The sequence below is a fragment of the Acanthopagrus latus genome, chromosome 1 (genome assembly GCF_904848185.1).
Source record: "Acanthopagrus latus isolate v.2019 chromosome 1, fAcaLat1.1, whole genome shotgun sequence".
Lineage (NCBI taxonomy): Eukaryota > Metazoa > Chordata > Actinopteri > Spariformes > Sparidae > Acanthopagrus > Acanthopagrus latus.
In genome coordinates this window covers 26,876,289-27,002,739 of record NC_051039.1, presented here as the reverse complement: position 1 = coordinate 27,002,739, position 126,451 = coordinate 26,876,289, and the positions used below count along the sequence as shown (strand labels likewise).

The window sequence follows — 126,451 nt, the reverse complement described above, 5'->3', positions numbered from 1 at the left end:
TGCCAAACTTGGTTATTGTGACCAAAGGAACCAAAGCGCTCAGCAATCACAACGTGAGTCTGCTTGAACTAAACAACTGTTCTCACGAGGAGGCAGACGGCCGCATCTTTGTCCATGCCAGATATGCTGCATCACAGGGGAGCAAATCTATCATGGTAAAAGCCAATGACACAGATGTCCTTGTAATTAGCCTAAGGCCCCATCTACATGCGAGAAAACATTCTTTTTTTTTTCTCCGTCTTCCTCGTCATCATTTTAAGAATATTTGCGTCCACATGGATCCACAGAAAACAACTGAAAACGCTGTAGTTCATATTCCAGGCCTGTAGGTGCTGCTTGACATTCACCAAAAACAAAGAAGAAGACACAGAGCATGCGCATTATTAAGATTGCGTGCTGTAAACAAACAGACAGTAGACGGAGAAACCTAACACAACAAGAAGATGAAAATGTGTAGTGCAAGGAAACCAGAATCTTTTGTGTGGACCAGTAATGAGGTCGAACTGCTGCTGCGATTCACACTCAACTACAAGGCATGTAAGTTGCAAGAAAGGCTCAATATCTTCTGCGGCACGAACACGAGCATGTAGTCCGCCATTGTTGTTGTTGTTGTTATGAGAGGTCGTGGGGTTCAGAGGTCAGAGGATGGCGTCATTGTTTTGGAAAGTATGCAGATTCGCCGTCCACATGAAAACGGGAGGGCTGCATTTTCGGATTTCTCCACCCTGAGACCCGGTTTCAAAAACATGCGTTTTCAGGCCCTGCTTTTCCGGATCCGTGTGGACGGTTGGCCAAAATGATGCAATACGTGTGTGTTTTCGCAAAAGAGCATTTTCGTGTGGACGGCCCCTCAGTATCAAAGTCAACTTTATTGTCAATTCTGCAGCATGTACAGGACAAGCAGAGAATCGAAATTTCGTTACTCTCAACCTCTAGTGACTTAACATAACATATAGAAAAGAATAAACATGTATAAATATATAGAAAAATAGAAAAGTAAATAGACAACTGTACAATTTGACATTATAAATGACATAAATTATAAATGACATAAATAGACAAGGCAAGTAACAGTAGTGCGATGTAAACGTGAATGTAAACAGTAGTGCAAAAAGAGAGAATAGGTTTTTTTATATATATATATATATATATATATATATATATATATATATATATATATATATATATAAGGAGAGCTTATTTATCTGGTAGTGATAAAGTGTCTGAAGGTCTGATTGTTGTTTTCCAGGGGCGGGGTGTGTGTGTGTGTGTGTGCACAGCAGGGGGGGGGCATTCAGAGTCCGTGTGTGTGTGTGTATGTGTGTGTGGATTGGGGGGAGGGGGGCAGCAGGTGGAGAGTCAGAGTCCAGGGAGGGTGTGTGTGTGGAAGGGGGGCAGAGCAGGGAGAGAGTTCAGCATCCTGACAGCCTGGTGGATAAAGCTGTCCCTCAGTCTGCTGGTCCTGGCCTGCAGGCTCCGCAGCCTCCTCCCTGATGGCAGCAGGGTGAAGAGACTGTGTGACGGGTGGGTGGGGTCTCTCGCAATGCAGAGAGCTTTGCGGGTGAATGTGTTTCCTATGTTTCCAATTCTGAAAGGCATAGGTCTGGAGAAGCTGTGGCTGGCATTTGGCCAAGGTCAGAGCCTTCGGTGGATAGGTATTCACAACCTGTACAACAGTGCTGGTGCAAAGATGGCTAAAGGCATGCTATTCTTCCATGCATTTACAGGTTGTGATGTTGTCTCAGCCTTCAGAAACGAAGGAAAGAAAACAGCCTGGCAAACATGGAACATATTTCCTGAAGCCACCTCAGTCTTTTCTAAACTGAGCAAGTACCCAGCAACCATCGAGGATGCTGACATGAAGATTCTGGAGAGGTTTGTGGCACTCATGTGCGACAGGTCAAGCACTCTAGACAGTGTAGATGAGGCCACACTTGACCTATTTGCCAGAAAACAGAGGACTTACGAAGCCATCCCTCCAACCAGAGCAGCTCTGCTCCAGCACACAAAACGCTTAACATATCAGGCAGGTGTATGTGCCCAGGCAATTCTGCACCAGCCAGAAGCAGAGAGTCCTGCTGACTGGGGTTGGGAAAAGGTTGGTTAGGAATGGAAAGTCTTCTGGACAGCCATCTCTCCCATTGCAAAGAGTTGTGAACAACTCGCTAAATGTGGCTGCAAGTCTGCCTGCCATGGCAGATGCAAATGCTACAGGCTTGGGCTGGTGTGTACAGCTTTATGCAGCTGCAAATGTGAGGTGTAAGTAGACTCTGGAATGGCTGCTATTTATTTTATTATTTATTTATTTTTTTATTTTATATTTTTTAATGTCAGTGTCAACATCATGACATATCATAAAAAACTGGGCCCTGAAAGAGTCTAAAATGGTATAAAAAATGGTGGCCATCTTGAAATTTTGTGTGGATACCCAAACCTTTCAAAAGAGTGGGTTATAGTGAGCACTTGTGCCAATTTTCATGTTTGTAACACAGACAGAAGTATTTTTTTACTCAACTACTTGCATTTCAACATGATCTTTTTTTTTTTTTTCTCTCAGATTTTCTCTTTTCTCTATTTTCCTACTCGCACCCCCCTGGAGAGTGTCCGCGCCCCCCCCCCCCCCCCACCAGTTGAGAATCACTGTTCTAGTCGAGGAGACGTGGGTGCTGTTCCGGAGCAGTTTGCTGTATCAGGAGGAGATGCTACAGACCTGTCCTCCCGTCTGTCATCATGGGGAATGTGAGATCTCTCCACAATAAGAAGGACGAGCTAACAGTGCTGTCCCGGCATCAGAGGGATTACCGCATCATGGTGCTCACTGAGACGTGGCTAACGGAGCTGAGCCCTGACATGGATGCTAACCTGGATGGTTTTCAACGGGCAGACAGGATGGCAGAGAGCGGTTAGAGGAAAGGGGGAGGGCTGGTGGTTTTTGTTAATGACAGACAGATGGTGTAACTCTGGGCACATCACTGTTACAGACCAGGTCTGCAGTAAGGACACTGAACTTTCAGCTGTTAGTATGAGGCCGTGCTACCTCCCGAGGGAGTTCACACAGGTGATTGTGTTCACTGTGCACATGCCCCCCTCTGCTAATGCTGCTGCACCTTGTGATGTTCTTCACTCAGTCACAAGCTCAGTGAAGACACAGCACCCACAGGTCCTCTTCCTCATCTCTGGGGACTTCAATCACGCTTCTCCGTCCTCCACCCTGTCCACATTCACACAGTATGTCACCTGCCACACCAGGGAAAATAAAACACTGAACTTATTGTATGCCAAGAGAGATTGAGCGGTACCAGCTCGAGATAGTCGGGCTCACTTCCACGCACAGTCTGGGCTCTGGAGCCCAACTCCTTTAGAGAGGCTGGACTCTCTTCTACTCTGGAGTTGCCCGTGGCGAGAGGCGGCGAGCTGGTGTGGGCTTGCTTATAGCTCCCCAGCTCAGCTGCCATGTGTTGGAGTTCACCCCGGTGAACAAGAGGGTCTCCTCCCTGCGCCTTTGGGTCAGGGATAGGCCTCTCTCTAGTGTTTTGGCTTATGGGTCGAACAGCAGTGCAGAGAACAGCATGCTTTAACTGTGCAGTTTCCACTGGTTGCCAGTTAACAAGGGGCTTGTAAACAGGCAGGAGATGCACCAGTGACCACTGACATTAAGAAATACAAGAAGACAAGCTAACCTGAGGCCCAACGTCAGCCTGCAGCACCTGCTGAACAAATATGATGACGTGAAATGTTCAAACAGCTTCCAGCAGTTGGTGTGTTGACTGAGAAACATTACAATTCTTAACATATGTCCACAGCTCCATGTAAATACACGTGAGACCAGTTAAAACACGACAAGTAGCATAACAGGACGTTGGTCCTGATCACAATGCTGTGTTTGTTTCAGTCCTGTCATGTGTCACCTTTGTAGGAGATGAGATGTTTCCAATTAAACAGAGTTCAGTGGCTTCAAACCAACTGGAACTTGTATAAAGAAAATCCTTCTGCTCTCTCCCTCTGTAATATTCAGGGAGATGAAGGTGCTCTGATGTGTTTCTTCATTACACTTCAGCTCACATCGCTCACACAGTAGAAACATCTCTTCCCTTGGTTTGTCGTGTATGCAGGCTGTACATGCACACTGTGTGGCTCGAGGTGGCTTCTCTGTGCCACAGTTTATAAACCAGGACGATGAGATGTTGGACGGGAGTTTTAGAATACGACAGGCTGACGGAGGTCACTACAGGTAACCGTAAGACAGTGATATCGTCTGTTGCAATGTTTTGCCGTGACAGTATCGTCATATGAAATGTGAACATTGCCCTGCTCGAGGCAGACCAGTTATCGGGGGTGATGTTCAGATTTTCTGAAGAACTTTATTTTGTACTTTGTGATTCTGTCAGAACGGATAAAATAAACGTCTTGCTACTTTGGCTCTGATGCAACATCCTGTCACACAATGTCCCTCCCACAGCGCTGTCTGATTGATTACATGTCACAGTTCATACCCTCTAAACACTGAGTAATCTAAATCTGCAGAGTAACTTGAAACTAAATGATTTAGATGAATTTAAGGCAGTGGAAATATAAAGTAGCAGAACACTTAAGTACTCAAGTAAAGTTCCTCCAGTTGGACTTCAGAACAGAACTTCAGTGAATTGTAATTTGGCTCATTTCGTCGCTGCTTGTTGATATTTTGGAACAACGGGTTTCATCAATAGTGCAAATGATCATCAGTTTTTGCTGGGTTTCTAATAATGGGTTATGGGCCCAGAAGAAGCCGCATGGGTCCGGCCCTGTGGCCCACACCTGGTACTGCTGCTCTTTAACTTCAGGACTTGTTCTGAATGACTCGCCTGGTCTAAATGACGGACAGATCCAAAGATCACTGGCTGTTTTTTATCTGTCACAAAGATTCACTTCTCCTTTGAGACCTTGTATATGAGCAGTCGTGTAGAAGGAGTGAGAAAACCTTCAGAAGCAGAACATGTTGTACACCGGTGCCTCCCTTGGATAACAGCTTCTGCCCTGCAGCTCTAAAGAGGATTTGCATGTTAGTCACTGACCAGGCTCTGTTTGCCCTCGCCGGCGGTGGACAGGTGTCAACAGGTGTGCTGCGGGGAGAGAAGCATAAATAGCTGCCGTAGAGACGCTCTCAGCATCAGACGGTCTTCAGGTGAACACAGAAGAGAAGCTGAGAGAAGCCAACATGGTCCGACTGAGCCTCATCGTCCTCTGCTGTGAGTATCCTCTCAGATGTAGTGGAGTACATTTATACAGTCCAGTATTCACTGACTGACTGAGTAAATGTACTTAGTTACTCTCCATGACTCCAGTGTTGTGTTACAGTGTTGTGTTACTGTGTTGTGTTACAGTGCTGGCTGCAGCTTGGTGTTTCACTGGAGCTGCTGGTGAGTTTTTATTCTGCTTGATCATCATCATTATTTACTGTTCTGATGCTTTTGCAGCTTTTTATTAAATAATTAGTTTATGAGTGTTGATACAAAATATATTGATATAAATGTACCGCTGGTGTTGATGTTCTGTTATAATAAATATGTCTACATGATACATGTATGAGGTTCAATGTGGCGAGGGCTGAGCTTGTTAGCATGCTATACAATATATACATATGTATATAACATAGACATACATATATAATATGTTAGACTAAATACAAAATAAAGACAAAAAAGGTGGATAAGGCTCAAGAAAATGAATAAAGGCTGATGATGATGATGTCACTGTGTTTTCACAGAGGGAAAGGAAATCATGAAATGTCGTGGTGACTTCATTACGATGTTTTGTGGTAAGACAACACACACTCATCTTTCTGTCCTTGTGTAACAGACTCATCAACTGCGTTCAGTCTGTTTGTCTCTTTGACTTCACCGTCATTGTAACTTTAACCTGGAAACAAAAGTGTATTCACTTTCAGACACAGTCCCTGAGTTTGGACTCACACATTGCTCTCCAACCTTTGTAAGACTTCACTGAGTTGTTATTTATTTGTATTCAGGTTATTTCTCTGTGACAGTGAGTGTTAATTAACATTTCTGTAAATAGGCCACAATTAGCAATTAGAGGCTTGTTTTCATCTGTTGTCCAACCTAAAATCAAGAAACAAGTTTAAAACAACAATCATGATGTCAGTCACAATTGCTGAGCTCCAGAGCAAAGACACACAACTGAACAATGAAACCATGTCTTCATTGTGTGACACTTCACACTCCTCTCTTCTCCAGGTGGTGGCAAGAAAGTAAAGGTTACAGAGTTTGGCTTCTTCGTCGGGGATAAGACATGTTTGAAGGGAAAACCCTACAGAAACTCAGATAACACCAACTGCTACAACCCCTTTGCAGCATTTGTTGGGAAGAAACTGTAAGAAAACATCCTCATCTTTGTGCTTTAAAAAAAATATGTTTTGTCTTGTCTTGAGGGCAACAACAATATGGTTATTATGGGACAAATATAGAGATGAGCAGTGAAACCAGAACTACAGCAGACATTCAGATGTGCGGTCCACCTCTGGTTCTGATCACATCTCCTTTCTGTTCCCAGCTGTGACGGCAAGTCCTACTGTGCGTTCATCTTAGATAAGAAGACATTCAAGAATGTGCGGCCTTGCGGCCATGATAAGAGAACGAACTGGACCGTGAAGTTCAAGTACACCTGTGTCTAATAGACCTGACTGTATGTACACACACACACACACACACACACACACACACACACACACACACACACTTCTACTTTTATACTCATGTACTTTTATAAATATGTTTTGAATTAAAGAAACAAATGTCTGTTATTATTGTTAATTTAAAGGAGCAGTGTTTGGTTCAGTTCTGGAGAAGAAATCCAAATCGAGAATACTGATGTTTACAATATTCATAAGTAATAGTACAAACATTGTTCCATAAATGAAGCTGTTCTCAGAGGAAAATAAGGTCCCAGAACACTGTCTGAAGCTAGACAGGTGGCAGGGTCCGCCACATACAAAGTAAAACGGTATAAATTGTTTTGCCCTTTAAGGTCAATTTGTTTATACAGTTTAATTATCATGAAAACAAATAGAGTTTGTTTATTTAGTTTGTTATGGACTGCTCCTTTAATCTACAGACTGAACCTTTAACCTACAGACTGCTCCTTTAATCTACAGATTGCTCCTTTAATCTACAGACTGAGCCTTTAACCTACAGACTGCTCCTTTAATCTACATACCGAACCTTTAATCTGCAGACTGCTCCTTTAATCTGCAGACTAAACCTTTAACCTACAGACTGCTCCTTTAATCTACAGACGAGAGCATGTGACCGGAGCTGAGCGGCAAGAATTTCCGCTCCCTGTTTACATGGGTATTCGCTCCTTCGCTCCATCACTCAAAGTTATACCAGACAGCTCCGCTCAAAGACCGTTCTCCGCTCACCTAAAATTTCATTCAGCTCCGGTGAAATCTCTCCACGCTCGCTCAAATTTAAAAGAGGGAGCAATTCCTGATGTTTTCTACCGAATCAGCCTGGGACACACTGCCCGATGTGGCCTAAACTGACGTGCAGCGGCTTTGTTGCTGGAGAGAGCCTGTCGATTGAAACCCTTTTCAGTTTGTAAAGAACAGTTGATTGTTTTGGGCTGTCACCTCGTCCTCTTTCTGTGTTCTGTTTGTTTGAGCCAGTGGATGGCCTTGAACTGCCAGCGCTATCAGGGCGGAACTGGAGCGAAATGGAACCATCGCTCTGGCCTTTGGATTAAAACCCGCTCTGCGCTCCGACTATATTTCGCACAATCCACTCCCCGCTCGCTCCGTGCTCCGCTCCGCTCAAATGCCCTGCTACAGACTGAACCTTTAATCTATAGACTGCACCTTTAACCTACAGACTGCTCCTTTAACCTACAGACTGCTCCTTTAATCTACAGACTGAACCTTTAAACTACAGACTGAACCTTTAACCTACAGACTGCTCCTTTAATCTACAGTCTGCCCCTTTAATGTACAGACTGCTCCTTCAATCTACAGACTGAACCTTTAATCTACAGACTGAACCTTTAATCTACAGACTGAACTTTTAATCTACAGACTGCTCCTTTAATCTACAGACTGAACCTTTGATCTACAGACTGAACCTTTAATCTACAGACAGAACCTTTAATCTACAGACTGCTCTTTTAATCTACAGACTGAACCTTTAATCTACAGACTAAACCGTTAATCTACAGACTGCTCCTTTAATCTACAGACTGAACCTTTAATCTACAGACTGAACTTTTAATCTACAGACTGCTCCTTTAATCTACAGACTGAACCTTTGATCTACAGACTGAACCTTTAATCTACAGACAGAACCTTTAATCTACCGACCGCTCCTTTAATCTACAGACTGAACCTTTAATCTACAGGCTGAACCTTTAATCTACGGACTGCTCCCTTAATCTACAGACTGAACCTTTAATCTAGCACATTTTTAAAAACTTTCATGAAACTCTTCACATAACAAACCTGGTGGTTGTTGAACACAGCTGATAATAATCCTCAGCAGCTGGTTAACACGCACACAAAGAGAATTCCGTACAAAGTGAATGAACTTTATCAATGAGGGTCGATCAATAACAACTTTTAAAGATTCTAAAAGCTTCAAGTCATTTTGAAACTTTGGCTGCTTGAATAATTGTTGTTAATGTGACGACACAAATCACTGATGTGTTTGTGTTCATGTTGTGTTTGTTTCTTCTGCTGTTTCTCATCACTGCTCATGTTTTTCTGCAGCTGAGGACCAATCAGCTGAGGCCTTTCAAACTCTGCTGTTAACAGCTGTGGACAGAATGCGTTGAAGGCCCATCAGACTGATCAGAGGTCAGATCAGAGCTGAAACTGGAAATCCTTGTCCTCTGTCTGAAGTTGTGTATTGAAATGATTCAAACATGTTCAAAGTGAAGGTTTTGAAGTGAATAAAATCCAAGTTTTCCTCTGACAGCATTTATTTTGTGTTGACTTTTATTTGTCCCTGTGCAGCTTCAGTCTTGAGTTGTGCTTTTATGACATTATTTATTATTTCATTTCACATAATGTTGGTTCGGGGCTCGCTGGCAGACGAGCCGCTCACTCAGTTTCATACCATCCATCCATCCATCCATCCATCCATCCATCCATCCATTTTCATCCGCTTCATACCAGGATGTTTCATAAATGACTTACACCAGTGTCTGACTCAATCCTCCGTTCTGATTGGCTGGAGGGGGTCAGCTCACTTTCCAGCAGTCCTGAAACTGTTAGCATGTTAGCACTTCCTGTCCCCTCGTCTCAAAGTCTGACAGTGTGTTCAATGTGTTTTCAGTTGAATTTGTATAAAAAGCTGTGTGTCAGGACAGGCTGAACATATTCACACATTTTGTTCTCCAACATAAATCGTCATCAAATGTGCCACAGTTTAATTGTGAAGCTCTTCGTGTTAAAAACAGTTAGCGGTTGCTAACAAGTGTCTGAATGAGACTACAGAGGTTGTCGGGGACATTAAATGTCCTCACAGCGAACACGGAGAGTCATCTACTCACTAGTCCCTCTTTACAGGCCCACTTTAGTTACACACTACTCTAACCCTGACTTTACAACTTGTACATTGATCAGTTTATAGAAAACCTGGATAGTAATTGTGCAGTGAGACTCTAAGTGGTGGTGACGTTTGAGTCATGTGACCATGGTGTCGTCTGTTTGTAGCCTACCATTAGCTTCTTACTGCTACACATTTAATTTAGCTTCAAACATCACAGAGTGGTTCATCTGTGGAGCTTATCTGGATCAACAGAACCTGGACAGATCAGAACTTAGAACAATAATCCCACAGAGGGAACCAGGGAGATGCTAATGTCAGTTAGCTACAGACGTGTGATGTCATCGTCACAGCGCTCACTATATGGCAGGAAATACATCAATTTCAGGCTCATTTGAGAACTAAGTGCATCAGCAGAGAATCATAAAAACTCATTGCTTTATGTTTGTAATGAACTGGTTGTAAAGGCAGCTCTGTGTTTTCTTTTGGTGTGCTGGTTTGTATTGAGGTGTCTGGACGGCAACACATTCTGGCCTTTAATTCAAAATTTAACCTATTCCTCCTTGTGTGAGTTAGGGAATGCAGACAATACGGGGCGCACAGCTCCAAGAGACCTTGGAGTCAGCATTCAGCTGTGTGGGTCAAAGGTTAGCAGGGGACAAGGCCACTATAGGAACTGAATTGGAGCCTGACTACTGTGTCAGATGGAGGATGATATCTAAATACATACATCTCCAGAAAAGGATAGTGGGCTCATCTAGGTAATTTTGGAGGACAAGCCTGAAGGAGTGACAGTAACAGATTTGGTCATTTATGGGAGATGAACCTTCAACCCACCGCAGTGACCAATTAGGAGTAAGCAGGTACTGCCCAAAGGACTTTAAGAAGGGTCCCACGAGTAGAGACGAGGGGTGGCACTTGGTAGAATTCCTAAGAGCGAAGGCATAGGAGTTCCGATAGGGCAAGAAGGGTAGAAACGTTTGGCATTATTCTGCCCTAGATTGGAGAACATCAGATGTGGGGCCACACTCTGCTCGGACGCTAGGCTCAAGTCTGTTTTAATAAAGATTGCTCTACCATTCCACCCAGCCTTGCCTCCGCAGAATTTTTATCAACCTACTGCACGCCGACATTTTTGAAGAAGACAGCCCAGAAACTACAGTATGCTAGAATACTAATGAAGTGACTAATAAATGATCACGCCTCGGCCTCTTAGACTTGGACATCAGGAAGGATCTAGCAAATATACAAGCAGGAGCGGGTGTTTTCCCGGACAATGAGAAGACATCTGACTCCCTGTGGAAGGGTTAGGGTTAGGGCTAAAATCACAGATGCGATGGTTCTGGTGTTTACTGGAAAAGCAGGGTTCAGTTCTTATGAAGCACACATCTGGAACAAACTCCAAGAGGGCTGCAGGTCTGCTCCGACTCACCTGGTCTGGTCTTTTTTAAACATTTTCTATTTTAGCCTGTTTTCCTGTTTCTTCTGTTAATGTTTTGTTTCTTAATTAGATTAGATTGATTAGAAGTCTTTATCTATCCCACAACGGGGAAATTTACTGTTATAGCTTTTACAACAGCTCAAGATGCAACAAGTCCAGGAAAAATAATCTCTTGATGTCTTCCTGCTCGTTTTTTAATTTATTTTAAATGCAATTCTTGATGTATTTTATGTCTATGAGATGCTTTGGGTTGCCTTGTGTCTTAATTGTGCCATATAAAAAAAAAAAAACTTGCCTTGCATGTAAAGGAAAACCGTTGCAATGCTGCATGTCTGTGGGGCAGCAGTGGAAAGTGAGGAAAATTACAGTTTTTCAGATTTTTTCCATAAAGTGGAATAAAGAATTAGGATGCAGGTGCCCGAGTTACTGTAGCTAGCAAACATCTGAAGCACAGCCTGCAGTGACGTCACCCAAAGAAGACGAACTCTGGGCCACGCAAACAAAAATGGTGCAGTATAATCTGTGTGCAAGAAACATGGCTGAGTGCAATGGGATTTCATAATACAAGGATACACGGCTATAAGGAATGACAGGAAGATGGGGAAAGGTGGTGGGGTGTCCACATTTGTTAGAAATGGAACATAGTTCAGTTCTGTTCAAGTAGGAAGAGAATGTGAGTCCATAACAATAAAGATTTGGACAGGCAAATATGAGCTAGCAATAATAAACTACTACAATCCAAGCAACAAATTAAGAGATAATATAGTGATAGGGGAAGTGTATGGGAAAGTGGTGTGGTGCAGAGATTTTAATGCACATAGCACTCTATGGGGGAGTGAGAGAACTGATGCAAATGGCTTAATAGTAGAAGAATTTATAGAAAATAAAGGATTAGTATGTATGAATGACTGGGGGAACGAGGTATGACTATGTACAAAAATAAGGTGTGTGTGATTGTGAGTGTGACTGATTTAACGATGACATCAAATGAAGTAGCAGGCATCACTTTTTGGGAGGTGCTAAACGAGACATTAATGGGCAGTGACCACTATCCAACCAATATTAAGATTGGGGTAGAGTTGCAACGGGAGGAAGACATGAGATTGCCAAGATGGAAAATTGATACAGCTAATTGGGAACTCTGTCAAGAACTGAGTAAGAAAAGGTATGAACAAATACATAAAGAGGAATATGGGCAGATGTGGATGAGTTGAATAAGGTAGTAGTCACAGCCATAATAAAATCAGCAAATGAGTCGATACCAAAACATCAGGATGCAGAAACAAAAAGAATATGCCGTGGTGGGATGAAAATCGCAGACAAACAATTAAAGAATGGAACAGGGCATTTAGGCTGTTAAAGAAACATCATTCTATGGAGTCACTAGTTCAGTATAAAAAGTCACAAGCAGTGGTTAGAAGGACATCCCCAGCACCCGGCAGTCAGCGCCAGGGAAAGATGACATCTCCTACTCTATGTTAGATAACATAGAGTAGGACATCTCAATTAGGGAAAACTATGGAAAGGATGGTAACAGAGAGATTGATGTATGTCATAGAAAATAGAGATTTATTTTCTTCATGTCAGAGCTTGGGCTTGGGCTTCCTGTTTGGGAGGACGATAGAGGTCAGAGTAGGGAAAGAGTACTCACCGGTATATATGGTTGAAATTGAAAATTGGGTGTGCTGTTTGATGAAAAGCTTACCTGGAGGCACATTGAGAGGACAAAAGACAAGTGTAAAAATGTTAATAACCTCTTGAGATGCTTATCAGGTCGTGATTGGGGTGCATCCCGGTAGTCGCTATTAAATATACTAGTGCAGTACCTGTAGGAAGCATGTATTCCTATAGAAAAGTGGGAGGTTAAGTAGCTTTTTCATGGATGGCCAAATGAGGTTGTGTTTGAAGGTATCAGGACATCAGGGATATAATTGGCTGTTTTTGACTACTTTTGATTATACCAGGGGTTCTCGGGAGCGTACCTATGTTCCCTGGGTCCTATGTTCCCCGAACCCTAACCCTAACCCTCAACCTAACCCCACTAACCCATTCCCCAGTTTGTTCATCGACCGGCAACAGTGGGGAACATATGACCCTTTTTCTAAAAGATGGCCCCATGTTTCAGGGTCACATACAAAGCGGGGAACATAGGACCTGGGGAACATAGGCATGACCCCGGGTTGGTTGTCAACCTTTTACAAGGCTCCTCGCTAGCCTTCTTCCTCTCTCCACCAGGCAGCCTGGCTCTGTTGCTGTCCTCCTCGGACAGACGCTGAAGCTCAGTTTGAGTTTTCATCAATCTCTCACTCTCTGGTCGACAGAGAAACATCTAGCAGCTGCTTCTCCCAAGTTTTCCTCTGCATATCTTATGACAGAAAGTTTGATTTTCAAGTCGTACTTTTTATTTTTTGCAGAGTGGTGTGTGTCTCCTCTCTGCTCTGACTACAGGCTGGGACTGCTGTGAGAGACTACTGACAGACTGACCGCCTGTGAGTGCTTTTGGACGGCAGCACCCGCTGCTCGTTGAGCACAGTAACTGCAAAGTGATACGAGCTTTCAAGTCAGAGTCTCCAAACACCACAAAAGTCTCCAATAACACCAGTAAAAGTTGCTAGATTTGTCACTAGTCGCTTTGGACAAAAAAGTCGTCAGGAGGATGATTTGTTTGTGTGTTATAATAGTCCAACGACTTGCATGTTGACATGGGGGGAATTCTCGTGATTTTTTCTTTCAGATTTTTTTTCCCTCCCATCCTGGATATTAAACTTTTTATTCATTTAAAAGAACAAGAGAAGAAAAACAAAACAAAAATACATGTTGCACTTTTGTATACCTGACAAACAGAAAGAAGAGAAAGGCATATATACATTTTTACTTAAAAGTCATTATAATGGCAACAATTAGGCCACACGACAGAAAGACACCTCAGCTTTAAGATATTTTAAATAATGATATATAAGTAAGGTAACAAAGGTATCAATCTACAGACATATTAATTATAATGTCAGTACACATTTTGTGCAAGAATGAAAAGGCATGAAGAAAAAAACCATAAGAAAAGAAAACAAATACCGAAAAACAAACAAAAACACAAAAACAACTGTGAGTGGAGTCCGAGATTTATTTATTTTTTATTTTTACCCATTATTTTCCAAGTGATCCTTAATGTAGTTTGTCCAGGTTTTCCATAGACTCTCAAACTTGTCTTTTTCAAGTCTAAGAATGAATGTTAGCTTCTCCATGTCAAAAATATCTTGGACCACCTTGATCCCTCCCATCCTGTAGCCTACTCGCGACCCCTGGAGAGTGTTCGCGCTCCCCCAGGGGGGCGGGCCCCACCGGTTGAGAACCACTGTTCTAGATGTACAGAACAAATCATCTTAGAAGCTAGTCATGTGTTTTTAATGTAAACTTGTGAAGCACTGTATATAGTTTACAGGTGTTATGTCCAATGTTTTCCTCTGAAGTGAGGTGCACAAGAAGCGTGAAGTAGCGTAAAATTGAGATAATCAAGTGATTACAGGACACCAGGGCGTCACACTGGCTGTATCTCCAGAACCAGACGACGCTTTTTAAAAATTCTAACTGTTGGATGCGCCATTTACTGTTCTGAAGTAATTTTGCTCATTTCACCTGGTACTTGTTACTGTAAACTGAGGTGAGAACAACTTACAGCCATAAGTTTCAACTATTAAAGTAAAAAAAAAGAGAGAGAGAGAGAGAACTGCACTATTTATGTAATAAAACACTGATAAATATGCTAAATTACATTATTTTCAACAGAATGGGGGAGAGAAAAAGCGAGCTTGTGTTTGAGCCCGAAATGGTCACGCATCACTCAGGTTGTCTTGATGCTTTCAAATCGTCACGTGTCAAAATATGCATCCTGGGATCAAAGTTCATTTGTGTCAACACCGTGACTCTGCCAGTGAGCCTGTGTTTGTGACGACATGTTACCAGCTCAATGTATTGAGCCAGTCAGTTTGAATTGGATCTGAAAAAGTCACAGTTCAGGATTTGTTGTTTTGTACAATATGTTGTTCATTTACACTTGTTTTTACCAGTGACAGTGTATTTGGTCATATTTGTTAATTTATTCTCTTTCACGGGTTCCTGTTTTTTTCATATAGATAGATAGATGGGAAATTAGGTCATCATAACAGCTGGTGCATTCAAGTACAAATACAATTCAATTATAAGGGCAAATATAGAAACAATAAGAAACAATAAGAAAGTACTATGTACTTTATGTACAATAAAATTCTTATGAACAGTTATGAAATAAGGGGGGTAAGTGGAACATAAGGGTCAAGAGAGTAAGGTGCAGTTTTATCAGTTTTATAGTTAAAGAAAATATAATGCGACAATTTGCTCCACACACAGTGACAAGTAGTGTGACCCTGTGATTGGGCAACTTGTCACAAATGCACTGCCTGTATTTAACTATTTATTTACTGTAAACTCTATACCATTTTAACTTCACATTAAAGTAAAAAATAAAAAAGTTATTGACTGTACATTTAATATCCAGTTTAATGTGGACAATGAGGTACAGCAAACCAGGTCAGTTTATGATTTTTTTTTTTTTTTTTTAAATGAAACAAAATAATGTCCTTAAAGTTGTGCTACATCTATGTTATGGAATGTTGAGCTTCAGGATTGAAGCTTCTCTGTAGTCTGGCGGTACGGCAGCTGATAACTCTGTTTCTTTTGAACGGACTGTGGCTGGGGTGGGTGCCGTGTTTAGGTGTCCTGTGGGGCTCTGCGCAGACATCTGACTGACTGTGATGTGAGAGCGAGAAAATTGAATGAAAGCAAGAAGAGTGACAAGTTGACCCGGGTCTCCCCCCTGAGTGCCTCCAAATCCCTCATTAATTTCCTTTCTACCGCTTTTCCTTTATCTATAAATTGGAATATATAAAACAAGCATTACACATTTACAGACTGAGGTATTGAAAAAAAAAGGATAGGAAAAAAAAACATAAAAAGAAACAAGTCAAATTAAAGCCAGAGTTTAAGAGTTACTAAATCAAGATAGTTACAGTTTGTTTTAGTTTTCCAGGGCACATTTAGTGTTTTGTTGGCTTATTCATGGTGATTTGAAACGACATTGTGTGGGTTAGGGTTGGGGTTAGGGACATGTGTGACATTAACAAATCTACCTCTGTGGATGAATTGTTTGGCCGTAATGATCAGGTTATTGTACATAATTTCTCCTTTTTTAATCCTCCATTAGAACTTCAAATGTAATACTATCGTGAAGCTGGTGTATTGCTTTGCAATAGCACCTCTATGAGCACATGGGGGCAGTATTAGCTCTCTTTAATGTTAGTGGATATTTCCAATGTTTCCAATTCCGAAAAAAAGTCAAGTATTTTGTTGAAGAGCTAAAGGACAATCATCTTTATCTTTCGGCTCTTAAACACTATGTGGGCGAATAGGCTAAATTAATTATTGTGCAAACCCCGAAAACTGGATTAAGGTACATTAATTCAGCTATTCATTGATTTAACAATAATAATAATAATAATAATAATAATTGTGATTTCGTTACATGTTGATGAGTGAAAAAGTAGTCAGTCATATTGCCTGTATGCATACCTTTCTCTTAAAAACGCCCCCCGCTCTCTCCCATTCCGCTGCCTCCTGTGCTGCTCGCCCCCACCTCTTCCCCCCAGCGGAGAGGAAGAGCAGAGACAAGTGAACAACAAGCCGAGGCGAGGAAGATAGGAAACTAACTGCAGAGGTGGGTGTTTTCTTCGTCTCCATCGTGAGTGTTCTCGCCCCGCGGTGGACGCCTGACTTGTTCGGCTTGTAAGGCGTTTTGCTCGACCACGCTCGACGTGTTTTTGTTGTCTCCCCTCAACTCACTTCTTCTCCTCCGAGCCTGCGGGTCGAGGCTTGGATCGTGTCGGCGCAGCGGCAGCAGCAGCACTCGGCTAGGCTAGGCCTGAATCCACCTCCCTGACACTTATGGACTTTGACAAACAAGCCTAACAGTCTCCACAGTCGGTAATAGCCTGTTGTCTTGTTGTTCTGTGCTCGGTACAGCTGGTTGGGGTTTGTTCTACGCTGAGAGGGCTGTGAGCTTTAATGGGGTGAACTTGGTTGTTGTAAACGCAGTGTTAGCAGGCTAGCTACCGTTGCACAAGCTAATTTAGGCTAGCATTGGTGTATTCCCATCGTTAGCTTGATGAATAACTCATCTGGAGTGAGACTTGGGAAAAGTTTGACAAAGCTTCAGCATGCAGTTAACACTGGTTGATATCAAGATGGTTGAGGATATTATTTTTTAAACTAACATGGTGTCATCTAGCTACTATAGCAGCTTATTACATGAATGGTCTGGTTTGTGGCTGGCGGGGGGGTGTAACGTTATAACGTGATAACACAACACGTTGTGTCTCCTCTGTTTGCTGCCTCTAAACACCGGAGTAGCAGCGTTTTGCCAGACTTGTCCGCCACTTTGCCCCGAGCTGGGAGGGGGGTATTCAGGTGAGAGTACACGGAAGTGACCGGCCAGGCAGCCGCGTCACGCACAGACCACAAGTCAGGAGTCAAAGTCCAGTCACGGCTTACTTATCAATTTCCTTTTATGTATTGTACCTGAGAGACCCACTCCCTGCGGACACTGGCTGCATGAGGTGAATAGGCTCGTATGGTGAGTGTGCCTTTTTTTTGTAGATCGATCATCTTCGGTGTTGAAAGCCTACACTGAAAATACGCTGTTTAATGTTTCAGCAGCAGCTGTCTTTTGATGTGGTCTGCCAGGTAGAGGAGGGAGACTTGTGGTGGTGGTGGAGCAGCCAGGGACAAAAGCAAGAACCTGTTGTGTGGGTCTAGATGTGTGGGGTGTGGTAATGTGGCAGGCGTGTTTGTTGCTTCATTATTCAGTCTTCTCCTGTGTGGAGGTTTCTCAGCTCGGACACCTTCTCGGCTTACAGTCCCACACCTGTGAATGGATGCGGGGTCACCCAGGGACCTAGCTAAATGTGCTGTAGTGGCTCACACTTGGAGTAAGCTTACCACTTTGTAGTTGTAATCTTATTTTTAGTTTGATTTTTAAAACCAGTGCTTAACAGCACAGTTTGGACCAACCTGAGACATGTTTGACAGCTTGTCTTAAGTAACTGGATTATTGACTTGAGTTGGTACAGTCAGCTGACTGGGGAGTTCAGTGAAGCATGGATGGACATGCCTGTCATATTCCTCTTAAATGCCTTGCGGGTATGTCTGCTTTGACCTGCTGGAACCAGATGGAAAAGATTGTAAGCAAGTTTGGACATGCTGCTCGTAAATGCCCCCTCTGTAAGATGAGAAAAGGAAGGGTAAAAAGGCACAAGTTGGAGGTTTCTTTTGCTGCCTAGAGTTTGTTCTTAGCCGTGTTGCCTCTGAGGGCTAAAATCTTGCTGCTCAGCCAGTTGTTTTAAGCAGGGCTATCATTTGTGAGCCTCAGTAATGACGGGCTTTCAGAACACACCATGGGTGTGTCCCTGTGACACACAGAAGCCGGGGTTTTCTTATATTTGCTCCTCCTCTCTGTCTGCCTTCTCTCTCTCCATTTATCTCTCGCCCTCCCTCTACTCCCAACGGTTTCACCTGCAGTCTGTTTTTATTTGAACGGGGAGGACATGTGAGATGTGTGATAGTCAGTACAAATCGAGTGAAATCAAAGTGCACAGATTTCTGAGGCTGTGAAGCAAAACTGTTGCACAGCCATGCCCTCCCCCTGTGCTGGTGGTTAACTTCATGGAAAGGTTGAGTGTCAGTTTACACTTTTATGGTTCTCACTGCAGCAATTTATCCAGCTTCCTTGTTAAGTGGTGGTCACACTGTGACTGCAAGTCACCAGTGGTAAAGCGTTTCCGGCTGCTGAACTATAGTTTTCAATTTGCTTGTCTGTTTTTCGTATTGCACTTACCTAGGAATGCTGTTATGTCAATGTCAGTGTTTTACCATTTAAAAAAAGTAAAATCTCTGCAATTCTTTGAGTTTGACTTGTGATAACATTTTATTATTGACTGATTATGAAGTTCCTGAATGGACGTAGAGTTTCACTATATTTACTAAATCCAGTAAGACAATATATCACAGCTGAGTTACGATATAGTGTTGCCATTTGAGATCTTTGAGTGCATTCTGTTGCTAAAGTGAATAATTACGAGCCAAAGCTACTTATACACCAAGAAAATGAAATTTTTAACATTTTAAGGGCTGCACCATCATTTTCATCTTTTAATTGGTTGATACATTTTTAATGAATCACTTACTTGTTTGATCTATAAAATGGAAAACGTGTTAATTACTGTTTCTCAAAGCTCTAGATGAGGTCCTTGATGTCTTGTTTTGTCCACAACCCAACAATGTATAGTATATCGTCATAGAGAAATAAAGAAACAAGAACATTTTCAGATTTAAAATGAGAGGAATCCCTTTGTTACTGAGGTCAGGTTCATTATTAATGGGGTAAATTGGCCAAGCAGGTAGTGGCACTCAATTTTTAATTTTTACACAGCAAAATAAGAACAGAAAAGTAATGAACAACAATTTACTCTTGCTATTGTAAGATATTTGAATCAAGATTTAAGTCTTTAAAAAATCTATGTTTGCTACCTCTAGCTTTTAAATATGACTTGAATATTTAAAAAAATTGTAAATTCAGTATCTTATACCTTTGGTTGCAATGTTGTCAAAGTACTGCACTAATGTATAGAGATTTCAATATTTGAAACAATACTAGTTGTTGGTTGACAATTTGAAGATTTCACCTTGGATTGTGGGAAATCGTGAGCAGTATTTCACTTATTTCTTTGATATCTGATTGGCAAATACCTCAGAAACAAACTACGTATTAATCTATAATAAGAATAATTATTGTTTGCAGCCTTTATTTGTTACAGTATTTACCTAAACTAGAGGTGGATGATCTGTATGGGGGAGAAACTAACTTGTAATGTTAATGTAACAGTCAAGAAGTTACTGTTCATTTCACTCAGATGAAACATAAATGTTATTGCTTTCACTGTAATGCTCCATTGAAGGCTTAAGACACTGAAACTTTACCGTGACATTACAATGGCCAGTAACCCAGATGACATTAAGCTTTAGATCTGTATTATGTACAGACAGTTTTCTTGAACTGATTGGGCCATTTATTGGCTCTTGTTGCCCTCTGAGTTACAGTTGCCTGCTCGCTTCCTTCCTCACCGAGAATAGTAAGTCGGCGTCCTGTAGATTAGACAGCTGGCCTTACTGAGGTCCCTGAAAAGTTGGTGTGGAGTGTGAGCGGGTGCGGGTGGGCGTGTGTGCATGTGCACTCTCTGTGCAGCTACCACACTGTGCCCACACTGTCGGCCACATGGGAGTAGAGGGAGAGAGGGGCGGGGGGTGGTCGTGGTTTCAAGTGAGGATGGCAAAGGCGGTAGTATTTGGATGTGGGCCAAGGCTAACACACAAAACACACAACACACACAGGCCAAATCTCTGTGTGACCATTCAAATGAGGCTGAGTCAGCAGAGCACTTGGCCAAGCCGCAGCAGCATTTTACCATAGCTTCGCTTCAGCGGTGTGTGTGTGTGTGTGGGTGTGCGTGTGCATGTATGTGCATCTGTGTGTGTGTGTGCACAGGCTGGAACAGAATGTGTGTCAGCCAGCCACAACCAGCAGTGACAAAGTTTCTGAAATAGCAATGATAGCATACGAAAATGAGAGAATTGCCCTGCAGTCACAAAATTCAGTGGGCACTGGGTGATGGAACAGCCTACTGGCTGTGAGTGTGTACTTCACAGAGTAGTAGTGGACACCAGTAGTGCATGTACATCTGTGTTGTGTGTTGGCTCAGAATGGTAAGTGGCTTAGCAGTGTAATTCCAGGGCTATCCCATTAACAGATACGGTTTAGTGTTGCTGCTAATGGCCTTACAATAGATTAATGACTAATGCCCGGGCTGTAAGTGGCCAAAGCCATTTACAACTCTCTCGCAAGGAACTGCTCCCTGCCACAAGAATGTTATTGGTGCCGCTGGCATAGCTGTAGAGGTTGTGTGGGTCTGTGCGTCTGCTGTTGCACTGAGGCTCAAGGGACCGCCTTCCACTGTGCTCTCAAAAAAGTGTTGACGTTTTGACAGAGCCACAAAGAACGACTCAGACTGTGGTATGAAGTCTTATCTGATGTATGGTGTCAGTGCTGCATTGCCGAGTTTAAATCCTGGTCCCTCATGTATAACTTGACAGCTGCTGTAGGCAGCCTTCATGACACAACAAACATTTATTGGTAGCTTGCTGCCACATTTAGTGACCTGTCATCTTTTTGTGTTTGGGATCTCAGCAAAGATGCGTCATTCTTGAGCGGGGCTGTACCGAATGTCTTTTTCTTTCGGTTTGCTTACATTTGAATCCTCTATTAAGATTATAGAAAAGAAGCTGTGAATGTCTGTTATATTTGATGTCATTGCCCCTTAAAAAGAGGAAAAGAAGTCCTCATGGAAATCTTTTGAATGAGGTGGTTCATTCATCTTTTCAGTCCCATGTATCCCAAGGATGAGGGCTGTTACTGGCATAACATTGTAACAAAATAACCTGCTGTAGCTTAAAAAATGAGAATTTTCAGCCTGATTTAGAAAGAAGACAAGCAATTAACACCACATTAGACATTATATATCTAACACAATTCTTTTGTACTAAACCAGCTGGCAGAGGCAGATTGACTCACTCAGTCTGCCTATACAGCACAACACAACAGCTGAAAAATAGTAGTCTGCCTGCAAAGACCACCGCCTCTCTTGCAAGCCAGAGATCAACAGAAAATCTGTTTCTATTGCAAAGCACCAGTTTGAAATCTGCTTAAAGATGTCTCTTAACAAACAGATACAGAGGCAAGGAATGCAGATAAACCACCTCTTAATATAGGTGCATGTTTTTACCTCAGTGTAAATATGTTTTTTGGAATGCTAAACACCAACATATATGGATACATAAATAAAAGTGAATTTTTGAAGCAGTTCATTTTGCCTTTTGGACTTTGTGACATTCTGCAGTTGGACATGTTTTGAAACAACACTGAAACATATTTCTAAAAATAGTGTAATACCAATAATATTATTGTGGCCTGATCCGTATTTGAGCTTGTGTAGAAATACAGGGTTAAAACAAGATAAATACACATGCAACAAAACGCAGTGCAGCAGACTCTGAATGTCAACACTAGTGGTAGAGCCTCATTGTTGAGTAAAGTCAAGTTTTCAGTTGAAGTTTTAATGCGTTCTAAGCATTAGGCCAGGGCTCTATACACCCACTTGAGATCATTTGAAGCCATCTTTCAATTTGTGAACATTACCCACAAAGAAGCACTTTGTTGGGTCGTGGTCGGACATCCTGATAGGTCATAGAAAGTAATGGCACATGCTCTCTCTTTCCAGGGCTGAAGTGTTTGGCTGAGAAGTCAAAGTGTTGATGTGAGAGACGGATGAGAGCAGCACAATGAAAGAGTGAAGGGCTCCCTTATTAGGACAGCTTCCAACAGCTGAGACAGGATATGACATGCTAAATCTCCTAGTGGAATGTGTGACAATGGTGGTGCGTGTGTGTTTTTGTGAGGCGCGTGTGTGTTTCAAACAACTGAATATCGTTACCCCCCTTCACTAATGGAAAGATTCGAGGCAGCATCAACTCCACCAAAACTTACCGAAGCTCTGTTTCAGTGCTCAAGGATATGACCAACGTCAGAGACACACACACACACCAACACCTGCCACCTTTATTTAGTCGCTGACCCACATACACAATCACAGATGTGTGCACGCGCTCTGGCTGGCATGGCACTCAGACTTAATACTGGAGTCTTTGTTCACTCAGCTGGTCCTGTGTGCATGACACAGAGAGCAGATTTGATCTCTGTGAGTCAGTGAACTTTGAAGTAGAAAATGTCTTTTGCCCTGGTCTGGAGATGAGCCGCGCTCATGTCATCCAGTGATTAGACAGACAGTGTTGAAGTAATCCTCTCCAGATTCCTCATGCCCCCCTCACCAGCGTCCCTGCTGAGGAAGTCTGATAAAAAGCACTTTGTCATTGTCTTAATTTGGGCCGAGTGACGTTCACTCATTATCATGCTTCTGTAATTTAGGCTTAGGTCATCTGTGCCATGTGTTTTAGGCTGCATTATCTTCGAATGGTCTGGATTTAAAATTATAAAAACAAACTTTCCTGCTTCTTTTCTGTGTTTTCTATACTAATTCTCTAAAAGCAGTTTTCTTCATTGTTGCACAGTTGCTGGTATCTGTCTTGATTCGTTGCTTCCATAATTAACGGTTATGTAATGGAACAAATTATTTTGAAATGCATGTTCGAGTGTGTTGGGTCCCCATGAGACTTCTGGTGTCAAACACTCCCTTTGCATTTGAATACGGTAATCATTAAACTCCCAAGTTAGGAAAGTAAAAGTTCAGAGGAAGGAGCAGATACATTCTATTGACTTAAAAATGTTTTGAGTGAAAGGATTTCCTCTGAATTTATTGTTTGAATTCGAATTTAAATTAAGGGTTGACATATGTTTTTTGGGAGGCAGACACTGATACTGTTCATTTGTAATCAAGAACACTAATAACCTGATACTTGGTTACATGGTCTTTTCCTTTTAAAACAAATTTATTGCTTTCAGTTTGTAGAATTAATAGTTGCCAGGCTATAAAGAATGCTCAAATTTAATCCCCCTTCACAATAAATTGTCATTAATGGCCTGCAAATAAAATGCCTCGTGTATTATAATTTGCGTAGTATAATAAGTATAGAAGAAAGCAAGGAAACAAGGCCAGCCATCTCTTACCCTGTAAGAGAGTGCACATCCCAATTTAAAACACCTCTGGCTTTTCACATTTGGCGTGTGCTGGCGATGTGATACTGTCTTGTGATAACTCCTCTGAGTGCTCTCACATGTACCCCTTTCTTTTTCCCTTCCTCATTTTATCTGCAACCTTGGGAGGAAGGAGTGCTAACAAGCTCCTCACACTGCAGCTGAAAACATGCTGTAATTGTCTCTTGTCATGTATCTCACTTTGCTCCTATTTTTAACCCTGCATAGCAGAAGGTGAAGAATCTCACTGAAAAAGTGACAGTATTTCGCTAACATGCCTGCTCTGCTGATGCTGGTCCCACCTTGAATTTGAACTGAATAATCACTTTCAGAGATAAATTGTCAAGTCGTGAGCTCATTCTTTATGCCTGCTGTGTTTCTTGCTCTCCTACTTTACATGTTTTATCTCCACAGTTCTCTCTCTCGCCCTCATTTATCTTCCCTTGCTTTGCTTTCCTGCGTCAGCTCCTGCTGCTTTGTAACCTCTGAATATCAACTTCATTAGCACTTCGTTGTGTGAGGGCCCCTCTGTCTTTATATCTGTGTACGTTGGTGATTCAGCCTCGCTGTGTGTCTGTCCTTTAATTAAATCCCGGTGTTGGTTGAATCTGTCCTATCTGGTGTTGACCCTGCCCTGTCCTGTCCTGTCCTGTCCTGTGCTCTGCTCTCAGCGTGTGAATGGAGCAGTGTGCGAGTACGGCCTCCCTGCTGGCCTCGGTGCGGGAGCAGGAGAGGCAGTTTGAGATGCTGAGCCGAGCTCTGGAGGAGGAGCGGAGGTCGTGTGCCGGCACCCTGCCCCGCCCCCTCCCCAACATGCAGGTAACGCGGAAAACAACCCCATCCTGCCTCATCTGCCATTTTCACTCACCTGCTCTCCATCTTGGATTCATCCAGTGTCATCTCCATCCCATCTGTGTGGACCGACTGAATGGCCAAACTGGGGGGAAAAAATACCTCCTCGGTGGCCACTTGAATTTAGCTCTAAGTTTGGATGTTAAAGGTTTTGTTGAATTAAGCGACCGAAGCGTCTTCAAATAAAGCCTTCCTGAGGAGGTAGTTTATACCCTCTGTTGCTCCTCACTGCTTTTATTCATGCATTTTAGTCCTATCCTCCATTGGTTCCTGAGTAACCATCCATGTCTCATTCAAAACAAGTCTTCCCGTCATCATCGTCATCATCATAATATCCCTCCATCAGTCAAGATTAACAACCAAGTGTTCATCCATAATGTTTGTCTCGACTTGTCCATAGGAGTTTGCATGGGGATCGATGTCTTGCTTGATCATGTGTCTCGTGATATTTGTCTTTTCCTTGAACAGTTTAGGTTTGTAGCTACAGTTTCTCAGCCTGCTGGTGTATTGGGTGATTGGGGGGGTATAATGAAGACGTCTCACAGCCGTTTTTCTTAACTGGGACAAGGTCTGTTCACCAGACAATGATCCAGTCCTTTATCATCAGCTGTGAATTCTTGGTAAAAGTCTTGAATAGTGAATCTGCTTCATGGTTAGTGTGTTCTGCTACTTGCTTACACACCCTCTTTATCATGTGTGAGTCATTAACCTGGTTAAGAGACTGCAGACTGACTTCATGCTCGGAGTTTACCTCACAGACACACACCCACGTTCGCTCATTCTTTTGCTTCCTTATTGGCACGCTCCGTCTTAACATACATGAATAAACTGCATAAATACACACACACAGACACTCTTTGGCCCTGAGGCAACCTTTGAAACACACTCATAAACAACTAGGCTCTGCTGCTTTCTTTCATTCTTTTGTTTCACAGTAGGCTGTCATTTAGTGACGGGACACGTCCCAGGTAATTCTAGGGACTGATAAGAAGCAGGAATAGGTGGAGTGTGTGTTACAGTGAGAGCGGGACAGAAGTGAAGCCTGTGCTGGTTCTTATCTCTCTTGTGTGTGTTTACATAGCCCAGAGGCTTCAGCATGCCTCTGCCACTCTCCCAGGCAGTGCAACACAACCTCAGTTTTCACTGACAGGTTCTCACATGCTCACATCTGCCAGGCACTTTCTACTATTCCCCCTGACTAAGTCTTTATCTCAACGAAAGAGTGCGTTCTGTCTGTATCTTGTTAATTTAATCGGGCAGAGTTGCTCTTTAAATGATTGTCATCGCTCCTCCCACAAGTAATATTTTCTGCTTTCAGAAAATTATTTCTTTTTTTAAATATAAAAACACAACATTTTTTGGAGTCTGAAACAACTCGATTCTATCTCTGAATCAGTATTGAGCAATTCCTCTCCCCTGGCTGTGCCCCTTCACCTCCATATTAGTGGAGATGAAGAAGCAGAGATGGCCGTAGCAATACATAAAGTGCCTCCTGTGGCTGGAATGAGAAATGCACCACACCCATCACCACCCCTAGACAGGCAGTGCTGGAAAGATTGGTGTAGATTTCTTTCTCTATAGGTGTCACTATTAATTCCATCATTCACTTCATTCCATCATCTCAGTGAATGCTTTTGTTGGATGATTATGCTACATCTAGCTACCATATTGTACTAACAGGTGAAGAATGCATACATGAACTCATTTTCAGTGTTCATATTCGTGATGTTTACAAACCTGTTGGAGTTCATGTTGTATCATCAGTCCATGCAGATTTCCTTTGGCTGAGAGACAAAGTGCTCAACTGTCACTGACTTCTACTTTCAATTTCTAAAAACAGCACGCTTGTTTGGTTTGCAGTGGGCCTGTTATTGGCTAGTTGTATCACTGCAACTCAGTGTTTCTTAAACTGGGGGCGGTCCCCCTCGGGGGGTGATAGAGCTGCTTCAGAGAGGGCGTGGATGACCAGGAGAAAAATATGTTAATTCTGTGTGAATATGATTTATGAATGTGATTTATGTAGCAAAAATAAACAAGAGTTTGCTGAGGATATCATGATGATCTTTATTTCCCTATATGCAGCCTGAGTTTCACATGATAAAGCTGGGTGCCATTAAAGTTACATTAAAATTGTTGACAGTTGATGCATTCATTTTTGTTTGCTACTTAATTCGGCTAATACAGTTTATGTGTAGTTTGCAACTCTTGATTTCTGGAAAAGTTCCAGTGTTCAGTCGTGGTATTGTGTGTGTGTGTGTGTGTGTGTGTGTGTGTGTGTGTGTGTGTGTGTGTGTGTGTGTGTGTGTGTGTGTGTGTGTGTGTGCGCGTGTATGTATGTGTGTCCATGAATGCACATTCATCCTTTTTTATTCTGAGCTGTGTGTGTTTGTGTGTGTGTGTTGCATCCCGTCACGTGTGTTTCTTCCTCACTACAGAACGGCCGCCTTCCTTGTGATGCGGACATAGAAAGGCTGACACTGAACGAGGGTTACATCAACGGGTCACATCACGTAAGCATCTTCGAAGCTGCCTCGTTGTTTCAGCTGCTGAATTCATAACAAGTGTTGAGGATATTTGTTGAGTTACATACTCAGTGTGTGAGTGTATGTGTGTTTGCAGTTCAGGATGGAGCCTGGTCAGGTGTTGCAGGAGTCATACACGGTGGAGGAAGACCCCCAGGAGTCGCCACCTGTTGTCTCCTTAGAGACCAGTGACGATGGGACCACGCGGCGCACAGAAACCACGGTAACATGAGTCGATGGAAACTGTGTTTGCACAGTGACCTATGGAAGTTTTGAATATTAACTGTCATTTCATGCCTCCCTTTTTTGGCTCTTTAAGGTAAAGAAAGTTGTAAAGACGACCACCACTCGCACAGTTATCCCCTCCGTGTCAGACACACTTTCCCTTGATGGTGGGGGTTCAGTGACAGGTATGGGAGGCTACCCTGCACCCATGGTCTACAGGCAGGCACCCCCAGGTGGCATGCCAATGGACTACCCTACTCACACTGTGCCCCGCAACTACCACTACGGACCACCAGGGGCCTACGACGACTACCGCCCTGGACCCCCATCGGAGACATACGCAAGCCTTAACAGGGGAGCTCGCATGGATGATCGCTATAGGTACCATGTTTGTTGAAATTAATCTTTGAAGTTAGTCCCATCAAGGCCTCTTTTTCTGTTCTCATTCTCCCTGCCTGTCCTGTCTCTAGACCGGTCCATCCAGATGGTTACAGAACTCTCGATCCAAGCTACAGAGCCCACAGCAGGAACCAGCTGGACCCCTATGCTGCTCAACCACAGGTATGTTCAACAATCACTGAATCATTTGGTTTGATGCAGGAATTTAACTTGGTCTTGTTCAAGATTCACTTAATGAATTAGGTTTTACATGTTAAGAATGCAATGTTAATAGGAGAGAAGTCCTAGAGCAGAGCCCACAGATCTTCAAGCTATATCATAAGTTTGCAACAGCATTCGTCTTGTAGCTTGTATTATTTTGGAGCTTGTCTCTGTAGGTTGTGCGTATGGGAAGTGCCTTGGAGCTATCGGCCATCCCGAGGTTTGTCGCAGAGCCGTATGGTCTGGAGGATGATCAGCGCAGCATGGGCTATGATGAGCCCGACTATGGATTGGGACACCCAATGCACTACAGCACTGTGCCCCGCAACCTCCATGCATTTCCTCATGGTCCCCCACGCAGGGCTGGGTAAGTTTATGTATTGACTCATGCAGTATTTCAGCGTTCTGTCTGTGTGCAGTGTACACAGTGGCAACTTTGAGATCGATGTGTGTCAGAAGTGCACATAATAATTTTCCTTCAACATTCTTTTAGAAGGGGAACTATTATTGTTTCATCTGCTATGTCTCTGTTGGTGGATGTCAGTGTGTCCTCAAAAACTATGTTAACATTCACACCTGTCCTTCTCCCCCCTCTCCAGGAGCTACGAAGGCACCTTGGATGGCGATATGAGTGGTCCAGGGGACATGTACTATTGGGGGGGAGGGGCACCGCTGGCCCAGGGTGAAAGAGGCAGCATGGCCTCGTTGGACAGCACTCTGAGGAAAGGTCCCGGCCCCAGCGGCTGGCGTCAACCAGAGCTGCCAGAGGTCATTGCCATGCTCAACTACAGGCTGGACCCCGTCAGGAGCAATGCAGCTGCTTACCTGCAGCATCTCACCTATAAGAATGATAAAGTAAGAGGTGCACGCATGCAAGCCTATATTTGTATGTTTGAAAGCCTTATTTTCATTGTGCATAAGAATAGACTAGACTTTGATATAATTTATTTGAGGAGTGAGGTCAAAGTGACATCTCTCAGGACTGAAGTTGATTAGTCGTACATGTTTTTTACATGATAGAAGATACTGCCAGACAGAAAATTATTATTCTAGCAGAGTGGGAGTAAGATAAGGAGTACTTGGATGAGTGGAAGTAAAGTTGGATTTTGGCTATAGAACAGTTTTTTAATTGGTACAGGCTCCAAATGTAAAACTGTGAGTATGAAGACGCTCTTTGATTTTGCTCATTGATCACTGAATTCAACCCGATAGTAGCAAATTTGGACAAGCGCCACGGTTAGATTGCTGGTTGGGAATGAACGTGTTGTTTTTAAAACAACATGAGCCACACAAGGCACTTAAAAGTATATGGGTGCTTTACAGCAAACAGGGTTGTGCGGTGAGGAAGTCTGTCTAAAGCTTGGCAGACAGACATTGTGTGTTTATTGATCTAGTATGTTGTGTTAACTCAAACTGCATGTTTAATCTGGCTTTCTGCACGGCCATCACCTGTGACTTTAATGTTCACGCTGAAGTCGGAATGGCAATTCCAGTGAGGTTTATTCAAACAAAACAAATGCGGCTATGAACAGAAGGAAGGAGAAAAAAATATGGAGCCGCAGCTGACTGGAATATAAAGAAAATCCAGTATTTATTCTGCCTTCAGTTTTTTATCACAGCAGTCTCTGTCAGGACTACAGTTTTAGCCACAGCATGTACAATACTACGACAATGATATTGTTGTTACATGAGGTACTGATGTATTGGAAATAATGTTACATAACATTATCTGCTGTTGTCTGCAGTTTTACATGTCTCTAGTTGTGGACATAGCAACATTCAACTTGTGAAAATTTAGATTAGTGTTAATTTGACCTTTTAAGAAAAAGTACCAAAAAGTGATCTTACTGGTGCAGTTTAAGGATTTCCCAGGTTATTTCTTCCCAGGTTATGGCTTCCAACATGCTTTCATGTGTCCTGTGCTTTCATTTTCTCTGTTGGCGTTCTGATTTGATTTATTTGTGGATCATTGCAACATTTGCTTTTTAAATTGATTTTATGCCCACCTATTTGATTTGCTGGGCTCTATTAAAAACATCAAAACTGGACTTTACTTGACCTCCCTCTATCCACGTCCCTTTGTTTTCCAGGTGAAGTCTGATGTGCGTCGTCTGAAAGGCATCCCAGCGCTGGTCTCTATGCTTGACATCCCAAACAAAGAGGTCCGTTTTTGCTTATTTTCTCCACATCTCTCTGTTCATTCTTTGCTAGATGTGTGTTATTATAGGTGGGGTGAACTAGGTGGGGTAAAAGAGAGGCTTAAGGGATGTAGTGTATTTCTTACGTAATATCAAAACGGATCACTGGCCTGAGATGAGATGAACTTGAGACTTATGACTAATACCAACTGAAAGGGAAATGGAAATAAGCATTACGTATTTCAGTTCTCCTCAAATCCTGTAGGTCAACATTTGTGCTAAATATGGCTTTGGCCAAAACATTCTGAGGTTTTTCTGCGATTCCCTTTCATTTAGTGCAATCTGTGGCAAAGTTTTTTGCTGATGTTTGTATGGGCATTACCAGACCAACCACATCACGCATTCCACTCTCGAGGCAAAAGAAGCAACTTAATTTCACATTTCATGCTCTGCGGCCAGTGACGAGTTTGAAGTCTGGTGTGTGTCGGATGACTTGCTGGCTGGAAATATGGGTCAAAAGCGACTGCGCCCTCTTTACACTTTTAAGTGGTTCCAAAACACCCGCACATTTAGTCTGCGTATATGTGTGAGTGTGGGCAGTATGAAAGATTGAGATATAAAATAAAACAAAGAGTTTATTGTGTAAATATTTTCAACAATTTAAACAAATAAGTGTGTGATATTGAGTATAGAATGTTCATGAACTTGTGCTGATATTAACCCTGCTTTATAGAGCAAATATGTGAGAAATATGGACACCTGATGTCCTATTAATAATACACAATTACATGCATGAGTAGCAATTCCAAGACCCATGTAACTGTGTAGTGTAGTCCAACAATTACAAGAGCATGACACTGTTCTACTACTACAATAAATCTATGCAAGTGTGTAATCGGTGCTCTCTTAAGTGATGCTCCATCAAGACTAACAGCTCAATAAGCTGTTATTGGGTCTCTGTTCTAGGTTCACTACGCAGCCTGTGGAGCACTAAAGAACATCTCATTTGGCAAAGATCCAGACAACAAGATCGCTATCAAGAACTGTGATGGAGTGCCTGCTTTGGTCCGGCTGCTGAGGAAGACCAGGGACCAGGACCTCACTGACACTATCACAGGTCAGAGACACATTGCAAACACACAAACTGTGTAAAAATGGTTTGGACTGTTAACAAACCAGCTGAAGGAATTTCTGGTCGGACTGGTTGAACTTGTGGAAGTCAGCTTTTTAACTGAATATGGCATTTCTGCATTGTTTTCCCCCAGGGACACTGTGGAACCTGTCATCCCACGACTCTGTGAAAATGGAGATTGTGGACCATGCGCTGCATGCCCTCTCTGATGAGGTGATGGTGCCCCATTCAGGCTGGGAGCGAGGGAGCAACGGAGCAGGAGGAGGGGAGGAGAACTGCAAGCCCAGACATCTTGAGTGGGAGACTGCGCTCACCAACACAGCAGGCTGCCTGAGGTATGGAAGGATGGAGATTTGATGATATGGAAGGTGATGGATGGAGGCAGGGTTCATGTAGACAAGACAGAAATGGAAAAATGCCAGCTCAACTGACTGACAAAGCAGTGGGATGTATGAGGGAGGAAGGGAGCAATGACGAATTAACAGAGCAGAAGAAAAGGGAAAAACATCATGGGGTGATGAAGAGTAAAGAAAGAAGCTACAGTGTGTTCATGTGAAGCCATCATTAATGAGAATGATGGCACAGTCAGAAAACAATGCCTAGTGTGTCCTTGTCAGTAATAATAAATTTGGTCCATTTTACACAAAAGTTAATTGCACTCAACAAACCTTTTCTAACCAGTTTTTATCAGATAGAATATGCTGTAAATGCTGCTTCTGAATATCTTCTAGTTTTGAATAATATTTTCCAGTAAAAACAAAAAAACAAACCAATAAGCTCTCTATGCAGGTCTGCTATATTCAAAACTGATGCATGCAATTTATGATGCTTGCAGTGTTCCCATGCATCCTGGAAAACCTGGAAAATATTTTTTTCCAGTCATGGAAAACACATGGAAAATGAGAGGAAAAGCAAATGCCCAAAAAATTGATGACCTTGTCATCCGAAAGGGCTTAGTTCCTAACTTAGTTAAGTTAAGGAACATATTAACGTTCAAACGGTAACAGGGACCGGGGTTAAAATTATGAATAGCAGCTCAAATGTATGCAAGCCAGACCCTGGCCAAATATAGTCTGTTCAATAACAGTGCTGCTCTATAATGGTAAATGGACCGTAACATGATATATTTAATAACTGTAGCTGCGTCTCATAGTGGATGGGTCGGTGCACTTAATATAACTAGTAATGGAGTTGAAGTATGTTTTGATAACTGATAACAGTCAGCAACAGTTATACTCTGAGCAACCTCTACTCGAACTTTGGAGTCCAACTTAAGTTTTTTAACCATTATATAGTGAAATACAGTTCCACTCTGTGTTTTACTCTGAAGTGACACAGAGCGACTGATTTAAAAACCAATGTTCTCGTCTTCATTGATTGGAATCATGTAGGTTGTGACTCTGGGCATTTTCAGTGGTTTACCTGGGCGTCCACCACAGATCTCACTAAGTGCTGTGGGTGCGACATCGATGGAGAACACAGAGTGTATGGAATATAATCACCACTTCTATGTATTATAGTGTACAATACAGTATAGTTTAAGAAGTATAGTAAGTAAGTATAACAAAACCATAAATATTTCTTTAAAGGAAACCAGTTCGTAGTTGATTCTAATTGTTTATTTTAATCTTTTAAATCAGACTTCCAAAGAGGGAAACCCATCAGTATATGGGTGTGAGTCCTGTCTTTCTAGCTAGATGGTCACTGAAAATGTACTGGAAAAGTCCTTGAAAATCATCCATTGGAAAAGAGAGGGAACCCTGGCTTGTCGGAAGCTTTTACTTCAACTACGAGCAGGAATAAACAGGATATCTCATTCTATTTTGTATGTTGCTCATTAAAACATTTTAGGGTTAAATGTCAGTTATTTATGACTGAAGTCCAGGCTCACAGTAACTCTGTGAGATCAGGAGAGGCCAGTGAAGAGAATGTCAGGGCTGACAGGGAGGGGGCGAGCAGAGAACAGTGGGGCATTGACACATACAGTGTAAACAGTTTGTTCTAGTCTGCCGGCCTGTTATCTATGCATTCCCTCTGACCACACGGTTAATTACAGTGTTCAGCTGCAGGTTTTAGGGAATCATGTGTGAATAACTTTGTAATCTTGAATGCTTAAAGTTTGGCACTTTCAGAAATGGTCTGGACAGTATCCTCTCAGTTCCTCAAATGACTATACAGTGGAGTAGATGATCTGCACAGTCATTTAAACTACAGTGTACTGGAGGGGTTCAAGCTCAGTGGTCCGGAATGATTGGCATTAACAAATTAACATTGAATCAATTAATCCCTTTCATATCTCTCACGTCTCAGCATCTGTGGATTCTCCTGACAAAAAGTTATTTAAAGAATTTTGATATTCCAAACAATACTCAATTTATTAAATAACAAATTCCTGTACATTCTGCTCAAAACACAAAGTGTTGCATATCTCCACATTGGTCTGTCCGAATGACATGAAACCCAGGTGACTACTTCCCCATGAGCCACTAAGGCTCTGTGAAAAAATGATAAACTTACTTTTTCAAACTCCTCCTAGGCCATTTGACCAATTTGCAACAAACTTTGCAAGTAGCATCTGTGGACAAAACTTCTCAAAAGCTTTCACCTACGTCACACCTGGTGGTGCTGTCCATTTTGATGCTTTGCCATAAAACCATCAACTCATTATAACTTCCACATACAATTTCCCATCTACTCCAAATTGCTCAAACATGTAGAGGGTCTTGCCCTGAATACATTTACGCGGTATGCCCCCGACACGCGTGGACTGCCCGTTCATTGCTGCTTGCAGCTTTAATTTTTAAAATCTGCCTATGTAGAAATGAATGTGACATTATTTTAACATAAACATTAACATAATTATACAAATAGAAGAAAGAAGAAATAAATAACACATGCAGGCCTATGTATTTCATGACAGGAAGATGCTTTAGAAAATAACAAACTTTTCCTGTTTAACAACCTTTGAAAGCATTGGTGTATAATGTATAGTTTTGGGGTTATGAGGTGCACTTGAATGGCAACCCTGTTGGTTCCATTGCGTTTTGCTGCACAAAGCAATGTAGATTTCAGAGTTTATGACGTACACAAGTCTCATCTGTAAGTGACAGCAAGACATTGCCTAGACATGTGGTGCATGGCGAAGTCTGTCTCTAACTCAAGACAATCTTATAACTACATTTACACTAGTTGTAGAAACAGTGTACATAGTATGAGTGAATGAATGAAGCAATGAATGAAAGATTGTCTGTCCCAACCTGAAACTACAGAAGGCCAGTGAATCCATCTTCCTCTGACTGAAGTGTACATTTTCTGTTAAAAGTGTGTTTGTGTTTACTGCCAGTGACCTCACCCGACACCAGAATCTTCTCCTGTTTTTCTAGAAGTAGGGCTGTCTTCTGCACCACAGTCCTTATTTGATTTAGTCTGCATTTTACATTGCTAATGTTTGCCTACTGCAGTATATAAATAAACTTCCTGCACTATCCAGTGGAGTGAAATCAGTGCCCCCTGCTGTGGAAGGCAATGTGTCCTGGTATTGTGTGAGAGGGTGTGTCTGTCACTAGGAAAAACAAATCAGCACAATAGGCTGAATATCATTCCACAGAGATTTTCTCCCCCATGTTCCTTTCTTTACATGTCTTCTACATCCATGAATGACAAACTGGGTTTCCAGTGTCCATGCTTCCAACCAATCTGACCCTGTTAGATGTCTAAGTAGGACTGAGTCAGAGAGCAGCTGAATAAATTGGTCCAGAGCTGAAACATGATCTCACCAAACTGTACTCTCTTTGTAAACCAGCAGATTTAACAGGAGTTTCATTCAAACAACTCTTGGGGGTGTGTTTTAAGCATTGTATGCTGGAATCCTTTTGTAGTCACTAAAATTGACTCTTTCCTTTCCCCTTTCACCTCTTTAACTGCCTCTTTTATTTCCCCAGCCATTCAGACTGCTAATCCTTGTTTCGTTTCACATTCTTGTTTCTGCTCTTCTCCACTTTCCTCCTGTCTAAAGAAATGTGAGTTCAGAACGAAGTGAGGCGAGGAGGAAGCTGAGGGAGTGCACAGGACTGGTCGATTCACTTATGTACATCGTCCAGTCCCAGATCGACTGTAAAGATGTCGACAATAAGGTGAGTGTAACTGCTAAATGATTAAAGAGCAACTACGTCAATTTAACACTCCAAACTATGTTAACAGGCCTTTGGGACTTCAACTACATATGTGAAAAAAAGCTTTGTCCAATTAAGCTGTCAGCAATTGTTGTTTGCATTGTTGGTAATAAAGGTGCAAGTTTTGAAAAAGAAGACAAGGTATAAAGGTAATATGTCTGGTTGTGCTGCAGTGATGTTAGTCCCTTTCTTTCAAAAGCTCTCCATCATGAGCCTAACAATTTTTTAGTACTGCAATGATAATCTTGCAGTTTCTTTTCATTAGACCAAATGTAATGAAATAATTGAAACAAGAGGGTGTATGATGCATTGTGGTTAGGTGACGTGATATATTTGCAATGAGAGAGACTTGGCAGGTTGGCTTCACTTCTCTTCTCCTCTCTTTCCTCCTCACCACCGTTTTCCCTCCACCGCTGCAGTTGATAGAGAACAGCGTGTGTCTGCTGAGGAACTTGTCCTATCAGGTGCATCGCGAAATCCCCGGCTGTGAGCGCTACCAGGAGGCCCCGCCCATCAACCAGGGCCCTGCCCCCTCCAGCCAGAAGGGTGGCTGCTTCAGCTCCCGCAAGAGCAAAGGTCTGTGTCATAGAGAGAGAGAGACATGTACTATACATCTGTTCAGACAGGAGGAGGGACATTTGCTGTGATGTCACTGTTGACGGCAGTGTGTAACGAGACTGATACTGAATGAACACGCACGCACGCACGCACGCACACTCTTGTACAAACAAAACGAGTTTTCACACAGGAATGTTAACAATTCTCCAACTGGGGTAATGCTCATCCTCCTGCAGCTCACTGTTTGTGTTTCACTGAGAGTATTGATTTGTTTTGTCTCAACTACAAACTCAGTTACTACTGTTTAATCTCTTCGTCTGTGTTATTACAGAATCATTTTGCTGTGACAGTGAATCTGTCAACATTCATATGAAAAAGTCAGACACTGCGTACCCTTCCTGATACTTTTCTTTTTGCAAACAAATATATCACAGCAACACATACTCAAACTGATGCTGTACAAAGCAGTTATGATGTCTGAGCTTCTGTATCCTTTGATTAGCTTTATTTAGCATTCATACTTGGCATGTCTCATTGCTGGTTTGTGTGTGGTTGGTGGCAGCAGTGCTGTTAGGATGTAAGCAGGTGTTAACTGGGTGCCTCAGTTATGGCTGCTTTCCTTTTACTTACTGTAAATGCTCTCTCTTCCTCCTGTTCTGTCATTCTCTCCTCTCCCTCCTCTGGTCTTTTCTCTGCTTTTTCGAGCTGGGCTACAGATGAGTGGTTTTCCAAAGGTAAGCTCTTCACCTCTGTATGACTGCACTTTTCTTCTGCTGCCTGTTGTTATATTCTTAGTGGTATTGGTGATAGAGTAGCTAACAGGTCGCTGTAACTATCCAAGTACTAACATGCACACCTTCCTCTCACTGTGAAAGAGTTTTAGTAAAATACCTAACATGCATCTCAGCTTTTGGTCGTAGCACATGTCTAACCACACAAGGACAAATATATTAACAGTAGAAGTAATTGTCTATACTAAATCTTTTTGTTTTTAAAATTGTGTGTTTGTAAGGCTGTAATGTTGATTTCAGGTAGGAAAGATGAGGATCCAGCTGCAGACATGATAGACATTCCAAAGAGGACCACACCTGCTAAAGGTAAAGGCCGAAGTTTGAATATGCTGTATATATCATACTGCAGTGAGAAACTGTAAAAGAAATATGCATTTGTCCATAACATTCTGGTTTCTTCTGCATTTACTCCTGCTGTCTTTACCTTCTCCTCATCACTTTCGCTCCTTGTCCTGCCATCTCTCTCGGTCTTGTTCCTGTAGGTTACGAGCTTTTGTACCAGCCAGAGGTGGTCCGCATCTACACCTCTCTGCTGAAGGAGTCCAAGAACCCCACCGTGTTAGAAGCCTCAGCTGGAGCCGTTCAGAACCTGTGTGCTGGACGCTGGACTGTAAGAACCGCTATCCATTATTCTCCTATTCCATTTCACAGCACAGCACAGATGCTACAGGACCAAACACAGCTTGAGTCATTGGTTAATCCTTATTGGGACAGTAGAACACACTCTTCTGAAGTACTCACTCAGACAGTCATCTTATGACTTTCTGCCCATGACCTTACTTAGAGCTACTACTCATCTTTTCCTAACCTTGACAATCCTGTTATTACAGCAGAAGAAGAAATTACATCTTCTGTTAGAGGAGGCATGTTAAGTCTTGAATGACAATTTCTAAGTACTGTGGCTAAGGAGTTACCACAGGTGAGATCAAATGGGAGATTGAAAACTAGTTGGCATGTTTCCTTGGGAAAGATGCCTAATACCACACTGACCTACCTCCAGTATGCATGTAGTGTAATAATGAAGGCTTCTCTGCACGCCTTCAGCAGGACCGACTGTCATGTGTTTACATGATTGTGGCACTTTGCGATTTTAATAGAGTTGTTTTTGTATGTACTAGAAAAATAAGAAAGCTTGTTGAGTCTGGTGAACTTTCTGCTTACACCAGCTAGCCAGCAACAGCTAATAGGAAGTCTGTTGGTGTAGTCAGGCAGTGTGCATTCATGAGCTTTGGAGGAGTAGCTCCGAAGGGAGGGGGTCAGCTGTTTTTATTTTTTTTGTTGGATAAAAGTTTGGCACAATTTGCTTGGTTTCTACAATCTTACAACCCCCTGCTTTTAATATAAAAAACCCCAAAACATCTCTCTGTTTTAGTATGGGCGTTACATCCGTGCCTTGCTGCGTCAGGAGAAGGGTCTACCCATGATGACCGAGCTGCTAGCACACGGTAACGACCGCGTTGTCCGCGCCATGTCTGGGGCCCTCCGCAACTTGGCCATCGATGCACGCAACAAAGATTTACTAGGTGAGATTTGGAGAGCTTCTTGTTCTGTCCGCCAGGGTTTAAAATACAGTTTGTAGTGTCTATTTATCCAAGAGGATGGCATCAGTAGTGAATTCGAATTGTCATGGCTTGTGTCATCAGGTAAACATGCGGTGCCTCACCTGGTGGCCAACCTGCCTGGCGGTGGTCAGAGTCAGCCGGTGCGAGCGCTATCAGAAGAGACGGTGGTGTCAGTTTTGAGCACACTCCATGAGGTGCTGGGCTCTAGCCTGGATGCAGCCAAGACCCTCAGGGCCTCGCAGGGAATCGAAAGACTGGTGCTCATTAACAAGGACGGGTGAGATTTTGAGAATGAGAGTTTTGTAGCATGTTGAATGTGCAGTTTTGAAGAACTTGCCTTCATGATCCCTTAAATGTTCCATCTTGTTTTACTTTTCCCGATCACCAGTAACCGTTCTGAGCGGGAGGTGCGTGGGGCCGGCCTGGTGTTGCAGACAGTGTGGGGTTACAAGGAGCTGCGGCGCCTTCTGGAGAAGGATGGCTGGAAGAAGACGGACTTCATGGTCAACCTGAACCCTCCCAGCACCAGCACCAGGGCCAACGGAGGATATGAGGACAGCAGCACCCTGCCACTCATAGACAAAGGTCAGGAAACTATGTAGGAAATAATACTGCTCTGCAAGGCTACATCTCTCTGGTTTAATTAGTGACAAACACAATACCAAAAAGACTTTTTTTTGGGGGGGGGTAAAGTTTGAACCATTAGGGGTCAGATTTATATCTTTAACTTGAATTCTGTTTGCTCTAAAGACTGATTACTTAAAATATGGTGTGTTCTCTGCTTTTTATGTTTGGGCATGCAAAAGTTAAATTCCAAAGTATTTTATTTCGCTTCAGCTCCACTAAGCACTGCTTCAAATTGTACAGACTTGGCTGTCGCAGTGTAGCAGAGGATCTGAGGATCAGAACTCCTCCCTGTCTCCCCTTATGTTTGTACTAGAGTTGATAAGTTGAAGGCTGTTTGCAGGCTGAGTAGAAATTAAAGTTGCAATGAATTCTTACTCATTTGTCTCAACCTTGATGGATTTTACATTTTCCAGCCTCCATCCATCACACACTGAAGTGTATATTTGCAAATACTAGCTGGCTCATGTCTGACACTCGAAACACTTATAAAACACTCACACACCTACACACTGTTCTATCTTTGGCAGGAGCGGGTATGGCTGTTAACTCTGCAGTAACATTTAACACTTCACATTGATGCTCATTGTGTTTTTTGTCTTTAATACACAGGAGGCAAAGGGGACCGGGAAATGATTCCAATGAATGACTTGGGACCAGGCAAGTGTGACAAAACACACACACACACACAAAAACCATGCACACCTCTCTCTGGTTTAACATACGTTTGTCCTCTTCAGATGCCTACTCCACACTGGACCAGAGAGGGAGGAGGAACACTCTCGATAACACACTCGAACCTGCTGACAGAGATGCAGTGCAGGTAAACACTTGTCTAATGCGTGCGCACACACACACACCTTTCCCACATATTACCCTGCATGACTGCACCAATGAGAATTACTTAACTCCCTACCATAATCTCTGCCATATACTTCCTATGTTGGTTTACTTACCTCAGTATAATGTAAGAGACACAATTCTAAGTGTTTTAACACAGAGGTCATCTTCTTGTTGAGCCGTTCTTCACAGGGTGTCACTTCCTGTTATCGTGTCATGTGTTAATGCTGTGGAAAACCTCTACATCATATTTGTTAAATCTTTCAGGAGACATCAGTGCAGAGTCTGCGCTGTCACAAATCTGTATGATGTTTTTTCAGAGTGAATATTGTTTGCACATTATCACCCGGCTAAAAAGATGCAAACTGTTGTAAAAAATAAAGCTGTTATAATGTCCAACACATACACCTCTTTCTGAGATTCTAGATTTCAGGTTGATATGGACTAATATCCTGTCTTGCAGCTAAAAACGTGAGCGTGTGAACTGACGCGCTCTCACACACACCCACAGACAGCATGTTGATGCATGTCTTTTCGCAGCACTGTGGTTGATCTGTGTCTTGCACATAATCTCACTGGTGTTCTTTTCCCCCCCGAAATATGACCTAACATTACACTAACCTTTTTTAACCCGTCTTTGTTTTTCTCATGTGGTGCCTTTATTTCCCTCCACTTTTTTTCCTCTTTCTCTCTCCTCTGTTTTTGTCTCCTCACACATAACCCTCTTATTTCTTTATTTACCCCGTCCTCGCTGCGTATCTCTTTATCTATCCCACTCCTACGCTCTCCTTCTTTTTGTCTTTCTCTCTCTCAGGGAGGGATGTATGGGGAGAGGCAGGCCTCTTTGCCTCTAATGGATTCTTACGATGGTTAGGCTGCACCTACTGTCACACTGCATGTCAGCGCATGGTATGTGTGTCCCAAAGGCTGCTCCTCTCAACTCACTGCATGGCCTAATATTGTAGTTGTGTTTTAAGAACTGTGACTTTGTGTGTTTGACTGTGACCGGTGTTGTCAGTGAGCTCCCATTGTACTGTATTTGGACTGTTTTTGCTCCCCCTGCTGGTGAAAAATAGATGTGAAGTGTAATTTTATTTTTCTCTCTGCACACTTTGTATAATTTTTGTCTAACGTGTGATAATGTTTGTCAGCAGCCAGTTTTGTGTACTGTATTTCTTTTAATGCCACAGCTGTGAATCTCAATTTTAAACGTGTGATTCCTTCTGCCTAATGTGAAGCATGAACGGCTCACATTAGCTGCCCCACATGAGATCAATTCCCACACTTGTGCCTCTTTTCTTGCAGAAAAACTGATTGTGTGCATCACAAGACGACAACCTCCTCCCACTTACTGCCCTTGCTGAACTGACAATGGGGGACCACAACACTACCGATGGGACTAAACTCCATCCTTAACTCTCAACTCGTCTGTCTCTCTTCACTCTCTCGCAGCTTCTTTCTTTTCTCTCTTTGTTACATTCCTCCATTTGCAGCTGAAAAACAGAAAACCACACAGTAAAACTGACGTGGATCTACGCTCCCCGTGGACAAACCGGACGAGACACTATGACCACTTTGTGCTCCTCGAGTCCCTGAACTCCAATACACAAACCACTCGATCAGATACCGTGGCCACAGCACTACATCTCCACGCAACAACACTATGACGCGTCTGGACAACACTAATTCTGTGGCTTCATCTGAACTTATCTCTTACTTGGAGGTCGGAGTGTAGACTTAGACTAGTTAAACTGATTTAGAAAGAACTATGGTATCAGAAGGGGACACTTTTTGGTGAAATTTTACAGAAATGGCTATTACACTACATTTCGAAGAAATCGAAAGAATGTTTCCCATTGTTTTTCTCTCTCTTACAAGAAAAACAAACAATTTCCTACCACTGAGAATCAATGTTTAATGATCTTATCAGATAATGTGTAAAGCTTCTGTTTTGGTAGTGGTTATTCCTGTTCTTGCTTTGCTCTGTACCACAGTAATGCACATGTGCCAAACGACACTGCTAATGCTGCGACTGCCAATATAGAATGCAAGAACTTCACACACTCAGACTTTTTACAGCAGCTACACTGAAATCAGTCTTCAGCTTTAGTTTTGTGCACAGTACGTTTCAATGACAGTCCATCGCCAACATGCATGAGGATGCTGCATTTCCTGTATTTGATTGTAATCCATAGACATGGATCAGACAAATAATGTTCCATCTCGTTGGAATAGACACATGTTCCTAAAGTGAAGTTTCTGTTAAATGTAAGCCCCTTTGTTTTTGTAATTATTGGGAGCTATCGCAGGATTCAGTGGGTGCATTTCTAATCCTATGAATGTGTACATACAAGACTGTCTCTAGGAGCATCTGTGTGGGCTTAACTGGAGTGCCTCACTCATTCAGAATAGGTCTGATGGGTTTGTCTGAACTGACAGGGGTAACCAATCTCAAGGTGTCTTTTTCTCAGCAGGTAACAAGTTGGGAATAATGTATATGGAACTCAGCAGTTTTCTATTCTGCAAGATAATGGACTATGTGAAGTTGTTTGTATGTAAGAGTTGATTCTTGTCATTTGGAATTGTGTTTTTTTTTATATATATATAAGATATAAAACTCTTGAGTTCTGTATGATTTACTGCTAACTATAGCCTACTTGGCTTTAACTACAGAACAGTACATGGGAGAAGACACAGTATTGTCTGTTTTTGCCTGCATTTCTTAAGTACTCGCCTGTTCTGTAGAAGAATGCATATACTTAGTGCCGAGTGAGATGTAGATACTTACTGAGTGGATGATTAAAGAAGCACTAGGGGGGGTACAATGTGTGTTTTTCTTCTTTTCCGCCTTTTTTACCTTTCCTTTTTGTTTTCCATGCCATTGAAACACGACAGAGGGTGCCTCGTTTTCTCAAAGTAACAAGTTGCCTTCAAGAGTGAACTAAAAGAGGAGAATAGAGGAGAGCAAGGGTTTGTGTTAGAAAAATCTTTGTGTAAGGAGGCATAGACCAGAATCTACCAGTAAAGTGGAGAAAAAATAAAAGCACATTTAAACTATATATACAAGAGAATATTTGTTAATTTTAATGGTTTTATGTATTTCTTTTTTTATACTGATTTGGGTTTAATTGTTTTGGGTGCTCTGGGTGAACGCATATGCAATCAGTTTTTGTGTTTTGATTGAAAAACATGCAGTTAATGTCTTAATTCAGTGCAAACCAAGTTAATAAAATCCTCCATCACCTTCATCAGATACTGGAACACTAATGGAAAAAAAAATCTGATTTTGGACTACACCATTAATCTCTTTGCCTTGGCTCTCAAAGTTGCACATTCTCATTTATGAATGAATTATGTAACTAGCAATACTGTTTTTAATAAAAAAGAAAATGATTTCTCAGAGCCTGTCTTCCTGTCCCTCTTGTTGATGATACTTTATTACACTATCCTCTATATTACAGTTCATTATAGAGAAGGTCACTCAGCTTGGCCCCTACAAAGTAGAGCAAACCTTTGTTTTTCTGTCAGGGTAGATCACCTTATCACTTAACACATCGGCCTGTAGGTGCCGCTATTAGCTAGCTTCTTTCTAATGCCTTAACACTGGGAAAATGTGTCAGGCATTTAATGATTCTGTGACATTAATGCTCTTGTCATTGGTTGGATTACAGTTTCAGTGTCCGAATTACCTCCACTGGTGCAACAGTAAACCATTGGTAAGTATTCTTTCATGCTAATGTTGCGTTACCACGCTTTAGCTTTCGTGTGTGGACTTCCCGGTAGATCGCCTTAGCTAACCATCTGGACTTGATGCGCTCACGTGGAGTTGTGCTGCCCCTGAAAGCAATTAAACATTAATGTATGTGGTTACAGTTCTAAACGATGTTTCTGATGGAGGTAGGTACAGCATATTTTATCTGAATCGCTTTTTTATTCACTACTACTACTTCTGCTAACACTGTCGCTAGATTAGCAGAAATGAAAACAACACCCAGCAACACTTAAATCCACATGGAAGTCACGGAAGAATTGTTTTTGCGCAATTGTACACTGGCTAAAATAACGTGGCTATGGTTAACATACTTAGAATAAATATAAACAGGTTACCCTGGTAAAGGTAAAACATCAGACATTTAAGATGAAGTCAACTTCAGCCAGCGCAGTTCTGCACGTCCACGCGCAGCGTGACATGGCGCCCATCTGCTGGAGTCCAGTGAAGTTAGCATGAAGCCGAGCCATGCTATGCTAATGCTAGGCTATGTTTATTTTTTTTGAACACCACTAAAACGGGCTCTTTGGTGTTTGCATTCCGAGGGAAATTTGATTTAAATTTAAAAAAAAAAACCCGTAGCTGTAAAGGTCTTGTAAAAATAGTGACAATTCAGAATGATTCACATATTGTTAAGAGAGGAAATCCAGCAGGATAAAATCCTGTAGCACATTGAAACATTAACACAAGATGAGTAAATGGCGAGTTGTTAAAAGCAGGAATAATTTCAAGATTTTAGTGATTCTACCACTGGTTCCAACGGCAGTTGGTGTCTTTGGGTGCATCTTTCTACAATAACCATATCCTTTTGTCTGTTATCTTGGACCCTTATGTCCTTCCTTGCTCTCAGTGCTCATGAGGACATGCAGAGGTACTGGTGGCCTGGTTATGAGATCCAACTTCTTGCAGAGCTGCAGAAACAACAAAACAGCGCCCAGTTCTGTGATACCCTGCTGCAAACTGAGGGTGAGATGTGCACCTGACTGCACTGCTGAGATGAAACAGGAAGAGCAGTATACAATAACCTTCTCTGTTTCCTACTATATGTCAAGGTATCTCCGTGCCAATCCACAGCTGCATTGTTGCAGCTCTCAGTCCTCACCTGTCTCAGAAGCTGTCAGCGTCCCTGTCTCCTCCACTGGGCCAGAAGCGCCACCTGCAGCTCCGAGCTGTGAAGGCCCAGACCTTGCTGAAGCTTGTTGGTCTCATGTACTCTGGAGAGGTGGAGGTAAAAGGAAGCGTAGAGCAGAATGACGTGCTGTCTGCAGCCCGCCAGTTTGGGATTACAGACCTTGTTGCAGGACAGAGAGATGTGTGGATGAAGGGTAGTTGTGGGAGTTGCAGAAAGAGCCATGAAAACAGGAAAATGCAGGATGCATATGTTCAAGCAGAGACGACTGGATGGAGAGATTCTCTTGCTGGTAAGAGAAGTTGTGTCTCCACAGGCACACAGACTGTTGAAGCTGATGAAAAGACAGATGATTCTTTTTCCCAAGATCCTCAAGGCTCGGGGTTCTTTTTCACATCACAACCCAAAAATGTTACTCTCGATAACCATTTTTACTCCACTGGTCTTCAGTCTACTCCTAGAGTCCCCAGCGGGCCACCAAGCGATGGAGAATTTTCATTAGATCGATCGTCTAGCAGTCTCACAAACCCCACGTCGACCTCAGCTTGGCCCAGTGAGATGTTGCCCCTCCTGATATCCCCTGATGATGACTCAAACTCCTCGACACCTCAGAAAGACCGCTCCTCTCAGCAGTCATCTAAGTCTGGGGACTCCACACAGGGTTTGGCTGAGGAAAGGATGGACTCAGAAGATGGAGACTCAAATGGCAAGACGGCTGACAATAGAGAAAAAGCAGAAGAGCCAAACAGCGCCGACAGAGATGACATCTTAGGAGAGAAGCATGCTTGTGCAAATGTAGGGAGCAAGTGCCTGATGAAACAGGTGAATCAGAGGGTGGAGACCACACAGATTTCCTTCAAGGTAAGGACAAGTCAGTTTCATAGCTCATAGCTCCATGTGGACACAAACTGTAACGGTATTCAAAGTGATAGTGAACCATAGCAGAGTCAAATATCCACTGCCATGTGAAGGAGGGCGAAGTTTATCAGGCCAAAATGCAAAATGACTCTGTGATAGACGGGAGTGTCCCCGCACAGGCTCAGGTAGACAGACTTCTCACTCTCAGAGGAAGTGACAAATTGTCAACTATTATTAGTTGTCAACTATTAGATTAAGCGCCAACTATTTTGATAATGGCTCAATCGAGTTGAGTCAGTTTTTAAGAAAAAGGTAATCATTCTAAAACTGATTCGAGCCTCTTAAAATGTGAGTATTTTCTGATTTCTTTACTCTGTGACAATAAACTGAATATCTTTGGGTTGAGGACAAAATGACAAAAAAAAAAGGATGAGGATGTTATCTTGGGCTTTGAGAAAAGTTAATTGACTTACTTATTTAGTCTGTAGAATTTCAATACATATCATGATTTCCAATTCCAAGTTGATGTAGTCAAATCGCCTCTTTTGTCCAACTAACAGTCCAAAACCCAAAGACTTAGTGTACTCTCATAAATTACAATGATAAGCAGCAATGTCTTATATTTAAGAAGCTGGAAGCAGTAAATGTCAGACCTGTTTGCTTGAAACTGCATTGCAGTTGTCTTTCAATCAGCTAATTGTTCCAGTTCCAATTCTGTCACGTCTCTCCCTCTCATTTCCTTTTATCTCTCTTCTGTTTATACGAAGGCTTGAAAATGCTTAGCAAATACAGTACGGTAAGTGAAAGGCTGCAACAGGTCTCCAACTACCATTAGGATAGCAGTCACAGACAGGATTTAGCTTCATGACAGGATTGTCTCACGTCTCAGCCGTGATGTGTTCATAAAGTCTTCAGACTGTCAAATGTGTGGGAGGCCAGCTTATTTTTATCCCTTATGTTGTCATCACGGCCGATTTCTTCCCTCTGTGCAGGTTAAGCTGAGGAGGAGGACCAAAGGAGAACTGTGGGAAGTTGTGAGCATGCATGACACAGATGAGACGTTGTCAGTTCGTACATCCCTGAAACAGGTAGATAAGGATAACTGTAGCCCTTTTCACACAGAGACGCCACATTATTAACACAAAGAAGGCTTGCCATTAAGCCGCTTGTTTGTTCACACTGAACCAGCAGCACCCCTGTTGTAGAAGCAGAAGAGGCATGACAGTGCATATCATAACACTGACATCTGTGGTTGTTTTTTTTCATGTTTCCACCTGTTAATCTAAACATGTATCTGCTGTCTGTTTATAATCATAGGGACGCAGTTATAGTTTGCTGTGATTGAGATCCTGACCCATCATGCATCATGGAAGTAGACAAAGTTATGTTTTTGCTCTAAATAATCACCATCAATAAATAGCAGACCTTGTCTGGCTCTCACTTGCGAGGAGGGATCCTGTTTTCTGGGAGAAAGTTCACTGAAGTCTCAGTTGGGAGGGCTAACGGTCACAGTGATTTTTTATTTAGTACAAGAGCCAGAGACAGTAACTACAACAACACATTAGTGGAAGACAAAGACATGTAAGTTTACAGTTTTTTGCTCTGAATCACATCACATAATCACCGGCATCAACTGTGGGAGCCATCTGGTTCTGCTGCCGGGGGCAGATGATGTTTTTCGGGCAGAAACACGTCTGTAGGGCAGACAGGATGTCAGAGGCTTTTTCACGTATAAATTTGGTATTTTCCTCCTTGTGTAAGATGCTGGAGACACGACCCACTGTCTCATTACTGTTGTTTGGTCCTGTAACGCTGCTTTGTGGGTTGAAGTGTGGGACATTTCTCTTTTTATTTGATGAGCGAGGGATCTGTTCAGCTGTCAGACTGTGAACACCATCAGACCGACACACCCTTGTCCCGCGCTGCTGGCTCTTCCATTCACACAGGCCGCGTTGGCAGACTGAAACTCTACCCTCCCTTTCTCTGTAACTTTCACACAGACAGGCAGATGCAGGATATCTGTGCATGATTTCCTCCTTGAAAGTGCAGTGTGAATGGGGCTTGTGTCTCTGTATACAGACACACTTGTCGTCCAATTTGCTCGGATATGATTGGATTTTTTTCAATTTTTAAAAAAAAATTAATATATATCAATTAGAATCACTTAATCTGCTAAGTGCAATAAATACTCTGTCTTTGTGGTGTTTGGCATTGCAGAGATTTGCTTTAATTTCACAGTATTGATCAAGAAATGATACAGCAAAAGCAAGACCTCAACTAAAGGCACATTAGGACATTTACATGCACTGCATATACAGGGGGTAACATATTCATGATAAAGAACTTTTCTTTACTGACAGTATTTAGCTATAAATCTGGGTCATAGCCATTAGCAGTACTATGTTTGTATACACTAATAATTTTAGCAGGGTGTTGTGCATCTGCAGTTTGGGTACAGTTAATATGGTCTCTTTGGACCTTTGACCTCACATATTGTCAGTTGCCAAACCTTTATTTTCACGGATTTCTACCAAATTAAATGATTTTCCTACTGTATTAGGAGCCACTGCTTTTGATATTAAATCTAAAGAATAAGTTTGCCCGAAAATGAAAATACATTCAATATTTCCTCATCCCCATGCTGATGCAAAGTTTGCTTTAACACCTAGAAAGAAAAAAGAAAACATCCGACTTGTCCAGCAAGTCTTGGAAGCCTTGTGATACAAAACTGATTTGAAAAGATGTTATTTATACCCTCTTAAGCGGAATTCTTCACAATCGCTGCAAAGCTAAAAGTGGTAAAATGGGTACACAAGTGCGAATGCGTATGGAGGATGTAATTTAACGTCTTTTTAAATCAATTTGGCAAACGAGCTGTACGTAGCCATTTTATATTTCCTTTCAGGTTGCCTTTTTACATTTTAAAATGAGTCCCAGTCTACTTTGGTTGTTGAGGACAATGCTGCAACACTGTTTAGCTGTAAATCTCCAGAAATGTTTTGTGGATTTTGAACCTTCAAGTGAGTTTCCATCAGTATAGTTGTTAGTGGATAATGATTACATTTTAATTTTCGGGTGAATTTATCCTCTACGTTAAATATTAGAAGCAGTGACTTCTATTAAGGTGAATTTCATGAAAATTCCAGGCACTCAATACTAAGAAACAATGAACTGTAGTCTGAAAGAGTCTGGAAGAGCATTATTACAATACAAATATAAACTCGAGTACTAGAAATAGAATGAATGTCTCTAACTGTCATGGGCCATGTCGCCTCACTTTGCGTGGGAAAGCAATGAAAATAATGAAGGAAATGTCAAAAGAAAGATTAATGCCATTGGGGAAACTTGTCATGCAACTAAACAACCAGACGTTTGTCTGTGGATAGCAGCTTTATTTCATCATCTGCTCCCAGACTTCACCTGATGTCAGCAGCCCCACAGCCATGCTGATACCTGTCAGGAAAGTTTAACATTATAAATGTCAGTGTGCCTTTAGTAGCACTGGTATGAAATGAATCTTATCAAACCAAACTTGATAAAGACATGCAACTTCTTTATCTTTCACAGACGGACCTCACAAACCATCAGGCGTCCTCTGTCCAGACAGGCCCAATTCATAAACCAGAGACCCCGATTGTTCAACCTGCTCCCGACTTCTCCTCCGGACCACCAGCTCACCCCAACACCATGTCTGACTCCCAGCCTTTCTGTAATGACAGCCTCCCTCCAAACCAAAACATTGCCCTTGAATCAGTTACACTGAACCCACCTCCAGGCCCTATGGAGGAGTCTGATGAGCAGATAGAGAAACTGTTGGAGGACATCATGATGGGTCTGAATATCCTGCCAAACCTGGACGGGGACTGCAAGATGTCTCATCATGTCCAGTCGAGCCATGACGTAGCACCGGCCATTGGCCAAGTCCAAATACAAGAGAATGACCGGGCACAGAGTCAGGTGCATAGTGCAGCAGGATGTGTGTGTTTCCAGGATTTGGGGACACACATTGGTCATTCTTCAACAGATACAGGTATATACAAATTTGTTTTCATTATTTTTCACCCTAACAAAATGTGTAGGCTGCCGTCTTTTATGATGACCTTATTCATAAGCTCTCTACTTCTGAGGCTGTGCTGATCGGTGATTACAGTAGATAATGTCTAGAGATCCACTATTGATATGTACTTTATATGACCCCACTTCAAAAAACACGAACTATCCCTTTAATGGTTTCACGATCTCTATAGCTGCAATACGGACGTGATGTTGTAGTTTTTTGATGGACTTTAATATTTGATTTATTAAAATGTTACTCGAATCGTGTTACTAGAAATAATATTCTCAAACGTCATGATACAGAAATAGAAGTACAGAGATATAGGCTATAGAGGTAATCAAATGCATTTTATTACTGTAGTATTTAGGCTTGTCGTTCAGAGGCCTTGCAGTCTCAAGCCCTTGCAGACTTGACGTGATGATAGTGAATGCGTAAGAGTATGCCTGATGTCCGACAGGCCTCACTCTGGTGGTCCGGAAGGTGGACATTTGGATTCTGCCTAAATTTACAGAAGGAGCCAGTCATTGTCCACACAGTCTGCCATGTTGCATAGCCATGTTTCTACAGTAGCCTAGAAAAGACAAACCAAACGCTGTCTGTAGAGAGAGAGGGCCTTTTTGCGCATTTTCAGCAGCCACAGTAGGGGAGGATAAGACAAGAGGTATTCCATTGGTTGTGTCATGCATCCTTACCACTAGATGTCCCCAAATCTTGCAAAACTGGAGCTTTAAGTTGAAGCAGTTTGCTCACTTTGTATGAAGAACAGTCTAAAACCCAAATATAGTTAATTTACTGTCACATAAAACACAGGATAGAAGAAAATCATTCTGTAAATGTATAATCGAGCAGTACTGTTAAAAATGAATCTTGTATTGTTTAGCTTGCTAAAATGTAGCAGTTGCTTAAGAAATCCAAGACATGGATTTACCTTAAATGTTCCCTCTTTCCATGTAGTTCCTCCCAGTCTTTCACTTCATGTGCACTTTTTCATTTTATCACTCCAACAGACTCACTTGAAGGAGAATTCAATGCACCAACTAAATCCCCACACTGCAACATCTACGCTTGTCAGCCCTCCATTACCCCAAACCGCAAACCCAACACTAACCACTTCAGCTTTGTTAATTCAAGATGGACTGATGGCTGTCTTCCCACCTGTTGTTCAGGTGTCCACTGTTGTTTTACAGCTCAGAACCAGCACAGCGGCTTGAGCCTTTCGGCTGTACAGTCGGATGCTGTGCTAATCCGGCAGCAACAGCAGCAATTTAATGTCGGCAACTCTTTGGTCACGTCTGCGGGGCAAAGAGATGGAATGAGCTTGCCGCTGTCCAAAAGTCAAAGCTGTCCTTATCCTGACGCACCAGCAACAAGATCAGTCATACCCTCAACTCTCAGTCATTACCCATCATGTCAGGTACCTTCCTCACAAGACGATCAGAACATCTTAGAGTTTTTACCCCTGACCAATGGACATGTGGCCCAGTCCTCGCTCTCTTCTTCTTTTCCTTGCATAGAGGAGTTGCGCCTTCCTCGGTGTCTCTCTCCATTAGGACCATTGGCTTCAGCAGCAAAACATCCGCCGTTCTTCAATAACTTGACGAACCACGGCGATAAAACTCAGCCACAACCATCTCTAAACTGCCCGCCCTGGCTTGCTGAAAACTCTGGATCACTTCAGTTTCCTCTCTGTGCCATCGCTCACAGAGAAAATAAAAGTGAATGCTCACCAAAGTCGACAAACCACAGCTGTAGCTCAGAGCAACAGCAGACACGTCAGGAGTTAAGCCCAAAACAGAAGAGACCCAGAGCAGAAGCCTTCACTGTGAAAGAGGTGGAAGAGCAAGAGACTAAATTTGCTGCTCATAAAACTGGCACAGAAGAGAAGTCTGACCACTGGAGGAAGAAATACAAACAAGGGGACACGAAAGGTGATGCTGCAGTGCCTGAAAGGAGGAGGAGGAAGCGCACCATACATCCACAAGATGCTGCTGTTTCTCTGCAGGCACACAAACAAGTCAGTGATCAAGCAAAAAGTCAGATCAACCTGAGTGTTTGTTCAGTCAGTTTGTCGAGCAACAATGTGCTGGCAAAGGAAAGAGAAATGGCCACCAGTTCTTCAGACATTGCAAACAAATTTTCAGGCCAAAAGGATGAAACTTCAATCATCCCGGACAGCTGGGTAGTGAAGACCAGAGCGGCTAGAAATGTCATTACTGCCCAGGCTTGGATCAGGACCAGGGGCTTTTTGAAAAACACTCAAGAGACCCCAAGTAACACATGCCAAGAGAATTCTTCATTTATAAAGCCTGTGGCCCATAGAGCTAAGATTTCGGATGAGCAAGGAGTTTCAGGCTTCAGGCGGAAATATGGAAGGCGGAAGAAAACAAAGCCTGAAGAGAGCCTTCCTGCCATCAGTGAGAAAAGGAGCCACTGTGAGGAAAATGAGCATCAAATTGACAACATTTTGCCAAATGAAGAGGAGGCGGGTGAAAAGACAAAGAAAAGGAGTAAAATACGGAAGCGGGATAGGAGTAAAGTAGAAGCGATTCCACCGAAGAAGACCAAAAGTGGCAAAATCACTGGCACGGTTGAGGCAGGCGATAACAGTGACGTAATACAGGGAGAGAACAAACCAGGGACACCCAAACGTCCACGAATGGTCACGCTGATGGAGTTCCAAAACCTCATCAAGTACAGACACTCAAAAACATGGAAGTCAATAGAGAGCGAAAACAAGGAAACAAATGTGACTGTAAGAGCTGGAGAAAGTGAAGAGAAGGCACGTGGTGGCAGGCGCGAAGAATTAATCAAAGAGACAGAGGTGGACAAAGACAGGGAGCGTTCCCACAGCATCGTCGGCATCACAGTCGATAAAAATCACAATCAGATTTTCAACAGCTCAACAGCTGAGTGCAACAAATCACACGGAGATGACACGAAGAGCTCTTGCAGTGAGGGGACCAGTGTGTTGGGTAATGAGAACCATCCATCGTTTTCCTTCAATGTCTTGGAACAAGAGGTGGCCGGTGTAGCAGCCAAGGCTGAAACACCACTGAGGACTCCTGATGAAGGTAAAGTGTTTAGAAAAGCCCCTACATTGGTGCTATCTGGTGGTAAGATACAGAAAAACACTGAGTGCTTTCAAAAAAAATCTGAAAAGCAGGTAAATGTAGTGGTACAATATTGCATATAATATCTTAATTCCTTTTTTTCTTTTCTTTGTTTTTTAGCACAAAAAGCCTGTGGTGCAGGAGTGTGGGATGCAACACCGCAGACTGGAATCAACGATGAAGGCTCATCTCACAGTGACACACACCCACCGCAGCAAGAACAGGCAATGCTTTTGGAGCACAACATGGAGCCTCTGACGCCTGAGAGACCTGGGCCCGCTCCATCAGACAGTGGAGGGTTCATCAAGAGCTCAGGCTGCAGCCGAGAAAAAGCAGAAGACGACGACGAGGAAGAGGTGGACATTCTGCTTTACTCCCCAGACAAAGTGCCTCAGTTCAGAGGGCATGAAAAAACTCTGGACAACATAGATTCAACCGCAGAGGAAGAAGAGGAGGAAGATGTGAATGAGATTGATGTGACTGGAGACGAGGCAGAGTAACTTTGTACATAGTTTTTACTGTGTTGTGCACTAGTTCAGCACTTTGACGTGACATACATCATATTCTCTCTGTTCTGGTTTATGTATGTTCACAGAGATGCCAGATGAAGTCCATTTTGCTGTCACATTATGTGTAATAGATTTTTATGTCCTTTCTTCTCTGTATTCAGTCATCGTTGGATATTATCAGGATTGTACGTGCAAGAATCACGGCGGGCTGGATTTGAGCTTCTTTAGTTCCACATGTAAGGTTCGAATGGTTGTTTAATTTTCCATTACTTGTATGCTAAAGCATTAATACAAATAAGGAAAACGTTCTTACTGTTGTTAACATTTACCATTTATCCTTGACAGTAAAATTTGAATTGTCAGACTGACTAATGTAAAAGCACTTCAGCAGCATTTTGTCTCTGTAAGTAAATATTGTAAAGAAGAAACTTTATTTTTTGAGCCTGTATTTGTAAAATGCAGTCTGTTTAAAGTATATAATTATTGTTTATTAAAAACAGTCTGTCTTTCAACTTTTTTTTTTCCAATTATTTTTTCCCCCCTTTTGACATCAAACCTACACACTGACGTTGACGTAGTCTGGCCAGGAGGGGGCGCACTGCCTCCACCGTCCGTTTGAATCCAACTTTATTGATACGAGATTTGTGAGCGGAAGTGGTACACACGTGCTGTCTTAAAGATTTGAAGGTTACAGAAGAAGCACCGGGTAGTTTTCTTGTCGGCTGTCCGCAGGAGAGGGTCACCAGAACGGCGTGTTTGAGGTTGTAGCCGGGTGTGAGCAGCACTGAAGCGGAGACATGGACCCCATGAAGGCACAGCAGCTGGCGGCGGAGCTGGAAGTGGAAATGATGGCTGACATGTACAACCGGTAAAGCCAAAACAAGCTAACTGTTAAGCTAACCTTAGCCGTCTCCCATTCACGCTGCACCCCTGTCAGAAGTAAACTGTCTCATGGCTTTGTTTTACATTTTTCTCTGAAACGTATGCACGTATTTACAACGGGTCATGTCACTGTTTCAATTTCCTTAAGTCAGTGACGACGGAGTTTATGTGGCTCCCTGTTAGCTTCGTGACATCGGATTACCTGAAGTTACTGCAGCTACATATGACAGTTATGTTATTTCAATTATGCTTATTTGACTGACACTGAATGGACATAAAGGACTATGTAAGCCACCAATAACAAACAGTGCAGAGTTAGTCATGTTTTAATGCAAACTGTCACTGAATTAGTTGACAGTACAGTAACACATAACCAAGGACACTACAGAGAAATGGGGCATTGAAGTCCTGTAAATGTCTCTTGTGAGTACCAGTGAATTGTCATCAGAGCTTTAATTAACTGTTTATGATCAATCTGTACGTTTTCGACAGAAGTAAATGCGTAAAATATTTCGTCCTAACGCACCTTATTCGTCTTTAGAGTTCAATTACAACACAGCAAAGAGTAGTATACAAATCCGTTCAAACTTGGCTACTAATAGTATTTGAAAGAAGTGCTCACATAATGTATTAAATTGTATCAAACAAATTAAAATTCCGCACGATCAAACAGAGTACATAATTCCACTACTGATCTCTACTGCAGTAACGAGTTGGTGTGTACTCAATAGAACTGCAGAGCTTATAGTGATCTTAAACATATATAGCATTTAGCTATTTGACCAGATACCATGCTCTTCATTAGGTGTGATGATTTTCAGTGACCATCATGCTTTGTGAATGAGCTAGTATCCACAACACCACAGTCCAGAAATTATCACAAATATTACATAGCTATCATATAAGATATAAGGAACACGTGTTTTTTTTTTCATGCTATGACATGCAAATGTCTATCCTGAAAAGGGCCTACTGAAATATATTGATAACTGCTGCTGTAGCCATGCCTCCACTGGCTCAGGCCAGCAGCTTTCATCCCATTAATCACAACAAACCTTTTGCCACCATTTTAGCCCAGAGTTGCTCTGTTAGACACGATAGCTTTTTACAAATCTTGTGTTTTTTTTGTTGTATTCTTAAATATGTTTTATTATATTCTTAAAAAATGGAGTCCAGCAGATCAAGGTGTATAATTTAACCAAGTGAAACTGACTTTATGTAAGTATTGATAGGTCATCATATTCAGGTGCATATTAAGACATGAAGAATGATTGAACATTACACGTTTACGTTTTTAAAATCCGACTGTCTCTTGGCCTCCCTTTCCTCCCAGAATGACCAATGCCTGCCACAGGAAGTGTGTACCGCCACATTACAAGGAGGCGGAACTGACAAAGGGCGAGTCGGTGTGCCTGGACCGCTGCGTGGCCAAATACCTGGACCTCCATGAGAAGCTGGGACGCAAGCTGACAGAGCTCTCCGTCCAGGATGAGGAAATGATGAGGAAGGCAGCGGTGGGGAGCGGATAGAGACGCTGACGAAGGGAAGGAAGTGGCACATCATGGGGAAGTTATGGGATGGGGTCATCGTACCTGGTTTCTCCAAAAGGAGAGACTTGCATTTTAATGAGTGGGTGGGTTTTGTTGGGGAAATGAAAACATGTTAAATTAATGCTGTTGAGGGTCCACTGAGAGAAACTGCTTCCTTCACTGCAGCAGAGGACGAAGATGTGGGGCCGGAGGGATCACTGGAACACTTGGTGGAAGGACAGCTCGAAGACATGTGTCAGATTAGTTTTACACTCAGAAGTCGCCTGGAATGGAAAAAAAAAGACTGGAAAAGAGGAACACCAGGGACAAGTGATATTATGTTTCAGTCATACTCTGTGATTGTTTTTAGCTGCTTTTCTGCGGCACAGACTCAAATACTGCGTTGAAGCTTTGTGGAACCGGCCATCAGGTAATCGGAGCAGGTTGAAACAAACACTAAGGATGATTTACATTTAGTCCTTGTTCCTAGATCACTCTTTGAACTCGAGGATTCTTTTTTGAGAGGGGTTAAAGTAAACATGGGTCCTCTTCCTAAGGTTACAACACAACAGGATGATCAGTTGTTCACAATTACAAGTTGTCTGTCATGCAGACAAAGTAGCGTCTGTTCTGTAGAAAAAAAATACAATAAATGAAATATCAGGTTTTGCACTGAATTGTGTATGGCAGTGTACTAGATAATACGGTAACACTAACTAATGGGACAAATAATGATGGACTAATGCATGAGTCATGGCGAGTTAATGCACGAATTAATGCAGAACCTACCATTAATTCCTGTTGCTGATTTTTAACAAAAGAAGTTACTGGAGCCCCTTTCTCTCTATCTCACACACACACACACACACACACTGTATCTCTGCATTTATCCAGAGTTTACCCAGAGGAGCTGTATGTGTGTACACAAATGTCTGATTTTACCCTCCCAGCTCCATAGTCCCAACACATCTGTGATTGGGCATGTAGACGACGCATAATTAATCATTTGTAGCACACATACTCAAAAGTACACCAGGACAGATGAAATAATTTTTTTATGAACTGTTCTATAAAACATCTGCCTCTTGAGCTTCCATCCGTCTCTTTCAGGCTGCAGCTGGACACAGATCCAAATGTTAGTTGATTTTACAGATGTGTCCAAATACATGCAGTTCTGACATCAATGTAAAAACGGTCCTCATTACAGCGCAAATGTGGACAAACATCCTGATCTGATTCTCTTTATGCTGTCTTCATATGTGAAAGGAGCTTATCACTGAATAAGATGACTTCTCACTTAAAAGATCACCAGTTGAGGAAGCTAGTTCCTTGAGGTTTCCCCAGATAAAAGGGGAATAAGTAATTTCACTTCAGTTCCATTCATAAGTGAAACAATGTCACAACGTATGACTGTATTGGTCATGGGTTTCTTACTGGAATGGGTCAAAATCTAATCAAATGGGGGGGGGGGTCTGTGGTCTAATTGGTTTTGGATATGGAACATCTGAGCTAAAGAATATTAATTCAGCTGTTAAGTGATGTGTCAAGTTAGATTATTTTTATGTTACTCTAAGTATTTGTTTAATTTGTGATTGTTTTGTGTTCTGCCTTTAGAGGCAGAGCAAACACATAGGTCTGAAATAAAACTTAACTGGAATCCAACTCATCAATATAGTGTATTAAGACACTGTCATTAACCAAGGCTCAAGTAACTTCTGTGAATGTGTTAAAGTTTAGCAACAGGAACCCGACACATCCTACATTAAATCATGTGTCATGCATCGGTTGAGTTGATGATTTGCAGCCTCATAATAAAGTGTTACCTCAGAGTTTACTCTCTTTTCTGGTGCCATGTGGGCTTTTTGTCTGTGACAGCAGCTCAGACAGACTTCCTCTGGTCTCTGGACTCACCCTTGCTCCCCTGTCCTGCCTGTGTTGACTGTGTTGTGTTGTGTCATGTCAGTGGACCATGTTTCTGACTGTGAAACGTTCATTTTTTTTCTTCTTCATGTGCTAACCGCTGTGCCGGTGACGCAGCTGCAGTGTTTCGTCGTTGTTAATTGTAATAAATAAAAACATTGTCATGCTTTTATCTCAACATCCTGAGCGTTGGCACTTTTCTGTCCTACAGTTGTTCCAGTGGCGCTCTGCTGGCACAGAGAGGTCACAGCACAGCAGGCGCCTGTAGCTTTAAGAGAAAAGAGAGTGAGGAAGTGAAGACGGCTAAGTTTCGTTTCCCTCTAGAAACTTGTATTTATACCTGGACCGTGTTCGTCGGAAAGGGGAACCAAAAGCGGCGGGTCGATAGGTGACACGGGGACAGGGGTGTCTGTGCTGCTGTCTCACAGCTGGACAACTTTTACTTGCCGAGGAGCCCCGTCAGAGAGACGTGGTCAGTGAGTTTCTATTAATTAAGCTTGATACATGGTAAAACAAACATAGAGGAGGGGGGTGTGTTGTTAAGCTAGCTGTGTTTGGAATCTGTGTCTCAAAATACTTGTACAAAATACAAAAAGACAGGCTAAAGTAGAAACAACCGGCTGATACCGATTAAATTAGTAGACTTTCTCAGATACATGTCACAGCAGGAGTCCCCACAGCTTCTGTCACAGCAGCTCAGACGTGCTTTTAAGTTAACATGCAAGTCTTTAAAGGACTATTGAAGAGGCGTTTAAAAGCCTCGCTGGGGAAAAAGTAGGAAACGACCTGGGTTCAATATTCCTATGAGAAAAAGAAATACGAAATATCTCTATGAGAAAAAACAAAAAACATGGTAATAACTCATGTGTGACGTTTACCCTGGTTTATAGAGTCATATAGTATTCATATACGGAGGCCTAAGAAGACATGGTGGCATTTTGACATGTTTACTACCACATCCTCTTTTATAACAGTTAAAGTTAAGGGTAAACAGAACATTAATATAGCATACAAAGTATGTAAAATAGATGATATCAGACCAGACTGCAGATCTACAAAAGAAATGAAATGACATGAAATAAAATAAATTAAAATTAAAATAAAAGACAAGGTTTTTTGTTTTTGCAGGAGGGAGAGTAGTCTCACATTTATTCGGAAACTATTCGGCAAAAATAATTTACCTTTTTCAATACCTCTGTTTTATTATTGTATTAAAAAAAGAAAAAAAAACTACTAACATGTAAGACGAAGGTTAAATAGTTGCATGGAAAAGACAGTTTTCATGTTCTCCATTTTGAGGTTCTGGGAGGAGAGTGTTGCATATTTTTATTCTAAGAAAAGGGGGAAGCCCCCCAGACAATAGCATAACTCAGGAGAAGGGTGTGCTTGGTTATAGAAATAAAACAGAGTTAATAAGAGCTTGAGAACCAGATAACTGAAATAAAATGTTCATTCAGTCTCTTGCCTAACCTTTCACTTTGTATGTGACTTTTAATCCAGCAACCCAAATGTTTTTAACAGAGATGGCTCATGCACCTTCTACCACTATATAAGAAAACACTGAATGACATTGAAACCTTAAAAGGAGGACTTAGTTCAGTTAAAAGCATGACACCAGCTCAAGTGTTAATTCAGGAAGATGTATCTGTCCACGTGACAGAGATAAGGTGCTGTTACACAGACAGAAAAAGGACAAGATTTAACATCACCACCGCAATGAAACGTCATAACCTTTTTTAAGATATATATTTCATTTTGATTTCAGTATTGTAAACACACCGTGTCACTTTCCCATTTGAACATGTCACATTTTCAGTAGCCTTAGAATTGAATAGAGTTTTCCAGCTATAAATACATACTGAAAAACAGAAACAAGTTACATATTTAATCAGTAACCTGAAATGCATGTAAGTAAGATAGAATATATATTACTACAGGTACCACCAGAGGATGCCACCTTTGTAAAATGAACTCATGTGATTTGCTCCATTGTTAAGAGTTCATGACTCGAGGGAGCAATTAAACTGATGATCTGATTTATCTGGCACTAGATTTCATCCGTAGTCTGTAATACATGTCTGTGCCCTGTGAAAATGTGAGCAAGTGTCTAAATGTAGTCCCTTTAGTGTTATGCACAGTAAGAGATTTGACAGCTCTAGTCCTCTCAGGTACTTCATAGGACTAATTAAACATAAAATGTTTGGATAGTTCTGATGTGTACTTAAGGCTCACTGAACTGTCTGTATCAGTCCAATTATACTTACCCACTTCATTATTTTGGCTCATCAAAACTTAACACACAGGTCAAAATGTGTGCAACACTTGGAGATAAGCATTTCACGTATGTCTAAAAATGAAACTCTGCTGCAGGGATGCAGCAATAAGTGGATTTCACAACTAACCACAATTAAAATGTCATGTTTTTGTTAGCATAAAGTCTCAGCTACATTGAGGGTTCTGTTCTCACTCTCAAAAAAACATTATAGTATAATTTTATTATGAACATTGAGGAAAATTAAATACACTTATAATAATATAATAATTGCCGGCGCAACCAGCAGAAAATAGACAGAATGAAAACATTAACATGGTGCACCAGGTTCAGGTCAGCAATCAGCTCAGGATGGGAGAGGGACTGTTATAGTGAAATACATTTTAATCCTGAAAACTGCAATCTGTAATTGCTGCATCACTACTCTGCAACCTCTCTTTTGCAAAATGTCATGATTGAAACAAAATGACACACATGCAGCATTTGAATTGCTCTTCCAAAGCAGTAACAACAGTCATGTACTTCATACGAAATAGTGGTTTGTAAACCTTGCTGACCATCTGCTGACATTTGACTGAACACAAAAAATAGAAAGGTTTCAGAAAAACAAACAAACAAACAAAAAAAGACACAAAGAAGAGAATAACAGAAGAGAACAGTCATCAGCACAATATGTTAGTGTAAACTCCCGGAAATGAAAATAATTATAGTAATGCGTTGTCATGGTGTATGTAGGCAGATACATTGACTATGGCCAGTTCCTGTTCATGAGTGAGCAGGCGTTGCCTTCCACCCTCAGGAGGTTATCTAGTAGCTCTGTTGGAAATGTAGAACACAAGGTCATTGGTTGGGTTTTTACATACTCGCTGTCACATTGTACATTGATGTACAACATCAAAACTGTATTACATATACTTCACACCACGATACCTTGTGGAGCGTAGTACAGTATAGCAGAGCTGTATTGTATTATGCTGTGCTACAGAATAATGTGCTACAATTGCACAAGTACAGTCGACTATATAAGATGGAAGGCATACTTTGATTTCATTCTTGAATGAAGTGAGTGTCTAATGTAAGAAACAATGTGTCCTACACATGTCCTACTGCAAACAGTTCAAACAAAAAATTTAGTTTTTGTCTTTATTTACTCACCCCCATGCAGATGGAAAGTCAGGTGAACCTTTGTAGTCTATGAAACATTTCTGGAGCTTTTTAACAAAACAGCATTGCTACATTGATGATGACTTGGACAAGCTTTATGAAGCAGCTTAATTCCTTTCTGTCATTTCTTTAAAACAAGTCTGCATTTACCTCAGTTGTTAAGGAGAATGCTTTAACATTGTTTTGCTGTGAAGCTCCAGAAATGTTTGGTGGCTGGACTGTGAAATCTCTCTCGCCTTTCCATCGTCATGATGGTGTGTGTTGATAATGGCAGAAACTTAGGAGGAGCTAAGAAGGCACTCAATGTGTTCTCTTGTGTGCAAGCGATGTAACCCAGTGTACTGCACTTTTTGGCCACTAGATGGAGGCATGTGAGAGAGAAGAGTTGGTGGTGGATGCCGATCACCTTGCAGCAGCTCCTAATGGCATTGAGAATGAACTGCTGGATGTGGGAGAGGAGGACCACATGCAGGGCCAGGTGAGCTCCTCGCTGTTCTGTGAAAAACCTCCTGACTGTTTGATTCTCCAGTTTCTAGTGAAAGATTGTTTCTCTCCTCCATGAGTGTGATACAATTCCAACACCTTTGCTCTTATAAAACAGTTGCATAACTTTCTTTCACATTTCTTTCCTTAGATGGAGGAGTTTCTTGGCCCACAGGCAGAGTACAACGAGGAGGAGGAGGAGAGGAAATACTACCGGAGGAAGAGACTGGGAGTCATCAAGAATGTTCTGGCAGCCAGTGTTGGAGCCATGATTGTGTACAGTGTTTATATGGGTGAGTTTGATTGGAGGAAAGACATCGAGGTTGACAAATATGCACACAAAGGCAGAGGCAGAGTTTTTTAATGTGTGTGTGTGTGTGCGTGTGCTACAGGCCTACTACAGATGCAGCTGATCCTCCATTATGATATGACATACCGTGAGGTGAAGTACAGCAACCTTGGCCTAGTGGACATCGATCGCAAAATGCTGATGGGAATCAACGTCACGCCCATCATAGGCCTGCTGTACACCCCCATACTCATCAGGTTGATGCTCACACACACACATACTGACATACAGACACAAATGATAAAACCATTCTTGTTAATTTAAATGTTTAAAATATATCCACTTCCCTGGTAGGTTTCTTGGTACGAAGTGGATGATGTTCCTAGCTTCTGGAATCTACGCACTCTTTGTCTCAACCAATTACTGGGAGCGTTACTACACCTTGGTCCCTTCAGCCGTAGCTATCGGCGTGGCCATTGTTCCGTTCTGGGCCTCTTTGGGAAATTATATCACTAGGTAAGAAACATAACGTGGATGGGTGGGTGGGTGAGGATGTGTCATGAGAGGCTGAAGCTTCGCCCTATTTTTGTCACAGAGAAGGTGGTGCTGAAGGTTGATAGCTGAGATCTCAGTCTATAGTCCATGTCACAGATCTTTACTCTGACCTTCTTCTGCCTAGTTTAAGTTCACTATATTTTCTCACCTTACACAACACTCTGTGTTGTAATGCCCAAAAATAACTTTCATCTTCAAAATTTCATATATTTATGTAACATTTCTACATTAAAATGTCTAGAAATAACTAGACATTTTGTTATATATTTTGCTGAGTTATGTACTTACATTATCCCAAATGTTTCCAACAGTTCTGAACCAAGAGAAATCCACAATAGTGCTCAAGGAAGATGTTTCATTTAGTTGCCTGTCACTATACTTTCTGTGAAAACATCAGATGATACAACAGAGTGTCAGGAAGGAAGTCAGCGAACGTGAGCCATTTAACCATTTAGCCATTTAGTGAACATTTCTAGCTGAGTCATGTCACGCAAACTTTCATCTGTCAGACAACAACTGCAATGACTCCACTCTACTTCACAACATCATCAGACAAGAAAAACCTCTCTTGAAAACCTCTCAAGAAAAAGCTCTCTCTGTTGGACACACTACTAAATGTAGTTGTGACATGGCCTGATTGACTGCTGGTCTCATTAAATTAAGAAAATGCTAAATTAATAGAAGGACAAATCTAGAATATTCTGTCTTGTTCCTGGGGGCTCACTGCCCTGCATGTTTTAGATGTTTCCTGCTTCAAATGATAAATCTCTTCTGACACCTGTTGATGATCCATACATTTGATTAAGGTGTGTTGGATCAGGGAGATGTCTAAAACATACATTTCAAACAAATATTTTACATTTTAGTAACATATTAATTCAGAAGCCCAGGTGGTCATCCTGCTTTGTATAGTGATGCTGTTTCTAAATCTCCACATAAACAATTTCTTGTTTCTTGTTGTTGACATTCTTCATATGGGTCAGAAATTGGGATGCTGTGTAACACGTAAATAAAAAGATATACTTATAATCAAATGTAAGCAAACTGTTAACTGACAACACTATACAAAGAGTTCTCAAACCCATGTAGTGATATCCTTTACACAATCATGTGCTTCACTAAATGGTGAGCCTTGCCCCATACTTGCTTGTTAATGACCAAGCCTTTTTGAGGGAGCCTCTTTCAAACCCAGTCATGATTCTGTCAGCTGTTACCAATGAACCTGTTTACCTGTGGAATGTTCCGAACAGCTGATTTGTTGCCCTCCTGAACTTCCCCAGTCTTTTGTTGCCCCTGTCCCAACATGTTTGAAAAGTGTTGCTGGCATCAAATTCAAAGTTGATGAGGTAAACCATTACATACATTTTCTTTGTACTGTTTTAATTGACTGTGTCGAAAAGATCGAACAAATTATCGTATTGTCTCATTTATGCAGTTTCATACAGCATCCCACTTTTTTTTGGAATTAAGGTTGAAGAGTCAAACCTGTTTTAAATAAATAATAGATTTGAGCCTGTGGTGTGCCATTTACACCTGTTCATTAAGATTCATTGAGATCATGATCTCTTTTTCAAGGCAGACCTGTGTACGAGAATAAATATATAAAGTGTAAGCATGGACAGACAGAAAACGCCCACGCATGAGGTATATTTAATTTCACATTGAGACAAGGAATTACAGGGCGAACTGCATATGCCTCTCTTTAAAAATCCTCAAGTGAAATGAGAGATTGTAATTTCAAAGTCTTATGCATCAGTCGATGGTGACGGAACCATAAAAAACAGCTTCGAGTGTTTTCACGTCTGTTCACAAAGAGCTGGAACAATAACAACACCCCGTATTGTGTCGATCAATGCAGCCTGAAACAACATTTCACCAGGCACCTTTTTTGTTGAAATTCTGTTGAACTGTGCTGTACAGTGCTGCAGTTGTCAAGCTGAGATATAATTTGTCAGCACACTTGTTTTTGTTACTTTGCAAAACATTGTTTCTTTGTGAAACCATGCTGCAGATAAACATGTGATTCTCTCAGACCAAACCCAGTGGTTTTCATTCCAATGTCTAAAGAATAACTCATTTATAAGTGTAGGGCACATTCTCAGCCCCCCCCCTCCTCTTTCTATTAAAATCAAACTATGAATTTTAGGGATCCTTACATCTCTTATATGCACTATTCATGGAGCAAAGCTTAATTGGAAGAATGTCTGTTTTCCTCCCCTCACAATCCTATGCAGGATGGCACAGCAGTACTACGAGTACGTCAACTACAGGGAAGAGCACGTGCAGGAGCAGAAGAAGCTTCCTAAGGGAGCGTGCCACAGCTACATCATCGTCTTCCAGTCAGTCTTTCACATGATCTATCATGTGAGTCTTTAGCCATGCTTTCTTCACTAATGCTTTCATTAGCATCATGTTGTGTGCGGTGTTTAACAGTGTGCACAGCTGCTGAAGTCCCTGCCTTCTCTCCCTTCCTCATCAGCTGAGTTTTGTCTTCGCGGAGTTCCCCATGCTGTTCGTCCTCAACGGCCACCTGCGTGAAAATGATCACATTCTCTACAATGTCAAAGGCTGCGGTAAAGACATGTCACTTCACCTCCACTGATTACAGCCAAATAAAAGCAGGACAAGAAAGTGTCAGGATTGAGACATGGGAAAACTATAGCTTGACATTTAGGGAAATACATACCACACTTCTGAGTTGTTTAGTTTGGTTAGTCGGCCAAGCCAACAATGATTTTCAGCAAAAAAGGGTACGGTTCTGTACACTACCTGCCTTACCCAAAACAACAAACAGACAGAGTTATAGAATGGCTGATGAAGATAGGAGAGAGTTTAGCAGCTGATGCACTGCATATTTCCTCAGGTCTCTCAGGAGTTGTTTGAAATGAAAACAGAGAAGAGCGAACAGTGAACTTATCGTAATGAGTTAGTCAAAGGCACGACCCCCAATGAAAGCAAAGGTTGCATCATGTTTGCTTGATGTTTGAAAAGGGAACTGCTTGCCAACACGCTCACCACAACTTCAAATGCTGATAATACACCAACTTGTGTTTTCAGCTTGTTGTGCTGATCCCAAGTGGCTGAAAATCAATTTATGCAGCTTTCAATGCTTTATCGTCTGTATTTCAAAATCTCCCCTTTTCTTACCAAGTTTGTAAAGTGAAGATTTTGTTTAATTTCTCTGAATCAAGTGAATGATAAGTCAAGATGGCCCTTTTAAGCTGCTGTGAAATTACTGAAGTGCAGTACTTCTGCTAAAGTGTTTCCTGTCACGCTTATCCTGGGCAAGGATCTCACTTGTAATGATGCTTCCTTTTTATTGTGACCAATAATCAGAGGAAACAAAACTGTACCTAGGTTCACTCCATCACATGCCTCTCAGATAAGCTCCTCAATATACAAAACCATGATCACACAACTAGTTTTTTTAAAACTGCTGCTTTAATAGTTTTCCATTCCACTTTTTTCAGGGTACATTTCAGCTGTATGTTACTCTGCAGAGATGCAGCCTTTTGTGTTAAACAAACAGGAATGACGTTTCTTAATGACTGACGTTTCCTCTTCCTCTGCCAGGAGCAAACATCAGCGGAGTGATCCCCGGCTTCAACAGCACCGTGCTGCTCAACCTGCCTCGCTCCATGCTGCTCATCCAGGTGGAGAGTGTCCTCATGGGCTTTGCCTTCCTCGCCATGCTCATAGTAAGATTAAACCCACAGTTAACATGCTGTGTGGCTGCTTTATTTGGTATACCCATAAAATCAAATAGAGTGATACAGTCCTACAGTACACATAAACTATTGTTTGTTTTTCATCTTGATAGTGATTTAGGCACATAGATATGACTGTCTAGCTAGCTTGTGTTCCTGTTAAACATACTGTCAAATGCAATCTTTGTCAACTATAAGCAATTTTCTTGGCTTTGAATCTTTAATGGCATAATGTGAGCTTGTGGTTAAGAGTTGAGCTAACGTGCTAAGTCATATTTAAGGATCATCCTATTTAGTGGAGTAGTGAACAACATCTCCATTGCATAATAACTATATGGGATTGTAATGATATTTCCAGCTATTAGTCCCACCCTCAGTCACTGCCATGTTGGGATGGGACAATTGTTAATCGTGGTGAATATCCAATTTCAGGATAATCGTGAATGTCCTCACAAGTGACTTGAAAGCCATCTAGCTTGAGAGCATATGGACCTATATTGATTTCCTGATTAATTTTTAATTGTCACAAGGAGGAGCACACATTTTTTCATAGATATCTCTATCCTCGCAAATCAACCCCCTTTGATTTAAGCTCCAATCTCCAACTCTGTTTGCTGAATGGTCTGTTGTTCACTAAGAAGTGTGTGTGCAAATATGAGTGATGCAAAAATACATTTGTTTCTTTACAAATTGACAATGGCATAGCTGGGATAGCATCAATCATTGTCCGTCTCACATGCCTTCATGTGATCCATTAGTTCCTGATAATGGACACCTTACAAATTATATCCCACGCATATGATATGTAACAGTGCTGTTGTAATGGAGCTGATATTATGTGGGTATAGCTAATAAAGTGGCCACATAGTGTATAAGAACTTGTTTGGAAACACAAATTTGCACAATTTACACATCCAGCACACACAGCAACATGTTTCTGACCAATATTCTGTTAATCCACTTTCTGTGAAGAGTGTATACACAATATACTATAATATATGTTGCCAATTTGAATGTGTGCTCTTTCTTGTGGGGCACAAAGTGTTTAGTGGGGTTTGAGTTGGGTTTTTTTTTGATGAAAATGGTTTCCAGCTGCTAAAAATGCTGTAGATGAGAGGTGTGAGAGGGAACTAAAATGGTGAGGGCATAAACTAAAATAATGAGCTAAAACACTCAAAGCTGAGGGAACCTGCAGTGTTTGGTGATAATACTTTGTTGGTTCATGATTACAAGCAACCTCTCACGTTACATGTAGTTATTTGATCAACTATTTTGTATAGAATATTGATTAGAGCATCTTTAATATGGAATTCGTGAAGCTGTTTGAAACACATTTTACTAATATGTGTGAGATATCAGGTGCAGTCATGTTATCCACAGAGTGCTTCCACTCTAAAATTACCTTCCATTAATGTTCTAAACCAATTGGTCTGTTCGGGGATGCTCAGAGCTCAAACCTATCACATCATGCCGATGGGAACAGTTTCTCACAGCGGTAGTTCACAGAAAAAGCACAGTAAACACGCTCAGATCTACAGAGTTGAACAATTTAGAGCGATTTAGAAGGATGGCTTGAGAAATGGGTTGTTGTCGCTAATACCACTCTCAGCAATTTAAGAGAGATTCAAAGACTTTGAAGTATTTTATGTTATTCAGTGTTGTGTTTGCAGTTTTTCATGGCACAGCACAAACCTGAGCAATCATTAGAAATGATTCCAAATAAACTGCCTCGCTGTCTGCTGCTCCCCACAGTTCCTTTTGCTCTGCGGTGCTGCCTACCGCCCGACTGAAGAGATCGACCTTCGCAGTATCGGCTGGGGCAACATCTTCCAGCTGCCTTTCAAACACTTCAGAGACTACCGTCTGCGCCTGCTCTGCCCATTCTTCATCTACAGCGGGTTCGAAACACTGTTTGCAGTGACTGGATTCTCCCTGGTACTGTGCTGTTAATCGAGATTGTTGAATAATATACTAGCTTTTACTTGAATTACTTTATTTTGTTTGGGTAGTTTGAAATGCAGAATAATAAACCCAGACAAAAAAGGAGATTATAATATCATCTGTTTTCTTTCCTTCTTTCCCTCCACAGTCGTACGGTGTCTGCGTTTTGGGCCTGAAAAAGCTGTGGCTCCTCATAGTGGTCTACGGCCTCTCCTGCTCTGTCTTTTCTTCCCTATCTCTTTGCCTCCTGCGCCTCCCACGCTGGCTGTGTCTGGCGGCAGGTGCTGCTGTGCACATTGTGCTGCTGGTAGCTCTCCTTGCGTTGCCTCTTTATCGTGACAAACCAGAATATCTGGGCCCTCTGCTGGTGATCTCCGTGCTGTGGGGACTCGGCACTGCCCTGATCAAGACGGGTGTCAACAGTAAGTGACAGCTGTGGTACCCTAGACTAACTTTGTTCGCACATGATGTGTGTCAGCATGATGTGTGTCTTCTGTGTTGGCAGCTCTGCTTGGTATGCTGTACGCTGAGGACAAAGAACGTCTGGACTTTATCTACACCATCTTCCACTGGTGGCAGGCCATCGCCATCTTCATAGTCTACCTCTGGTCCAACCTGCCGATGAGGGTAAGACTGTTTGTTTAGACAATGTTAAATGTGTGTTTATGTTGAATATAGCACCTTTGAGGGAAGACTCACCATTTGGATTCACATATTAAAGAATGTGTGCCTGCTTTTTCTTTCTTGACCCATGTCTGTCCCTCTCGCTCAGGCCAAACTCTCCATCCTGTTGGCCACTTTGTTACTGGCGTGCTACTGTTATTGGTTGATGGAGCGTCGGCTTGCCAGAAAAAAGCCTTATCGACTCCCTCGCATCCCACGGCCACGGCACAAGGTAACCAGTCACAGTATCTTAAACAGTTGCCTGAATTTCGATTCAATAAATGGGCCTATGTCTGACCTGTAAAGCACAGAACAGAAATGTGCTATATGTTAGTATGTTAGTGTGACAAAAAACATTATATAGACAACAAAATAGAGAGAAACAAAATGTACCTTTTCAATCTTAGAAGTAGGTAGTTAGTTTGATTCTTGTACAATGTAAAGAATATATTTTTGCGCTTGTGCTGAGCAAAGGAAATAACTAATGAATGGGGAAATAATCCTGAGAACAAAACGATCAAAGGGCCAGAATGAGATGAATGAGTCAAAATGCTGTATTTTAGCCAAGGTCATACTGCAGTTTACTGAACACAAGTAAGAATTCATTTTCCATCGAAGCCAACTATGATATAACAAGTACTGTTTTCCATCGAGAAACAAGAAACAACCAGAATCAGTCTGCACATTTCCATTTGTTCTGACATCATAGCATTTTCAGAAATGAAACCTTTTTCCCAGTTCATATCCGTTTAGTTTTTTTATATCTAATATCAAGATGAAAGCCGTAAAAACTTTAAAACTGGAAAAGCTGCTTTCACTGGAATAGTTTGGCCACCACATTTAAAGACCATTTTGTTTGATATATAACCTCTACAGGTGTTCTCGTTTGGGTAAAAAGCCATTTTAAACTCAAAAAGTTCACCATTAAATCCTCCCTTTGCTCAAAGTTACCCTTTGTTGCATCATTTTTATTGTTACATTATCGTTACATCATTTGGATTTTTGACCTTCACTGTGCAGAATGATGTGCGGAGTGTGTGTGTGTGTGCTCACCTTCAATCAAACAGGATTTTCTAAGATGGCAACCTGTTTGAAAGCCAGGCATGGTCAAATATTAAACTTGCATTAAAGCTGACACTGACGCAAACAGACAAACAGACTTCTCAATGAGTAAGAAGGAGTAGATCTTCTTTATAGAAACCTTCACAAATATTTAAAGCAGCATGTTTTAGTCTTTAAACATGTAGGAGACCTTTAAAAAATCCTTTTTACTCTGATCTATGTGTGACAAAACCACATTATGTAATTATATAAAGGAAAATGTCCTGATACATACAAAAACAGAGAGGACATGTCCAGTATATTTTATACAACTCAGGGTAACATTGCTCTACTGTCATGGCCACTAGAAAGAAGCAAAATAAAAAGTTGTTTTTAAATAATGTATTTTTAAAAAGATATGTTTAAGGTTGCTTGATTTTATAGTTTGATAAGCACAAATCAGAAGTTCTGTTGCTATGGTTACCTTTAGTTTAATATGCTTTGTGGACCAATTTAGAAGGACATTTTCAGCTGTTGACCAGAAGCAGAACGATGTTTTGCATTGTGTTGCTGTGTGTACAGTTTTAGGACATGGAATCTGAGCTGGACATGTTCCAAGCCTCCATTCAGGAGGTGATTACTTTGGGGTGTATTTTATTTTGATTGTGTTATTGTGTATTGTATTGTGTTGACATTACTGTAAATACATAAGAATTAGCATTGCTTTAGCTATTGCTATGCTTTGTCGCACCAATTATTGTGCAACAAAGGAAAAACAAACAACGCAACAACAAGAAAACACAAGCACAGACATGACATGTACGTCACATGGGTTGCGGCCTCAGTGGTTGCCGGAGCAAAGAGTGAGGGAGAAGGTCAAAAAATATTCAGCTACCTTGTCCAGTGACTCAAAAAGGGGAATCAGGGCTGCTGACCCTAACCGGTGATATTATACGTGTATGTATTTAACACACAGCTTTGCACATGTTCAAATGTTTCAGCACTCAGATAACAACAATATTTTATTCATTTTTCCTGGAGCGAACAACTCTCTTCTTCTCTCATTCAGAAATAAAGAGAGATTTGAACTCAGTCCTTTGTTCTACACTCTGCCAGCCCTCAATAGAAGGAGTCCTTCAGCTGTGCAGGAGTATATACGGTCTTATCATAGTTGCAGTGTTATCATAAAACATTTAACTGGTGGCTTGAAGGTGACTACAAACACATTCTAACTTGAGACGACTCACTTTTGCTTCTTAGTCATTAATACAACATATTGTTTGTGTTGGCAGGTCAAAGGCTACCGCTACCTGGAAGAGGATAACTCAGATGAGTCAGACTCTGAGAAAAGTGAGGAGGATGACGATGATGACGGGGACAGGAATGAGGACGGAGAACATGTGGTGGAGGAGATGAGAGCAGAGGACAGGGAGGAAGACGGCCAAGACGCAGGGGTCCTGGGAGCTGACTCACCAGGAGCCAGGAGGAGAGGGCCGGAGGGTCACCGCCACAGACAGGAGGACGCCCATGTGAAGGAGGAGGAGAGAGAGGAGCGTGAGCAATGGTGAGAGAGAGAGGAGAAACAGGAGGAGAAATGAATGGAGATGATGGACAGATTACAGATATACAGAAGAGGAAGAGAGTTAAAGTTGTCCTGGATGTCTTTGCTCTCATTTCAATTTTATAGACTATGAGGACCAAAAACGTTTTTTTCTGGCCTGTGCTTTTAAGTGCTCTGACCTGCTGGTCAACCATAATCACAACAAGGATCGATGGTACAGAAACTGGAAATATTATATTGCTTTTTAACAATAGGTATGACAATCTTAAAAAGTAGAGCACCTTGGATAAACAAGTCAGAAAACAACATGATTGATTCATTTGCTGCACAGCTTGTGGCTCATATTTAAAAAACGTGCTGGTCATTACCGAGGAAGTTGCAGTTGCTTTAGTGCTTCTTCGAGTGGAAAATATATTCTCTAACACAGAAGCTAGTTTCATTTAAAAAAAAGAGAGAACTTCTTTACAAAGAATCGTCTGAATGTATCAGAAAAAGGAATGAGGAATTGATTTTCTCAGTTCACCCTCAGGGTGAAGTGTGTTTTGAGTCATTTTTAGAGAGTCTGGTCCTGCTGGAGAACAGCGTAAGCAGCATCAGCTATATTTAATGTTCTGTCTATGTTTACTTTCAAACCCTTAAAGAAAACAAGCTGACCCAAGGTATCACCAGAAGCTTGGACACATGGCTGTTGGCCGATGTGTATCCTGGAGGAAGTTAACCATGCTTTCTGCTGAAGTTTAATATGAAGTGCAGTTTGAGTGTTTGTCTCTGTTCTAGTGAAACTTGATACAGGTACGGCTGGTTGGTCATGTATGGCCCATAAGGTATGAAATAGGGATGTACAGTCATTAATATGTGGATTCCATTGTTTAATAAAGTAAGGTAAAGTATGGCAGTGAGCAAGATTATACAGTCACACTAGCAGCCACTCTTAAGAGGAGTGATTTGTCAGTATCCCTCTGATGTTAGCATGTTAGCTCACAGTAACAATGTTTACTTGCTGATGTTAAGTTGGTTTAATGTTTGCCATGTTCAGTATCTCAGTTCAGTTCGTAAGCATTCTGATTCATGCCAATTAGCATTCAACATAAAGCACAGCTGAGGCTGATGGGAATGTCATTGTTCATTGCATTCCCTCTCATTATTGTTGATTTCAATCAAAATCATGATTGTCAACCTGCTGGTGGCACCAGAGAAGAAGTCAGGGATTCAGCAAAGTCATTAGCATTCTTCTTCTGGGTTTACCATGAATATCTGTCCAAAATGTTATGACAATCTATCCAATTTTACAGAGAAGGTAGAAGATATCTTCATGTTTGATCTTTGCTGAGCTGTTGTAGAATTTTTTTTAAGGGAGAGGCAAAAGAAGTCTTTTTTCATTAATTTTGGGATAATGTTGAGGTCAGTTGAAAGAGTGTGTTCAAACAGCTGCTAAATGTTAAGAAAAACTTTAGAAATGGAGGTACAGCGATGCCATGGCAGACTGACACTTTAGACAAGGAAAAATTAACTTGTTCAATTTAATGCTGAATTTACAAGAAGGCACAAATTATTAAGAATAATTTTATTAGTAGTTCTCCTCACTCAGCAAACCTGAAAACTGTGAGTTTTTGAAGGGAGTCTTATAGGATATGTATTGCAGTTATTAAACCAGTAGTTATATCATTTGAAACATATTGTCCACCAACATAAGCTTCATGTAAGAGAGCCTCAACATATACTACAGTGAATCATATGGAAATTGGCTTGGAGGACGAAGGTTGAGTAGGCGGTCCTTCAAAGTGGCCCAGAGCACATGTGTGTACACGTGCTGCTGAAAAGTTGTCGTCACATGCGTCACACCTGTATTTAGAGCCGTCTGCTTGTAATTCATCACTCAGGGCAGGTGTTGATGCAGGTGTGAACAGTGCCATCAGTCATCAGTAATGCTTTCAGTGACACCTGCGCCTCGGCTGCTATGACGAGTCAAAATGTCTGAGGTGAAACAGGTCTCATAATTATGACAACAGGGGAGATTGGAGACCTGGTATTGGATGATTTGGTGATTATGAATGACTAAAGTTACTATATGTTATATGTATATGTTATTATTGCTGTATCTGTAAAAAGTTGTCACTTAATTCCCTGTCGTGTATTTTCCTTTTTCAGCTTATAAAATGATGTACCACACACAATTTTTATTTTGTTTGTTTTTTCTTTTGTCATCTTTATTGATATCTCATCTAGGCAGCTTTGAGAGAAAATGAATCGCTATGTCAGCGCTCATGCTTTCAGACCGGTGGTCAAAAGTTCATATTGTTTTGTTGGTACTACACTCGCAAGTTTGATCCAAACCTGCAGTGGGAAGACAAAATAAATCCACATTCTCTTGTGAGTATTTATTATTTCATTTATGGCAAAAAGTAATTCATGACTTTTTGATGAACTGACGCCAAAGCAACTTGATGTTGCACCGATGCCTGTGAAGTTGTTGATGATGTGATATCTTGTTACTGAGAGTGTAATATTGCTCACAGGAATAAACTTTGTACCTTGCTCCTAATTGTGCATGTACTTTAAACTTAAGGATGTGTTGTTGTTTGTCTTGTCAGGTATTACCATGGAAACTTCAAAGTACAGCAAATGCAAAGAATAGCAAGACTAAATTAATGTGTTGTTGCAGTTACTGTGACAGTTCGACACATGCCCGCACATTTATAGAACATGACACCTATCACTTCTTGTGTCTTTTACTTATGCAAGAGAAGAATTACTCTAACGGACTAAAGAAAAAAAAGAAGTAAATCTTCTGTGATGACCAATAAAATGATGTGTTGAAGCACCAGCACCCTCACTACTTGCTAAACCCTTTTTGTTCAGAATGGCGGACACACACTCACAGTTTTCTTTGTTCTCTTTATTTAAATCATAGTTCTGATATCAGTTGATGAATACATAAAATTTTCTTTCATCATTAGAATTGAAGAAAGTGGAAGTTTATTTCTCAAAATATATCACTCTAGATATAATTTGAGAAATAAACTTCCGTGCTGTAATCAAAGCAATTCCCTGTCAATAGTTTGCGTCCTTTGTACTGGTGCTGAAAGAGGAAGCGCGACTCAACAGCATGAGTAGGAGTGGCCAGGCCAGTTTGAGCTGAAAAGGCGGACTCTCGTGCTATATATGTGAGTGGGATGAGAGAGAATGGACTGTTTTTTTTTTGGAGGAAGAGAAGAACCAGAACTCTCTGGAGCTGTGTAAAGAATGCTTTTCTTTCTTTCATGTTTTTTTTTTTTTTTTGGAGACTACAAATAAAAAGTCTGCCTATTTTTCCTTCTGCGCAACTCCCTGCCAGTGTGATGTTTTATCTTCCACCGTGCTATCCTGCACCTCACCATGTCACAAATGGAAACACAGTCATGACCCTCTCACTGCTGTGCGTATGGAAAGTCAGGTTAGGGTTAGTAGTCCACAAAAAAACAGCCCCACATCAAAACATGTGTTGCATCATTCTCCTAGAACCTGAAGTGGATAGGGACTCTTTTTAAAGGGAACAAAACATAACAGAAAACACAAAACAGCTCCATACAGCTCACTCAGCGTAAACAAAGTATCCACTATTTTCTCTGTCGACTAGTGGTCGAGCTTATTCATCCACTTCAGACACACTGTTGATTTTTTGTTTGCACAGCAGCTACAGTTTGGGCTTTAAAAAGGATGGAAATTATTGAGGACTGAACCTGCCAAAATCAGAGATAAAGAAGTGGATACATGGCTCAGCCTTTGTATTAGTTCTATTTACTTACATTCCCATTTAATTTTCACATTTTCTAATTGTTTTATTTATTTACCCACTTATCTATTTCCATATATAAAGCAAAATAAATCGACCAAAAGCTACAAAATAGCTAGAAATACAGGAACAAAATAAGTATGTAACTATAAGATTAATAAAAAAGAATTGAATGACATGATAGCTAAAATAGATCATTTAATGGGAAATTAATAGATAGTTGAACTAATACAAAAGGTTAATAAATACAGAGGTTAGTTAAAACAGATATCTATTGATGTCACATTTCTAAATTGATTTATTTTCTATATTTTGTTTTTGGTCCACTTAATTCAATGAGCTATTTATACATTTAAAATAAATTATAATTATTATGTAGTTGCAGATACTTAAAGTTATATTTGCTCTGACCAATCATGTAACTAGGTAATTACACTTCATGTAAGTCTGTGTTCTTTATACATTTACACATATCCATGTGCTAATTTAACTTTCTGCAGTGACTTTTAAAGGGGTTCATATGGACCCTGACTAAAAAGGTCAAATTTCATTAAAAAGGAAATACTCAGAAGATGGTAGTACTTGGCACACACATGAGTGCTGTTTGTGCTGAGGGACACGTTCACGCGCATGGAAAAAAAAAAAAAGCCAAGTGTTGCCTGCATTTGTGCAATCACACATGAATTACAGAAATCACTTCTCAGGGTCTCAATCTGAATTTATTTCACTTGTACTAAGACAAAATGAGTATCAACAGAAATATGAGCTGGGATAAAGAGGTAGCTGCTACGTCACTGTTGGATTGTGTTGTAGTCGCGGTCCTGACAAATGAAGCCTGGAACTTCAGGCTTTTGTCTCATAGTCAGGCCCCTGAAGCACAGCGTCCAGGTGACAGCCTGAGCCATCACTGTTGCCGGTCCTGGTCTGCTTCTCCTCAGTGCCTGATGCGTCTGATGGACTGGATCTTTGGAGTCTGGCAGTGGGAGCCCCAGTTCCTCCAGTTCTGATAGTCTCCACTGTGTCTTTCACACTCCATGATGTACTGCTGGCCTCTGTAGCCTGGGTACTCATAGCACACAAAGCTGAGAGAAAGAGGGGCAGAAAGGGAAAGTAGGTAAGAATAAAGACTAAGTTAGATTTTTATGACTTGCTTTACATTCAGTAACTCTACAGGTGGTATTGATGTAGCCACTATATGGGAAATTATTCAAATAACAGCCTGACCGATCCTGGATGCCAGTGCCAATATTTGAAAGTAAATATTCTTATAACAATATAAATTGAATATAAAAAACATTTTGATCAAGTATTACATAACTGCAGTGGGAGTGGGACATTTTACATTGAAAATAAACCTGTTCATGCCCTCTGGTGCGCAGTTCACCTGTGACTACAGTGTTTCTACCTTACTGCAAACCTGCATGTTGTGTTGCACTACAAACTTTAAAGGTCAGGAAATTATTTTAAGGTAAGACACAACAAAATTTGAATAAATGGAGATGACAGTGACACGTCCACAGGTGATTGTTTACATGAAGACAACTTTGCAAATCAGCTTATCTAACTAAATGTTAACTTATTATGCATAAACAGAATGATAATTTAAGTCCGAATCTGCCTTAGAAATCATGATGGTGAAGTTAACAATGATTGTTCTGCCATCACAGCTCACGATTACAATGTTAACATGCTAATGTTTGGCGGGTAACTCTCAGCATACCAGTGAAGCATGACAACATGAGCTAATTAGCAATCAAAACAAGGTACAGCTAATTGGAATGTTATTATCCTCGCAGCTATTTGGCCATAAATTAAAGTATTGGGTGACTGTAAATCTGACCTGGTGATGGAGCCTAATGAAAAGTCAGTGAGTCATGAAAGTGATTAGAAATCATGCCGGGGGGCGGACGGAATGTCGGCATCAAATCTCACGGCAATCCGTCAAGTGGCTGCTGAGAGATTTCAGTCCGGACCAGAGGAGCAGACCAAATGACGGTAACATCCCCAGAGCCACGCTGCTAGGGAGGCTGGGAATAGTGGTGATCCAGCTTCCGAGATGTGGTGCAACTACTGTGACACTGTTGGACAGTTTGGGGACTCTGTTAAGCTGCTCAACAGGGAAACAATAGGGTAACGCTGAGAAGAGTCACCTGTGTTCACACATGAGTCAGTGTTTTTGTTGCTTTGGGACACGAGATGTCTGCTGAAATGTCTGAGCTTCTTTACGTCTATTAGTTTGGACCTGAATATGTTTTTGTCCTTCTCCAATCTCTCTTTTTTTCAGCCCTCTGAATCTTCTCCACGATTAGGAGCTTCCTCCAGCCTGGACTGGAATGTGTTGGGTTGAAGCACTGACTTACGCGCCACACTGCACATGCATGGAGCCCACCTCGGGCCTGAACCAGCCCATGGCCTGCAGGGACGGGTAGTCGTCGCACAGCTCGGTGTTGCGGCCCATGAAGTTCTCCCTCTCAAAGATCATCATGCGACTGCTGTGGTGAGACTGCGAAAAACAGAAAGTTAGCGCGAGGCCCGTCAGAAGGACGTAACAAAGCGAGCAGACATTCGGCACTGACTTGTGTCATTTTCTATTTCTGAGCTGCTTCAGTCACTGGCTGTGGCTCACTCTTCTGATCACTCCTTCCCTTCTGTCACTCACTACCGTCTCATTTCCATTCACCCTCTCGCGCTCCTTTACTCCCACCTCTCTCCACTCCATTTCCATGCTCTCATTTTAGCCATCCCCTCCTCTGCAAGTACTCACGGCGCAGTAGATGGGGCGCAGGGACATGAAGCGCTCGGTGTGGTAGGACAGAGAGCCGCTGTAGGCCTCCCAGTTGGGGTACTCGCCCCTCTCCAGGATGAACTGCTGGCCCTGGAAGTCGTGGTGCTCGAAACCCACCCAACTGGACACACGAGCGGAAGAGAAATAATCAGATGGGGAATAAAGAAATGTTAAATGTTGGAAATCAGTCTGAACATCAGACAGACAGGTGACAGGTGACACTGGACAGGGTGAGGGGAGGGAAGGTAAAGAAGCAGAGAGGGAGCAGTCTGCAGCGATGTCCCAGGAAGCAGTGCACCTCAAAGGCAGGTTCATTAAAGGATAAGTTCGTCCAAAAAATAAAAACCCACATTTAACATGGCCAGACAGTTTCATTAACAGTTTTTTAAAAAAAAATTCTCACGAAATGATGACCAAAGATTAAAAATAACCAGTGAACACACATGTTTTTATGAGCAACAAAAAACACGACAACAACAACACAAAAAAACCCACATAGTTTTACATTGACCACGATATATTTAACGCTATTCCCCATTTGCCTCTGAAACCTGGGGGAGTTTAAAAATGTTCTTAACAACCAGGGCAGCACAATCTGTCAGCTGAAACAACATGTCAAAGGAAAAAAAGAAAAAGAAAAGATGAGTAGCTTGTTTTTGGCCAGACAGTAATTGGCATGTTCTGGTCAGGGTGCACAGAGGAGGAGGAGGAGTGAGCGCTCGATGAAGGAGCGTGGAGAGGAAACTTCCACACTGTCATTTTTATGGTTCTGTAAATAGCCTGTCACCTTTGTAGATTAACACCCATCCACTCAGAGTCTACAGAGTAGCTGGACTTGGTACTGATGTTCGTCCTAAGTCTACAAATAGTACAGCTGCACTCTCACCGACAATCATTTCTCACCACTTTTTTCTAACCCTGTGAGGAGTCACCAACAGATGGCTGCTTGATGTATACAGAGGAACACACTGAGCTCTCTCCAACCAGGAAAAGATGTTAGAAACGATGGATGACAAGCAGCTGATAACTAATTAAGAGGCTTACATAACACCCACGCAGAAAAGAAAAAGTTGATGAAATGATCTGTTGATTCACCATGGATTAGACTAAACACAGTGACATTTTTCCTAATGTAGACATTAAATAGAAAATCCAGGAAGACTTGTTGAACCATTGAACATGAAGCAAGACTTCTTTTTTCTTTTTTTTTTTGCAGCTGTCGCATGCAGCACGTCTTTTCTTCAGTTTTAAACTTTACACATTAAATACTTGTATAAAAGTACAGTCATTTTAGTGTCCGTTTTCTAAAACTGAAGAAACGCAATCTGCGAGACAGGAAATGATTAACCATCAAACTGATTCAATTAAACATGTAATGTGAAAGACTTTAAAATAAAAACACGACTAGACCTTTGTTGTCAATGTCATGCTGTGTACTTAGATTATACTAAATGTTTCCCACAATATTTAAATCCAGAGAAATAAGTTATTTTAGTCAAGGTAATGGAGCGTTTCACTTGGTCACCCGCCGCTAGAAACATGCGGGAGAAAGTCGTGAGTGAGCATGACTAAAAGTGTAACGTAAATAAAACTTCAATACACTAGCCCGCCTGTGACCTGTGTCGCCCGAGTCACGTCAGATGGCTTCTCACTGGCGATGCTGGTCATTCAACAAGGAAGACAGCAAATCCCATGATCCCTCAGTACTTATGCCTTTTGTTTTGTTTGAGGGACCCCTAGCGGTACAAAATGACATGCTGTGCAATGATCTGTAATGAACTCCTATAACTGAAACCGACTAATTTACGAGTTTGATATTTTGATACATTCGAGGATTCCAATCGGTACGTTGATTACTGAGGTCGTCGAGGGTGGTGGGGTGGATTGTACAAGTGCAGCAATTTAAGTGGTCGCAAGGTTTATTCCCCATTATATTGTGTGATTAGACACAACGGCTGAAGAGCTGGCTGATTATTCATGACAAACAATCTGCCGAAATTCGATCACTTTTGGCTATTTTACATGAAATTTCGGTACTTTGCTCACTGATTTGGACGCACGGGGCTCCTATGAGAAAAGGTGGTGTCACAGACTTCCAACTACCATTTAGAATTGGGCACACCACCTGAATCAAACGTATTGATAACCATCTTTTTTCAGGGGTTTGCATACATACTGAACCGAGACAAATGCAACCTTACAGAGGCTTTTAGTTAGCGATGTGATAACAGGCCCATGGAAGCAGATAACAGTATTGGCAGTGTGTTATCGTTCGCAGAGCAGCTTCTAAAAATATGGTGTTCCTTTCCTTTCATCTCAGGGACCTTGAGCTGAAAAAGGACGAATCGCACCATTTTACCAAAAGAACCTTAAAGTATCCACTGGTGACCACAGGGGAGGCTTGTATTTCAGCTCTGATTTGCCTCCACAAAATGAAACCCTGGCAGTATAAATAGCGTTGAGTTTGTTGAAAAGAGCCTGCTGGCTCCTCAGGTGATCCTGACAGAACGCTCTCTCAGCATTTCATCTCACTGAGCCTTGAAGGAAGACTGCTCATGCTGGGTGCGCACCCTGCACGTGGGACCTCACAGGTGTCACACTTTCGTGGGAGCCTGGACACGGCTTGCCTCTCTCGTTAGCTCTCTACCTCCGCCTCACGGACACACACTTACATCAACACACACGCACACAGAGTCAGTCAACTGTCCACAGAGACTTGCAGGCGTACAGGCTGTGTGACTCACGCTCCACTCTCCACTCGGATGGAGCGGATGTTGTCCATGCCGCAGTCATGGATGTTGCAGCACTCGGAGGTAAACTCCATGAACTTGCCCTGGAAGTGCTCCTGCTCAAACACAGTCACCTGCACACAGAGGGGGGAGACATGAGGATGTGTGATGTATCTATGTAGATGTGTATTTGTGGTGTGTGTGTGTGTGTGTGTGTGTGTGTGTGTGTGTGTGTGTGTGTGTTCACCTTAAAGAAGGGGGCTGTGTCCATGCTAGGGAAGAACATGGGTGAGGTCATGTGGGTTTTAGTGAATCGATACATTTCTACAGAGTAATAGAGGAAAAAAAAAAAAGAAAAAGGAAAAACAAAGCACACAGGTCAGAGAGGATGTACAGACAGTCAGATATATCAGCATTAGCACATGTTGATTTACTGGATAACAACTGGATTTTTTGTTTTTTGTAACTAACACTTTCCTCAAATGTGAACTCCGAGTTTTACAGTTCAACTTCTCACACAGCCAACACGTTCTTCATAAAAAAAGCTTGAAAACTAAAGTGTCAAGCAAGCGTTTAATCCGTGTGATGGTCAGTGCTCAGTGTCAGTCACTCTGCCGGCCCTGCTCACCTGGATGCTCTCTGCTCTCCTCGCTCCTCACACACCGGATCCTCTTTACATACACACTGTGTGAACCTGGCGCGTCGGTTTTATACCGGCGTCCACGCGGGACACTCGTGCGCGCGCGTGCGCCCGTGTTGCCCCTCCATACTAATGCTGTGAGCAGGGCCGAGCCCGTCAAGTCTGGAGCGGGCCCCGAATTCAGGGCGTTGCTTCCGGTTCGGAGCCTTCACAATAAAGCTGTATCAGTCACCTGTAGCCCTGCGTTGTGATTAATACACTGAACATGGAGGATAAAATTATCAAAATATGAAATGTTTTAGTTATCACATTTATATCACATATCATATATATATATATATATATATATATATATATATATATATATATATATATATATATATATATATATATATATATATATATATATATATAATCATTAATATAATATAATCCATTAATTGTGAAAGTGTTGCATTAAGCATACTGTAAATGTTTTTCCACTGATTTATGACATCACAAGTAGGTCAGAATTTTTTTTTGTGAACTAAATGCTCCACAGATTAAGAATCAAGAATCAAGGGACAGATTGTCATCAACATACTTGGCAATAAACACAGAGAAACGGGCTCAAGGTTGTGTGAGCGTTTCTATGGAAGCTCAGTGCATGACGTCAGACCCAGCAGTTAATCAGTGATGACAAAGAATGACAGAACGACTTCAGAGCTATTCTGGCTTTTACTTTGAAGGCGGAGGGAGGATGAGTTCCGGTGTTGCTCTGGCTAACCGTGGTCAGCTCAGGTGACCCAGGTGAGCGTGAACCTCACGTGCGCTCCTCTGTGCTCCTGTTTGTGCGTAAAAAGCGGTTTGTGCTCGCGCGCATGGGGGGCCGGCCTCTCATCTCTCTCTCTCTCTCTCTCTCTCTCTCTCTGTGTGTCTCTCTCTCTCTCTGTGTCTCTCTCTCTCTCTCTGTCTCTCTCTCTCTGTGTCTCTCTCTCTCTCTCTTTGTAACCCTGTGCGGCCTGTCGACTCAGCACATCATATACAGCAGGCGCAGAGGTGAGGCTGGGGAATGCGGGGCTGTTGTTGGTCTATTCGTATAGGTCAGCAGTGCCATCGTATAGAGCAACAATGGCCGGGGCTATAGGCAGTGAATGAGGAGGATTTGGAGAGCCATCCGGGGAGAATGTTTCAATGGTCAGTCCCAAAAGTTGAGGAAATTGGGATAGAGGATTTCATTCGATGATGATAACTGGTAATGAATAATAACACTATGGCAACAATGATCTTTGAAAATTAAAAAGGCTCGAAAAGTGGATTAAGATCATTTTTCTATGCGAGAACAAATACACGGCCCACGGAAAATGAAAGTGTGACAACATGTCCAGTCTATAATGCTGCATCTGTGTCACATCCATGGAATTTTGTTCGCTCTGATGTCTTAATTTAAACCCCTGGGTCCATCACCGCAATCCACAACAGGCCACAGTTGTCACAGCAACAACCCCCTCCCCTCCTCCACACACACACCCACGCCCACCACCACATCTGGGCCTTGGCCCTTGACATTCCATCTAGAGAGCACATGAGGGGGCCGGCACCAAGCTCCTTTTGATATGTTCCCCCGCCATAAAGGCTGACACACACAGACACACACAAGCCACACGTGTACAGAATGTACAGAAACATACAAAGCTATAGGCCGCGTCAAAGGACGCCCAAGTCACGACGCTGCCATTATTTTCCCACTCACTGCTGCGCCAACATCATTTTATAATGAGGCAGTCATGCGTGTGGTTCTCCTAGACATGAATGTTTCAGGTAGAGTGTAAAGATATCCCTCTCTGCTGTACGACTGAAGAGAATATGAATTTTGCAGTCACTGTCATAGTAATCAGTCCCCAGAGGTCTTCCTTTTTACTTGTGGGGAAGATTGTCAGGATGCTCCACTTCAGTATTTAACGAGTTGGGAATAAAACTCAATAATCAAATATCTTACAAATTAGCCCTTTAGCTTTTGATGAAATGAGTTTATATTCTTAGTCTATTGAAATGGTTGAAATATTGATGGATTAACAGATTTTCACTTGTTTTCAACAGTTGTTTTAAAATAAGACTGCGCAACGTTAAGACCACAGACCATGTGCAAAAGAACCAGTGCTAACTGTATTCTTTTAATACATCCTTGGCTAGCAGGGGAGCGTACGGACAGCTCTGGATGGCTTGGAGAAAGATGTTTTCAAGCACAGGGCGAGGTGCTGAGATTTCTCTTCAGCAGAAAAAGTAGATTTCTGAAAATGTTTTGAAATAAAGTTCTTGGATATTGAACCTTTAATGATTAATAAATAAAAAAAACTATGCTATTTAAAATTGTGAGGTGAAAATACTTACATTTGTAGGCTCCCCAGTTATTAATTATTTTTTTCTGGAATTCTGAGGACAGCGGGCAGATGGACACTTTGCACAGTAAGTCAGTGCGGTGAACTTCATAACATTTGCATCTTAGGTCCCCGCTCTCAGCCTTTGGACAGAAAAAGTTCTGGCACCCCTGAATTATGAGATATAATCAAATAGACCTGCATAAATCATAGAATACTGAATGTCAATGCGGGCACAATGAGCTGCGATCTCTATACGCACTGAGTGAAAGGGGGAACGAAATTAAAGATGGATTTCACACATTAAATTTACATCAGCCATGCTCCAGATATGGATCAATGCACAGATCAGCTGCAGCATCTCAATATGTCGGCTGAGCATGTCTGGTCTGATTTCACACGAGGGACCGATACAGAGTTTGCATTGTAGATTTCCTTAAACAGGCCAGTCGCCTTGAAAAACGGCAGAGTTACAAGGTAAAGTTATGAAGTTAAGGCGATCATCAATTCAGCTGTGCCAGACGTGAATGTGAAAAATACATAGCACTGTGTTGTGCATTATTTATGCAGCACAAGAGAGAGAGAGAGAGCCCCTGGATGATAACCTTCACACACACTGCATTGCAGATGTTTTTGTGATATGATAACTTCTCATCCTTGGATGACCAGTGTTCAGGAAGTTTCTCCAGTTTTTTGATGAACACAATCCGAGGACCTAACGTTTGCCATGCCAACGTCTTTACTGTCTTTTAGAAAAAGAGGAAAGATTCTCAAAGAACGTCCCGGAAAATAAATAAAATGAAATCAAGTAATCTGCTAACATGTTCACAGATAAAATGATATGCTCCTTTACACTTTCCTTACATCAGCATTATAATGTCTGTGGTCTGTGATGTGCATTGTCACTCCATTTACTTGTCTGCTCTGAGAAGTGTGCTGTCAGCTTGAATGTCCCTCAGGACGGTGGACCTTGACTGAATCCGGTCACCAATCCAATCCAAAGCAGTGGATCTGTCTGCTCTCCACTGCTGACGAGAGGACAGGTGAATACATTGCAACCGGGATGTGCCCCAGGATGCCCACTCAATTTCCCCTCGCTGTTGGACACTTCCTCTTCAGTCTTCCGGTCAATTTCCTCCTGATCCTCACCTGCGAATGGGTATTGGAGGAACTTCCAATAGCAGGCTCATTGAGGCCGACCACTCAGTCTAAAACATTAATCGTCTCCCTCTCAGGATCTCATCTGATGAACAGGTGCAACACTTATTTCCTTCCTGTCTCCATCGAGCACTTGATGTCACTCACCACGTGACCTCCCCATCATGTTCGCACATTTCGACTGGCCTGCTTGCTCTCCTGTGTCTACTTTGGAATAAGCGTCTCATAGACTTTCCTCTTGCTTCTAACGCCCACCACAATTTTTTTCTCACCCACGTAAGAAAAAAGGCAGAGGCCTTTAATTTAACAGCTCTGCTCCCACTGTGATGAGGAGAAAGATTGTCCATGCACACTCTGAACCGCTTTGCTCACCCAGAGGTGGAACAGCCGGGTTATTGCTTCTCACAGCTTATTGCTTTTCTTGTTATTATTTGTCCCAGTGCTTCTTGACAACGACAGCCGAGGGGATGGGAGCTTTTATATATACAAAAAAAAAAAAAATCTGTGACAGGCTGTTAAACGTGATCCTGGTCCTGGCTGTCATTATCATGAAACAGTTATTGGACTTAGGGCTTAGCAGAAGACTTAAGGCTGACTTTATACCAACTGCACTCTCTTTTCAGTTCGTGGATTTAATGTCAGGTGGACGATGAAGCCGTTTAGTCGGAGCCCACGTTGATTTTTCAGTCTGTCACTTTTGCCTCCTCACAATTTATTATCTTCTTTCAACCTATATTTCTCCGGCTCTCTTTCTGCACCACCATCTCTCTCTCTCTCTCCCCCTCTCCCTCTTTGATGATGGGGGTATTTCTATTCTGTGGGGGCTGTGAGCTCAGCGAGTTTGTTTCTGTGTCCATAATCCCCTCTCTCTGAGCGCCAGCATATAAAAGCGCAGGGGGGCCTCCCGCACTCTCACACAGACTGCCAGTCTCAGCCCCGTGTCTACTCCTTTGCGCACACACTGCCACAGGTAAGACAGTGGACAAACATCTTAGGGAAAGGAGGGGAGAAAAAAAGAGAGAGAAGAAGCGAGGGAGCTAGAGAGCGGGAAGAAATGGATGCAATACTTTGTAACGAGGAAGCGTTATGATGGTTTGAGCTCATGGTATTGCTGTCGAATTGTCGGTGGAATTTCACTGTGGCAGGTTTAAGTCCTTCACGTTCAGAATAAACACTAGAGATCACTGTGAGTGCACGTTATGTTGAATATAACGCTAACATCTAGTTATGTTGGTCCCACAAACACAGCGCTTGGAATTCAGGAGTGCTCAGTTTCAGCTTCGAACGTGAAAAAAACGTTTAAATTAATTTAATTTTGTTTCTGGTTCTGTTGTTTTGAGGATTTCTGATGGAAACAGTTGCTGTTTAATAATATAAATATCAGTGTGAAGCAAAACATTTGACGAGATACTAATTTGAGTGATAGATCCTGAAGTGATTTCATCTTCACTAGGGACTGTTTGGAAATGATAAGGGGAGCGTTGTATGGAGAAAGTTGGGACAGTCTAAATGTTTCAGTCCACTGGTAGACTGGGAGTGACTGACTGTTGACTGTTATCTCTCTAAAGAGCATTTATCATCTCCTGTAGCACCTTCCTTAATGTAATTCTGTATTTTAACAGGAAGCAGTATGTATTAAAAAAAAAAAAAAGTCAATGTGTCATATAAAGTGAACGTGTTAGTTCTTGTGTCACAGAACAGACGTGCTGGAATATTTGGAAAACAGGACGCATCATTTTGATCCGAAGTTTGGGAAATGGCTCGTGTTTGCGTTTGTATTATGCAATTTGGTGGCTACTGGTGTGTCGGAGTACACCGTCTTCAATTGTTTCGTGCTGTTTCAGCTGTCGTCGTGTGGAGTTCTGACCTTTCCAGATCGGATAAGTACTACTAACTAATGAAATTAAGAAATTAAGTTGATTGTTCACCAGGGAGTGCTGTGGATGAATTGAGGAGTCCCACAGCCCGAGGAGAGAAGCTGCTCTGTAGTCTGATGGGATGGCACTAAAAATAATCGTCTACTTTTTCAACAAAATAAATGACATTTCCCCGATAGCTGCTTCATCTTTAACACCTCTACCAGCCATTTTCATACAGTCCTGAATTGTGAAGTGATTTCTCTTCTCGTCTCTTCACAGTCATCATGTCTGGAGAGAAATCCAAATCTGCTTCCCAGACTGATGGGAAGGCTGCTCAGAACAAGACGTCTGAGATGGGCATGATGTCTTACAAGGTGCAGTACACACACACACACACACACACACACACACACACACACACACACACACACACACACACACACACACACACACTCCACCCCACATGTCCACCAGATGGTCAAACATCTGCAAACATAGAATTTGTCACACTGTGTGAAGCAGCTGGCCTTACTCACACTTTACCTTCATGGCGGATGTCTATAATCACGACCTGATGGTTCGAGCTCAGTGACAGCTACAACTGGCAGAAAAAAAATGTGAGGCTTCTGTGTGTAAAGTCAGCTGGTGGGGGGGGAGCTGCCGTAACCACACAGTCATTTCATTTAACTCCATATTTGGTAACTTTGTCTCCTCTGCCACAGGCCACTCCAACATATTTCTACCGTCCTCATTTGTTGTCGTTTGATTTTGAAATCACCTCTGTGACCTCCTCTCTCACTCCACACTTCTCTTTCTCTATCCAGATGTTTGTGTTTGACCATGAGAACTTCCAGGGCCGCTGTATTGAGATCAACGCCGAGTGCATGAATGTGTGTGACATGGGAATGGATAAGGTGCGCTCCCTGCGCGTCGAGTGCGGACCGTAAGTAGCCTGTGCATGTACAGACACAAGCACACGCCCGCCTACACACACACACACACACAAGTGCAGATAATGTACCCGGCACCCACACTCCTGTGAGCACGGTGCAGGTGATATCCGATTGCACCTCCCAATTATGTGACATTTCACACTTCACATTTGAGGCATTTGGATGATGCTTTTATCCCGAGTGATTTGCAGAGAGTGCAGCAGTAGAGTGAACTTCACTGATAACATCGTGCAATGATCACGTAACAGTGTGGGGCAATAAAAGTCAAAGGAAATGAAACGGAAATAAGGAGATTTCTTTTTTTCCAAGGTAGGGGGAAATAATTGCAAGTAAGAGGAAAGTAAACAGGAGAACGGTCTAAAACAGTTTTCCCAGTATACAGCAGAACGAGAAAGGCAACTTTCATAAAGTTTGTTAAATAAAAAACGAATGGTCAAGTTCAAGAGGTTGCGTTATCCTTACTTACCCTGATGACATCATCAGGTTTGTTGTTTTTTACAGACTTCGAAAGCTCATTCCGCACTTTTCTGAGTCTGAGTAGTACTTCACGACGACCAAATTGATCTTCATGTGTAAAATCAGTGGGCTGCTCCCTTTAAATACGATACAATGCCCGTCCATTGCAAGTAGAGCTAATCACCTTCCTCCCCTCCTCAGCTTCGTGGGCTATGAGCAGATGAACCTCTGTGGCGAGATGTTCATCCTGGAGAAGGGCGAGTACCCCCGCTGGGACTCCTGGAGCAACTGCCAGAAGAACGACTACCTGCTGTCCTTCAGGCCTGTCCGCATGGTAAACCCCGTGTCAACAGAATGCTTTCACTGGCAGCTTTTTCTTCATCTTCTGTCTCTCCTCATTTCAAATGCTTTCCCCTCTTTTTCTTTCCCCCGCCCTCTTCCAGGACCCTGAGAAGCACAAGATCTGCCTGTATGAGGTCGGAGAGTTCAAGGGTCGCAAGATGGAGATCATGGACGACGATGTCCCCAGCCTGTTTTCCTACGGTTTCACCGATAGAGTGGGCAGCATCATGGTCAGCTGTGGAACGTGAGTATTGTGGCACTATGTTAAGAGCATTTGTTGTCTTTTTTTTCAAGGTCCAGCATGTAGGATTTGGTGGCATCTAGGTGTGAGGTTACAGATTGCAACTGACTGAACACTCCATCCCTGCTGTGGCTGCTAAAAGAAAAATACTCAAAAAAGAAACGTCCCTGTAAATCCTACACTCTGGACCTTTAAAAGAGAACAGGTAGCATTTTATGGCAAAATACATGCATTCGCTCTCTTGCAGAGACTTAGATGAGAAGATAAATAGCACTTTCATGTCTGTAAGCTCCACTGAGCTAAAAGCCTCTGATAAAGGGCCCTTTGTCACTACACTTAGCCCGGGGCTAAAAGCAGTCTTACAACTTTGTCAGCCTCAGGCTAAGAGGCTCCCCTGCCACAATCCAAAATGGGCTAACCCTGTTTGTGCTAGCAAGCCCGAGGCCAAAGTTAATTGTGGGGATATCCACTGAAAATTCACAAGAGGCTGAAAGGTGCCAGTGTGAAACAGATAAGGCTTAATATGGCTAAATAACCATCGGTCACATGTTCCAACCAACATTTAACCCAGGGTTGGTAGCAAGACAGTGTAGAATCAGATAGCCCTAGGCTTTAGTTACCCCTGGGTCAACAATGTGTGAGTGAAAAAGGGGCTAAGTATAGCCTCGAGCTAAGAATATGCAGTGTGAAAAAGTTTAGTCGGGAGACAGGAGAGTGTGGTACGTCAGCAGCTCAGTGTCTGTGTCAGAGCTGTCACAGGCAGCAGGCACCGTCTCTGAATGCCGTGATTACTTCACTTGTTCTGCTCGCTGACACAAACAAGTGAGAGGCAGCCTGCCCGAGAACTGACATCACTGCAGTTATTTGTTTGACGTTTTAACCTTGCTGATCTGTTCACATCTGTCTCTCGCATCATGCGCAGACATTGTATCTGTCTGTTGCTCATCTCTCCAGCTTCTGTTTGCTTTCCTCGCGTCAATCTTCTCTGCCCGCAACCCTGCAATCCATCCCCAATTTGAAAATGTACATATTCATTTTTTCTTTCCTCCCTTCCTCTGCTCTCTCTCTCTCTGCAGTTGGGTGGGTTACCAGTTCCCCGGCTACCGTGGCAGCCAGTACGTGCTGGAGAAGGGCGAGTTCAGGCATTTCAATGAGTACGGCGCCCGCTGCCCCCAGATGCAGTCCATGAGGCGCATCCGTGACATGCAGTGGCACCCACACGGCTGCTACACCATGTCCTCCAAGTGAAGCACAGCGAGGGCGAGAAAGAGAGGGATCGGAGGAGAGATGGAGGCAGAGGGCGGGCACAGAGACGGAGGGGGAGGCGGAGGAGGGAGGGCGAAGAAGGAGAGGAGGGGGGAGAGGATGTGATATTTCCTCCTCTGTCCCAAAGTCTCCGGGCAGTTTAAGTGCAGGATGGAGGGAATACAGTCGGTTGTTATTTTTAGTTGTTGGGGGATTGTAATTTAGCGACCAATGAGAACTTATTCAAAGGGAAGGGGGGGCGGGGGGGATGATTACACTGGCCATTGATACTACATCTGACAATAAACGATTTCTGTTCTCCTTCAACCACCGTCTCTGTTTGTCAGCTCCCTTCTCCCCACTGTCTCTCTCTCTCTCTCTCTCTCCTCCCCTCCCATCCTCTCTCCCCCTCAAACTTCTCTTCCACATCACATCGACGTCAACCCCTCGCTCAGCCCATTAGAGCCAGACTGACTGGGGTGGTGGTGTGTGTTTGTGCGGTGGGCGAGCTGAGACAGAGGATGGCCACAGCAAGAGGAGTGGTGTTGAATCTTCTATGTGCTCAGACCTTTGCGGCCGCAGCAAACCCCAAACCCCAATAAAGTGTCTCACATCCTGTTCCACTTGAAATGACGTCTTATTTATCATGTACAGTGATGATATACACGTCCCAAGCGCACCGACGGATCTTGAGACAGTAGGCGTGTGGGAACAGACACATGACGGGCCCCCTCCTACCTACAAGAGCAGTCAGTGGGAACACAAATAATGATAACCTGTATCTGTAGTTCCTCTTTTAGTGTCTTTCAGCTCATTGTTTCAGTTTTCATGGGCCAAAACGTGACGCACACTTAAAGCTCTGATAAACTTGCTGTGCACTTCCTGCCCAATACCAAACGACAAGGAGACAAAAAATGACTTGTACTTAGAAGATGACAGGTATAGATTTTCCGTGGGAATTGGAGAAGAGCCACGTCAGAACTACAAGGGAGGGGATATCACACTTACATTTTTGAGGTGGCAAGGAACGATGTATGAATCGTTAGCTAATGCTGCTCTGAATCTGACGTATGTGCCGTATATGTGGAAGCACTAAGTAATTGTCCGCTAGCCGTTTGGCAATATGAACTCAAAAGGATAAATATGTCAGTGTTGTGGTCTGGTTATGGCCAAGACATTACTTTAGGGGCACCTGAAGTAATTTTACACCTCAAACCCTGTTTTAAGTCGGAATGGAAAAAAACAAACAAACAGAAAAACACTCACTAAGTTGATTGGTGGATTTTCTATGAACTGCAGTGATATGAATAACTTGAAAAGGCTGTCTACCTCGCTGATGTACAGTCTGATATTGGTTTCCCGATCGATTTTAAAATTGCCTGAGTCTGTCAATGTAGCCGAAGGTGCTGCTCTCACTGTGTATCCGCCATAACAGCAAGTTCAATCAGTGTCTGAATACCATGGATACTAACAACAAAAACAACAGGGAGACGAGGTTGCCACCAGTCATTAACCCTTTACTTGTGATGAAGGGCCTATGCGATTTGTTGATTGAGTGTTCTCACTAAAAAAAAAAGACGTGTTCTACCTGTGATGCAATAAAACTGTTTGTCTCCTCACAAATTGTAAAGCTAAACTTCCAGTATATTTAAGTGCAATTCTAGATTCTACTTGAGAGTTCTACGAATATTTGAGCAATTATCTGGATAGTATTCTGAACTGCAATTATGTTGTTGGACAGAATAGTTGTTACATAGAACATTTTCACTGGGGACTGAAGGCTTCCAGTTTGCAAATGAAAAAATCTGCAGAGTTAGAAATTAGTGACCTACCCAGACTTCTGCACCGATGCTCCTCATCTCTGCTTGCGGTTACATTAACCACTACTTAAATAATAGACATGAATCTTGATGCTAATTGTCCTGTCAGTGGTTGAATGGTTGCATTTCGTCTTATGAAAGGTTTGCGTTTTGACACGGATCATAATGAATGGAATAAAAAGACAACAGCTTAAGTATTGAGTTCATGCTGGAGACGAAAAGAGGCTGCTAAATGTTTCTCAGCTGAACTGTGCAGGGGAACTTGTTAATAACGTTCACTTCAGACAGAGCTTTTTGTTTCGGGGCCTCTGATATCCAATCGTGCCCAAATGAGCAGTCAGAGTTGATTGCCTTGTTCATCGTAACTCTAATCAAGAGAAATTACACTTAACATTTAAACTGCATTTTCATGAACATTGCCACAAAAAAAACAAATTAAAAAAAACAACAAAAAAACAACTAGTACAACTAGTACAGTGCTTATTGATCAACTTCCTTGAGGAATTGACTGCCTCTCTCGATTTGTTATTGTCAGACGGGCACAACACGAGGTAATTTGCAATTTCTATCCCACGTCCAGTCGCAGTGTGATCACTCAACATAATGCCTGCTGCGGAGACACAGATTTGATTTGTACTGATGGAGAACAATTTGGACCAACATTGTTAATGTGCGAAAGAAGAAAGCACTCCAACTCCTCCACCCTAGCACTCTGTCTCAAACAGCACATTATGTTTTGAACGATTTCATGCATTATTTATCCTTCTCTGAAAGAATATCGATGCCCAGTGTGGCCGGCAGACGTCAGCACCAAAATGGAGTGTGGCTACCACATTTGAGCTTTCAGACTTTCTTTTTATGAACTACAAGCGGATGCGCGGTGCCTGCCTCCCTCCCTGGTGCTTATCAAATATTCAAATATATCAGACTACATCATACAAGATGTAATCTGCTCATTCTCTCTGCGCGGTGCAGTTCTATCCACAGTGTGACGTTGCTGTAGATCCTGCAAATAACAATGAGGCAAGTTTCAGTAAACTGCATTAGAGTATTACTCAGTCATCGTTAGCCCAGATATGATGCCACATGAATATGATTCACTGTGTCCTTTCATTTGCTTCAGTCTCCCCCTCGCTAACCTACAGACCAATCCATACACTTTCTATTTATATACAACAAAACAATGTACATACTCCATGTGCCAGCTCCAAAATTGAGGTTAAAGTTCATGCTGTGATTCACCAACATGGTATCCCTCGTGCTGCAGCAGGAAGCATCTTGTCGAACTACTTTGTATTACTTATCTCTCCAACCTCCTGATTACGTAAGCCCCCTTACTGGCAACACCATTTCTTGTTTCAGGGAACTCCACAACACTTTGATATCGAGCCGGGCAGCGTTAGCCAATTGTTACATACTCCGGCACAGTGTCAAGGTGGGAAGATATCTGGGGTGTCCTGCAGATAATTCTCTACGCAGACAGAGTTGGAGCACTTCCCAGGCTTGGATGAGCATGAAGCTTTCCTGCCTGTAAACCTGTAAAGAAAGTAAGAAAGTATGAGCAACTGTGCGGAACAAAAATCAAACTCATCGATTGAGAGTCCAGAGTATGGGCCTGCATTCATTAAAACTGCAACTCCTGAGGGGTACCACAGCAAGACACACTCCAACACTCAAATCAGGATTTTGTCTGACGGCACGTCGACGCTTGAGTTTATGTTTTCGAGACTCCGTTCAATAATGAATGAGCTCTGCATTTTACAACAGATCGCTCTGATTCCGGGTCAGTGTTGTTAGGGCTCAGAAGTCGTCACTGTTTTGTCCTAGTTAAGCCCTCTGAGTTTGATGAAGCTCTGATTAATTTATGCTGGCAGCTCACTCTCCAATTGCAAAAGCAGCTGGGGCTTGAGAGTACAGTACAATTTAAAGTAACTCGCCATCGAACTGAATAACTGTACAAGAGTCATTTACATTACTGAAGTATTACTCAATTACCACTGACTACTGGTATTAAAATAATAATAATTTGTTTATCTCTGGCAGACCCTGCCACCTTTGTAGCATCAACCATTGTTCTGGGGACCTTAATCCCTCTGAGAACAGCTAGTTTATTCACTTATAGAAGAAAGAAGAGTCTGTATTATTGCCTCATTGATACTGTAAATATGAATTGAATGAATTGAATTTCAGCAAAACAACATATTGGCCCTTTTATGCATTATCAACAGCAGGCTGGCAAAGGCGTTTCTCTTTGAGTGTAGTATAGTTTAATTAATCCTTGTTGCCATGATGAGGATTCAAACATGGCTCCATCTCCTTCGCCACTTTCCCCCGGGAGCTGATTGATTGGCAGGTGTGGGTCATTCCATTGCGAGAACAAAATGAGACTCTCAGTGATTGCATGAATGCACGTTGCACAATGAATGGAGACTTACCAGATAGAGAGGATGCAGCTGTAACAGGCAGTCGTCACCACACTAACATGTAGGTGGAGTGAGCAACAGAAATAGCAAAACCAATAGGAGGCGGGTTTCCAGATGACAAAAACTGAACATTATGACACTGATAAAAAAAAAAAAAAAACAAGATTCATGGGCTTGTTTGGACTGACTTGATGTTTCCTACATTAGGCATTTTACTATGCAGCACTTAAAATCAATTGTATAGCCACTCTATGACGTCACACCAGTAATTTCACTTGAAAGCAATTTGAGTTTCTTTGGGACTTTGGTACTTGTAACTGGAGCTAAAGGTTTTTGGATGTTTATTTTAATATGTGATGGTGCACCCATTTCAGCATATTCCTCATTATTTTTTCATTACTCTACTCTGGAACACTTCTGAACCCCCCCCACACCCACCCTTCCCCAAACCACAACACAATTCCGTGCATACCGCTCCAGAAATAGATTCTCCTAATTCAGCCTGGATCTGTTCCTTGCCTCAGACTAGAGAGGGGAAGGCACAATTTACCTGTCACAGTGAACCCACTTCGGTTCAGTCTATAAATACTTTGAGATAAGACACCTACAAGGTGCTGTGAGTCTTTCTCACTATGTTGTTAAATATGGATTGGAGGAGTATTGACGTCAGACTGACACGCACACACATGCAAATACGCACAAGTTAAAACACACATATGGACGCTCATATGTGAGTAGACCTGACCACAATCCGGCACACTCACGCAAACACACACACGCACACACACACACAAACACACACGCATGCACACACAGACACACAAACACAGACACACACAAACACAGGCACAAATGCAGCTACACTTATTTCCAGCTCTGCTTCTGATGTCATTCTGTGAATTGGGACTGTTTCAGCAGCAGGGCATTATGGGATAGCTTATAAGAGCTTAATGACTCCTTGAGGTACAATACTGCTAAATAATGGGTAGAGAGCAAAAGAGAGAGAGAGAGAGAGAGAGAGAGAGAGAGAGAGAGAGAGAGAGAGAGAGAGAGAGAGGGAGGGAGAGTGGGATGAAAACACACACCCTAACACACATAAACATCCACCCAAATCCCCACCCGCTCACTTTCAATTCCAGTGCTATACACTCTTCGCTCCATCTGGTGAGTTAGTAACTCCGTCACCTGATTGGCTGCTCAGACAGGAGGTCAATCACCACCACCAATACAGACTTATCAGAAGCTGTTGGAGATAATTGAGTGTGTGCTTGCAGTTTGTTTTGTCAGCTTATACTCTCTGTCCCCTGGGTGTGAGTTCGCTCTGGTGCCAGCCTCGGTAGGTTGGACTGATGGGTTTCTATAATGACAACACACTGATTTTCAGTCTCAGAAGACAAAAAGGAAGTATAGCTCGATCGTAGTCGATGCCTTTAGTTTAATTGGAATTTAATTGAACTTCAGAAGAGAGCTGCTATATGGAAGACCAAACCTGAGTCTTTAATAAATAGATAAAACAAAGGGAATGTTATAAAGGTAGTGAAATACTGACATGGAAAAGTGCAACAACTCACAAATAATAAAGAAACATTAACATGGCCTTATTTGCTTATGAGGGGTGGATGGTATAAAAAAGAATTTTAAACTAATAGTGATCGATGAAATGCATATTTTCCACTTGCTGGCAATTTTATCATAACTGCCCATATTTGAAATTTACACATTCAAGTTCTTGTATAAAATATTACCAGAACTTACGTTAGCGATGGAATAGCATATGCGAATTGTGAATAAATGTCCTCTGTGGTGCACGCCTATGAGGACGGGGAGACGAAGCAACAAAGAAAATCGAGCCCAGATCTCCCTGATGAACGTGGTGTCTGATTGACACAAGACTGATAGAGGTGACTTAAATGACACAATATTACTTTATTTTTGAATTAAATACATTAAATTGATGAGTGATAGATTTATATTAAAAGTTACATTGCATTTAATATCCCTCCATCTAAATTTTCTTTTTAAAATCAAATATATTTCATTGATTATACTGCCTGATTTTTCATACTGGAAGAAAAAAGAATCCGGCCGTCATCCAGTGGAGCCGAATCATCCTGGATCTTTCATCTGAGCCGACACACAACGTGCCTCAACCCTCTTGTTGGTGGCAAAAGCACTTGAAGGATACCTCCTGCGTCATTCGCAGATGAAGGCTTGGTGCTAAAATTCACTCGTTGTTTCCCAGAATGAAGACGGTTTTTTTTCTCTGGGAGTGCTGGAGAGTTTCTCTCAATTTACTGCCATTTCATTCAAGTTTGGTGCATTACATATGCATCACTTTACATTCATTCAAATGAAATGAATAACTTAATCATATTTTTTCTTTTGAAGAACCCACAAATTCATGGGGTTCTTTACTGAAACCAAACCAGCTCACCAAGCCACACCACTGAGGAAGATCAGATTCTAAAGTTGACGATAAAATGTTAATTATATCGTGGAATGAAGTTATGACATATGCATATGTTAATATTTGCTTTGTTGTATTGCACTCTAACATAAATATTAGTCTGGCTTATTTAATTGTGTTTTAAATGTATTTCTCAGACAATTTCGACATGTGTATTTGCTTCTTTGGTTATTTTCTAAATGTCATTTACTCATATGTCTATTTATTATCACTTCATATTTGCACCTTTACTTTTTATATGTATTTGTAAAGTTCTTATTTTCATTCATTTATTTACATATAATGTATTAATTTTATGACACTTTTTCTGTATTTCTTTGTCTTTAGTCATGTTTGGTCATCCACACATTAGGCAGAAGTCATTATCTTCTTCCCAACTGCACTGTTACTGTTTCTCAGCAGCCTTAATGAGTTTAGTCAGAGATATGCCAGGCAGATGATTCTCTGTGTAGTGTTCGATGCTATCAAAGTCACATTTTTTTTTGCCGGCACTCAAATGTGTCATCAGCACTGATTTTTTTTTGTGATATGTGAATAATGTAGGCCTACATTGAAGCCTTATTAATCATTACAATTGGCAGTGATTATGATGCAGCCATTGTTACACGCAGGGATTGTCATGTATAAGTTTGGATACAGCTTGCACACGTATGTTGAGTAGGAGTGGACTGACAATTTTAGTCTCATTGTTCAATTATGAGCAATGTTAACTCATCACTGGGAGTTGGAGGGTGTAGGACCATATGGTGAAGAAACTTTCTCTTTTCTCTCTGCTGTAGGATGCTGTTGAACCACTTCCTATCTAGGTCTGCTCTGTAGCCAGGCATATTTATTATAAATGATGCACAAAATTCCCTTGCACATACTTGCACCTCTTTTCGTGCACACGCAGATGCAAAGGCACACACGCGTGCATGATCAGTTTAACCTGACAGTTGGTGTGCGTCATGGCGCGTTCATTCTCATTCAGTGTCTCTATAAGAAGTCTCAGGCCGACTGTTGAGTGATGTAAGATTGATATGTAACTCCTCTTCTTTTCTGCTCAGACAAATGAGTGGGTGTGTAAAGCTGCAGGAAGATGGATGGGGTAGACGAGGAGAGGGAGCAAGTGGAAATAATACAGCACTGATTATCTTTCTAGTTTTTTGACATGGTTAATGCCGTGGCAGGAGAATTAAAAAAAATGTTGCTGGCAGGTATTTCAGTGATGTGTGAAGTGTTACCTGTCCGGCGAGTGAAATGAAGGAAGATAAGATTATGGCACCTCTCTCTCCATCTGTCTCACCACCTATCCCCCCTCCCCCAGATTTTAACCAAGTCTTTCTCCCTCCCCACCTGACAGTTTCTCTGTCGGTCTGCAGCCCAGACCTTTCCCTCTTTAATGTACTCCGTCCGTATTACGTGCCCATCTGCGTCACGCGTGAGGCATGCCTGAGGGTTAAAAATAAAAGATGAAAGGGGAAGGCAGGAGTGGAGGACTGATGACTAGGGGCGAGGATATGGAGGGTAGAGGAGGGAGGGCTGGCCTTAGAAGCAGCAGCCTGCAGGAGAGTAAGAAGTCTGTTCATTAATAGCTGTTTGTTCATGTCACCTGTAAATGAGGCGTCACAGGGTATGAAAGCTTTCTGTCTGGCTTTGTCAGTGCCCGACACAGATCCTAATGAATGAGTCCTCAGTGGTGGGGGATAATGGGCTGTAAAAAATAAGCGGAAAAACAGGATGCGAGGCGTGTACTTCGTAAGTGTGTTAGCGCTGTGATATTTTTTTCTCTCGTCACGATGTCCAAATGACAGAAAACTGAGGGCAAGCTCCTCAAAAGTCCAGTTTTGTGTCCGTAACCAAGAGCAACACCATGAAAAGACCAAGCAGAGACCATATGAAAATTAATGCTCTTATCCAACTTTCCACGGTTAGTGTGTCTCTCTCATCTCTCCACTGACAGCTTTTCTCATTGACTTTGAATGTGGCTGTTTGAAACAGGTGGTGATAGGTTTGCCTTGAGACATTATCACATCAGACCTGCTTGAGGCCTCTGAGGCCTTACTGACCTAATTTATACCCATTTCTGTGTAATGCGCACCGCTTTTGTGTGCTTTTTGTGTGGTTTCGATTAAAGTCAGGTTACATCACAAATCCAGTCATGTGGATAAACTGGTTGGTTCCACGCCCAATTTTCAAGGGCTGAGTTTTGTTTTAAGTTTTGTTAATTTCCTCAGTAAAGGACTTACCTCGCCCTCTGCTGTGTTACAGCCAGAACTTTAGGGGAGTCATGATTTCAAAAAAACTAAATCCCTCATAAAGGAAACTTCAAGTCATTATCTATTCCTTTATAACTGAAGTAGATAGAGACGTGATTTAAACAGAAAACAGAATAACAGAAAGAAAACATAATATGACTCGATGATTCAAGTCTCTGGAAGCCCTGAGATCTCAAATTGATTTCACAAGATGTTTTTTAAAGCTTGTGCACCCTATTCAGACATGATGCCTGCTAATACCTTTAGCTTAGCAGCTACAGTGAAGATTTTTAGGGATGTACGAGAATGTAAATAATGTCTTTTCAAATCAGTTTGGGCTTTCCAGAGCCTTCGATTTCACCGGACATGTCCCTATCTACTTCAGTTGTTTAGGAGAATGCTGCAACACTGTTTTGCTGTGAAGCTCCAGAAATGTTTTGGAAGTGATTAAACTTCCCTCGACCTTCCACAGAGATGGGGTGAGGAGATAACAATTGAACACATCGAACTGAATCAGGGACTTGAAATGTGAATGCTTTTGTTTATATTTGGCAGTCTGTGTAATGGTAAGGTCAATGTTCAAATTACAGTTCTATCAAACACAAACACTCAAGGACTGGTGTGTTGTGTCTACGTCTTTGGCAGCTGCCACATTTGAAGGTTACACTTATTCTGTAGGATAATAAAACAGAAGGGTTGTACCATCTCCTGCTTATGTTTTGTGTATTTGAAATATGTTAACATGAGTAAAAGAATGTAAATACATACTTGTTAGATGGCATGTGTATTTTATGCATGAAAACATTTGAAAAAATGGTGTGTGTTGAGCAGTTTTGTGCAGTCACGCACTTAATTTCATATATCGTATTGCATCACACCAATCAAACACAACTACATTCATTTATTCAAGGTTGTTTGGCTGTTTGAGTCTGCAGCTAATTTTTGGCTTTTCACTGGGGCTAGCTGTTGATGGTCACATTGGTGTGCTTGAACAAAGCAATACAAGTTTTGTACCCTCTTCCAACTTTGTTGGTTTTAAACAAGATTACAAAAAAACTACTGAACAGATTTCCATGAAACTTGGTTGGAGAATGGGTCTCGGCCCAACAATAGGTCCTAGTAAGTTTTCGTGCAGATCTGGAAATACTGTCCACGTTATGGTAGGAAATACAGATGGAAAACATGACCACCTCAAAACTCATGACAGTAGACTGAGGACCAGGAGTGAGGAACATGTGACACACAGTGATCCAACACAAGCTATCAATAAATATCATAATCCATAATAAACAGTGGGCTATTTTAGGATGGATGCCATCTCCCTTTGTTAGCACTAGCACTTTGTTTAACTTGCCATCCCCATCTCCCAAAAAAAGAAAACGCAGGGGTAAAGGGGTGGTTTAGTTGAATATGTTAGTCTAGTTTGTCTGATTAATTGATTCTTTATCTGACTGAGGCTTAGTTAGACTGTATGGCCCCAACTTTGGCCCATAGTGAGACAGTGAGTATCTAACAGTGCTGCGTACTGATAAATCCACGACCACGGCCACTGATGTAACAGATCTATACATCTCACTGTCATCCCTCTGTCAGTTTCACCTCAGATCTAATATTCTCTAAACTATATACTATAAATACTCAAATATATACTATATCGTAACTTACACAGCCCCAGACCAAGGCACCCCTGTTACAAATTATTTTAGTGGGGATATGACTAAAGAAATATAGGTTTTACAAAAGATTTTTGGCGTAACCTGAGAGTGAAGCAGGTGATATGACTGACTATGATTAACCCACACTGCAATGAAAATGAAAGTATTATTACAATGCTTAATGTCCACATCAGGCCGACATAAAATACATGTATGTATTTAAACTTACAGAAGTTTTCATCAAAATTGTAATCACCATTATAGTATGAAGAATTAGGCTATTGTCTAGGACAAGGCTATTCAACTGGCGGCCCTTTAAAATCTCTTGTCAGTGGGATAATTAGCTCATATATTAATAATTATTAGTTACAATGAAAAACATACTCATCACTTTAAACCTCGTCTGTTAAGCAGCGGGAATTTCGAAGAATCAAACTGACAACCAACTACTAAAAAAATGCACAGCTTGTTTCTCCCTGTACTGATGTTACCTTTTCAGTTGTGAAAACCAAGTGGGCGGGGGGCGGCTGTAGCTCAGCTGCATGTCGAAGTGTCCTTGAGCGAGACATTGCTCATCAGTGAGGGCCCTGCGATGAGCTGGCGACCTGTCCAAGGAGCACCCTGCCCTCGCCCTATGACAAGGCTGCAATTGGCTCCAGCAACAACACCCCACAACCCCATGGAAATTTTAACACATTTGAATTCTGAAACGTATAAGTCTGACATAAGGAATATACATACATGTTCGGCCTCTTGGCACCACACTCCAGCCTTTCTAACATGAGAGTTTAATGGTGCACTCTGTTTCACTTGAAGTGAGGGTCCTGGCTTCAATTTGTTTTCAGCTTAAGCTGTCAGGTGAAATCATTAGGCTGGCCCTGGCCTTTCAGTGTTCAAGCTAGACTGGCAGTGGTTCACTTAATAATGTAATAAACTGTCGCTGACCATGAAACTATTTTCAGCCATCAGAGAAAGCAAAGCACGGATAGGAATGGAAACAGATGTGATCAGTTCAACTGGTGTTTATTAGTATTTTGATCATTCAATCATTATGGGATAGATGGGGTGGGATTGGAGGAAGTATTGTGTTTCAGAAGCGGGTAAGAGGTATAAGGATGAACTCCAACACCAGCCAGCTGCAGGTACGTCGCCTCAGATCATCACTTTGCTTCACGATACTGACCTGTTGGTATCAAACAGCTTGTGTGGCTCAGAATCAGCTTTTTCATGTTAAATAAAAGAAAAAAAAATACATACTGTTCTTTCCTATTTTTCAGGAGCTCACTTTCAAAATAGAGGTCCAGGAGGAGGAGAAAATGAAAGAGGAGGAGGGGAATGAGAATGAGAAGATGAGGGAGGAAGACAGAGAAAAGACAGAAAATGAGGAGGAAGAGATTAAGGTGCAAAGATGAAGTAGAAACAAAATGAGAAGGAGGAGGAGATGAAGACGAGTGGAGAGTCAGAAATCAAAGATAAGAAAGAGAAGTCAAAGAAGAGCGAGAGGAAGGAAAAACTGGGGTGCATAGTGAAATGTACAGGACAGAGGTGCTGATGGCTGGAGTCAGCATCTGAAACCACAACCTGCTTCCTACATCCTACCTATACCGTACCCCCGACCCTCACCTGACCCGGTAAGGTGAAGGTGATTTGAGGGTCAGTGGCGGATTTGAGGGTTGGTGGTGGTAAGGCTTGGGTTATTACATTCAATCAAACCTTACATACATGCTCGGTTAGTAATGTTACAATGCAGATTTGACTTGTTTCCATTTTTAACCTAATCATTCGCACCACTGGCAGCAGAATTAATCTGCTTTGGCATGAGGGGAGAAAAAAGGTGATCAGAGTCAGAGGTTCTGTATTTCCCAAAGAAAATCTCACCCTGTTTCTTTCACCAGATCTTCTGTCCATCACAGTGGCAGTGAAAACATTCCAGAGGAGCTCAACTTGAAACTGGACTGTAGTTTCATTGTTGAGCAGAGCAGACTTACTTCAACAGGTCAGGTTGTCAAATTTTTTTTATGTACGGAAGTACAGTTCAACATAGATGTTCATTATGGTGTCTCTGCTGACCCAGAATCCACAGTCTTAATCACATAAAACACATCCGTGGTGAAATATCTCCAGTGTTGTTTGTATAAATCAGAGGTAGCCACACGTATAGCAAACTTCTGATTCTGTTTCTAGCTTAGAAACTATAGAGGAGGTTAGAGGATCTCTACAGTCCTCCTTTTTGGTATCATAGTTTCTTCAAAAAATAAACTGGAGTCCAGCATTGTTCTGTGCCTCCAACACTTCTCAGCCGAATCATCTGATGCCCGCATATCAAACCTGCCTATTAATAGAGGTACCGAGTCCTACTCAGAATCTCGGAAACCCTGCGGAAAACACCCGATTCAGCTCTCTTGTTTAAACAACACACATCGAATATTGAATCCTTAAAGATATCCTTTGTTAACCCGTACATGTGGCAGAGTGACTTAAATCAGTTAAGACTTGAATAATGTGGTAAGAGCTGAGAGACTCTTCTTGGTCTCTGTGCGTCACATCACTGACGTCTGTCTTCATGTCACTCAGTGCACACTCCTGGAGGTTAGCATGTTATAAGTGTGTGTGGCTGTCTGTTGCTCCTTCTTCTCTCTTCTACCCATTGTGCTGTCAAGGTTTTTTCCGCATCCCTTTCGGAAGCTTGTTAAGTCTTCTACACTTTAGCGCTGGTTGTATTTGCAACCTTTGTATTTTCAATTTGTTAATTTCACGTCTCAATGAATCCACCCACCCTCATATTCATTCATTAATTAATTCATTACTTCATTCATTCGCTGGTGGAGGTAGATATTAAATCAGGATCATTTACTTTCCTTCTCAATGCAATACAGCTTAACGGTGTGCTTTTACTGTCGAAGAGGTGCATAATTGATTTGGCAATATTATTACAGAACAGCCGCTCGTCTCAATTAAAACCAACTCAAAGAGACGGAGTGAAAAGGCAAAACATCTAAAGGTAAAAGAGGGAAAATCTTAAAGACATGCCCTCATACCTGAAGTGAAGTGTTGAGAAGAAAATGCATTCACAGACCTAGAGGCGCAACAAACACAGACAACATCTGGGGGGCTGATGTGAAGGAGGTCTGCGTGAAATAAATGTGTGAAAACAACTTGTGAAAAAGAATCAAACCTGTGAAGTTCAGGTGATCCAATTATAGTATGCTTCAACACCACTTAAATTATTCCAAAGCTTCAGAGGAACGATTCAAAACAGACAATCAAACACTGTTCCAGATCAGAAGAGGCAACGACAAAAAGCCAGTTGTTTCCGCGAAGAAAACACGCGCTTGATTGACTGTCTGTCTTCAATTAAAAACAGCCAGCTGGGGGTGTGTATTTGGTCACTGCATGATAAGAAAAGCACTACATCCTCTGCTGGGAATAATAATTCTCCCTGTTGGAAATGCTCTGAGATTATGATATGAAGTGAATATGCTCACAGGGGGTGCACATGGATTTTACAAGGGTTTTAAATCCCTGTAGGCAGGAGGGCGGAGTGCTATTTGCTCATCAGGGGAGATGTGGCACATCTTTTATTCACCATGCCAGTTACTTTAGCAACAAGTCAAGCCATCTTTTCATCAGGAAACTGTAAATCATGACGGATCGGGCAAACCAGCCGGAGCGCATGAGAGGGAAAAACAGGAAAACACTTAATTTATAAATAAAGTAAATAAAATTATACATTTGTGTTTTTTGCCTTAAAATTCCTGTTTCGGTCGCCACAACCATGACTGGACTAGTCTGTATGCAAATTTGTGCAAAATAGCCTCTGCAGGTGTTATGTAATTACTTTTTACACACTTATTTTTTATCTACTGATGCCAAATAAAATTTGACAAACACATATATCACTCATTAAAATAGTTACTAATGGAGTGATTCATGAATTGGTTTGAAACTTTGTTAAATTACATAAAAGCAGCAGCAACACACACATTTAAACCGGAGTGGTCACAAAACTGAAAATGAGGTGAACTGAAATAAGGGCAAGAGAGAAAATGTGTGTGTGTGTGTGTGTGTGTGTGTGCGCGCGTCTGTATATGTACAGTACACGCATATATGTACAGTATGTATATTGCTAAAATAATGTATTGTTCCATACCTAGACCATTTGGGAATCAGCAACCAAACAGAAACAACTGAAAAAAAAAGAATCAAGATTAGCCTGAAATAGTTTCAAAATTGTGTCGTCGGTTGGATGCATGTGAATGTAAATGCACATGGACCCTCGAAATACCGACAAAACTGGAGCTGGCGTGAAACACTCAGCAGAGAGCAGATGTGACCTTACATTTTACAAACAAAAATGAAATTTACATTTGCCTTCAGTGTGACAGTGGAGATACATGGGAGTGATGGAAAGACAGATTTGACATGCAGCAGGCAGACTGTCAACACTGCAACAAACATATCAGTGCACTCATATCATTGGGGGAATCAGCTATTGTGTACACAATATCACTCACAAGCTCAACTCCCTTATACAATTGCATCATTTTAACAATAACGTCAGCCTGAAAACTGTCAAAACATAGTAAATCAAAACTTATGTCCATATGTCCTGTGGCCCAAAGCATACTTGCTTTCCTGCATGTCTATGTGCTGTGTGCAGGCTCGTCACTTGTTCAATTAGATGTATGACGCGGGCAGTTGCATTGAAACATGGCTGTTTAATCAATCCGTCAGTGTTGAGATCATGTAGGAGATTGCACTTGATATTTTTAATATCTTTATAGCAATGTAGCGTCACTTATTCTGCCACGCACCTGCCTTTGTGACGGTGCACACGGATGCTTTATTTTCTCTTGCTTTGAGGTCAAATTCAATTGTAAATCAAAAAAAAAGGGGGGGGGGGGCCTCTGAGAGAAGAAGAGCTATGATGAGAGATGCAGCAAGCATGTGAGCAAGTGAGGGGGGAGGGAGGAGGAGGAAGAGGAGGGGGAGTGGAGTCAAACAAACACGTATGTCTGAGTGTTATACAATTGTTCTGCCGGTGATGAAAGAGGAGGAGAGGAAGTTGCATTGACCAAAGACAGCAGCGTGAGTAGAACCACTATCCTGTCGTTGTTACAGAAGACAGCATCATTTTACAGAGTGTCTTTGCACACTGGATGTCTCCCAGTCATTAGGCTCATTTATCGGACAGGTTCACTACAGGTTCTGTACTGCACTTACTACACTAGATATGTAAGGCCTATACTTTAGTTAATTGTTTGGGTCTTTATTGAGGTTACGATACATTGGTTTATGAGATACAGACAGTTTTATAACCAAAATACATGAAATCTGGGGGACAATACCAGTGTGGCCATAGACTAGAGATTAAATTGATGCAAGTAGTCCACTAAAACACTGTATGGACCTAGCCCACACATACACAAATATTTGATCTCTATCTAGATGATCACTTTAATATTGTTTCAGAAAAGAAGTTCTACCAGCCTTCTTCCAAAAAGTCTGTTTTGAGTGACCTAAAACACATCAAAATCTAAATCTTAAGAAATATGTGTGTATGTGTGGACAGGGCCTGATATATCAGGGCCTTAAAGATACCCTGTGGGTTCCCATTTTGTTTGAATTGAGACACACAAGACAGCAACACATATTTCTGCCATCAGTTCCATGCTTATCTCCTGATAAACAATTGATTGCAGACAACCTTTTATAGGGAATGATAGGCACTCAACACCTCAAAGGTACAGGCAATATATTTTGGTAAGAAACATAAACAAAAATGAAACCTTTGCTTCAACAATCCCACCCTCCTCCTCTCTAGTTCAGAGTCCTATCATCACTGAAAGGGTAAAGGTCCCATATTATGAAAAACACATTTTCTCTGGTTTCTACATATATAAACTGGTCCTCCCTGAGCCTGCCAACTCCCAGAATGAGCAAAAAAAAAAAAAAGATTCCTGCATGGTCTCTGCAGCCCACTCACTGGTAACATGGTGCTCCTACAGGCTGTTCAGAATCTGTTCCCGTCATTACGTAATGAAAGGAGTCATTTACATAGGCCGGCCTCCTCTGCACAGTGTATGAGATATCTGAGAGGGGGGCTTTCATCCCCGAGGTGAAGTTCGGTGTGTCCAGCAGTAAGATAACAATGTTTCGCAATGTCCTCACTCAAAGCTAGACACGCAAATAGCTCTGTTGTTGGTTGTATAAATCAATGTACCTATATTCTGTCCCAGTTAAAGAACAACAAAAGACAGTGGCTGTTTTTCATTTTTAACAACAACGTGTGCTTAACCACTTCACATCAGACTGCTTCAGTAATGAGGGTCAGTACAAAGCTGGCTTTGCCTCGACACTGACCCTCGTAAAAGGATCATTCCCAACTGTACAGGACCCAGCAACTGCACCTGAGCCACAGGTAAGTGTTGCTGCAGTTTGACAGTATTTACAGTTGCCTACAAGTATGGTGAAGTTAGCTGGAAATTGGCTAACTAGTTAGCTCCACTTCAGTCCGCTATGCAATGGTGTTTGAAGCGAGTTTAATGTTAATAATATTACGATGGAGCTTGGTTGTCACAGTAAAAAGTCTGGAAACATGTGCAGACTGGAGACTGAGATGATGCAAATAGTGTCCAAGAGTTTCGAGACTGAGTTGGAGACGAACACAGCTTTCGCTAGCTGTTAGCCATTAGCGAAATGGTAGTAAATGTAACAACACATACGAACAAACTAACATCATTCAGACACACTAACCATTCTGAAACGTCCTGCTGCAGCCACAGAGTCTGTACTTCCTCAGGAGCCTCTTCCTCTGGGTCCCATTCTGGGTCAAACTGGTATGGCTGAATGACAGCATCTCAGCGAGCCATAACAATACATCCACCATAATATTAGCACATGCTACTGCTAGTGTTAGAGGCATGGTATCCCTGAGAGGGGCATGTAGCAGGCAAGTGAGTGATGGAGCTCATTAGCATTTAAAGGTGCAGGCACAGAAACAACCTAGAGCTCAGCAGAGTGACTTTTAGACAGCTGAAATTCAGGATCACAGGTGAGTTTAGGGCAATGCATATAGAATACAGTGTTGTTGGACCTCTGACAGCTGTGTGAAAATGATGAAAAACAGTATAATATAGGACATTTAAAATGGTCTGCAGTGTTTTGCTTTGGCCTCACGCTGTTTACCTCCAAAACTTGCATTCTGTATTGTGCTCCTTGCTTTAACCCTAATACCTACATGACTGTGTAGATTGATTGCCAGTGACCCCCAAAATGACATTACTGTTGCAACATACCAGCATAGCGTACTGGACAGTCATACTGTGGCAGGTTGGTAGGATCAGACTCAACACTACTACAATATAACTTAATAAGTGTTCTTGGATACTCCACTAGGATTACAAGAAATCCCTGATGAACACAGGATGTTTAACTTTAAAGTGGATGATAACGATGAAAACAATGGCACAAAAGTGATGACGACCTCCTGATAAAGTCAGTCTGGCATCTTAGAAACTAAATCACTTGCTGCCTCATAAGAAGTGAAAACTAATGTCATGCCACTCCAGCACCCATTGTGCTGCAGAGAGTGTGCCAGTGTGTGGAAGAAAAAAAAAAAGCAGCAGTATATGGTTTGACGGAAGTGGTGACGCCATGGCAGGACAAATGAAAAACTGGCAAAAAAAAGAAAGAGGGAGGGAGTGCTGGAAGACAAAGAGAACAGAAAATGAGGAGTGGGGTGGTGAGCGAGAAGCCGTAGAATAGCACAGTGACAATTGGACAGGCGCTGAAAGATAATGCTGCGTATAATAGTGCGTCTATGAGAGGTAGACGGACCGTGCCAGTGAGCAATGTGTTCGAGTTTCCTACAAAACAATATGTGTTGAGTCACCTTCTAGAAATACTAGTCTTTGTCTCGCTGTTTATGTGCGTGACACTTCAGCGTCTTGTCTTGTTTGTTTCTCAGAGTGTGTCACAGTACGTTCCAGTATCTCTGTCTGCATCAGTCTTGCACATCACATTGACTGTAGTAACCACTAAGAGGTGTGTGTGTGCTTATCCTCCTGTCTTTTGTGCTCGCTAATGAGATTAAACATGTGAAAGTCATCCTCCATTAAAAGCGTCCTCATTGAATCAATAACACTCGAGGACGGTACTGAAGAGAAACAAGAGAAGAAGTGTTGTGAAAGCCAGAAACAGGAGCCGCAGCTCAATAACAAGGAAATCTTACCTATATTTAATAACTTCATAGAAGGCCGGGGAACAGAGCCGTAACCTTGGCAACAGACACACCTAAACTATCCCATCAGCTTTACCCACATCTACTCGGTGCGAAAGCCTTGACGTCACGCAGGAGTGAATTGCGCAGCCACACCTGTAGCAGTGAATTCATTAGGCAAATTCCTATCAGCTGACTGGGCGTCCAATCAGTGTATTTCAGGATGTCTGACACCACAGAGCAAGATAACAAGGCGCCTTTTCTGGCTGGTGCAGTGACGCACTCCTCGGCTGGTAACTAACAGTTGATCAAAGCTGGGCAGAGTGTGGATAAAGAGATACAGCAGTGCGCAGACAGACAGACGCAGACGGGAGGACAGAGAGACGGGCTGGCAGATGTGGCGGGGCGGGTGCGGGCCGGGGGTAGCCTCAGAGTGTTTTTGTGTGTGGGGAATACACAAACACGACGTGGCGACTATCACACTCGATGTGGAGACGGCGCCTACACCGTAGCGCAAACCTGCTGTGTGGGTGACTGGCACAAACACGGCTTGACTGACACTCCGCAGTGGCATTTAGACAAAGTTGTGCCTCGGCGGGGAAGGCATGCAAGCACACATACACAATGACACACACAGTGGCACAGCTGGTGTGGTGGGTGTGTGTGATGGGGAGGCCTGTGAGGTGTTGGTCCCGGATGGCCAGTGGGCAACGAGACTCAAACACAAGTCCCGATAAGGACAAAGCAGGAGGTGTGAGGGAACAACAGCACACGCCGGCTGACGGATCCCCTCACTTACTCATTTGTTTATCACTGCCTGTGGCTCACTTGGCATTGTGCGGAATGAAGTGCGTGTGTGCTGTACTGTATGGTGTGTGTGTGTGTATCCATGTATACACCCTTACATGTGACTAGTCCTTCATTCATACACTCATCTGTTGTGTGTTACTATGAATGGATGAGCCTCTGTTGTCTCCCTCCTCACTATGTCTCGGCCTGAGCAGCAGTCAACTCATTTCCAACATCACACACTCGCGCAAGAAAACTTGAATTACTCTCCAAGGTCGACTCTGGCTTATTCTACTGCTGCTCACATTGCCAGAGAGCCTCACTCACTGCAATGATGCAACGATGATTTGCTCTTATTAAAAGTGTCGTGCTTGTATAATGTTCCACAAACAGCATGCTCTTTAGAAACTACGCCAGTGCAATCCATGAATTCATACGCCTCTATAGGCTCTTTCTATAGCTCTCTACGCAGGCAAGGACCGTATGGAGACAGGGCCTACAGGGCAAAATTAATTAAAGGATAAGATCACCAGAAGAACGATCACCGCCGTGCTGATGGAAAGTCGGGTGAACTTTCGGGATCCACAAAACATATCCGGAGCTTCACAGCAAAACAGTGTTGCAGTTGTTTTGGAGAGTGCATTCACCGAAACAACTGAAGTAGATGGGGACTTATTTTAAAGAGTAAAAAACTACAGAAGAAACAGCTCATCCAGCATATAATCCAAGTCTCAAGAAGCCCAGGGATTCAAATTTTAACGGAAAAGATATTATTTACAGCCTCTTTCAAGCTAAAATCTCCACTGCAGATGTGCAGCCAGAGGTGTTAGTGTGTCCACCTGGTGTGAAGAGGTGCGTGAGTTTGAACCCACGGCTACGGTGTACACACAGTTTTTATCTTATTGCTCTGCAGTTTGGGATCTCAGGGCTTCTGGAGCCCTGGATTATGCCACACCAGCTGTAGTGAGGTGTCTTGTGTTTTTTTTCCCGTATTCTCTTGCCTATTTTTTTGGTCATGTTTGAAAACAAGTCCCAGTCTACCTTTTTTCTGCGCCACAGCTTTGCTGTGAAGCCCCAGAAATGTTTTGTGGACCACTCCATCAGCATTGGGATATGTAAATTTTCAATTCAAGTGGCCCTATGTAGCAACAAGCAGCAATTTAAATGTATTAATCACCTTTTTTTTTTAAATCGGCCACAGTGAACAGATTGTAATGTGACGTGGAAATGACACCTTCCCCGGCTCTCTGGGTCGCCTATACAAGCCTGTGGACCATTTGTCGACGCTGTTTAATGCTGCTGGACCTGTGGATTTGTTTGTGATGGACTCGGGGCAGATCTTACCACGACAGTCAAAAGAATGTGACTTTAAGCATTCTCTAGAGTGCCTCATCTCAGTTCCTTTTAATATTAATGAGATCATAACACAAACTCAGGCATCTTTGTCATAAGTGAATAAACTATCTGTTCTCAGAGGAAGATAAAGTCTCCAGAACACTGTTTGAAGCTAGAGAGGTGGCAGGGTCTGCCACATACCAACAAAGTAAAACAGTATGAAATTGTGTTGTTCTTAAAGGTCAATTTGTTTATTCAGTCATGACAACAAAGTGGTCAGTTTTTTTTGTTTGTTTGTTTGTTTGTTTGTTTGTTTGTTTGTTTTTTTTAGCTTTTTAGGCATGAAAAAAAGAAATAAAAAAAAAAATCAAGATCTTTGTCTTCTGGATAAAATGTCCTCCCCAAAACTACACAGTGCACCGTTACAGCAGCAAACTACATCTTCCATACACAATACATTTGATCAATGACAGTTATATGTTTCACTCTCTATCACTGTCATGGTCGATGCTATCCTGCTATCTTACAGTTGGTGGTCAGACACAAGCAGTGACAGCTTGAGGTATGCACGCACGCACGCACGCACGCACGCACGCACGCACGCACGCACACACACAACAGACTGGCAAGTGGCATGCATATTAAGACATCTGCTGTGTTTTGCTGTCTTTCTGCTTTCTGGCTTCATTAAGAACCAGTTCCCCCCATTTGTGGACTTAATTAACAGAATCTGAGGCAGTGCAATCAAAACAGAGACATCAAATATGAGGATCCACTTCTACTTCCACTTCTACGGTCCTCAAACAGCAGATACCATAGCAGATTTGTGACCACTCTTCCCTTGTTGAGCCAATTAACTCCACTTCATCTCTCCATCATCAACAGAATTATGTCAGGAGCTAATTAAAGTACAAACAGCATGACTGGAGCATGTCGTAGTTAACCTCCACAACAAATACTACTCAACCACGGTTGTTTTGAGCAACTCTCTCTTGGCACCGATTCTCCCATGTAGCTGAATCATAATTCGGGGGCATCCTCCTTTCCTAACGCAGAAGCATCCCAGCCTTCATCTCTTTCTCTCTGTCTGGCTGCTGCGCGCCGGAAGCGCGGACCATAACGGTCTCTAAGAGAGCCGGCCAGGAAACGAGCCGCGCGCTCTTCTTCTCCTCCGCTCCTCCACAGAGCCCAGTCATTATTACCGGGCACGGTGCCTTGCTCACCCCCCCGCCCGTACAGCCCTCCCTTCCCCGTTCCTACTTTCACTCACCCTCCCCTCACTGTTTCTACTTTCATTCACCCCCCCTTCCTCTTGTTCCAACGTGCGTCGAGAAGAGTCTCCTCCTCTCACCGAGTCTGAGCGCACGTCTCCAACCAGTCCTTACGCGCGTACAAGCTCTCCACGAGAATCCCCTGCGGTCGGCCCCTCCCCTTTCCGTTTCTTGCCGCCCTCACTCATTCATGACCCGGGATCTGTGACGTAGGAGATTCCACGGTGCCCACTGCCGTAGGCAATAACGAGTTGCTCGAGTATATATGGGACAGTGGTAGCCATCAACCGGCACACTCTCAGTCGCTCCGACCCGGGAACCAGGGCATCAGCGGAGATAGCAGGCTTTACTTCTTAGGCTAACTCGCTTTGGGCTTTGGTTCAGGATGGAAACCTCTACGATTTCTCGTAGCCGACGATGCTCCATCGTGCGCACCTACAAAAGTAAGTTTCTCTTCCCTGTCTTCTGTGCTTTTGGATACCTCACGGAAACTTCACGCATAGAGCTAAGACTAACGCATCACTTGTGCAACAATTTCTACGCTTTTTGTAAATCTAAGAAAAGTTGAGATACTTTAAGATTTTAGACCTAAATGGAAAATGGATACATGATTGGGTAAACTCACGATTTTCTGTCAGAAAGTGACTTATCTCATGACTTACAACACTTACATTTGAGTGTGTGAAGTGGAATATGAGACGAAGTTTTCATTGACTGTGAGAAAAAGCTGCTCCGACTGAACACTTTTGTGATTAAGCTGTGCGTAATGGTCAGTGCAAGTGTGGTGCTGAAGCGTAAACTTCACTTGCTGTTGCTCGAGATGAAAATCCAGCTAAAATACCACTGCATGCATGCAGCAGTAGCAAGATAAGAGCAACATTCACCCGTTTGGACTCAGTGTGAGGATGAAACGTGTGGTGATGGATGACTTCAGCACCTCGGACAGCTCCCGCTCACACCGCCTCTCCCTGCTCTCTTCCCTCCAGGCGGTCTCTCCCTCTGGCTGGTGGTGTGGCTGGTCCTCGGCAAGCCAAGTCCGGCGTCGGCGTGCCCGCATCACTGCGTGTGCTACCCGACTCCCATGACCGTGAGCTGCCAGGCGCAGAACTTCACCGCCGTCCCGGTCGGAGTGCCCTATGAGTCCCAGCGCGTGTTCCTCCAGAACAACCGGATCACGGAGCTCAGAGTTGGCTCTTTTGGCTTCGGCACTCAAGTAAGAAGGAGAACGACCAACGGTTCAATTTGAACGTGCTTTAAATTTCTTCACATTTGATGTGAAGTCATGTCCACTGAAAGGAAAAAATAGTCACCGTTCAATCTCCGTATTTTCCTCCGGCAGGTTCTGTGGCTGTTCTCCAACAACATCACGTGGATTGAGGCTGGGGCCTTCAGTGAGCTGAGGGACTTGGAGGAGTTGGACCTCGGGGACAACCCCAACCTCCACAGGCTGGAGGGGGGAGCCTTCCGCGGCCTAGAGAAGCTCCAGAGCCTCCACATGCACCGCTGCAAGCTCACTGCCCTGCCCCATGACATCTTCCACAAGCTGTACAGCCTGCAGTTCCTCTATTTGCAGGTAGGGGGAGACATATTAGTACATGCACACAACTCTGACACACACACGTGCAGCCACCTACACATGTAGACACACACACACACACACACACACACACACACACACACACACACACACACACACACACACACACAGTATCACACATGTCCAGTTAAAGATATTACAAATCTCAGTGTCTGTTCTTTTCATGCTAAAACCCTCTCCTTCTTTTCTCCCCCCCCCCCCAGGAGAATAATCTTCACTTCCTGCAGGACGACATCTTCTCTGACCTCATCAACCTGAGCCAGCTTTTCCTGCATGGCAACCGTATCCGCACCCTCTCAGAGAACGTGTTCCGCGGCCTGGTCAACCTCGACCGCCTCCTCCTCCACGACAACCGCATCAGGCAGGTGAATCGCCGCGCCTTCCGCGACCTCGGCCGTCTCACCATGCTCTTCCTCTTCAACAACACCCTGGCAGAGCTGCCCAGCCAGACCCTGAGAGACACGCAGGGCATCGAGTTCCTCCGCCTCAACGCCAACCCCTGGTCCTGCGGCTGCGAGGCCCGCGCCCTGTGGGAGTGGTTCCGCGAGGCCCGCGTCTCCTCATCCGAGGTCATCTGCGCCTCCCCTTCGACCCGCCGCGGCCAGGACCTCCGCTTCCTCAGGGAGATGGACTTCGCACTCTGCCCCCTGCCCGACCCCGGCTCCATCGCTGGCTCCACCACCACCACCTTCAGCACCAAAACCCGCTGGTGGTTCCACAAGAACAAGCCCCAGTCATCCACAAAAGGCGTCTTTGAGAAAGCTTCCGAGACTGTCAAGGCTGGTTTGTACGGGAAAGGCCCATCCACGACCACCTCAGTAGTCAAGTACGAGCTGGGAGAGGAAGAGCTGGCGCTGCCCAAACTCGACCCAGAAGAGTACTGGGCGAACTACGGCAACGAAGACTCGAGTGTCACCCTGCGATGCTTCGAGCTTGAATGTCCGCCTGAGTTCGACACGCCTTCATCCGCCTCTTCCCCCTCATCGTCCTCGCCCTCCTGCCTCTTACTAGCAGCCCTCTCTGTATTCAGCCTCAGCCTCCACCTTCTTTCCGGCTGAATCTGACTCTTAGCAACACTCCCCTTTCCCTTCCAGCCTGTTTTAAAGGCTGCGAAGACCCCTGTTAGACTCTTGATACCCTCTTTGCCCGCTTTGCTGTAAGCCAATCCTCAAGGCACAGCGAGGGAGATAGGGGGACGGTTAGATTCTGAATCTACCACCTACAGGGCTTAACACTTTTCAGGGCTGCTAAGAGTTCTTTAGCTAAGGTCACATTTATCTATAATACTCTGCGGGTGAGGCTTTCTGCGTCTCGCCTGTATGATGTCATGATTCCCTGCAATCAGGGCTACGAGGGCTGAGTCCAACAATAACATCAGCGGGATTTGATAGCAGTTGTGAATGATGTTGTCAGTTTTTGTCACCTCAACTTAGTTAAAACTACTAGTGCTATTATAGTGCATCCAATTAACTGGCTGCTACAATGCTACAATTACTGTTAGAATCCGTGCACAGTAATGACAATACTGTAACCACTTAAAGTGTTATGTAAATAGGTCTGTATTTTTGTGAGTGTTCTAACTGATATCTGTGGTCCGGCACTTTCACCTTCATCTAGATCCAGGTACTACTTTGCAGGCGAGGGCTTCGTAGCCAGGCTGAGACAGTTTACTGTGAGAGAGGAGAGAGGAAAACTTACTGTGAAGCCGGGAGGGGAGGGGAAAGACAGAGAAGGGAACACAAGGATGTCAACCCAGAAAGAAGGGTGACAAGTAAAATAACAGGGAAAGGAAAGGAGTGGGGTTTTAAAGATGCGGGATTAGAAAGAGGAAAACACAAAAGCAAAGGAGGAAGGAAGGAGGGAGGGAGGAAGGACGGAGGGAGAGAGGAAGGAGAGAGGGAGGGAGGAAGGAGGGAGGGAGGATAGGGATGGTGTTTGAGCAGCAATAAGAGCAGAACAGGGAGAAGACGGCGAGACACTACAGTATGCGAGACAGGGCTGGCAGTAGAAGCAGCAACACGCAGGAGAAGAGTAATAAATCCACTCATCAGTAGTTGTTCCATCATCATCCCTCATTCTCTGTAAATACAGTGTCGCCTGCGACAACCACAGGGAAAGAATTCTTCCTGTCAGGAAGCCAGAGATTTTGGGGTTTTTGGATGTCTTTCTGTGACATATTGATATAATGTGTGAAGATTGTTGACTTGGATGCAAAATGAAGATCTTGATATAAAAGATACACCGAATATTTCCTGAATCATGCTGTCTATCTTTACTTTTCTTTGCTTAATCAAATTTTAAAAAGATGCAATACAAGATCATTTGAGTTGAGTGCAAAGCACCCAAAAAAAGTAGCATTGCGTGTGACTTACGCATGACTAAATCAGACTTTGTGGACTGTGAGCTTGAGGTCACTCAGAATGTCTCTGGCTGTGATGGGCATCTGTCTTGTCTGTGTCTGTGGATAAATGAGGATGAATGGATTCACAGGCTGGCGGCGCCGCAAAAGGCAAATACGTCAGCAGTTCTGTCACTTGAGTGACTCATCGGTGGGCGATGCCAGATGGACGAACGAAAGTGCGAATCCTCCGATTTGTAAATACACCAAGAGAGCAATGACAGAGTCTGGTTACTGTCCTGTCAGAGCAGGAGACCGCTTAGGACTGACAGACTGACGTGCAGACGGACTGATGGAGATGATGTGGAGTTACAGGGGTTTAGAAAAAAAAATCCAACATGCAGTCGAGGGAACTGTTAATGCTGAGAGTGCAAAAAGAAGAAGAAATTTTCCGAGAGTGTAGCGGCAGCAGTGCGATAAAAGAGAGAAGTAACCAAATATAGGCATCCACAGGGTTTATTCATCCCTCCCTCTTTGAAACTAATTTCCGCCTCGCCTTGTAGGAAGCGAGATGCTGTCGGCGTGCTGATGTATAGCAACTCCTTCTCTTCCTTCCTATGTTTGCGGAGATATGGTCCCCAGCTCCAATAGAGGTGATGGGGGCCAAGGCCGAGATGTAGTGGGAGTGAGAGAGTAGGAGGTAGTGTTCGAGAGGTAAACACAGGCACACACAGATCTGCTCACAAAGCCAGTTAGCCTTGCTTCAGTAGAAACAACCGTGTGCAGTCTTTTTTAATCTCTTATGTGGTATTGAGGACTACAGAAAAATGACCAATCCTTTTAGCCTTTTTCTCAATGGAGCTCTAGACTAAGAATGATTTAAGGAAATATTCGGTGTAGTCTTGATGTGCAGTCTCTAACTGAGTCTTGTGACGGAGGTCAAACTGAGCCCGGGTGCTCTTCAGTGGCCATGACAGTGAGGTCACTGTCAGACGACCAAAGTGCCAGTTATACCATTTCCCCAGCTCCCTTGTTCGAGTTTGTCGGTGTGCACGTTTTATGTTTTGTATCTAAGGAAAAGAAATGATGATTCTATTTGACAGATTGGCTTCTTTATTTATTTTTACTGTAAAAGATTAAAAAAAAAATGTTGTTGGAAGACGCAGCATAAAGACAGAATAAATTCATACTTGATTTAAACTAAAATGATTATGTGTGGGCATTTTCATTCTATGTCTTGCTGATTGTCCAGTCGAACACCCAGAGCAATCAAAGCGCGTGCGCACACACACACACACACGCATACACAAACACCCACATACCCACACACTCACACTCACACACGGACACACAGACACATTTGCCATTGTGTAAGTCCTCCAGGCAGTTGTCCAGCTTTCTCAACAGTGCAACTATTCAGCTGAGAAAAGAACAGAATGAGGAGATGAAAACACAACACGAGCCGTGTAAACTTTGTTACTATTTAGCCACAGTTCAAGCACAGTGACACTATACAACACAATCACATTATAAACAACACCTGCTCTTGCAATATGTTGACGTCGCTGCAGTGTAATAGGTTAAACAAAAGTAGCACTTCAGTAATAACGATTAACCTGAACATTGTTGAGCACCACATGTAGATATAAAATTATTGTTGAGATGACTATTAAAAAGCATTAAAACACAGATAGTTTAAATTAGGGATATTATCCAAATACACACACGCAAGAGAAAAAAAGAAAATGTAAAATGTTCCACGAGCTTACAATGATTTGGGAACATTAAACCACTCCTGAGGGTATAGCAGGTAAATATCAATAAGGATAGGATCTCCTTCATTGGAACTTAATTTAATACAGTAAGCCTTATCATATGCACACATGTGACCAATATGAAAAAAAGCTGTGACTCTGTGTAAAATATGAATAAGACAGAATGTGATCATTTGCTCAAACTTTTTGACAAATGCTTGATTGAAAACAACAGCAGGAAAAAAATGCTCAGTGTTTTACCTGGTTAACTTAATTCATTTCAGTAAATATATGCTTTCATTGAATTTGAGACCAGGAACATGTTTCATGGGACAGGCACAGGCCCCACCAGGGGTTTTGGGCCCCATGAAAAAATATCACAATGGGCCCAATCACCACAGCTGCAATGATTTAGGCCAACAGGTTAATTTCAACCACTTACAGACTAAACCCACCTTCATTGAGAAAAACTGGGCGTCGCCCTTTCTTTTCTCTCTCCTGTCTTTCCTTTTAGGGAGCATGACTCCTCCTCTTGGGGCTCACTGTGAAACTCCTACCTGCTAGCAAGCACCATTACGCTCAGGCAGAACTGTACCATTTCATGCAGATACAGGGAGGTTGTCAATATGGATGTTTAAGAAGTGAAGGCAAAGAGACCATTCATTTTATTGCTATATTTTGAATACATTGTATTAATTGTGATGAGTTAACCATTTAGTATTGTTTTTACCTATCCTAATTTTTGGATAGATAAAAACACAATTATTTGTTGGGCAAATGAAGACGTGTGCTTTTTGCTTATGCACAGTTCAGCCAGCGAGGCACAAATCTTCAAGACAAAGAAACAATTTCTATCTGACAAAAATCCTAACTCATGAGTAAATTTCACTTTGTGAAAACAGTTTGTCTTCATCCTGAGCAAACACCATGCACACACACACATGCACACACACACACACACACGGACCACACTGTGTGGCACGGAGCTCACTCAGTGGAATCACAGCTTGTCATGCCTATATAAGGATGAAACAAGCACATCAGACATCCTTCACATGCCCATTGGTCTCCAGGCTTTTGTGTGGCAGAAAAAATTCCATGACGCACCTTCTTCGTAGACTACATATAAACTGTGTGGGTTCCATTGGACGCCGTCCATGTCACTCAACCGTCAGCACAGTAGAAGGCGGGACATGTATGCTTTCTGTGGAAGCCACGCTACAGTATGTTGAATACATGAATATTAATAATTCCCAGTCTATGCATGAGAGAGAGGGAGCAAAGGCGAGATGGGGAGGGAGGGAGGCTGTCTGCAGAGGGCTTTTTCAAGTGCGTCACTACTTTGTCACAACTTCTCTCCACCTGCTGAGCCCCCGTCCCTCTCTCCGTCTCCCACTCCCTCACACACAAACAAACACATAATCACACACATGCAAACAATCTCTCACTTTCTCAGGCACATACGTAATTTGCACTTTGTTCGCGCTTTAGTTCAGGAGTCGAATATATGCAACCTCTCTGACTCTTCTGTCACAAATCCGGTATCTTATTCACTTCTCATCAGGGGCGCTCTGCGCTCCTTGCTTTCACACATTCCCTCTTTCTCTGGAGCTTCCTTGACGTCATGTACTCTCCTCATCTCCTTACATCGCAACACTTTTGTCTGTTGCCTGTTTTTTTCTAAGATGCGACCTCCAACATGTGCTGACAAGCTCCACTGATTCATGGCTTTTCTCACACTCCTAGAGTTTTCTTGTCTGTGTGACTATTTGATCTGAAAAGCCCTTTGAGCACATCTTTGTTATTTGTGCCCTTTTTATCTTCTTCACAGCCGATGGGAATCTTTCCATATCAAAGAGAGTGGAACAGAAGATGGTTGCTGCAGCAAGCCAACATGAGAGAAAGACTTTTGATCTGGTGCATACATGTAACACTTGTGTTGGTTTATATATATTAAAATATGCATATTTCTTGTTTAGGTTATACTGTATAAAATGTTTACATTAGAAGCAACAGTGCACGCAAATCAGAGCAACAACTAGCACTTTAATGGAGCTCATGTTGTTTTTACACCTACATGGTAATATCTAAGGCTGATATATAGATATACGTGCATGCATGATCATGTCAAGCAATGTAGAAGAGACCTCCTCTGCAAATGAATACCAGGAACAGGCTGTACATAGTGTGTGTGTGTGTGTGTTACAAAGAGACAGAAAAAGGTTAAAAGTCGCTGACGCCAATATGGGGTTGAGAACAGAGCGCGCTGTTGACAGCATGAGATGAAAATGTGAATTAGTGTGAAAGAGACTGAGACAGAAAGATAGCAACAGAAGAGGTGTGATGTTTGAGTCATGTACTTGGATCTGGTCGCAGCTGAGAACATTTGGAAGGCTTAAGCGTGCACACGCACACACGTGCGAACGCACCCTCGCTGGCAGCACTTGGCGTTGCTGGTGCGCCTTGAGAGAGGCCCACTGGGAGACAGACGTTCCTCCTCGCATCACACAAAATGGGATCCACGCACTTGCAGGCCTGCACACGCACACATACAAATATGCAGAGAAAAGATATACATACTCATGCGTGCATAAACAGCGTGGACTTGCCACATTTTCATAAACAGGCTGCGGCCCCAAAATATCTGAATGTTTTTTGTTAGCATTTGCATTTCAGTGTGTATTTAGGTGTTTCTGAGGAGACAAGTGCGTCATGAACTCTGCTGTGATTCTGTTCCCCCCCTGCAAATACATCTTAACAAAAATTCTACCCTTTTCCAGAAATATTGATGCACGCAAGAAAAAACACCCCACACAGAGGGCTGAGTGTACAGAACGCACGCATATGCAAACATGAACCAGCGCAAACACACTGCAGACAGATGGAGACACTCGCATACAGATGCCTCTGTAATATCAGGATTCTGACATCATCTGTCAAGTTGTCATTGAAAGTGAGGTGATAAAGAGAGAATAGGATGAGGAGGGGGAGGAGGAGAGAGAGACGACAGCAACTGGCTGAGGAGAAATAAAAACAGAGAGGAGGAAATTAACTGAGAGGAACAAAGAGAGGAACAAGGACAAACTGAAGGATAGCAGGAAGTGTGAGGAAAACAGAAAGGCTGTCGGCAAAAATGAACGAGGTAGTTAGCACTCGATGAGGCTGACCTTTTCCTCTCATCTCACCTTTTCTTCTCATTTTTCACTGTAAAACTCTGCTCACACGTCGCTGCAGTCTTTTCCCTCTTTCCTGATCACCTCATGCTGAGCTCAGGGTTACTGATCTCACGTCGTGCATTTGACATGGTCACAGTCAGCTCCTATACATCTGGCTACATGCTGAGGAGATGACAGGGTGTACCCCCAGTTACACAGATCAAAGCTGTTTTAATTTTCTCATTCTTTTAAAGGAGAAAAAAACCAAAACGCTCTGGTGTGATTTTCTGCCTTTTAACCGGTCACAGTCATCTTGGGCGGGGCTATGTCATGGATGCAGCCACAGTGAAACTGCAAAATGGTACATATGGAGAATATGTGTAGCATGTGTAGAGGGGTGAACCATGGCACCTACAGTAATTACCCTCAAAAGAAGGTGTAACAGCTGCTAGCTTGTTTAGGCCTGTACTGTGTTGAGTAACTTCCAGCGTAGCTTGCTTGCTTGGAGGTTCCACTTAGGGAAAAGTGAAAAACTACTGAATGGTGCATAAATCCCAGGCGTTCGACTTTCCAGGTATAAAATGGATTTATATCTTCTATATAGCTCCTGCATGAGTATTTAAGCGTGACGGTTGTGGCGCTTTGAAAAGAAATGATCCACAGTTTTACAGATGCACTGTCTCATGGGAAAAACATAATTTTTTGGGCTACTGGGCATCACATGACATTGTGATTACACGGCTTGGCCACTAGGTCAAGCTGGTTTCAAAGCCTAGTGCTGTTCCCCTCGCTGAGCTTGGAGGTTAGTACTGGTGCTCCCTGTAGAGACAGGATTTTGAAAACACTGACATGCAGATAGCGGAAGGGAAGACAATGCTGACGGAAACAGTCACCCAGTAGCAGGCTCTTACTGTCAACCTTCTGAGATGTTCTTATTCAAGTCACAAGCCTTCATAAACATCTTGAACAGTGCTTTTCTATCAGGTCTGTGATCGCTGGGATTGGATCAGTGGCCTTTCAAAGATTCTGGAAAGAGAGTTTTCTTGCCTTACATTCAGCACTTGCTCACAGGTCAGCACTGAAACTATCTTTTATATCAATGACAGCTTGAGTTCCCAGGCTTCTGAAAGCAGCTGATGTGCTGTCAGTGCAGCACACATGACCAATACAGTATACTTGGAAAAGAACAGAGATGCTTTGGAAAGAAAAGCTTCAGGACCTCTGGATGAAATGTGGCATCTCTTCCTCTATTATTTAGGAAGTGAGAAATCAGTCTGGACGATCATGCACGCTTCATCTTTACTGGGTAGTTCTCAGTAAACAGTTTGATCAGAGATCGTTTTCCCCAAAGTACAAAATAATGACTGTATCTGTGCATATACACATGTAGTTATCAGTGTACTAGATTTTTAATATCATCACTCCTCAAAAACAGCCCTTTTTTTTTGTAAAGCCTTGACCAGATGAATGATGAATGACAGCTGTCTGTGCCTGGATTTCACCATCTGGCTCTGAATGTTTTAGGGAGTCATGTAGTCGTGTCTTACAGCAGTGAATTCAAAGTAAAGCATGAGAATATGGTGCACATAAATCAGAGACCAAGTACACTTACTCTTTATGTGAGCCCAGCAATCTGGGAGTAGCTCTGTGTGCAGCTGCTGTCTGTCCACATTGAGTAGAGTGCTGCAGTGCAGTTTCTTTAAGGCGTTAACCCTGGGGAGGAGTGAGACTTCACTTCACTTTTTAAAAAAAAAACTTGCCTCATGTTGCCTTCAGTTCAATTCACACAAGCTGACTAGACACAGTTCTAGCAGCCCCCCTTGTGCATATACTCTGACGTGGGTTAAATTCTTAAAGAGGCATGCTTCTGATTCAGAGCTATGGAAACTTCTCTAAACTAGAGAATTTCATAACAATATGAGATATTCCTGAAAATCTGCATCTGAAAGAAATCATATCGAGAACTTTGGAAGCTGCTGTAAGCAGTGGCGTGCACAGACTTTCTGAAGGGCAGGGGTGAAAAAAAGAGGCATTTTGACTCCCAAGGGGGCAGTTTAGTGTGTTTTGCCAACCAAGAGAGCACTTTGGCATGCTTTTTGAACAAGTGGGCCACAAGGGGTTAAATAGCTCTGATATTATTACTTGTTTCTGTGTTGGTTCCACATACATACACACACACACACTGCATACATTATTTCCAGGCTGCGTGGTCTCCCTCTTTTGTCACATACTGTTTAACCAGGTTGTGACACATGATAAATTCGGGAAGTTCACATTATGAAACAGTTTTAACCAAAACCATATTTCCTGAAAATCTAAGTATTTTTAAGTATTTCTGATGCGTGAACTCAATCTAACTTTAAAAAAAGGAAATTATAAGTCGATAATAAGGTACACACACAGCACACACACCCCAGTCTCCTGGATGAAGGGTTAGGGTGGTCTACTCTGTCCCATTTTACTTAATTTCCTGGCACGATGAGGAAAGAAAAAATATCGATCCTTTAGCTCATGTAACCGCCCTCCAGCCATTCATGCTTGGTGTAAGCAATGATGAGGACGTGACTCGTGGCCATAGCTGTTGTTCTTTCTCCCACTGCTGGTGTTGGAGGTGGAGTTTGAACTTTCTCACATAAGTTGAGATGTTTAGAATGCACCAGTAAGCCCAGTTATTAATCTAATTACCTTAGTTTATGACCTCAACTGTTCTGTCTTGTAATTAGTAAGGTATTGCAAACACTGTCAGACTGATGGACTACGGACACCTAGTTTAATGCATCAAGCTGTATATTTGATTAATTAAGCATTCTTATTCTTGTGGTTATTCATCGACAATATTTCTCCCCTAAATATGCTCATTTTAAGCCTCTGGTAAGATTGGACTTTTCACATCTGGCATCTCTGATGCTCTTGTGGGAATAACTCCAACATGGTGAAACCAGAGAAACTGACCTGTGCGCTCCTCAGGGCTGACCGAGGCAAACTGCAGGTTGCAGAACAGAAGCTTTCTTGTCCTGTGACATGGATGGACGGATTTTCCCTTAAACAGAAATTTGAAGGATAAACAAATTGGAAATATTTTCTGATGTTAATTCTCTTGGCTAATGCTACTAACTGCCAGAGGCTAAAAGGCTCAGAGAAAATATTTCTGGGAACTAAGGGGGTGGGCATGTCTGATATCTATATCTCCTATTATCATGATACTGCACCAATAAATTAGTCCTCCTACCTGCAGTTCCCACTCCTGTGTGTCCTAATTTCCCTCTTTGCCTCACTGATTTAAACTGTCACAACCCAGCTACATCACAAGCTCTTACCAAAATGACTCTTTAAAGGGCCTGCCCTTTGTAGATTACTGCCCCCTTCTTTCTTTCTGTCTTCAACTCCATGTTTTTCCGACTCTGTTGGAGCCTCTCCGCCTCTTCTCTAATCTCTCCTCCACAGCACAGAATGAAACTTTGTGTCCTTCCCAACATCTTCCCACCTCTTTATCTCTCTCTTTCTCTCCAGCTCCCTCCTCTCTCACCCTCTTCTGCCTCCTCTGTCGTCCTCGGGTACGTTCTGTTCTACTGACTGATGACTGGCCTCGTCACTTAGGTGTCACCATGGTCGATAGTCATCTATACTCATCATTCAGTTGTACTGTTGAAACTTCACTTTCTTGTGAGTCCGCTGAACGAACACTGATTGTATTTGTAAATGGGAAACAACCAAATGGCCGGAGGTGATTTCAATTATTTAAGTCCATCTAATGATTAAACCACTTGATACCAGAAACAAATCGTGGTGTTCATGCAGACATTTGTGGGCCTTTTATGTCCAAGTAAAAGTTTTATTTCATTACTATTAATTTTTTTTTTCTGTTATATTCAATTATTTAAAAGAAAATCTTGTAAATTAATTTCTGGTCTTAAAGAGCAACATGAGCACCCCCTGAAAATCGTGTTCAACATTTTTGACCACAGCCAACCAAACTCCCCCATCAACAGGTGCGATAAGAGATGCATCAGACTTAAATTTTTGCATTAGTGGCATGGCTATTCTCTACTCCACTACGTGGTTGTGGCTCAGGGGTAAAGCCAGCTTCCTGTTATCAGAAGATTGCTGGTTAGATTCCCCCGACCTGCATGTCGAAGCATCCTCGGCCAAGACACTGAACCCCAAACTGCTCCTGATGTGCTGGTCAGCACCTCGCATGGCAGCCACCGCCATCAGTGTGTGAATGTATGAAATACTGTCAGTCACTTTGGACGAAAGCGTCTGCAAAATGATATAAAAATGTACTCTCTGATGTCATATTTATCTGATGTTCTTATTTTGAATGGAGCAGTCGAAACATTTCTCTGCAATGAAGAGGAGTTGGTCAGAGCTAATCCAATCCAATCTAATCAGTGAACGAGACGAAACGTAACATCAATGAATTCTAGTAGGCAGCAAGAAATAACTGGGTAAAGAAGTGTGTGTGTGTTTAAGGTCAGAGGCACCCAACTCTGTTTTACTGCACCTGCATCTTCACAATAAAGCCTAATAATCATTGAACTCTGAAGATTGGTTAAGTGAATTTATTTTGAATAAAATATGGATGAAGATCTGAACTCATCTGGCCCAAGAGAAGATTTTGTTTGCCACAAAACCATTAATGTTTACATCATGCTCTGTCACGAGAATGAGCCTCTGGAGGAAAGTGATTACTTTATTTATCCTTTGAATAAGGTAATCTGAGCGGCTGTACCTCAGCAGGTAGAGTGGGTCGTCTAATTTTCAGAAGGTCCTTGGTTCGAATCCCTGGCTCCCCCAGTTGAAGTTGAAGATGTTGAAGTGTCCTTGAGCAAGCAACCCCAAATTGCCCCTGATGAGCAGCTGGCACCTTAAATGGCAGCCTCTGCCATGTGATTGGGTGAATGAGCATGTGTGTTGTAAGTCACTTTGCACTATTGAGTTCCACTGTATGTGAGAGAAGGCAGAAACCTCTATGGCCGATATCTCCAAAACAGTCTGTGTGGATAAATAGCTTGACACGAAAAAGGAAAACAGAAAACAATATATACAGTATATTTTTGGGGTGACCTCATTGACTGCTGGAGTTAAAACAATCAAAAAATTCCATTGTCCTAATTTGCACTGTAGTCTAAGGGTGACTAATGCTCACCAAGAAGAAGGAAGCAGCAGCAAGAAGAAATTGACCAGAGGCATGGCGGGGGAACAGAGAAATGACGGACCAGGACAGAGGCCTCCACACTGTAGCCCACTCAGACCAAACGGAACAGCGTGGGCCACCCGGGCATTTGACTCAGTACAAACATCACAAGGACAGTTGTTTCCCTGCAGACTAGGCGAGAGAACTGCTGCTACTCTGCAGAAGCTGTGTGCCTGGCTCTCATCCAGTTCTCTCTTCTCCTTTTCCAGTCAGTGCAGAGAAATAAGCATAAATGACTGAAATCTTTGAAACGATAGCAGAGTTCACTACCTCGCTTGGGAACACGGCTCTGTTTACAGTCTCGATTTGGAGTTCGATCATACAGAAATTTGAACAAATGCCATTGTCTTAAGCAGTTTACTCCCTGCTGAAGATACCCTGT

General features: G+C 42.4%; 7 protein-coding genes across 22 annotated transcripts; 6 read left to right on the top strand and 1 right to left on the bottom strand.

Moving 5' to 3' along the window:
• Window positions 1-16,590: 16,590 nt before the first annotated feature.
• Window positions 16,591-43,234, top strand: ctnnd1 (catenin (cadherin-associated protein), delta 1). Of its 9 annotated transcripts, none has more exons than XM_037101094.1 (23): window positions 16,632-16,717; window positions 24,490-24,637; window positions 27,106-27,180; window positions 27,290-27,415; window positions 27,512-27,798; window positions 27,888-27,978; window positions 28,194-28,384; window positions 28,617-28,872; window positions 30,108-30,179; window positions 31,122-31,272; window positions 31,421-31,622; window positions 35,303-35,420; window positions 35,879-36,035; window positions 36,734-36,751; window positions 37,049-37,114; window positions 37,291-37,418; window positions 38,181-38,331; window positions 38,452-38,647; window positions 38,759-38,955; window positions 39,607-39,654; window positions 39,735-39,817; window positions 40,649-40,743; window positions 41,140-43,082. In XM_037101094.1, the coding sequence occupies exons 2-22, from the start codon at window positions 24,497-24,499 to the stop codon at window positions 40,706-40,708; spliced, it is 2,814 nt and encodes a 937-aa protein (XP_036956989.1). In that variant the 5' UTR covers window positions 16,632-16,717; window positions 24,490-24,496; the 3' UTR covers window positions 40,709-40,743; window positions 41,140-43,082. The 9 variants fall into 9 exon arrangements, with proteins under 9 accessions (XP_036957013.1, XP_036956989.1, XP_036956961.1 ...); XM_037101066.1 differs by having other exon boundaries at window positions 40,649-40,703; window positions 41,140-41,198; XM_037101075.1 differs by lacking the exon at window positions 16,632-16,717 and adding an exon at window positions 16,724-16,983 and having other exon boundaries at window positions 40,649-40,703; window positions 41,140-41,198.
• A 137-nt stretch (window positions 43,235-43,371) lies between these two features.
• On the top strand, window positions 43,372-53,778 carry LOC119021055 (BTB/POZ domain-containing protein 18-like). Of its 6 annotated transcripts, none has more exons than XM_037101031.1 (7): window positions 43,372-43,550; window positions 44,454-44,569; window positions 44,656-45,593; window positions 46,583-46,678; window positions 49,158-49,620; window positions 50,814-52,760; window positions 52,878-53,778. In XM_037101031.1, exons 2-7 carry the CDS (start codon window positions 44,467-44,469, stop codon window positions 53,255-53,257), a joined length of 3,927 nt encoding a protein of 1,308 aa, XP_036956926.1. In that variant the 5' UTR covers window positions 43,372-43,550; window positions 44,454-44,466; the 3' UTR covers window positions 53,258-53,778. The 6 variants fall into 6 exon arrangements, with proteins under 6 accessions (XP_036956926.1, XP_036956916.1, XP_036956896.1 ...); XM_037101021.1 differs by having other exon boundaries at window positions 50,655-52,718; XM_037101001.1 differs by having other exon boundaries at window positions 50,655-52,760.
• Window positions 53,779-53,910: 132 nt separating this feature from the next.
• Window positions 53,911-57,775, top strand: timm10 (translocase of inner mitochondrial membrane 10 homolog (yeast)). Its single transcript, XM_037101167.1, has 2 exons — window positions 53,911-54,134; window positions 55,482-57,775. Exons 1-2 carry the CDS (start codon window positions 54,064-54,066, stop codon window positions 55,675-55,677), a joined length of 267 nt encoding a protein of 88 aa, XP_036957062.1. The 5' UTR covers window positions 53,911-54,063; the 3' UTR covers window positions 55,678-57,775.
• A 135-nt stretch (window positions 57,776-57,910) lies between these two features.
• On the top strand, window positions 57,911-74,100 carry unc93b1 (unc-93 homolog B1, TLR signaling regulator). Of its 2 annotated transcripts, XR_005075485.1 has the most exons (14): window positions 57,911-58,069; window positions 61,395-61,511; window positions 61,668-61,809; window positions 61,909-62,062; window positions 62,160-62,321; window positions 64,595-64,724; window positions 64,840-64,933; window positions 65,934-66,058; window positions 67,820-68,002; window positions 68,157-68,430; window positions 68,514-68,635; window positions 68,781-68,903; window positions 71,005-73,643; window positions 73,865-74,100. XR_005075485.1 is itself a non-coding variant. In XM_037101136.1 (13 exons), exons 2-13 carry the CDS (start codon window positions 61,395-61,397, stop codon window positions 71,278-71,280), a joined length of 1,902 nt encoding a protein of 633 aa, XP_036957031.1. In that variant the 5' UTR covers window positions 57,911-58,069; the 3' UTR covers window positions 71,281-74,100. The 2 variants fall into 2 exon arrangements, 1 of the variants encoding a protein (XP_036957031.1); XM_037101136.1 differs by having other exon boundaries at window positions 71,005-74,100.
• A 1,645-nt stretch (window positions 74,101-75,745) lies between these two features.
• On the bottom strand, window positions 75,746-81,334 carry LOC119021124 (beta-crystallin A1-like). Its single transcript, XM_037101154.1, has 6 exons — window positions 81,188-81,334; window positions 80,807-80,883; window positions 80,575-80,693; window positions 77,810-77,951; window positions 77,406-77,548; window positions 75,746-76,127 (listed from the first exon to the last, which is right to left on the bottom strand). Exons 2-6 carry the CDS (start codon window positions 80,879-80,881, stop codon window positions 75,980-75,982), a joined length of 627 nt encoding a protein of 208 aa, XP_036957049.1. The 5' UTR covers window positions 80,882-80,883; window positions 81,188-81,334; the 3' UTR covers window positions 75,746-75,979.
• Window positions 81,335-82,164: 830 nt separating this feature from the next.
• On the top strand, window positions 82,165-89,813 carry crybb1l2 (crystallin, beta B1, like 2). 2 transcript variants are annotated; one of them, XM_037104398.1, is made up of 6 exons: window positions 82,165-82,237; window positions 86,853-86,947; window positions 87,398-87,516; window positions 88,184-88,316; window positions 88,426-88,568; window positions 89,642-89,813. In XM_037104398.1, exons 2-6 carry the CDS (start codon window positions 86,858-86,860, stop codon window positions 89,811-89,813), a joined length of 657 nt encoding a protein of 218 aa, XP_036960293.1. In that variant the 5' UTR covers window positions 82,165-82,237; window positions 86,853-86,857. The 2 variants fall into 2 exon arrangements, with proteins under 2 accessions (XP_036960293.1, XP_036960301.1); XM_037104406.1 differs by lacking the exons at window positions 82,165-82,237; window positions 86,853-86,947 and adding an exon at window positions 87,101-87,190.
• Window positions 89,814-112,264: 22,451 nt separating this feature from the next.
• rtn4rl2a (reticulon 4 receptor-like 2 a) lies at window positions 112,265-115,873 on the top strand. The gene is made up of 4 exons (XM_037100832.1): window positions 112,265-112,471; window positions 113,015-113,241; window positions 113,368-113,601; window positions 113,829-115,873. The coding sequence occupies exons 1-4, from the start codon at window positions 112,414-112,416 to the stop codon at window positions 114,681-114,683; spliced, it is 1,374 nt and encodes a 457-aa protein (XP_036956727.1). The 5' UTR covers window positions 112,265-112,413; the 3' UTR covers window positions 114,684-115,873.
• Window positions 115,874-126,451: the final 10,578 nt, after the last annotated feature.

Bases quoted from the DNA above. Each gene is read 5' to 3' on its own strand.
- ctnnd1 (XM_037101059.1), top strand. From the start codon at position 24,497: ATGGAGCAGTGTGCGAGTACGGCCTCCCTGCTGGCCTCGGTGCGGGAG. The intron at 27,799-27,887 runs GTACCATGTTTG...TCCTGTCTCTAG, and splicing joins CGCATGGATGATCGCTATAG to ACCGGTCCATCCAGATGGTT. The intron at 39,655-39,734 runs GCAAGTGTGACA...TGTCCTCTTCAG, and splicing joins AATGAATGACTTGGGACCAG to ATGCCTACTCCACACTGGAC.
- LOC119021055 (XM_037101001.1), top strand. From the start codon at position 44,467: ATGCAGAGGTACTGGTGGCCTGGTTATGAGATCCAACTTCTTGCAGAG. The intron at 49,621-50,654 runs GTATATACAAAT...TCACTCCAACAG, and splicing joins TCATTCTTCAACAGATACAG to ACTCACTTGAAGGAGAATTC. The intron at 52,761-52,877 runs GTAAGATACAGA...TTTGTTTTTTAG, and splicing joins TACATTGGTGCTATCTGGTG to CACAAAAAGCCTGTGGTGCA.
- timm10 (XM_037101167.1), top strand. From the start codon at position 54,064: ATGGACCCCATGAAGGCACAGCAGCTGGCGGCGGAGCTGGAAGTGGAA. The intron at 54,135-55,481 runs GTAAAGCCAAAA...CTTTCCTCCCAG, and splicing joins ATGGCTGACATGTACAACCG to AATGACCAATGCCTGCCACA.
- unc93b1 (XM_037101136.1), top strand. From the start codon at position 61,395: ATGGAGGCATGTGAGAGAGAAGAGTTGGTGGTGGATGCCGATCACCTT. The intron at 62,063-62,159 runs GTTGATGCTCAC...CTTCCCTGGTAG, and splicing joins TACACCCCCATACTCATCAG to GTTTCTTGGTACGAAGTGGA. The intron at 62,322-64,594 runs GTAAGAAACATA...AATCCTATGCAG, and splicing joins TTGGGAAATTATATCACTAG to GATGGCACAGCAGTACTACG.
- LOC119021124 (XM_037101154.1), bottom strand. From the start codon at position 80,881: ATGTATCGATTCACTAAAACCCACATGACCTCACCCATGTTCTTCCCT. The intron at 80,694-80,806 runs GTGAACACACAC...CTCTGTGTGCAG, and splicing joins ACACAGCCCCCTTCTTTAAG to GTGACTGTGTTTGAGCAGGA. The intron at 77,549-77,809 runs GTGAGTACTTGC...TGTTTTTCGCAG, and splicing joins TGCGCCCCATCTACTGCGCC to TCTCACCACAGCAGTCGCAT.
- crybb1l2 (XM_037104398.1), top strand. From the start codon at position 86,858: ATGTCTGGAGAGAAATCCAAATCTGCTTCCCAGACTGATGGGAAGGCT. The intron at 87,517-88,183 runs GTAAGTAGCCTG...TCCCCTCCTCAG, and splicing joins CTGCGCGTCGAGTGCGGACC to CTTCGTGGGCTATGAGCAGA. The intron at 88,317-88,425 runs GTAAACCCCGTG...GCCCTCTTCCAG, and splicing joins CCTTCAGGCCTGTCCGCATG to GACCCTGAGAAGCACAAGAT.
- rtn4rl2a (XM_037100832.1), top strand. From the start codon at position 112,414: ATGGAAACCTCTACGATTTCTCGTAGCCGACGATGCTCCATCGTGCGC. The intron at 112,472-113,014 runs GTAAGTTTCTCT...TCTTCCCTCCAG, and splicing joins CATCGTGCGCACCTACAAAA to GCGGTCTCTCCCTCTGGCTG. The intron at 113,242-113,367 runs GTAAGAAGGAGA...TTCCTCCGGCAG, and splicing joins CTTTTGGCTTCGGCACTCAA to GTTCTGTGGCTGTTCTCCAA.